This window comes from Pongo pygmaeus, chromosome 15, assembly GCF_028885625.2.
Source record: "Pongo pygmaeus isolate AG05252 chromosome 15, NHGRI_mPonPyg2-v2.0_pri, whole genome shotgun sequence".
NCBI lineage: Eukaryota > Metazoa > Chordata > Mammalia > Primates > Hominidae > Pongo > Pongo pygmaeus.
In genome coordinates this window covers 37,789,685-37,933,863 of record NC_072388.2, presented here as the reverse complement: position 1 = coordinate 37,933,863, position 144,179 = coordinate 37,789,685, and the positions used below count along the sequence as shown (strand labels likewise).

The window sequence follows — 144,179 nt, the reverse complement described above, 5'->3', positions numbered from 1 at the left end:
TCTTTAGGGTTTTTGAGATATAAAATCATATTGTCAGCAAAGAGAGAGAGTTTGACTTCTTCTTTTCCTATTTGGATGCCTTTTATTTCTTTCTCTTGCCTGATTTCTCTGGCTAGGACTTCCAAGTAAATTTTATATGTATATTTTATGGTAACTTAAAAAGTATAAATTTAAAAAATTTTTATTCTTTGTGGGTACGTAGTAGATATAAATGTTTATAGGATACATGAGGTATTTTGATGTAGGCATACAGGATGTGATAATCACATCAGGAAAAATGGGTATCCATCACTTCACACATTTATCATTTATTTGTGTTACAAACATTCCAATTATACTCTTTTAGTTATTTTTAAATGTATAACAAATTATTGTTGACTGTAGTCACTCTGTTATGCTATCAAATACTAGATTTCATTCACTCTATCTAACTACATTTTTGTACCCATTAACTATCCCCATGTGTCCCCACCTCCACCCACTACTCTTCCCAGCCTCTGGTAACCATCATTCTGTAAACTTTTTTTTTTTTTATACTTTAAGTTTTAGGGTACATGTGCACAATGTGCAGGTTAGTTACATATGTATGCATGTGCCATGCTGGTGTGCTGCACCCATTAACACGTCATTTAGCATTAGGTATAACTCCTAATGCTATCCCTCCCCCTTCCCCTCACCCCACAACAGTCCCCAGAGTGTGATGTTCCCCTTCCTGTGTCCATGTGTTCTCATTGTTCAATTCCCACCTATGAGTGAGAACATGTGGTGTTTGCTTTTTTGTCCTTGCGATAGTTTACTGAGAATGATGATTTCCAATTTCATTCATGTCCCTACAAAGGACATGAACTCATCATTTTTTATGGCTGCATAGTATTCCATGGTGTATATGTACCACATTTTCTTAATCCAGTCTATCATTGTTGGACATTTGGGTTGGTTCCAAGTCTTTGCTATTGTGAATAGTGCCGCAATAAACATACGTGTGCATGTGTCTTTATAGCAGCATGATTTATAGTCCTTTGGGTATATACCCAGTAATGGGATGGCTGGATCGAATGGTATTTCTAGTTCTAGATCCCTGAGGAATCGCCACACTGACGTCCACAATGGTTGAACTATTTTACAGCCCCACCAACAGTGTAAAAGTGTTCCTATTTCTCCACATCCTCTCCAGCACCTGTTGTTTCCTGACTTTTTAATGATCGCCATTCTAACTGGTGTGAGATGGTATCTCATTGTGGTTTTGATTTGCATTTCTCTGATGGCCAGTGATGATGAGCATTTTTTCATGTGTCTTTTGGCTGCATAAATGTCTTCTTTTGAGAAGTGTCTGTTCATGTCCTTCGCCCACTTTTTGATGGGGTTGTTTTTTTCTTGTAAATTTGTTGGAGTTCATTGTAGATTCTGGATATTAGCCCTTTGTCAGATGAGTAGATTGTGAAAATTTTCTCCCATTTTGTAGGTTTCCTGTTCACTCTGATGGTAGTTTCTTTTGCTGTGCAGAAGCTCTTTAGCTTAATTAGATGCCATTTGTCAATTTTGGCTTTTGTTGCCATTGCTTTTGGTCTTTTAGACATGAAGTCCTTACCCATGCCTATGTCCTGAATGGTAATGCCTAGGTTTTCTTCTAGGGTTTTTATGGTTTTAGGTCTAACGTTTAAGTCTTTAATCCATCTTGAATTAATTTCTGTATAAGGAGTAAGGAAGTGATCCAGTTTCAGCTTTCTACATATGGCTAGCCAGTTTTCTCAACATCATTTATTAAATAGGGAATCGTTTCCCCATTGCTTGTTTTTCGCAGGTTTGTCAAAGATCAGATAGTTGTAGATATGCAGTGTTATTTCTGAGGGCACTGTTCTGTTCCATTGATCTATATCTCTGTTTTGGTACCAGTACCATGCTGTTTTGGTTACTGTAGCCTTGTAGTATAGTTTGAAGTCAGGTAGCGTGATACCTCCAGCTTTGTTCTTTTGGCTTAGGATTCACTTGGCGATGCAGGCTCTTTTTTGGTTCCATATGAACTTTAAAGTAGTTTTTTCCAATTCTGTGAAGAAAGTCATTGGTAGCTTGATGGGGATGGCATTGAATCTATAAATTACCTTGGGCAGTATGGCCATTTTCATGATATTGATTCTTCCTACTCATGAGCATGGAATGTTCTTCCATTTGTTTGTATCCTCTTTCATTTCATTGAGCAGTGGTTTGTAGTTCTCCTTGAAGAGGTCCTTCACATCCCTTGTAAGTTGGATTCCTAGTTATTTTATTCTCTTTGAAGCAATTGTGAATGGGAGTTCACTCATGATTTGGCTCTCTGGTCATCTGTTATTGGTGTATAAGAATGCTTGTGATTTTTGTACAGCGATTTTGTATCCTGAGACTTTGCTGAAGTTGCTTATCAGCTTAAGGAGATTTTGGGCTGAGACAATGGGATTTTCTAGATATACAATCATGTCATCTGCAAACAGGGACAATCTGACTTCCTCTTTTCCTAATTGAATACCCTTTATTTCCTTCTCCTGCCTCATTGCCCTGGCCAGAATTTCCAACACTATGTTGAATATGAGTGGTGAGAGAGGGCATCCCTGTCTTGTGCCAGTTTTCAAAGGGAATGCTTCCAGTTTTTGCCCATTCAGTATGATATTGGCTGTGGGTTTGTCATAGATAGCTCTTATTATTTTGAGATACGTCCCATCAATACCTAATTTATTGAGAGTTTTTAGCATGAAGGGTTGTTGAATTTTACCAAAGGCCTTTTCTGCATCTATTGAGATAATCATGTGGTTTTTGTCATTGGTTCTGTTTATATGCTGGATTACATTTATTGATTTGCGTATATTGAACCAGCCTTGCATCCCAGGGATGAAGCCCACTTGATCATGGTGGATAAGCTTTTTGATGTGCTGCTGGATTCGGTTTGCCAGTATTTTATTGAGGATTTTTGCATCAATGTTCATCAAGGATATTGGTCTAAAATTCTCTTTTTTGGTTGTGTCTCTGCCTGGCTTTGGTATCAGGATGATGCTGGCCTCATAAAATGAGTTAGGAAGGATTCCCTCTTTTTCTGTTGGACTTTAGATGACATTTTATTACTTAGCTTATATGACACACTGTGGCAACTATGTAAGACACATAAAAAATGCATAAATATCCAAATGAGTGCATTTGGAATTTTATACTGTCAACACTAACTTCCTGAAACAAGTGTTTACATTACCGTAAGCCACTAATACTCAAGTTTCCTGATCTCAGGATCCCTTTATCATCTTCAAAATTATGGAAGATCCCAAGGAGATTTTGCTTATGTGCATCCTATCACACATTACCACATTAGACATTAAAACTGAGAAAATATCTACATACGTATTTATTCATTCACTTATTTAAAAATCATAATAAACTCAACATATTAATAAGAACCATGATGTCATCACTTTATGTAGTCTCTGGAGGTGAAAAGTGAAAAATTATTCTGAGTATTAATATGCAACTTTTTTGTCCTTGCAGACTTGCTGAAAAAGAGAACTACTTTGAGAACTGCACTTAAAATCTTCTGCTAACTGATAGCAAAATTTGGATTTGTCTATTAAGTTAGGAAGAAAATGCAGTTTTCAGAAGAGAAAACTTGTCTAGGTAACCAATCTTAGTATTTTCAAAAATAATTCAGGCCCAAGGACCAAAACTAGGCTGTAACTTCCAATCTGACTCAGTTCACAGATAGAACTAGCATTAGCACAATATGGGTACATTCATAGACAGTAGTAACATTTATGAAATGCAAATGACCATCAGCAATTAGTTAAGTGTGACAACAATTGGTTTTAAAAATCAATTGAATGATTTCTTTATGACTGTTCAATTCGTTAGAGTTAATTACATATCAATATTGCAATTAACTTACAAAAGTGATAAACTGTGCTTCTGTTTATTTTGTGTAGTTTAAAGTATCTTCTATGTGCTAACATTCCTGGGGATAGTTAAATAAGCACTTGGGCTGGATCTGGCAAAATAGCTAATTAAGAATATTTACACAGTATTTGTGCATGTGTATATGTGTGTGTGGCAAATATATATTTATTTTTGCATCTATAAATATGCATATATATATTCACAAATTTCCCAGTCTCCTCAATTTGCCATATTAATTTCATTTTTAACCAGAATCGAAATATGAACACTGTTCCACATCAATGAACAAAATTATGAATATTTTAAATAATTTTTGATGTCTATATAGTGGACATTTTGTTGTCCTCCGTCAATCCCCAAAACCCCATACTCAAACAGTTCCCTACAGGGTCTCAATTTATACAATCTGAATGGACATCAAATTGATTAAAAAAGAAAGTTGATTAACAACCCCAAAAAGTGCCCATTCTAAAACTAGACTATAAACATCTCAAGAGCAGAGATTTTGTCTATTTTCTTAAGTACTAAAACCCAGTCACTAGTATAGAGTCTAACACCTAATAGGTATGTAATAAACATCAGTAGGATAAATGAACAGACACATAAAGGTAAGTAACTATCTTAATGACATGTGTAACCAAAATTTACCAATGTGAGTTATTGTTCCACATTTTCGGATTGAGACAACAGTGTTCGGGTTTAACAGTTTGCAAAGCTAGGTGTTTTAAGGTCAAATATAGCAAACTATTTCCTATAAATAAGAGCCATTTCCCTAAGTATAGATTCTCAATACTCTGAAACACAGAAAGTCAGTAAAGTTATTCCTCTCTTTTTTGGGAGGATATAAAATTGTTTAATTTTAATACAATTGCCAAATAAATATCTGTGATGGTTAATTTTGTGTGTCAACTTGACTAGGCTAAGGGATATCTAGACAGCTGCTAAACATTATTTCTGGGTACAAGTATGAGACTGTTTCTAGAAGAGATTAGCATTTAAATCACTAGACTGAGTAAAGAAGATCTGCTCTCACAAATATTTGTGGGCATGATTCAATCCATTGAGGGCCTGAATAGAACAAAAAGGCAGAGGAAGGGCAAGTTTACTTTCTCTGCTTGAGCTGAGATATTCATTTTCTCCTACCTTTGGACACTGACACAACTGGTTTTTGGGCTTTTGGATTTATACCCAACAGCCCTCTGATTCTCAGGCCTTTGGATTTGCACTGAATCACAGCACCAGAATTTATGGTTCTCCCGTTTGCAGACAGCAGGCCATGGCACTTCTTACCCTTCGTAACCATATAAGCCACTCCCTATAACAAATCCCTTCATCTATGTCTATAGTCATATATTTAGATAGACATATGATAGATAGATACATAGATAGATAGATAGATAGATAGTTAGATAAATAGATAATCTCCTATTGGTTCTGTTTCTCTGTAAAATTCTGACTAATACAATGTTTCTCCTATTTCCCAACAGGAATAATTATCATGAGTTGTTCTACAAGGCATTTTTTTAAGTGAGAGCAAGTTTATTAGAGAAGTAAGGAAACAAAAGAATGAGCTGCTTAAATCAAAGCCAAAATGCATTTACTATTTACCAAAGAATCCAGTTAAAAGCAATATTTAAAGAATAAATTCCCAGAAGGTGTAACAACCTAAGATTTTATTCTCAAACTAGTTTTAATCTGTTTTTTCCATGTTCCACTTTCTGGTAATTTCAAATCATCCTTTCTTCATTCAGTTTCTCCCTCCACCTGTTTTTCTTCCATTGGGGTATTTTCTTGAAGAAACTGTAGCCAATTCTGGTTAGTCTAAGTCAAAACATAAACTTATTAATAGAATACAGAGATAATTAACAGAATTAAAGAAAAATTGAAAACATAATACCCAGGATTGGAAAGAATAACTGCAACTCTGGAGATCTCAAAAACAGGAGTTCATGGACTTTATTGAAGAGCACTGCCATTGACGTGACCAGATTCCCAAAACTTCTAGTTTCTGTATGTCTCAATTCCAAGTTTTAAATTCTTTAGAGAAATAATCTAATTGACCTAGGTTGGATAAGGTATGCCCTCTTAGAGAAGTTTGTTACACACAGAAACTAACTTACAGAAGGTCACTGTATAGATGTGGTCAATGGATGCACACTGCCCGTGTTGGAGATTATTCCAGGTAATGGGCAATTCCTCTGAGTTAAACAGTTATCATACAAGGTATCTACTACAGGTATTATCATAAACTTAATCATCTTTGCTGATTTATTTGTTGTAAATTGATGCAATGTTCTGAACTCCTGTGTCTTCTCTGATCACTAAGGATCATTCATGAGTTTTTCTGGCAAATGCTAAAAAGATTTTAGAATGACTAAAAGAAAACGGCTAAAATCAATATATTAAAAAATCATATTCATTTGAGGCAACCACAATCTGGTATATTGCTAGACTTAGGCTGAAAGATAAAATTAAAGCTCAGAGAAAACAAATTACATGAAATAAAAAGAATTCAAAGTGATAACCTCCAACAAATCATAAAAATTTTAAAGCACTATCTATATCATTTATAAAGAAAAGTCAACATTACTATGCTTTAGTAAAATGACACACCACCATAATTGGAAGGATGGATTGAATAATTTGAAATCATTTAGCTTAAATATGTTTTAGGTTTGTATTATTCCCCTAAACCTGAATCTATGTTTGCCAAAAAAAAAATTTATAACCATTGGATTAGTTTTTAAAGTATTCATGTCTACCCAGAAAATGGTTCCTACAGAGAGAACAAAATAAAGCCACTGCTGGCTCTGTCACCATCACCATATAAACTTAAATATCGGTGTTAATCTAAAACAGTAATTCCTCTTCTGTAAATTTAAGTTATTATGAGACCATGTCTGAACTAGATCAACTCTTAAGACCATATAATTTAGACTTTAAAAGTTAAGCATTCTTATTTTGAAAGTTCAAAGACAAACAGAAGTTTATGGATACAGAATATAAAAGATAAGATGCTCTGGATCACTAAAGTGTATGCTAAAAAAAAAGTGGTGTGAGGGAGAAAAGAACAGGTGCACATGATTTAATGAAAATATGCTGTGCTGCACTGTGAGATGAGTTAAACAAAGACGATAGAAACCTGAAAGAAATAGAAGTGTTTTTTATTTCATTAATTTATTCATTTTTAAATTCTTTTATTCAATACGGAGATCGATATGAATATAGACTAACCCTCTTTGGCTTCACATAATTAATCCACTCTAATTTTTTAGTGAAGATAGTCTTCTTTTTTTTATTTCAATAGGTTTTTGGGGAACAGGTGGTGTTTGGTTACATGAATAAGTTCTTTAGTGGTGACTTCTGAGATTTTGGTGCACCCATCACCCAAGCAATATACACCATACACAATGTGTAGTTTTTTCATCCCTCACCACCCTCCAACACTTTCTCCTGGATGGATCAAATGGTAGAACTACTTTTAGTTCTATAAGGAATCTCCTCACTATTTTCCATAGTGGTTGTACTAGCTTACATTGCCACCAACAATGTGAAAGTGTTCCCTTTTCACAACATCTATTTCAACATTCAATTCTGTTAATTATCTCTGTATTCTATTAATAAGTTTATGTTTTGACTTATACTAACCAGAATTGGCTACGGTTTCTTCAAGAAAATACCCCAATGGAAGAAAAAAAGAGGGAGGAAGAAACTGAATGAAGAAAGGATGATTTGAAATTACCAGAAAGTGGAACGTGGAAAAAAAATGGATTAAAACTCATCTGAGAATAAAATCTTAGGTTGTTACACCTTCAGGGAATTTATTCTTTAAATACTACTTTTAACTGGATTCTTTGGTAAATAGTAAATGCATTTTGGCTTTGAGTTAAGCAGCTCATTCTTTCGTTTCTTTACTTCTCTAATAAATCCTAATAAATCTCTAGTAAATCCCCAAAGTCCACTGTATCATTCTTATGCCTTTGTGTGCTCAGAACTTAAATCCCACTCAAGAGTGAGGACATATGATGTTTGGTTTTGCATTCTGGAGCTACTTCACTTAGAATAACAGTCTCCAATTCCATCCAGGTTGCCGTGAATGCCACTATTTTGTTCTTTTTTATGACTGAGTAGTATTCCATGGTGTTAGAGTGTGTGTGTGTAATGTGTGTGTGTGTGTGTATATATATATATATATATAAATAAAATCACATTTTCTTTATACATTCCATTATTTTGTTCCTTTTTATGGCTGAGTAATATTCCACGGAATACATATATACCATATAGTATATATATACCACATTTTCTTTATATATTCATTGATTGATAGGCATTTGATCTGGTTCCATATTTTTGCAACTGCAGACTGTGCTGCTATAAACATGCATGTGCAAGTATCTTTCTCATATAATGACTTCTTTTGCTCTGGGTAGATAGTAGTAAAACTGCTGCGTCAAATGGTAGATTTACTTTTAGTTCTATAAGGAATCTCCTCACTGTTTTCCATAGTGGTTGTACTAGCTTACATTCCCACTAACAATGTAAAAGTGTTCCCTTTTCACAACATCCATTTCAACATCTTTTTTTTTTTTTTATGTTTTTATTATGGCCATTCTTGCAGAAGTAAGGTGGTATCACAACGTGGTTTTAATTTGCATTTCCTGATAATTAGTGATGTTGACAATTTTTTATATGTTTGTTGGCCATTTAAGTATCTTCTTTTGAGAACTGTCTATTAATGTCTTTAGCCCACTTTTTGAGGGGATTGTTTTTTTCTTGCTGATTTGTTTTAGTTTCTTGTAGATTTTGGATATTAGGTCACCAGGGAAGTGGGGGAAAGCCAGCAGTGACAGGCCTCACCCCTCTCCCATGCAGCTAAACAGACCAATCTCATGCCCACCATACTCCCCCAACAGCATCGAGTTTTATATCCAGGCAACCAGTGAGCAGGGCTAAGAACTTGCCCCAGGCTACAAGTCTCCTCACTGAGAGAACAACCAGCACTTTCAGGCTTCACCTCCTCCTCCACCATAGTGTCTTTGCTCATACCTGCACTTTCCATTCACCTTCCCAACCCTGAGATTCTGCCCTGGAAAATTTGCACTCGGCTGAAATTATTACAACATTCAGCTGAAAGTTTATTTCTCCCTATGGCACTCCCCAAATTCCACTGGCAGTCCTCCTCAAGGACCCTTGTGAGATAAAGTCAGAAATGGCTTCCCTGGGCTTTTCTGGGGACTGGGAATGCTTACAGGGCTCTTCCCACTGCTTCTTCTACTTTTATATTTCGCTCAGCTCTCTACATTCATTTCAGCTCTAGGTAAAGTTAAATCCTTCTCTCGTGATCTGGATTTTCAGGCTCCCCAGTGAGGGTGTCTGGACAAAGGCTGACTTTCACCTTCTCACACTTTGGGAACTCAAAATTTTTCAGCTGTCTCATGGAGTTTGCAGCAGCAATCTGCTTCTTTCAAAGGGTTTGTGAATTCTTTCAGTTTTTCTGCTATGTTCCTGTGTTAGTTCTTGGAACAAAAGTTCATGATGTGAATTTCCACACCTTGTTTGTCTATCCAAGTGGCAGCTGCAAGTTAGTCCTGCCTCCTATTCACCATTTTCCCCTGATTTCTAAACTGAAGATTTCTATCTTAAATTTAAAAGTTCCATAGGGAAGAAAGATACTAAAAGAACAACACTGATCTCAAAAATTTTCAAATTAACCACCTCAAACTGAATTTTTATGATGGGCATTTATATTCTATCTTTCAAAAGTAAATTCAGTAAATTAATCTGGATTGATTTGGAGCTCAGAAATGTCCATTAAATTTCTAAACTTGCTATTCTTGGCTGAAGTGAAAGATTTTAACATAAAGCCTAATCCTTTTTATTAAGTAGGTAGTTCCTAAATGGCTCACCACAGGTTGGTGAGGTTCTGATGAAGTTTTCACCAGTATGAAATAAAATGATAAAAATAAAGGCAATGTAGTAAGTTTTTCATAGTGTTAAACCTGGTTTTTATTATTATAGATAATATCTGTGTTTTAATTAATTTTTAGTATATGTCATCATTATTCACTAAGTATTATGATAACAGTATAAACTAAATAGTAAATACTAGACAGAATGTACAGTTAAGATATGACCCTAAATTGTCTTGCTAATTAACAAATTATTATGACAATTCTATTAGTCTGGGTTCAATAAAAAGGCAGAAACAGTATCAGCCATTTGGACAGAGAGAATTTAATACAAAGAACTGAAAACTGGAGGACAAAAGAGACCCCCTAAGAAATCATAGAGAGAGAAACTTTACAGAAATAGGTACCACTCATAGAGTTGGGGAAACAAGGGAAGAGGTTGTTAAAACTTAGAAATGTGGAAGAAGGATCCCATGGGGACCCAAACCTCTGAAGAAGAGATGCCACTTGCCTGATGCACATGTTGGGAACAAAGGGGATTGCATATGATAAATTTTTTTCTTCAGGTGTTGGAAAATTTGCATACTAGCTTTAGATAAACTATAGGAGGAGACCAGGGACAGTGGCTCATGTCTACAATCCCAGCACTTTGGGAGGCCAAGACTGGTGGACCACTTGAGGCCAGGAGTTCAAGACTAGCCTTGCCAACATGGCAAAATCCTGTCTCTACAAAAAATTAGCCAAGTGTGGTGCCCCATGCCTGTAATCCCAGCTACTCAGGAGGCTGAGACACAAGAATTGTCTGAACCCAGGAGGCAGAGGTTGCAGTGAGCCAAGATCACACCACTGCACTCCAGTTTGAGCTACAGAGGAGACTCAGTCTCAAAAATATATATATATAGGAGGGAATTTTAGCTGCCTGGTAAAGAAGTGTTGCAGGACTGATGCTCACAGGAACAGACAGAAGGCAGAAAGAAAGCTGCAAAACCATGGAAAGAATCAAGTCCCTCCTTTCTCATCCGGCCTACCAGTCTCCCTTTTATACCCCCTACTGGCATAGCCCACAGAAAGCAGCTTATAAAGTCAAAATGAGGTCCACAGAGTCACCACCCCAGGATCACAGGACCAAGTATAAAAGGGCTTAAGAACTTAATAACTTAATAATTTATACAATGTTGGGTTTTTTTAATTAAAATTTTACTCATCTATAAAATAATGGCATCATTTGTGAAACTTTATGGGTAGTTCAGTTCTCATTCCATTTTTAATGTGATTAATAGGAATAAAGATATTTGGAATACTTTGCTCTTTTTAAAACACTCTGAAATATACAATCTCATTTGATTCTTACATAGCAGATGATCTGAAATATTCCTGTTTCTTTGTCCACTTCTCAGAAAACAGAGTAACCAATAAGGAAATTGTTATTCTGAACCTAATTCTAACAAAGAGAAACATATTCAAGAAGTGAAGTAACAAAGATGCTGAGAGAAAGAAAGCATGCTTTCACTCACCTTTGAATCCACGTAACCAGAGAAGGAAATGCTGGGCTACCACTCTCAGTCCATACTGTGATTTTCAGATTTTAAAAAATATCCCTCGACAATGCCCTCTCCTTTGAAACTCTCATGTCTATATATAACCACTATTCTCTTTCCATCCACATTACCATGATTACCAACCTCCAAACCACTCCCTCAAAATCAGTAAGACTCCATGCATCCCAGGTAGTGACATCATCAAGGCTGCCAAGTAGATCTGACTTTTCTCCCACATAAAGGGACCAAAACAATAAATAAACAACTATATGTCAACTAAAGTGACTGAGGAAGTATGCTAGCAGACACCAGGGGAGCAGCAATATCCCTGTGGAGAATAGAAGCACAGGAGAGCACCATAGAGAGGTGAGAAAGGCATCCTGACTTTGTCACATTGTCTCCCAAGATCAGCTTGAAGTCAGGGGGAACTTCTTACAGGGAAGAAGTATGATGGAGATATGCAGTGGTGCCCATTACCACCACAAATGCCAGTCCTTGCTACAGGAGAGTCCTCCAGTCCTCAAAAGCTCCAAATTCAGTTTGGAGAGTAATCAGGAGTTTGCTTAGCTGCATTGCCTCAGAAAAGCCTACCTTGAGCATCTCCCACCTCAACAATGTAAGCTGCTATGCTCAATGCCTTGTTGACACTGGACCCACAGCTAGAGTGTGCCCTGCACTAAGAGCCAGTCTCTATCTCTGTGACAGAATCTCACTGTCTCTGAGACTCGCCATCATTCTACCAAGTTCATCTGGATGCCTGCAGCACTATGACCCCAGCTGTGTGAAGCCTAGGCCACATAACAACTGAGACCCTGGCATCTGAACCTACATGGCACACTACCCCCCCAGGAAACAGGCAAACCTATACAGTAAGGAAGCCACTGAACAGCTGGCCAGCCACTTCACATACACCTGTGCTGCAAAGCTGACTAGATCACTAAGCCCATACGTGCCCATGCCCAGCCTGACAGCTAGTCCTGTGGTATCCCTGCTTTTGTGGATACACCACTGCAGGGCCACCTGGCACCACCACACCCACACTCACCCCAACTTCCAGTCCAGCGGCAGCTCTGCCTCTGCAGAAAGCCCACCAGATAGCCTGTCAGCCCTCTGTGACTGCATGTACCCAGGCTGACAACCAGACCAGTGCCCCTGCTCCCAGCAAACCTGTGTAAATACCATCAAAACTCCCACAGCCTAGGTCACTGAAGCAATCACAGACATCACTGATGAGAATAATAGCTGAAGAAACTGCATGGGGACCATGTTACTGAGTTCACCAGAAATAAAGCCAACACACCATACCCAATTAATACTCTAGATGCATCTACAGGAAAAAGATCTCTTCCTACGAAAGCTACTCCATAAAACTAAAAAAAAAAAAAAAAAAAAAAAAAATCCCTATTCTATTAGATGTGCAGATATCAACAAAGGGACACAAGAAATAAGAAAAAGTAAGGACATGACACCCCCAAAGGAACACAGTCTCTAGTAACAGGCTCCGAAGGAAAGGACATTTATGAAATGCCTGAAAAGAAGTTCAAAATAATGATCTTAAGGAAATTCAGTGAGATACAAGAGAACACAAACAATTTAATGAAACTAAGAAAACATTCATAATCTGAATGAGAAATTCAACAAAGAGATAGACATTAAAAAGAATGATATTAAAATGACCAAACTGAAATCTTGGAGGTGAAGAAAAGAAATAACTAAAATCAGAGCAGAACTAAATGAAATTGAGATCCAAAAACCATCCAAAGAATCAATGAAGTAAAAAATTAGTTCTTTGAAAGGATAAACAAGAGTGATACATGGCTACCTAGATTAACCAAGAAAAAAAGATTATCCAAGTAAGCACAATCAGAAATGACAAAGGGTGACATTACAACTGATTCCACAGACACATAAAAGGCCCCCAGAGTCTACTATGAACATTGCTATGCATACAGATTAGAAAAATCTAGAGGAAATGGATAAATTCCTGAAAACACAAAACCTCCTACGATTGAAGCAGGAAGAAACAGAAATCCTGAACATACCAATAATGAGTAATGAAACTGAATCAGTAATAAAAAGACCTACCAACCAAAAAAAAGCCTTGGACCAGATGGATTCACAGCCAAATTTTACCACATATACAAAGAAGGGCTGGTACCAATCCTATTGAAACATTCCAAAAATTCAAGGAGAGACTCCTCCCTAACTCTCAATAGATGCAGTAAAAGATTTTGATAAACTCTAATATCCCTTCATGATAAAATTCCTCAATAAACTAGGCATCAAAGGAACATAGCTAAAAATAATAAGTGCCACCTCTGACAAACCCATGGCCAACATCATACTGAATAGGCAAAGTTGGAGGCATCTAAGAACTGGAAAAAAACAAGGATGTCAACCTCACTACTTGTATTCAACATAGTACTGGAAGTCCTAGCCAAAGCAATCATCAGGAGACAAAAACAAAAGTTATCCAAATAGAAAAAAAGGAAGTCAAATTGTCTCTCTTCACTGATGATAGCATTCTACACCTTAAAAACCCAAAGGTTCTGCCAAAAGACTCCTAGACCTGATAAACAACTTCAGCAAAGTTTCAGAATGCAAAATCAATGTATAAAAGTCAGTAGCATTTTTTTCTTTTTTCTTTTTTTTTTCTTTTTTTCTGGGAGGGGATACGGAGTCTTGCTCTTTTGCCCAAATCAAAAACACACTCCCATTCACAACAGTTGAAAAGAAAAAAATACCTAGAAATACATCTACCCAAAGAGGTTAAAGATTGCTGCAATGAGAACTACAAAACACTGCTGTAAGAAATCAGGGATGACACAAACACATGGAAAAACATTCCACATACATGGATTGGAAGAATCAGTATCATTAAAATGGCCATACTGCTCAATGCAATCTACAAATTCAATGCTATTCCTATGAAATTACCAATGTCATTTTTCACAGAATTATAACTATTCTAAAATTCATACTGAACAAAAAGGAGCCCGAATAGTCAAAATGATACTAAGCAAAAAGAACAAAGCTGGAAGCATCACATTACCCAACTTCAAATTATACTACAAGGCTACAGTAAACAAAACAACATGATACTGATACAAAAACAGACACATAGACCAATGTAATAGGATACAGACCCCTGAAATAAAGCTGCACACCTATATCCATCTGATCTTTGACAAAGTCAACAAAAATAAGCAATGGAGAAAGGACACCCTATTCAATAAATGGTGCTGCAAAAAGTGGCTAACCATATGCAGAAGAATGAAACTGGACCTCTACCTTTCACCATATGCAAAAATCAACTAAGATGGATTAAAGACTTAAATGTAAGACTTCAAATTATGAAAATCCTAAAAGAAAACCTAAGAAATACTCTTCCAGACATTGGCCCAAGCAAAGAATTTATGATGAAGTCCTCAAAAGTAAGTGCAACAAAAGCAAAAATTGACAAGTGAGACCTACTTAACTAACGAGCTTCTGCACAACAGAAGAAACTATCAACAGAGTAAACAGACAGCCTACAGAATGGGAGAAAATATGTACAAACTATACATCCAACAAAGGACTAGTGCCCAGAATCTATAAGGAACTAAACAAATCAACAAGCAAAAGTCAAATAACCCCATTAAAATTGGGCAGGCCGGGCATGGTGGCTCACAGCTGTAATCCCAGCAATTTGGGAGGCAGAGGTGGGTGAGTTCCTTGAGCCCAGGAGTTCAAGACCAGCATGGGCAATAAAATGAGACCTCGCCTCCACCAAAAAATTAAAAATTAGCTGGGTGTGTTTACGTATACCTGTGGTCCCAGCTACTCAAGAGGCTAAGGTAGGAGGATTGCTTGAGCCCCAGAGGTCGAGGCTGCAGTGAGTTGTGATCATGCCACTGCACTCCAGCCTAGGCAACAGAGCAAGGCCTTGTCTCAAAAAAAAAAATGGGCAAAGGATATGAACAGACACTGCTCAAAAGAAGACATACAAGCAGCCAAGAAACATACAAAAAAATGCTCAGCATCCCTAGTCATTAGAGAAATGCAAATCAAAACTACAGTGAGATACCATCTAATACCAGCCAGAATGGCTATTCATAAAAAGTCAAAAAACAATAGATAACGGTGAGGTTGCAGAGAAAAGGGAATGCTTATACACCATTGGTGGGAATGTAAACTACTTCAGCCCCTGTGAAAAGCAGTTTGCAGATTTCTCAAAGAACTGAAAATAAAATTATCATTCAACCCAACAATCCTATTACTGGGTATACACCCAAAGAAAAATAAATCATTCTATTAATACCAAAAAGATACATGCGAATATTCACATGTTTAGTGCAGCACTATTCACAATAGCAAAGACATGAAATCAACCCAGGCACCTGTTAATGGTGGACTGGATAAAGAAAATGTGGTACTTATGCAGCATAGAATACTACACAGACATAAAAACAGAATGAAATCATGTCCTTTGAAGTAACATGGATGCAACTGAAGGCCACTGTCATGGGCAAATTAACGCAGGAACAGAAACCCAAATTCCACATATTATCATAAGTGGAAGCTAAATACTGGGTACAAATGGAACAAAGACAGGAACAACAGACACTAGGAATTCCAAAAAAAAGAGAGAAAAGAGGGAGGGGCAAGTGTTGAAAACTACCTATCAGGTATTGTATTTGCCGCTTGGGTCATGGGATCATTGGAATTTCAAACCTCAGCATCACACAATATACCTGTATAACAAACCTACACCTGCACCCCCTGAACCTAAAATTAAAAAGTAAAAAAACTCTTCAATAAATGGTGCTGGGAAAAGTGGATATCTACATACAGAAGAATGAGACTAGACCTCTCCCTTGCACCACATACAAAAACCAAATCAAAATGGATTAAGATTTAAATGTAAAATCTGAAACTATAAAATAGAATAAAACATAGAGGAAACACCTCACAACATGGGGCTGGGTAATAACTTTTTTGAAATAAGACTTCAAAAGTGCAGACAACAAAAGCAAAAACAGACAAATGGGATTACAGCAATATGAAAAGCTTTTTCACAGCAATGTAAACAACAGAGAGAAAAGAAAACCTACAGAATAGGAGAAAATATTTGCAAACTATATATCTGACAAGGAGTTAATGCCCAGATTATATTTTTAAAAACTTCTATAACTCAATAGCAAAAAAAAATCTGATTTAAAAATGAGCAAATGACCTGAGTAGACATTTCTCAAAAGAACACCAAAAATGCCCAACAGGTGTATGAAAAAATGTGCAACATCTCTAATTATCAGGAAAATGCAAATCAAAACCACAATGAGGTGCAACCTCATGCCAGTCAGAATGGCTATTATCAAAAATACAAAGAAAACAAGTGTTGATAAGGATGTGAAAAAAGGGGAATACTTACACACTGTTGGTGGGATTGTAAGCTAATACAGCCATTATAAAAAAACTATATGGAGGTTCCTCAAAAAATTAAAAATAGAACAACTATCTAATCAAGTAATTTCGCTATTGGGTATATACACAAAGTAAATGAGATCAGTATAATGAAGACATATATACATCCCCATGTTTATTGCAGCGCTAGTTCCAATGGCCAAGATATGGAATCAACTTACATGTCCAACAATGGATGAATGCAGAAAATGTGGTATATATGCACATTGGAATACTCTTCAGCCATAAAAAAGAATAAAATCCTGTTATTTGCAACAACATCAATGTGATGTAATCTGTGACGAATCTAGATGACATCATGTTAAGTGAAATAAGCCAGATACAGAAAGGTAAATACCGTATGATCTCACTTAGACATGGAATCTGAAAAAATTCACATGTTGATTTTATAGCAGCAGAGAGTAGATCAATGGTTACCAGAAACTGGGGAGGGAAGGGAGGGAAGGGAGAAGAGAAAGATGGGGAGAGGTTAATCAACAGGTACAAAGTTACAATTAGATTGGAGGAATAAATTCTGGTGTTCCATTGCACAGTAGGGTGACTAGGGTTAACAGCAAAATATTGTATATCACAAAATAGCTAGAGGAGAGGTTTTTGAATGGTCTCACCACAAACAAATGCATGAAGTGAAGGACACATTAACTATCCTGATGGGATAATTATACAACATGATTCATATACAGATATGTATTGAAACATCAAATTGTACCCTATAAACATATACACTTGCAATGTGCCAATTTTTAAAATAAGCAGTTAAAAAAAAGACTTCGGGCATCTGGTTCAGCATTCTCCTTTATACTACAAGTCTTGTCACATCATAGCTGATTTAATCATACATGTGAAGATCCACTGAATTGTAACCTCACAGTTGTCTGACCTAGACTCCTAAAACATGTTTGGCCACTACAGCACTCCTCTCTCAGAACTATGCCCACTGGATTGTCTTCATGCATGTTTGCTACATTTCTGAAATCCTGGATTCCAAAACTCCAACTAAGTTCTGAAATCATTTCACTCATCTCAAAGCTTACCCCAGTAAACCTGCCTGTCTAACCACTTTCTCAGCTTTTCATCTCTCAGCTTCTTCCTTTTAATTATGAATTTGTAACTTAACCAGGAGAGAACAGTGAACAAGCACGTACAAAGCAAATTATAACATGTCCTCCAATGCCACCCCCTGCCTCTATTAAACCCTTTCATAGAAGTCTCCTCTGCTCTCTGTGGCATGTGGCATTGCTGACTCCTCTCAACTCTCTGGCTCTTTTCCTGGTTTATTTTCTACCTCTTTGCCTATTGTCTGACTTCTCTTTCTACTCATTGAACATAAATGCTATAAAGGGCTCTACCATTAACTTTCTTTTCTCTCTTTTTATACTATCCTTTTCAAATCCTGCCCAACCTCATGGCTCATGAATTACCTCTGTCAGTAGTTATCAAACATGGTTGTACATTAGAATCATCTGGGGAGCTTTACAAACTATAAAAATACCAGGTCCTTACCCTATACTAATTAAATCTGCATCACCGACCAAACTGATTAAATCAAAATGTTTAGGCTTACCAATTAAATCAGAATCTCTGGGGTCCAGCGCATGTATTTTTCAAAGCTCTCCAGGTGCTACTGAAGTGCAGCTATCTTGAGAACTGCTATATGCAGATAAATTTAAAATCTTATGCTTCTAGTCTGACTTCTCTTTTGATCTCCCATTCCACATTTCCAAATTTGTTGGCCATGTCTCTTGGGTTGTCACACCAGTGTTTTCACTTGAAAAATCCAGAATCTAACTCATTAATTTCCCATGTAAGTATATTCTTCTTAAGAACTTATGCACTTCTTATGCCCTTATACACTTTTATTAATGAAACCATTGTTCTCATGACCCAGGAAGGAAACCCTCAGAATAATCTGACTCTTCTCTCTTCCTTGCTATCAACATCCAATTAGTTGTTAAGAACTGCTAAGTCCAGCTCTCTTTATTCTAATACCCAGTTCATCTCGCTTCCACTGTCATCAAATTAGAGTATCTGTCTGTCAGTTCTCAAAAGCCATTATATCAGCTTCCAATTTTTTTTTTTGAGACAGGCTCTCTGTCACCCAGGCTGGGGTACAGTGGCACCATCATGGTTCACTGCAGCCTCAACTGCCCAGGCTCAAGTGATCCTCCCACCTCAGCCTCCCAAGTAGCTTGGACTACAGGTGCACATCACCATGCCTGCTAACTTTTTTTAATTTTTTGTAAAGGTGTAGCTCCAATCTAATTTGATCTCTAGTCCTCCAACTCCAGATTATCCAAAAGATCCCAATATCTTCATATAACAGAGCTCTCACGTAACCCCTCTGCTCAAGGAGCTTCAGGGTTCCTGACAATCTACAAAAGGAATTCCAAATGACTTAGCATTCAAAGCCTTTTCAGCCATATTTTCTCTGCTCCATTTTATTTGCTGTTCGTGCTAACCAAATTGGAAAATGTGTAATTAGTCCACACATGCTTCAAGATTTCCAACTTCCATGACTATTAACTACTGATATGGTTTAGCTCTGTCCTCACCCAAATCTCATCTTGAACTTGAGTTCACATAATCCCCACATGTCACAGGAGGACTTGGTGGGAGGTAAATGAATAATGGGGATGGTGACCTCCAGGCTGTTCTAGTGATAGTGAGTTCTCACAAGATCTGATAGTTTTATAAGGGGCTTTCCCCTCCTTCACTCTTGTATTAGTCTGTTTTCTTGCTGCTAATAAAGACATACCTGAGAATGGGCAATTTACAAAAGAAAGAGGTTTAATTGGACTTACAGTTCCATGTGGCTGGGGAACCCTCACAATCATGGTGGAAGACAAGGAAGAGCAAGTCACGTCTTACATGGATGGCAGCAGGCAAAGAGGGGGCACTTGTTCAGGGAAACTCCTCCTTATGGAACCATCAGATCTTGTGAGACTTATTCACTACCATGAGAACAGCACAGGAAAGACCTGCCCCCATGATTCAATTGCCTCCCACCAGGTCCCTCCCACAACACATGGGAATTCAAGATGAGATTTGGGTGGGGACACAGAGTCAAACCATATCATCCTGCCCCTGGTCCATTCCAAATCTCATGTCCTCATATTTCAAAACCAATCATGCCTTCCCAACAGTCGCCCAAAGTCTTAACTCATTTCAGCGTTAACTCGAAAGTCCACTGTCCAAAGTCTCATCTGAAACAAGGCAAGTCCCTTCTGCCTATGAGCCTGTAAAATCAAAAGCAAGTTAGTTACTTCCTAGATACAATAGGGGTACAGGCAATGGATAAATACAGCCATTCCAAAGGGCAGAAATTGGCCAAAACAAAGGGATTACAGGCCCCATGAAAGTCCAAAATCCAGCAGGGCAGTCAAACCTTAAAGATCCAAAATGATCTCCTTTGACTCCATATCTCACACCCAGGGCATGCTGATGTAAGAGGTGGGTTCCTATGGTCATGGGCAGCTCCACCCCTGTGGTTTTGCAGGGTTCAGCCCCACTCCCTGCTGCTTTCACGGGCTGGTGTTGAGTGTTTGCAGCTTTTCCAGGCACACAGTGCATGCTGTCAGTGGATCTACCATTCTGGGGTCTGCAGGATGGTGACTTTCTTCTCACAGCTCCACTACATGGTGCCCCAGTGGGGACTATGTGTGGGGGGTCCCACCTGACATTTTCCTTCTGCACTGCCCTAGCAGAGGTTCTTCATGAGGGCCCTGCCCCGGTGGCAAACTTCTGCCTGGACATCCAAGCATTTCCATACATCCTCTGAAATCTAGGAAGAGGTTTCCAAACCCCATTTCTTGATTTCTGTGCACTGGCAGGCTCAACACCACATGGAAGCTGCCAAGGCTTCAGACTTGCACCCTCTGAAGCCAAGGCCTGAGCTCTACATTGGCCCCTTCCAGCCACAGCTAGAGTGGCTGGGACACAGGGCACCAAGTCCCTAGGCTGCACACAGCATGGGACCCTGGGCCCAGACCACAAAACGACTTTTCCTCCTAGGCCTCTAGGCCTGTAATGGGAAGGGCTGCCATGAAGACCTCTGACATGCCCTGGAGACATTTTCCCCATTGTCTTGGGGATTAACATTCAGCTCCTTATTACATATGCAAATTTCTGCAGCCAGCTTGGATTTTTCCTCAGAAAATGGGATTTTCTTTTATATCACATTGTCAGGCTGCAAAGTTTCCAAACTTGTATGCTCTGCTTCCCTTATAAAACTGAATGCCTTTAACCGCATCCTAGTTACATCTTGAATGCTTTGCTGCTTGGAAATTTCTTCCGCCAGATACCCTAAATCATCTCTCAAGTTCAAAGTTCCACAAATCTCTAAGGCAGGGGCAAAATGCTGCCAGTCTCTTTGCTGAAATATAACAAGAGTCACCTCTGCTCCAGTTCCCAAGTTCCTCATCTCCATCTGAGGCCACCTCAGCCTGGACTTTATTTTCCATATCACTATCAGCATTTTGGGCAAAGCCATTCAAAAAGTCTCTAGGAAGTTCCAAACTGTCCCACATTTTCCTGTCTTCTTCTGAGCCCTCCAAACTGTTCCAATCCCTGCCCATTACACAGTTCCAAAGTCGCCTGCACATTTTCAGGTATCTTTTCAGCAGCACCCCATGCTACTGGTACCAATTTACTGTATTAGCTCATTTCATTTTGCTGATAAAAACATACCTGAGACTGGGCAATTTACAAAGGGAAGAGGTTTAACAGAGAACTCACAATTCCACGTGGCTGGGGAAGCCTCACAATCATGGTGGAAGGCAAAGAGGAGCAAGTCACATCTTACATGGATGGCAGCAGGCAAAGAGAGAGAGATTGTGCAGGGAAACTCCCCCTTGCAGAACCATAAGATCTCATGAGACTTATTCACTATCATGAGAACAGCATGGGAAATACCTGCCCCCATCATTCAATCACCTCCCACTGGGTCCCTCCCACAACACATGGGAATTCAAGATGAGATCTGGGTGGGGACACAGCCAAATCATATCAGCTCTGCACTTTTCCTTGCTGCCGCCATGTGAAGAAGGATGTGTTTGCTTCCTCTTCTGCCATGATTGTAAGTTTAATGAGGCCTCCCCAAGACATGCTGAACTGTGAGTCATTTAAACCTCTTTTCTTTATAAATTACTGAGTCTCATGTACGTCTTTATTAGCAGCATGACAACTGCCTGATACAACTAACCTTCTTCATTTTCTGAATGTTCAAAAACCATTTACCCTTCAAAGCCCAGTGTTAGCTAAACTTCTTCCTGAATTCTCTGAGTAAATCTCTCCAAATAATTCCAAAAGCATTTTGTCTATACTCTCTTATGACATTTACTTCATACCTTGTATAATAATTGTGCCTATAGTTTACCTCTAGATTAATGCTATCCTCATGCGTGTAACCCCAGCACTTTGGGAGGCCAAGGCAGGCAGATCACAAGGTCAGGAGTTCAAGACCAGTCTGGCCAACATGGTGAAACCCCATCTCTACTAAAAATACAAAAATTAGCCAGGCGTGGTGGCACACACCTGTAATCCCAGTTACTTGGGGACTGAGGCAGGAGAATTGCTTGAACCCAGGATGCAGAGTCTGCAGTGAGCCGAGATCATGCCACTGCACTTCAGGTTGGGTGACAGGCAAGACTCTTGTCTCAAAAAAAAAAAAAAATTATGTATGATCTTAGCACAGTGTCTTGATGATTGATGATATCCAAATACTTTTAAAACTAATTTTCTTTTCACTTAATTAGTAAAGAAAGTAGAAACAGTATAGTATGATTGTTAAGAGACCAGATTCCAGAATTTAGAGTCAAACACACTTAGGTTCAAATGCCAATTTCACCATGTTCTGTTCTGTGACCCGAACTTGAGAAAATAACTTTTCCTACCAGCAGATTCCTCATCTGTAAAAGTAGCTATAACAATAGTATCTCACTAATAGGACATAACTACCTAATTGGGTGGTTGTAAGACTCAGATGATTCATGTGAAGAAGTAATCACCGTGACTCACGTACAGGTTCTTGACAAATGTTAGATATTTCTAGTAAACACTGGCCAGTAAGCATGCATTCTAACTTCAATATAATGGGACTAAATCCCTTGCACCATTTCCCAATCTCTTGCACCTAGGATTCTAGATTTAAGTTCCTACAATCAGATGTTAAACTTCTAGGTTGAGTGTCCAGGAATGACACTCAGCCTAGAGTCTAGAATCCAATTTTGTTGATGTACCTTAGAACTGCAGTGGCACAGCCTGGGAAAGCAGGTGCAGCAAAGGTTTCCTAACTTGGTAGGCCATTTTCCACTGATAGCAGAGGCTCTAGAGTTAACAGCTGTGATGGTATCTTTCTTATACCATGGCTTTCTGACAGTGGCAAAGGCATAATCCCTCGACAGCCAATGTGGCTTTGGGAACCATTCCTGTACACTCAACCTAAAATCTGTGAGCCATTTAATGCTCCGTGATTAACATCTTACTGCTTAAACTAGGTAGAGTGAGTTTTACTCTCCACAACTGAACACTAACCAAAATACTATTGTTATTATTTCTTCTGGAGAAGATTTCCACTTGGGAAGGAAAAGATTTGTGACCAGGATGGCAATTCAGAGGCAGATTTCACTCTGAATACTTGTCTTTAAGTTACTGCAGGTGGCAATCACACTCATAAACAAAGAATGGCAAGCAATCGTTTGTAATCAGCTTGAGTGAGCATTTCGGGTGTTGAAATTTGGTGTACCATTTAAAAATATCTCTGAATGTCTTACAGTAACTTAGTTTAGTAAAATATCATGCTACCACTTTGCAATATGTTCCATTCAAGATGAGATTTGGGTGGGGACACAGTCAAACCATATCAGCATGTATCAGTATTTTTCTACATAAACATTTTCTAGGAATAGTAACCACCCATCTTCATGCACCTGCAGGCCCTGGAAAGGGCAAGCACAGAGTCGGAACTCCAGTAGAAAGCATAAGAGAACTCAGAATTCAGGTCTTTTTTCTGCTAGGACCTTAATGACATTCTGTCTGAATTTATCTGCTCTTTTTCCTCTATTCACCTCTATACCTTTGAGAAGCTCTCAGTATCATACCTTCTACATTTAACCCTGCTTTACTGTAAAGAATTGATCAACAGCTGAGAAACCTGTGTGCTGCTCTCCATGACTTTGACTTCTATGATCCCATGATTATTTTCAAGGTGAACAAACAATAGCCATAAAATAGACCCAGCAAATTTTTGTGACAGATCGTCTGGCAACAACAAATATTCATTGAGTGCCAAAAGTATAAAGTATTCCAGGTAGTTGAGATACATATCAAAAAAATAGACCTAGTTCCTGCTCTTAACTCACAGGCACTGGCCATTTCATGTCTGAGTGTTTCTGCTTGCTTGTAATGTCACTGAGATCAAACTGGAACAATAACAAAAAGCACAGATGCAGACCTTAATCTGTGATGTGTTTCTGCACCTTAAAAACAAACACACCTAAAATCTTTTTTACTACAACAAGTACTTTCCCCCCAATAGTTCCCTCGGACCTGGAAAAGTCTAGAACATAGTGTGTGAAAAAAACAACAAAATAAATTATCTGGAAATTTTCTATATATTGAAAAGGCTGTGTGAAGCCCAGGCATAATGCATTTATCAAAATTTATCTAGTGGTACACTTAAGATTTGGATTTCACTGTATGTAAATTTTACCTCAAAAATAAAAAGAAATTGAAAACAAGTATTATACTCCAGTTAATTATGTTCACGCTAAAATGTCTAGGAGTAAAGTATACTAATGTCTGCAACTATGAAAATAAATAAAATCAAAAAATAAGATGGTTGCTTTAATAGAGGTGTCTTTAAAAATAATAGTAATAATAAGTAATAATAGTAATTATAAGGTGGCTAGATGGATGGGTGGTTGGATGGATGAAAAGGCAAATATAACACAATGTTAACAACAGTAGAAACTAGATGACATATTCTTTCAACAATTCCTTCCACCTTTCTTTAAATTGAAATTTTTCATAATAAACATTTGGGAGGTGAGGGGAAAGTCCACTATAGCAGACCAATCGCAATTTGCTGAACCACACCGAGTCACACAGACAAAGAACCCTTGCTATGGTTTGAATGTGTCCCCCAATATTCATGTGTTGAAAGCTTAATCCCCAATGCAACAGTGTTAGGAAATAGGACCTTTAAGAGGTGATTACATCATGAGTGTTCTGCCTTCATGAATGGGTTAATGCCATTATCTTGAGAGTGAGTTATTTCAGGAGTAGGCTCATGATAAAAGAATGAGTTTGGCCTCCTTTCTTCTATGCAGTGCACTCTCTTTCCATGTTATGAGTCAGCAAAAAGGACTTCAATCTATGCAGCCCCTTGATCTTGGACTTCCCAGCCTCCAGAACCATGAGGCAAATAAACTTCTATTCCTTATAAATTTCTCAGTCTCTGGTGTTCTGTTACAGCAGCATAAAATGAACCAAGACAAACCCTAAAGGAAAAACAAACAAAAACAACATCAATGGCAAATAAGGTAAATACTGATAGTCAGATAGTAACTGGGATTTATTTTCTAGGCAAATGGAAGATGGATGGATGGAGTAGAGAATATTAACAAACTCATTAATACCCTGCTTAGCAAAAACCTCCAACAACCACAATTTTCTTAATTCAAAAAAAATCTGCAGGGAAGTGTTTTTTAAAGCATTTTTATTACACTGAAATTACTGTCGTGCTTTCTGTTTCAGGGTAATAAACTGGCACTGCTGACTTTTGGCAATGGTGGGGAGGAGGAGGAGAAAGAAGAGGGATTTTGTTAAGTGAAGGGCTCACTACCACAGAGCGCATTGGTGGGTTTGGAGGGGAGAAAGAAAGAGGAAGAGGGAGGGAAGACGAGGGAAAAGGGAGGTAAAGAAAAGGAGAAAGAGGTAGAGCGAAGAAGGAATGGAGAAGAGAGAAAAAAATTGAAATTACAGGGCTGAGCAGGGAAAAAGAGGAGCCAACTAGATAGAGAAAGGCTGACAAAAAGGAATTCAGTAAAATTCCATAGTGGTGGGTGGCCAAGGAACATTTTGAGACAAGAGAGGCTGCCTGATCCATTAGAGGTTGTTTTGTTGCTGCTATATACACTCTGCTGCTATCCTTTCCTCAAATCTTCACTAAAGGCACTTAAAATCATGAATGTTTTATGTGAATGGGCTTTTAGTGGACATCAAGCAGGGAGCTCAGTTTTGTTTCTGGGTCAGTGCTGTGCAGAAATCTTGAGAAGGGCTTCTGACTCCCACAGGCCTTGGAAGGGGAGGTGTCCAAGTCAATTTTATGTAGCTCTTTCAGAATGAATGAGAAGCAGGGGAGGAATGAGACAGCAGCTTATTCAAGGAAAAGCTGGCCTGCAGAGAAAAAAATTTCAAAACCACTTTTTCTTATCCATTTTTAACCCAGAAGACCCTCATTATCAGGACTGGAAAATCAGGAAAGTCATTTTCATCCTTACATCGGTCTTTTTTTAATGAGGTTACACTGCCACCTACTGGTATTGGTAAAAAATACCTTTTATTATAATTTTAAACTTTGTGATTCTTTGGAAGCCTTTATCTTTTATTTACTGACAAATTCTTCCCTTGTATGGTAACACAAATTTGCATAAGATGAGTTCTTTGCCCGCAAAATTTTATCCTCTAATAATAATCTTAACGAAGATAACTTGTAGCCCTTCAGAATTCAGACACCATTTCAACAGTAAAACCTTCCTTTATAGCGGTTTGCCATCCTTCTTAACCAGAATTGACAACTCCCTCTTTTGGGCACATACACTATCCATTGTACTTAGTTGATTACTTGATTATACTCTCTCCCATAACTAAACCATAAACTCCTAAGATTCAGGGACTATATCTTTTCTGCATTTATATTCCTAGCACCTGGAACAGAACCTGCACATAGATGACTAATAAATATATAATAAATGAATAAATGATTGATGATCAATCAAAAAGTACAAACAAAGCAAACATCACTTTATATAAACTTTTATTAATAAAAAAATTTTAAATAAACATTTCAATTCCAAATATACACATTATGTAATTCCTTGTCTATGGAGTGGCTTTTACCTTGCCCAATTTTACATTTTACAAAATTCGTATAGATGAAATCAGAATAAAGAAGATATGTGAAATTAGATTTTCCCATTAGCATATAATTCATAAACTCTTAATTACCATAAGATAATCTAAAACAAGATATTCTTAAGAGGACCAACTAAGAGGAAAATTTAGCATAAATAAATTTTATTTATTTAATAATGAGTCAGCATTGCTGAGGGACAAAGAATCCTGAGATTTGTAGTAATGAAATTATTCATATCACTTACATAATCCAGAATCATGAACAGGGTTGAGTTTGAGATTTGAGATCCTCATATTGATTCTGGGGAACCCTAAGGCACCCAGGCCTCTCTTTAGAAACTGATTACACTATAGGGAGAAGACACTCAGACCTTAACCAAGTCTCCTATCTGAATTTAAACAAGAATGTGTAAAGCACTCTCTTTAAAGCACTCTCTCTAAAGGAACCTCCAGGGAGCATGGCCACTCACTTTGAGTCAATAAAGGGTCAAAGAAGTGTGGGCAGTAAGGAGTCACACCTTGTGACATGGCCCTGTTTCACCATGCAATTTTCACAGGGGTCTGCACACACATATTCGTAGCCAATAAGCTGGACACCTCTTGTACTAACCAAAATCGGATGTGAATTCTTCTATTTTCCTCCCATTTGCTTCAGATTTCCTATTTTTCATCAATTCTTATTTTCTTATCTTCCTTTCTAAGGCTGATCTCATCCCTTCCCAGTCAAGTTCTGAGACGTAAATTCATAAACCATCTTCTTCTTCAGTCTTCCTCATTTTCCTCCCCACCAGTTCCTCCCTACATACCAATACACCAAGTCTCTTTTGTCTTGGAGGCAAAAAAAAAAAGTCCTCCGTGAGTCTTTTGCTCTGAAGAGTCAGGTGGCATATCCTAATTCTTCTTCCCTTCACTTCAATCTTCATAAAAGACTTCACCTGCTAAAATTCTCTTCTCCCTTTTATGGCACAATTCCTTGAAACTGAATTTCCCAGGTTCATGTCTTGGTACCACTTTCCCTGAAATTACCAATAACCTTCAAGCTGCCAATTCCGTTACTCCTGCTCAACTTCTGAAGCTTTGTGCAACAGTGATCACCTCTTTCTACTGATGCATGCTTGCCCCACTTTTACACTCCCAACCTCTGCACACTTCTCTTGAATAGCTCTCACTTTCCTTCCCTAGAGCCTCTTTTGCATTCTGCCTCTAAAATAGAAAGTAGAAGATGTACTAGACACTTTAGTCCTCATCTTGTTCTCACTTGACATGTTCTTCCTTAGGGATTTCATCTATTATTTTTGTCCTTCCTCCCTTCATTGATTTAACAGAGGTCTATTATTAGCCAATGATGTGACAGGTACTTTTCCTGGAGCTTGTGATTCAGCAATGAACAAGGATTACAAGATCCCCATTATCATGAGCTTATATTCCAGTGTGTGTATGTGTTAGAGGAAGGAGGGCGGCCAATGATAGATACCAAACAAATTAAAAGGCAAATAACCAAGGAAATATCAAAATAACTTTACACCTGAGCCTATGAGTTTAGCTTTCCCAAGGCGGGCAAACGTCAGCCCTAGAGCATCTTGCTAGGGAGCTTGCCAGGTGCGACTTCTGTATGGAAGTGAAGATGGAGGCTCAGAGTGAGCCACCCAGCCTGAGCTGACTCCAGCTCATATCCAGAGGGCTCCCCAATACCAGAGGCTTTGTCAACCAGCAGCATCACTAGGCTCTGACCAAACTGTGGGAGAAGCAATCCAAATGCTGAGAGAGAGCAGCAGCAGCCAGCAAACAAAGGACATCACCATGGCAACCAGAGGAGCCTTGGGATAATATGCAAATCTGGGAATCCTGCCTTCCTTAAGCCGTAACATCATAGAAGCCACCCCAGCACCACATACTCAGATGTTGTCTTAGGGAGAGAAGCTGAGACCCTGAGCAATTATTCCAAGACACTGAGCATTATTGAAACGAAATGTTTAAATTCTTACATAAGACTAAGCTTTAAACCTGATTAAATCCATTTTCTTGTGTTAGCTGTTGTTTATCTGTTTGTTCCCCCATGATCCTAATCCCCCAGTACTCAGCAGGTTGAAGATTATAATGGGTATATTAGAGAGGTGACAACAATCTTTTCTCCCATACTTCTCAGTTATAAAATGGGTAGGATTATGACACAACTATGTGTTTTTCTTTAATTCTGACTCCTTCCTTGAGTTTTGTACCAGCATTTCTAATAGTCTGCTGGTCTAAAATAAAATTTGTGTCTCCAACCTACAGAGTAACTTTTTCCTAAATCTTTTGTCTCAATTAAAATTAATTTCTGCATGATGTTTTTAGTTGTCTCCCTAACAGAATAGGTTCCTTTTTCTATTCTGACATACACATTCTCTTTTGGTTGTCAAATTATTAATGTTATTTATCTCTCACTGTTTTACTTCTTCTGAGAAAACCAGAATCATGATATTGTAAAAACCAGAGATGATTCTTCAAAGGCTGTGAATGTCCCTCATTTGCAATCTTACTGGACCCGATCTTTTTTTCATTGCCATTGCCTTGCTGCTAAAACAATAGATGCACCCTCCCTCTAGGCCCAGGGACTATGGAGGAAAAGGTGAGTGTGTGAGATTGTAAGGGCCAGTTTTGAGGGACAGAATTAGTTCAGACTCTCCAAATCAAGGACACGCGCACAGATTGCCTAAAGAGCTGGCAAATTTTTGAGAGACTTTTCCTCCTGAGCCACCTTGTGGTCCCTTTCCATCCATCCCAACCATAAAGAATTTCCTGCTTTCCACAGAATTAAATGAGAATTACTAAGAGAATATCAAGACACCTGGTGACAAAGCCTTCTCAGTATAGTTGTTCCCAGTTACGGGGTTCACACAAATAATGATATAATAAGAAATTTTTCAGCCACCTTAAGATAAGTTACTTAAGAGATTGCAAAAGGCATTGCAGAACAACAAAATCTCTAAATTCCTTAGCTTAAAATGGTTTCAGCAAAATGCTTATGTTTTATACAGCTAACGGCTACAAGTCTGTAACTAACACCAAGATTGTAGTAGCTCAATGCATAGAACTGATAAGTCACTTTTATAACCTTACTTTTTGGCTTTGGTTTTTGGCTCTTATGTTGCTTAAAAGGTTTTAAGTGTTGATGGTTACCTGCCCACCTCCATTCTCATCTGACATAAAATGTTTAGTTGGCTGTAAGTCTTTTGGCTCTAAGTCCCTCTGCCACAAGGGTCCCACTGAGGGACAGGATGGACCTGGAGCAGGCAGCCACATCACCCCAGCAATGATATGGGACAAAAGAAAAGTCTGGCAGGTCTTGGCCAAAAGGGAGAGAATGTAAACTAAAAATAAAATTCTAAGCCCCTTCAATTGATTAAACAGACCATTTCTTGGCCAACGGAACCCCAGAGTAACCTTGAAAACTGAGTTCTTAGTCTTGACGGGATGGAGAGGTCAGACACATCTCATTATACTCCCTACCTTGCTAACCATAATTAGCCTTTCTTCCCTAAGGGCTTAGCAGAAACCAGCCCTTTCAAAAGACTACACCACTGATATCAACCAACAGCCTGATGCTTCCCCTCCTTTTCACCTGATAAGAGACCAATGACCATGGAGCGGTTCTGGCCAATCTACGAAGAATGTACATAAGGGTTTTAATGTCCTCTGCTTCACCTTTTGGCATCAGAGGACCAACAATTCTACCCTCAGATCATGCTGACACTGCCATTTTTTGTACATGGGACCCATGAAGGAGTATGAAGCTCAATTGTGCATGCACATGTTTCTCCTTTCATAAATACTCATGACTCCTCCTATAACTTATTAAATATGTATATTTGGCCATCCTGCTCAGCATAAATTCCTGCTCTTTGCCCCTCCCTTGAAGTATCTGTTTATGGCTTCTGGCCAGAGGCTATGCTTCCTAGCCTGTCAGAATGGCCACCCTGTAGGCTGCAACCCTTTGTGAGAAATAAGGTTCTCCTATCCAAATTAAAAATAAATGAGAAATTAAAAATAAATAAATTGGCCAGGCGCTGTGGCTCATGCTTGTAATCCCAGCACTTTGGGAGGCCGAAGCGAGCGGATCACTTGAGGTCAGGAGTTCAAGACCAGCCTGGCCAAAATGTGAAGCCCCATCTCCACTAAAAACACAAAAAAATTAGCCAGGCATGGTGGTGAGCACCTGTAATCCCAGCTACTCATTAGGCTGAGGCAGGAGAATCACTTGAACCCAGGAGGCGGAGGCTGCAGTAAGCTGAGATTGCGCCATTGCACTCCAGCCTAGGTGACAAAGCGAGACTCCATCGCAAATAAATAAATAAATAAATAAACTTCTGATTTTTATTTCTCATCCCTGCAATGCTAGGCTCTATTAATCTAGAGGTCCTGGTCCCACCAGTGGACACAACCCGTTAAACTTTAAGCTGCAACTGCCACCTGGTCATTTCATACATTTTGGGCCAAGAGACCAGAGGGCAAGAAAAGGAGTCACCATCTATGTAGGGCTAATAGACCTTGATCATCAGGAAAAAGTGGAGCTTCTGCCACATGGTGAGTATAAGGAAGCATATTTTTATCACCCAGGTAATGAACACATTATGTTTGCCATATGAAGGGTATAAATGAAGGGTATCTCTTCATACTCCCTTGCCCAATTTTGATACAAAATGAACAAATTCTACAGTCACAGCCTCAGGAAAGCGTGGTGACAAGGGCCTCAGGGACCCACAAGGTAAGTGGCTTAGATCAGTAGAGGCGTTAGTCAAGGGTAAGGGGAAATCTAGAATCAGTAGCAGAAGGAGACAATGAGTATTAGTTGTGGCCTGAAGACAAGATGTAATGAAAGAGACTGGAATAAATCCTACTTACTCTCCTCTGTATTTCCAGAAAAAGAGACCAATCAGAATACTAGAGCTGCTGTTCCCAGATGGGGTGAATATATTCTATGAAGCAAGTGAACGATGGCACGGATTGCTTGGGTGTACTGTCCAGGACTTACTTTAGTACCAATGCACTCTTCCCCAGCGCAAGAATGTTGCATGTGGGAGCTCACAACTGGCATCTCCCCAGGAATTGCCTTCTATGAAAGGAGCTTCCTCACCCAAGGGTATGTCCCCTCTCTAGGGGAAGCCCACTTCAAATGACTGGTCCATGTGGGGTATAAGGGCCCAGCTCCATTGACCCAATTCAGAATACTCTGAAGGGTCATCCTAGGTCCAGAACTCTCCATGTGCACAAGATGAACTGCATCACAACTCAACTTCCTCTGCCAGTGCTGCTTTGCTCACTCCCTTACAGGTGATCTTAGGAAAAGTACTCTCCAATCAATCTCCTGCATGTGCTCTCTGCCCTTTTGACATGTGTCCATTTGTCTTTGAGCATTTCCTTACTTTCTGGCAAGTAAAAAAAATGCAGGCTTACTTTCTATCCCTCACGCTCTGGAATGAGCCATCTCCAAAGAGTATACCCGAATTAGAAGAGAAATTCCACAAGAGAAATTGGTGAAACTGGGTAACAGTCTTTCAAATGTTATATGTGTTTGAAAGTTTTCAAATTGAAAGCCGGAGGAGAAAAAAAGAAAACTTCTTTAAAACTTACAGAAAACATTTGCCAACAGTTGGTCATTAACCACTGAGATTCAAAATTGTGGTTACTGCAGCTTTGTAGTGTAGTTTGAAGTCAGGTAGCATGATGCCTCCAGCTTTGTTCTTTTGGCTTAGGATTGACTTGGCAATGCAGGCTCTTTTTTGGTTCCATATGAACTTTAAAGTAGATTTTCCAATTCTGTGAAAAAAGTCATTGGTAGCTTGATGGGGATGGCATTGAATCTATAAATTACCTTGGGCAGTATAGCCATTTTCACCACATTGATTCTTCCTACCCATGAGCATAGAATGCTCTTCCATTTGTTTGTGTCCTCTTTTATTTCATTGCGCAGTGGTTTGTAGTTCTCCTTGAAGAGGTCCTTCACATCCCTTGTAAGTGGGATTCCTAGGTATTTTATTCTCTTCGAAGCAATTGTGAATGGGAGTTCACTCATGATTTGGCTCTCTGTTTGTCTGTTATTGGTTTATACGAATGCCTGTGATTTTTGCATACTGATTTTGTATCCTGAGACTTTGCTGAAGTTGCTTATCAGCTTAAGGAGATTTTTGGGCTGAGACGATGGGGTTTTCTAGATATACAATCATGTCATCTGCAAACTGGGACAATCTGACTTCCTCTTTTCCTAATTGAATATCCTTCATTTCTTTCTCCTGCCTGATTTCCCTGGCCAGAACTTCCAACACTATGTTGAATAGGAGTGGTGAGAGAGGGCATCCCTGTCTTGTGCCAGTTTTCAAAGGGAATGCTTCCAGTTTTTGCTCATTCAGTATGATATTGGCTGTGGGTTTCTCAGAAATAGCTCTTATTATTTTGAGATATGTCCCATCAATACCTAATTTATTGAGAGTTTTTAGCATGAAGGGTTGCTGAATTTTGTCAAAGGCCTTTTCTGCATCTATTGAGATAATCATGTGGTTTTTGTCTTTGGTTCTGTTTATATGCTGGATTACATTTATTGATTTCTGTATATTAAACCAGCCTTGCATCCCAGGGATGAAGCCCACTTGATCATGGTGGATAAGCTTTTTGATGTCCTGCTGGATTCGGTTTGCCAGTATGTTATTGAGGATTTTTGCATCGATGTTCATCAGGGATATTGGTCTAAAATTCTCTTTTTTTGTTATGTCTCTGCCAGGCTTTGGTACCAGGATGATGCTGGCCTCATAAAATGAGTTAGGGAGGATTCCCTCCTTTTTCTATTGATTGGAATAGTTTCAGAAGGAATGGTACCAGCTCCTCCTTGTACCTCTGGTAGAATTCGGCTATGAATCCATTTGGTCCTGGACTTTTTTGGTTGGTAAGCTATTAATTATTGCCTCAATTTCAGAGCCTTTTATTGTTCTATTCAGAGATTCAACTTCTTCATGGTTTAGTCTTGGGAGGGTGTATGTGTCTAGGAATTTATCCATTTCTTCTAGATTTTCTAGTTTATTTGAGTACAGGTGTTTATATTATTCTCTGATGGTAGTTTGTATTTCTGTGGGATCAGTGGTGATATCCCCTTTATCATTTTTTATTGTGTCTATTTGATTCTTCTCTCTTTTCTTCTTTATTAGTCTTGCTAGTGGTCTATCAATTTTGTTGATCTTTTCAAAACATGGTACTGGTACCAAAACAGAGATATAAACCAATGGAACAGAACAGAGCCCTCAGAAATAATACCACACATCTACAACCATCTGATCTTTGACAAACCTGACAAAAACAAGCAATGGGGAAAAGATTCCCTATTTAATAAATGGTGCTGGGATAACTGGCTAGCCATATGTAGAAAGCTGAAACTGGATCCCTTCCTTACACCTTATACAAAAATTAATTCAAGATGGATTAAAGACTTAAATGTTAGACCTAAAACCATAAAAACCCTAGAAGAAAACCTAGGCAGTACCATTCAGGACATAGGCATGGGCAAGGACTTCATGTCTAAAACACCAAAAGCAATGGCAACAAAAGCCAAAATTGACAAATGGGATCTCATTAAACTAAAGAGCTTCTGCACAGCAAAAGAAACTACCATCAGAGTGAACAGGAAACCTACAGAATGGGAGAAAACTTTTGCAATCTACTCATCTGACAAAGGGCTAATATCCAGAATCTACAATGAACTCAAACACATTTACAAGAAAAAAACAAACAGCCCCATCAACAAGTGGGCGAAGGATATGAACAGACACTTCTCAAAAGAAGACATTTATGCAGCCAACAGACACATGAAAAAATGCTCATCATCACTGGCCATCAGAGAAATGCAAATCAAAACCACAATGAGATACCATCTCACACCAGTTAGAATGGCGATCATTAAAAAGTCAGGAAACAACAGGTGCTGGAGAGGATGTGGAGAAATAGGAACACTTTTACACTGTTGGTGGCACTGTAAACTAGTTCAACCATTGTGGAAGACAGTGTGGCGATTCCTCAGGGATCTAGAACTAGAAATACCATTTGACCCAGCCATCCCATTACTGGGTATATACCCAAAGGATTATAAATCATGCTGCTATAAGGACACATGTACACATATGTTTATTGTGGCGCTATTCACAATAGCAAAGACTTGGAACCAACCCAAATGTCCAACAATGATAGACTGGATTAAGAAAATGTGGCACATATACACCATGGAATACTACGCAGCCATAAAAAATGATGAGTTCATGTCCTTTGTAGGGACATGGATGAAGCTGGAAACCATCATTCTCAGCAAACTATTGCAAGGACCAAAAACCAAACACTGCATGTTCTCACTCACTGGTGGGAACTGAACAATGAGAATACTTGGACACAGGAAGGGGAACATCACACACCGGGGCCTATTGTGGGGTGGGGGGAGGGGGGAGGGATAGCATTAGGAGATATAATGTTAAATGACGAGCTATTGGGTGCAGTACACCAACATGGCGCATGTATACATATGTAACAAACCTGCACGTTGTGCACATGTACCCTAGAACTTAAAGTATAATGAAAAAAAAAAAAAGAAAATTGTGTATACTGCCAAGATCATTGCTTACCACTATTTCCCTTCATTATCTTCTCATATCCTAGAGTCACTGTTCAAGCCCTTTTGTTGACTGGTGTATTTTCTCAAGACTTCTCTAATCTCTGAATTCTCACACATCTGCAAACATTTTTCTCCCTATGAGGTAACTGATAGCTTAGCTTAGCCTAGTCTAAGATTCATGGGTGTAATCTTCTGGTCTACTACCATTACCCCACCACATTCCAGTCTCTAGAAGTGCACACAGGAAATGTAATGTATGTCTGATTATTTGTCCTTTGCAAGTAATGTTTTTTTTCTATCTGGAACCCTGTAAGATTTTATCATTATTTTTGGAGTTTGAAAATTTTATACGAATATGCCTATTATCTTTTTTTCTCATCCATCCTAAATAAAGCTTGGATTAGAGAGACTGGGGCACTCTTCAAGTTGCAGATGTAGGTTTCTTCTAATATAATCATACTATTTTCTCTCACATTTTCTTTTTTTTTAACCTCCTAGAACTCCTAATATTACACCTCTTGGATCTATCAAGTCTGTCTTCTCCCATGATTTCCTTTTATTTATAATTTAGGGGGCTATTTTTAGCAGAGTTACACATGTGCATCATTTAAAACTTCTACAAGGTTTGATATGAAAAAATTAGATCCCCCCACACTTCAAATTTCTCACTCCCTGAATTGCTTTCAACTCTTTTTGCTGGTTTTTGGTATTTGCCCCAAATTCGTAACTAACATTCTTATAGTCTTATACTGATACTAACTTTAGTTATAGGCATTATTATCTATATAATTTATTGCAGAAGCTAATAATTTAAATATTTTCCACATAAAAGCACTAATTTCAACAAACATACTCACACACACACACAGACACACAGGTTATCTTGTTTCCCCAATAGCATTTTACCTTGTTATAACAGATCAATATACATTGTTTATATCAATACCCATTGTTTATATTGACTACATAAACACTATTGGTAACTAAAACACGTAGTTTACTATGATTATTTTCCCTAGAATTGAGAATTTTTTTCATTTTTAACTTTTCTATGTACTTAATATTAATTTATCCACCCAGTTCTCCAGAACTGATATGAATCTATTCTCAATGCACTCAAACTCCTTAGGCATTCTATCAATTTCATCTTCTTGAAGAAGTCTCTCCTTGAGCCTCCTGGTCTATTTCAGTTTGAACTGCATTATTTACAGGCTGTGGCTTTTCACCAACACTCAATTAATCCTGTTGTCTCTCTTTTGTGTTGGATCCCATTTCCTCAATTTTGTTTTCTTCTTCCTTGGTTTATGCCATTATTTTGATGATGCACAAGCTCCAGCAATTTCATAGAAAGGCTATGGAAAAGAATCTTGAGTCAAATATCTTCATCATAATTTACTTCTCTGTATGTATTTGTTCTTAGTTTTTAGATATTTCTTCCTCCTAATTTTTCCAACCCATAGTGACACTCCATAGTCACAGGTCTCCATAGTGACTCTCCTTAAATCCATCTACTGAAGTTTTATTTCAAAGATTTGTTTTTCAGTGTCTCAGACCACAGTGCAATCAAATTAGAACTCAGGATTAAGAAACTCACACAAAATCACACAATTACATGGAAAGTGAACAACCTGCTCCTGAATGACTCTTGGGTAAATAATAAAATTAAGGCAGAAATCAAGAAGTTCTTTGAAATCAATGAGAATAAAGAGACAACATACCAGAATCTCTGGGACACAGCTAAAGCAGTGTTAAGAAGACAGAAATTTTAGCACTAAATGCCCACATCAGAAAGCTAGAAAGATCTCAAATCGATACCCTAACATCGCAATTAAAAGAACTAGGGAAGCAAGAGCAAACAAAAAATCTAGCAGAAGACAAGAAATAACTAAGATCAGAGCAGAACTGAAGGAGACAGATACATGAAAAAAAACCTTCAAAAAAAATCAATGAAACCAGGAGCTGGATTTAAAAAAAAAAAATAACAAAATAGACTGCTAGCTAGATTAATGAAGAAAAAAGAGAGAAGAATCAAATAGGCACAAGAAAAAAATGATAAAGGAGATATCACCATTGACCCCACAAAAATACAAACTACCATCACAGAATACTATAAAGACCTCTACGGAAAGAAACTAGAAGTTCTAGAAGAAATGAATAAATTCTAGGACACATACACCCTCCCAAAACTAAACAAGGAAGAAGTCAAATCCCTGAGTAGAGCAATATCAAGCTCTGAAATTGAGGCACTAATTAATAGCCTACCAACTAAAAAAAGACCAGGACTAGATAGATTCACAGCCAAATTCTATCAGAAGTACAAAGAGGAGCTGGTACTATTTCTTCTGAAACTATTTCAGACAACAGAAAAAGAGGGACTCCTCCCTAACTCAAATTTATGAGGCCAGCATCATCTTGATACCAAAATCTGGCAGAAACACAACAAAGAAAGAAAACTTCAGGCTAACATCCCTGATGAAGACTGATGTGAAAAGTACTCAATAAAATACTGGTAAACCAAAGCCAGCAGCATATCAAAAAGCTTATCCACCATGATCAAGTCAGCTTTATCCCTGGGATACAAGGCTGGTTCAACATACACAAACCAATAAACTTAATTCATCACGTAAATAGAACTAAAGACAAAAACAGCATGATTATCTCATTAGATGCAGAAAAGGCCTTCAATAAAATTCAACATCGCTTCATGTTAAAAACTCTCAATAAATTAGGTATTGATGGAACATATCTCAAAATAATAAGAGCCGTTTATGACAAACCCACAGCCAACATTATATTGAATGGGCAAAAGCTGGAAGCATTCCCTTTGAAAACTGGCACAAGACAAAGATGCCCTTTCTCACCACTCCCATTCAACATAGTATTAGAAGTTCTGGCCAGGGCAATCAGGCAAGAGAGAGAAAAAAAGTGTATTCAAATAGGAATAAAGGAAGTCAAATTGTCTCTCTTTGCAAATAACATGATTCTGTATTTAGAAAGCCCCATCATCTCAGCCCAAAAACTCCTTAAGCTGATAAGCAACTTCAGCAAAGTCTCAGGATACAAAATCAATGTGCAAAAATCACAAGCATTCCTATACGACAATATACAAGCAGAGAGCCAAATCATGAATGAACTCCCATTCACAATTGCTACAAAGAGAACAAAACACATAGGAATGGTCTGGGTACAGTGACTCACGCCTGTAATCCCAGCACTTTGGGAGGCCAAGGCAGGCAGATCACGAGGTCAGGAGTTCGAGACCATCCTGGCTAACAGATGAAACCCTGTCTCTACTAAAAATACAAAAAATCAGTCGGGCATGGTGGTGCATGCCTGCAGTCCCAGCTACTCGGGAGGCTGAGGTAGAAGAATCGCTTGAACCCAGGAGGCAGAGGTTGCAGTGAGCTGAGATCATGCCACTGCACTCCAGCCTGGGTGACAGAGCAAGACTCTGTCTCAAAAAAAAAAAAAAAAAATACCTAGGAATACAGCTAACAAGGAACGTGAAGAATCTCTTCAAGGAGAACTACAAACCACTGCTCAAGGAAGAGAGGACACAAACAAATGAAATAGCATTCTAACCTCATGGATAGGAAGAAACAATATCATGAAAATGGCCATACTGCCAAAGTAATTTATAGATTCAATGCTATTCCCATCAAACTACCACTGACATTCTTCACAGAATTAGAAAAGACTACTTTAAGTTTCATATGGAACCAAAAACGAGCCCATATAGCCAAGACAATCCTAAGCAAAAAAGAACAAAGCTGGAGTTATCAGGCTACCTGACTTCAAACTATGCTACAAGGCTACAATAACCAAAACAGCCTGGTACTGGTACCAAAACAGACATATAGACCAATAGAACAGAACAGAGAACTCGGGAATAACGCCACAGATCTACAACCATCTGATCTTTGACAAACCTGACAAAAACAAGCAATGGGGAAAGGATTCTCTAGTTAACAAATGGTGTTGGGAAAACTGGCTAGCCGTATGCAGAAAACTGGAATTGGACCCCTTCCTTACACCTTATACAAAAATTAACTCAAGATGTATTAAAGACTTAAATGTAAAACTCAAAACCATAAAAACTCTAGAAGAAAACCTAGGCAACAGCATTCAGGACATAGGCATGGGCAAAGATTTCATGACTAAAATACCAAAAGCAATTGCAACAAAAGCTAAAATTGACAAATAGAATCTAATTAAGCTAAAGAGCTTTAGCACAGCAAAAGAAACTAACACCAGAGTGAACAGGCAACCTACAGAATGGGAGAAAATTTCTGCAATCTACCCATGTGAGAAATGTCTAATATCCAGAATTTACAAGGAACTTAAATTTCAAGAAAAAAAATAACCCTATCAAAAAGTGGGCAAAGGATATGAACAGGCACTTCTCAAAAGACGATATTTATGTGGCCAAGAAACATGAAAAAAAGCTCAACATCACTATCATTAGAGAAATGCAAATCAAAATCATAATGTAATACCATCTCACACCAGTCAGAACGGTGATTATTAAAAAATCAAGAAACAATAGATGCTGGCAAGGCTGTGGAGAAATAGGAATGCTTTTACACTGTTGGTGCGAATGTAAATTAGTTCAACCATTGTGGAAGACAGTGTGGCAATTCCTCGGGGATCTAGAACCAGAAATACCATCTGACCCAGCAATCCTATTACTGGGCATATACCCAAAGGAATATAAATCATTCTAATATAAAGACACATGCACATGTATGTATGTTTATTGAAGCACTATTTACAATAGCAAAGATGTGGAACCAACCCAAATGCCCATCAATGATAGACTGGATAAAGAAAATGTGGTACATATACACCATGGAATATTACGCAGCCATAAAAAGAAGGAGATCATGTTCTTTGCAGGGACATACAAAGATGGAAGCCATCATCCTCAGCAAACTAACACAGGAATAGAAAACCAAACACTGCATGTTCTCACTCGTAAGTGGGAGTTGAACAATGAGAACACATGGACACAGGGAGGGGAACAACACACACAAGTGCCTGCCGTGGAGTAGGGGGTGAGGGAAGGGACAGCATCAAGACAAATACCTAATGCTTGCAGGGCTTAAAACCTACATGATGGGTTGATAGATGCAGCAAACCACCATGGCACATATATACCTATGTAACTAACCTGCATGTTCTGCATATGTATCCCGGAATTTAAAGTAAAATAAAGAAAAAAAAAGATTTGTTTTCTACCTATGTATAGAATCTTATTTTCCTTAATGAAAGAATTATATTTGCTCATAGTTTTATAGAAATTTCCACAAAGTAAACCATAACAAATATTTCAAAGTAAACATGTAACAGGCCATAGTCATTGATCATAATACAATAATATTACAAATAATTTTTAAACAGCTTGAAACATCATAATGACTTCAAAATTAATTTTTGATCAAAGAGAAAAATTACAAATACTCTAGAGGCTAATGAAAAGGTAAATACTTTACATAAAAATGTATGGAACCCAGCAATAGCCACAGTTAGATAAAAATTTATGCCTCTAAATCCTTTCATTATGAAGAAGAATGAAACTGCAGAAACATTATTATGTTTACCTGAACTTTTTTAAGAAGAGTGAATAAGTTGATGAATGAACAGTTGTAATTGGTGATATAAGGGGAAAAAGTAGTAGAATTGATAAATAATTCCAAGAGTTTTTTTAACTAAAAATATAAATAAACCCTTTATGGTACTGCTTAAGAATGTAAGAGGGAAAAAAAATTAGCAAGACTAGGAATAAAGAAAAATGTACAATTTCCTAAAGGATATAAATAATCCAAATTGAACCAAGAAGCAAACCCAAAATGACTAATCAGCAAAGAAAAAAATGGAAAGGTAACCATTATTTTAAATAACAATAGTAATAATAGCATTATACCCAAAAAAACCTTTAAATCTGAGCTTTACCTAACTTTTAAAGAATGAGTATTTATAGTGTTATTTAAATTATTTCACACCAAATAAAAAGATGAAATGTTTCCCAATTCATTTCATGAAGCCAACATAACTTTATTACCAAAAGTTAACATAAAAATAAACCTAAAAACTATGAACCTAATTATTTCAGTTACTATGGCTATATTTAAAAATTACTCTAATACTTATTAACCTAAAACAACAATATGTGGACAGGTCTCAGGGGGATACCTCACCTCTGCTCCCCTCAGCATCAGCTAGGGTGTCTCAAAGTCTGGGGACTAAAATCATACGAATACTCACCCACTAACATGTAGTTGATGTTGTCAGATGAGACCTTTGCTGGAGCCAGAACACCTGCACATGGCTTCTGTAACTGTCCTAAGCCTTCTCACACTATGGGGGCTGGGTTCTTGAGTGAGCTAGGCAGAAGCAGTACTATCTTTTATGACCTCACCTTGGAAGTCCCATAGTTTCACTCCCACAACATTCTATTCAACAGTGCAAAGTACAGCCCAGGTTCAGGGGGAGGGGAAATAAACTCTAACTCTTGTTGGGAAGTGACAAAGTTTAGAAGAGCATGTGGGACCACAAATATTGCTGAGGTCAGTTTTGGAAAATGCAAAATACCACAGTCCACCCTCTAGCCACAGTAGCAAAATACACTCATGCACTCCCTCAAGACCTACAACATCAGGCTGAGGCTTGAGGTCCAGGTATGGATGAACTTCTTGGGTACAGTTCCTCAAATACAGCCCCTTACGTACAGTTCCTTGTAATCTCAAGAGCTATAAACTAAAAAAGAAAAATTATCTGCCTCAACAAATACCAAATGCACAATGGTGGAGCAAGTACAGGAAAACTGCTATAGACACTCCCAAAAAAAAAAGGAGGAAAGGAGAGACACAGAAGTCACTGGTCCATTAAAAGCTTGAACTCAAGCTAGGCACAAGGTGCTAGTACTTGATTAGGGCTCAGTTGTACTGCTTAAGAATGATTCGCTGTGACTCTCAGCTCTCCACTCTGGGCTATTGGTTCTACCCTCTAAATTATTCTTCTTTTTTTTTTTTTTCATAAAAAATAGCCATGTTCTTAGCATGCTTCCCATCTGTAGAAGTTTGGGGTCAAAGGCCTCTTTTCATTTTGTACTGTCTTTATGCCTTTCAGTCTAAAATGATACAATCCCTTAAAAAAAACTGTGTGGATCAAGAGAGAAAAAAGAAAACCCACAGACTGGGAAAAAGTACATGCAAAAGACACATCTGATAAAGCACTGTTACTTAAATATACAAAGAATTCTTTTTTTTTTCCATTTTTCCCCCTGAACTTTTATTATAAAAAATTTCAAACATACAGCAAAATTGAAAGATTTCAGTGAACACCTGTATACGCACTACCTGAATTCTATCATTAACATCTTTTAGCATTTAGAACCTTCTAAATCCTCTCCTTTGTTCCATTTTTAAATTTTTAAAAATTGAGTTGAAATTTACAGTGTAAAAGTAATTATTTTAAAGTGAACAATAAAGTGACATTCACAATTAGTCATTCACAATATTGTACAACCACTATCTCTATCTAGTTTTAAAATGTTTTCATCACCTCAAAATAAAACTCTACAACTATTATGCAGTTAATCCCATTCTTCCCTCCCCCCTAGTCCCTGACAACCATTGATCTCCTTTCTTTTTTTTTTTTTTTTTTTAACATTTTACTTTAAGTTCTAGGGTACATGTGCACAACATGCAGGTTTGTCACATATGTATACATGTGCCATGTTGGAGTGCTGCACCCCTTAACTCGTCATTTACATTAGGTATATCTCCTAATGTTATCCCTCCCCCCTCCCACCACCCCACAACAGGCCCCGGTGTGTGATGTTCCCCTTCCTGTGTCCAAGTGTTCTCATTCTTCAATTCCCACCTAAGAGTGAGAACGTGCGGTGTTTGGTTTTTTGCCCTTGCGATAGTTTGCTGAGAATGATGGTTTCCAGCTTCATCCATGTCCCTACAAAGGATATGAACTCATCATTTTTTATGGCTGCATAGTATTCCATGGTGTATATGTGCCACATTTTCTTAATCCAGTCTATCATTGTTGGACATTTGGGTTGGTTCCAAGTCTTTGCTATTGTGAATAGCGCTGCAACAAACATATGTGTGCATGTATCTTTATAGCAGCATGATTTATAATCCTTTGGGTATATAACCAGTAATGGGATGGCTGGGTCAAATGGTATTTCTAGTTCTAGATCCCTGAGGAATCGCCACACTGTCTTCCACAATGGTTGAACTAGTTTACAGTGCCACCAACAGTGTAAAAGTGTTCCTGTTTCTCCACATCCTCTCCAGCACCTGTTGTTTCCTGACTTTTTAATGATCGCCATCCTAACTGGTGTGAGATGGTATCTCATTGTGGTTTTCATTTGCGTTTCTCTGATGGCCAGTGATGATGAGCATTTTTTCATGTGTCTGTTGGCTGCATAAATGTCTTCTTTTGAGAAGCATCTGTTCATATCCTTCGCCCACTTGTTGATGGGGTTGTTAGTTTTTTTCTTGTAAATTTGTTTGAGTTCTTTGTAGATTCTGGATATTAGCCCTTTGTCAGATGAGTAGATTGCAAAAATTTTCTCCCATTCTGTAGGTTGCCTGTTCACTCTGATGGTAGTTTCTTTTGCTGTGCAGAAGCTCTTTAGTTTAATTAGATCCCATACAAAGAATTCTTAAAATTCAACAATAAGAAAATGAATTCCCCAGTCAAAAAGCAGACAAAAGATACAAAGACACCTTACTAAAGATATACGAATGAAAAATAAGCATATGAAAAGTGGTTTCATATCACATGTCCTTAGGAAACTGCAAATTAAAACAGCAATGAGATACTACTATACACCTATTAGAATGGCAAAAATCCAACACACTGCCAAGACCAAATGATGGTGAAGATGTGGAGAAACAGGAACTGTCATTCATTGCTGGTGGAAATGCAAAATTGCACAGTCACTTTGGAAGACAGTTTGGTAATTTCTTACACAACTAAACATACTCTTACCACATGATCTAGTAATTGCAAGCTCCTTGGTATACGCCCAAATGAGTTGAAAACTTATGTCTACACAAAAACCTGCATGTAGATGTTTACAGCAGTTTCATTCATAATTGCCAAACCCGGAGAACAACCAGGGTTGTTCAGTAGAGGAAAAGATAAACAAACTCTGGTACATCCAGAGTTTGGAATATTATTCAGTGCTAAGAAGGAATGAGCTGTTAAGCCACAAAAAGACATGGAAGAAACAAATGTATATTATTACATGAACTACATGATATTTTGGAAAATGCAAAGCTATAAGAGTCAGCAAAAAGATTTGTGGTTGTCATGGATATGAAGGTAAGGATAAATAGGCAGAGCACAGAGGATCTGGGGGGCAGTGAAACTACCTTACATGACACTATAATGAAGGATATGTGTCATTATACCTTTGTCAAAACATATTGGTGTATTAATAGAATATACAACACCAAGAGTGAACTCTAATGTCAACTATTGACTTTGGGTGAGAATGATGTACCAAGGTAGGTTCATTGATTGTTAAAAAAAAAAGTACCTCTCTGGTCAGGGATATTGATAGTGTGGGAAATTCTAGGGAGGGAGGGGAATGGGGAGAATATAGGAACTTTCTTTCAGCTTAATTTTGTGTAAACTAAAACTGCTCTAAAAAAAATTGCAACAAAAAACTGTGTGGATTTCTTGTTTATAATCCACTCCATTAGACAAAACCTGTACCCACAAATCTCTTCAAGATAAGTCCTAGAGCCTCCTATAAGGGTGCTGAGGGACAATGCTCTTAAAATTCTCAAAGGACTTTTTCTTTAATAAAGAGGATCTGTAAGGCATGTCATGTCCTTAAGATAATTAGAGGGACTCCTGTCTGTGTGAGGCATGACATTAAATTTCCTGAGGTATTAGAACTAAGATTTTACAATCACTCCCTTGGCTTCATGGTAAACCATGTTTTCATGACAGTACCCTAGATTTGCTCTCCTTCCATAAAGACTTTTCTTAATTTTAGAATTGTGTGCCATCAGGAAAAACCGGAAAAGAGAAAGCTTTATTTTCAAGTCCAAGAAGTTCTGGCTCCTTTATATTTAACAATTATTTCTTTAGCTTACCTCTTGCCTATCATTTCACTATAAGCAGCAAGAAGAAGCCAGACAATCACCATTTTCTGCTTTTCACATTACCACAGGTGATAAGGTGGCCAAACTTCATGTCATTACCTAACAATGATCCTCTTTCCTCCAGCTCCAATGATATTTTTTCACTCTCCTCTAAACCCTCTCTGATAGCCTCCTTGAGGTCCATCAGGCTTCCACAGTCACCTCAAGATCCTCTCACCTTCTGCCCTCTGTCTAGTCCTGTCTAATCCTGTCTAGTCTAGCTTCAGCCACTACCACATTTTAGATTTCTGTTACATGGCACTCACTTCCAGATAACAAAATCTGTTTTTATGATTGCATAACAAGTTTCTCCAAAATTTAGTGGCTTAAAACAACAATATTTATTTTTGTCAGGTATTTGCAATTTGGACAGGGCTCAGTGAGAATAATTCCTTTTTTTGCTCCACTCAGCATTGACTGGGGAAGCTTGAAGGCTGGGGACTAGAATCATCTGAAGGTTCATTCATATACCTGGTGGTTGCTGGGGCTATAAGCTGGAACATCTTCACTGGCCCCTCCATGTGGCCTGAGATTCCTCACAATTTCCAACAAGTCATGAAGTCACAGAGTGTTAATTCTTCAGCCCTCAATTCATTGAAGCAAAGTCCAGTTCAAATTCAAGAGAATAGAAATGGATTTTACCTCTTGATGCAGGGAAGTGGCAAAGTTCTAGAAGATCATCAAGGGCTGGAAATATTGCTGTGGTCATTCCAGAGAAATGCAATCTATAAAACAAATAATGATGTAGCAATCCTAAATAAAGTACAACTAAATAGAACCTAGCAACTTATCAAATGAATGCTACCATATGATGAAGTAGACTATACTCCAGGAATATAAATTACTTCAACACCAGGAACTACAGAAGTATAAATCATTAACTTCATCAATGAATTGGAAAATTGAAAAATATAAACGAGATCATACACAAATGATAGATTTGGAAGAAAAGTATTAGGAACATACATGACAAATGATTAATATCTGTAACATATAAAGAATTCTTACCTTTCACAAGAAAAATACACAAGTCAATAGAAAATTAGGCAATGAATATAAATAGTCAATTTATTCTAAAGCAAGTACAAAAAAGAAAACATGAAAAGACCAAAGATTGGGGGAAAGAACAAGATGGCATAATAGAATCCTGCACCAATCATCCCCCAACAGGAACACCAAATTTAACACCTATTTACACAAAAAAGTACATTCATAAGAAGCAAAAACCAGGTGAGCACTTACAGTACCTGGTTTTCACTTCATACTACTGAAAGGCACCATAAAGGGTATGAAAGACAGTCTTGAATTGCCGGCACCACACCTCCCTCATCCCTGCCCCCATCCTCTAGCAGCAGCTGCATGGCACAGAGAATCTGTGCACTCAAGGAAGGAGGATGCAGCTATTGTGAGACATTGCACTGAACTCAGTGCTACCCTGTCATAGCAGAAAGCAGAACCAGTCTGTACTTGGCTGAAGCCCACCCACAGAGGGAGCACTTGGACCAGCCATAGCCAGAGGGGAATCACGCATTCTCAGAGGTCAGAATTTGAGTTCAGGCAAGCCTCGCCACGGCGGGCTGGAGTAATCTGGGGCTCTAAATAAACCTGAAAGTCAGTCTAGGCTGCAATGACAGCAATTCTTAAGCAAGTCCTACTGCTGAACTGGCCTCAGAGGCAGTGTACTGGGGTGGGTGGGGCATGTGACCGATTGAGACACCAGCCAAGGCAGCAAAGGGAGTGCTTGCACTACTCCCCCAAATCAAGGCTGCATAGCTCACAGCTCTGAAAGAGACTCCTTCTTTTTGGGGAGGGGAGGCGAGGAGAGGGGAGAATAAAGAGGACTTTGTCTTGCATCTAGAATACTAGCTCAGCCACCGTAGGAGAGGGCACAGTGTTAAGGCCCCCTTTCCAGGCCCTAGCTCCCAAATGACATTTCTAGGCACACCCTGGGCCGGAAGGAAACCTGCTGCCTTGAAGGGAAGGAACCCGTTTTGGCAGGACCCATCACCTGCTGACTAAAGAGCACTTGGGCCCTGAATAACCAGCAACAATACCCAGGTAGTATGCCATGGGCCATAGGAGAGACACTGAGATGTGCTGGCTTTAGGTAAGACACAGCACATTCCCAGCTGTGGTGGCTATGGGGACAGACTCCATCTGCTTGAGAAAAGCAGAGAAAAGTAAGGGGAGCTTTGTTGTGCACCTTAGATACCAGGTTGGTACTTCTGGACCTGCCCTGGTCCAGAGGGGATCCCAGCACCCTGAAGGATGAGTCTCAGACCTGGCAACATTCACCTCAAGCTAACTGAAGAGCCCTTGGGCCTTAAGTGAACATCAGTGGAAGCCTGGCAGCACTCCTCATAGGCCTGTGGTGGTGGTGTCCACAGGGTGAGGATCCTCTGCCTGTGGAAAGGGGAGGGAAGAGCGGGAAGGCCTGCATCTCATGATTTGAGTGCCAGCTCAGCAGCAGTACAACAGAACACCAGGTAGATGTCTAAGGTTTTTTACTCCAGTACATGGCTCATGGATGACATCTCTGGACCCACCCGGGGTCTGGGGGAACTTGCCGCCCTGAAGGACAGGACACAAGTCTGTCCCACTTTGCCACCTGCTGACTGTACAGCCCTAGGGCCTTGAGCAAACATAGGTAGTACCCAAGTAGTGGTTATTGCAGGCCTTGGGCAAGACTTCATGCTGTGCTGACTTCAGGTCTGACCCAGTGCAGTCCCAGTGGTGGTGGTCACAGGGGTGCTTGTGTCACCCCCATCCCCAGCCACAGGTGGTTCATCGCAGAGACAGAAACTACTTTTGTTTGGGAGAAAATAAAGGAAGAGAACAAGAGTCTCTGCCTGGTAATCTAGAGAAATGTCCTGGATCTTAACCAAGACCAGCAAGGTAGTACCTACACAAGGCTACAAGAACCACAGCATTAGTGGCCTTGGGGTGCCCCCTAATGGAGATACAGCTTACATCACCACACCCAAGTCATTTTGAATACCTGGAAAGCCTTCCCAAGCAAGACAAGCACAAATAAGCCCAGACTGCAAGGAGTATAGTAAACACCTAACTCTTCAATGCCTGACGAACATCTACAATCAACACCACCACCCATGGAAAACATGACCTCAGCAAACAAACTAAATAAGGTGCCAGACATCAATCCTGGAGAAACACAAATATGAAACCTTTCAGAAAAAAAATTCAAAATAGCTGTGCTGAAGAAACTCAAAGAAATTCAAGATAACACAGAGAAAGAATTCAGAATTATATCAGATAAACTTAACAAACAGATTTAAATAATTAAAAAGAATCAAGCCAAAGTACTGGAGGTAAAAAATCCAACTGACATATTGAATAATGTATCACAGTCTTTTAATAGCAAAATTGATCAAGCAGAACAAAGAATCAGTGAGATTGAAGATAGGCTATTTGAAAACACACAGAGGAGACAAAAGAATAAAAAAAATAAAGCATGCTTACAATATCTAGAAAACAGCTTCAAAAGGGCAAATCTAAAAGTTGCTGGTCTTAAAGAGGAGGTAGAGAAAGAGATTGAGGTAGACACTTTATTGAAAGGGATAATAACAGAGAACTTCCCAAGCCTAGGGGAAAATATCAATATCCAAGTATGAGAAGATTATAGAAGACCAAGCAGATTTAACCCAAAGAATGCTACCTCAACGCAGTTAATAATCAAACTTTCAAAGGCCAAAGATTAAAAAAAAAAAAAAAAAAGAGCCTAAAAGCAGCAAGAGAAAAGAAACAAATAACATACAATGGAGCTCCAATACATTTGGCAGCAGACTTTCCAGTGGAAACCCTATTGGCTAGCAGAGAGTGGCATGATGTATTCAAAGTGCTGAAGGAAAAAAAAAAATTTATCCTAGAATAGTATATCCAGGAAAATATCCTTCAACACAAAGGAGAAATATTTTCCGAGACAAACAAAAGCTGAAGGACTTCATCAAAACCAGAACTGTCCTACAAAAAAAAGGTTAAAGGGAATACTTCAATTAAAAAGAAAAGGATATTAATGAGCAATAAGAAATCATCTGAAGGGACAAAACTTACTGGTAAGAGTAAGTACATAGAAAAAAACACAGAATATTATAACACTGTAACTGTGGTATGTAAATTATTCTTATCTTAAGTAGAAACACTAAAAGATAAACCAATCAAAAACGATAGCTACAACTTTTCAAGACAGACACTACAATAAGATATAAATAAAAACAACAAAAAGTTAAGAAGTGAGAGACAAAGTTAAGGTGTAGAGTTTTTATTAGTTTTCTTTTTGCTTATTTGTTTATGCAAACAGTGATAAGTTGTTATCAGCTTAAAATAATGGTTTATAAGATAGTATTTGCAAGTCTCATGGTAACCTCAAATCAAAAAACATACAACAGATATACAAAAAATAAAAGACAAAAAATTAAATCATACCACCAGAGAAAATCACCTTCAATAAAACAAAGACAGGAAGGAAGGAAAGAAGGAAGACCGCAAAACGACCAGAGAATAAATAACAAAATAGCAAGAATAAGAATGTATCAGAGTCTTTTAATATTATTATCAATAATAATATTGAATGTAAATGGACTAATATCTCCAATCAAAAGACAGTGGCTGAATGGATGAAAAAACAAGACCATGACCTGTTGCCTACAAGAAACACACTTCACCTATAAAGACACACATAGACAGAAAATGAAGAGATGGGAAAAATATTCCATGCCAATAGAAGGCAAAAAAGAACAGGAGTAGCTATACCTATATCAGACAAAATAGATTTCAAGACAAAAACTATAAGAAAAGACAAGGAAGGTCATTATATAATGATAAAGAGGTCAATTCAGCAAGAGGACATAACAACTGCAAATATATATGCATCCAACACTGGAGCACCCAGATATATAAAGCAAATGTTATTAGGGCTAAAGAGAGAAATAGGCCCCAATACAAAAATACGTGGAGATTTCAATACCCCACTTTCAGCATAAGACAGATCTTCTAGACCAAAAAAAAAAATCAACAAGACTTCATCTGCACCACAGAACAAATGAACCTCATAGATATTCACAAAACATTTCATCCACAGGCTGAAGAATACACATTCTTTTCCTCAGCACATGGATCATTCTCAAGAACAGATCATATGTTAAGTCACAAAACAAATCTTAAAACATTCAAAAAACTGAAATAATATCAAGCATCTTTTCTGACCACAATAAAATAAAACTAGAAATCAACAACAAGAGGAATTTTGGAAACTATACAAACACATGCAAATTAAACAACATGCTCCTGAATGACCAGTGTGTCAATGAAGAAATTAAGAAGGAAATTGAGAAATTTCTTGAAACAAATGATAATAGAAACAACATACCAAAACCTATGGGATATACCAAAAGCAGTACTAAGAGGGAAGGTTAGAGTTACAAGTGCCTACATCAGAAAAGAAGAAAGACTTCAAATAAACAACCTAATGATGCATTTAAAGAACTAGAGAAACAAACACAAACCAACCCTGAAATTAGTAGAAGAAATAATAAAGATCACAGCAGAAATAAATGAAATTGAAATAAAAAAAATAAAAGATTAATGAAGCAAAGAGTTGGTTTTTAGAAAAGTTAAACAAAATTGGGAAATCTTTAGCCAAGCTAAAAAAAAAAAAAAAAAAAAAAAAAAACAGAGAGAGATGACCCAAATAAATGAAATCACAGCTGAAAAAGGAGCTGTTACAACTGATACCACAGAAATTCAAAGAATCACTTGTGGTTATTATGACCAACCATATGAAAATAAGATGGAAAATCTCGAAAAAAAATGGATAAATTCTTAGATACATACAATCTAACCAAGATTGAACCATAAAGAAATCCACAATCTGAAGAGACTAATAATAAGTAATGAGATTGAAGTTGTAATAAAATTCTCCTAGTAAAGAAAAGCCTAGAATCTGATGGCTTCACTGATGAATTCCACCAAACATCTAAAGAGGCACTAGTATCAATCCTACTCAAACTATTCCAAAAAAACAGAATAGAAAAGGGTACTGCCAAATTCATTCTAAGAGGACAGGATTACCCCAATACCAAAACCAGACAAAGACACAGCAAAAAAAGAAAACTACAAACCAATATCACTGATTAACAGTAACACAAAAATCCTCAACAAATACTAGAAAACTGAATTCAACAGCATGTAAAAAAGATAATTCATCATGACCAAGTGAGATTTATCACAGGCATAAAACAAGAACAAGGACCAAGAGTGGTTCAACACACCCAAACCCAAATTAATCAATGTGTTACATCATATCAACAGAATAAAGGACAAAAACCATATGATCATTTCCATTGATGCTGAAAAAGCATTTGATAAAATTAAACATCCCTTCATGATAAAAACCCTCAAAAAACTGGGTATAGAGGAAAAATGCCCCAACATATTAAGAGCCATATGTGACAGACCCACAGCTAGTATCATACTGAAAAAAAAAACTGAAAGCCCTTCCTCTAAGATCTGGAACATGACAGGGACGCCCACTTTCACCACTGTTATTCAACGTAGTACTGGAAGTCCTAGCTGGAGCAATCAGGCAAGAGAAAGAAATAAAGGGCATCCAAATGGAAAGGAAGAAGTCAAATTATTCATGTTTTCAGATAATATGATCTCATATTTGGAAAAACCCAAAAGCTCCACCAAAAAAACTATTAGAAATTATAAATAAATTCAGAAAGTTGCAGGATGCAAACATAAAAATTAGTAGCTTTTTTATGTGTCAATAGAAAACAATCTGAAAAAGAAATCAATACCATTTAAAATAGCTACAAATAAAATAAAATACTTACGAATTAGCCAAAGTGAAAGATCTCTACAATTAAAACTATAAAATGTTGATGCAAGAAATTGAAAAGGACACCAAAAAATAAAGATATTCCATGTTCATAGACGAATCAATATTGTTAAAATGTCCATACTACTCAAAGCAATCTACAGATTCAATGTAATCCCTATCAAAATGCCAATGACATTCTTCACAGAAATATAAAAAACAATTCCAAATTTATTTGGAATCACAAAAGACCCAGAGTAGCCAAAGCTATCCTGAACAAAAAAAAACAAGCTGGAGAAATCAAATTATCTGACTTCAAATTATACTAGAGCTACAGTAATCAAAACATCATGGTACTGGCATGAAAACAGATACACAGAACAGTGGATCAGAATACAGAATGCAGAAATAAATCCATACATCTACAGTGAACTCACTTTTGACAAAGGTGCCAAGAATATACACTGGGGAAAGGACAGTCTCTTCAGTAAATGGTGCTGGGAAAACATATGGATATCCATATGCAGAAAAATAAAACTAGACCCCTATCTCTCACCATACACAAAAATCAAATCAAAATGGATTAAAGATTTAAATCTAAGACTTCAAACTTTGAAACTCCTACAAGAAAACACTGAAGAAACTCTCCAGGACATTGGAATGAACAAAAATTTCTTGAGTAATACACCAAAGGCACAGGCAAGCAAAGCAAAAATGAAAAAATGAGATCACATCAAGTCAAAAAGCTTCTGCACAGCAAAGGAAATGAAGAGACAACCCACAGAATGGGAGAAAATATTTGCAAACTACCTATCTGACAATGGATTAATAGCCAGAATATATAAGAAGCTCAAACAGCTCTATAGAAAAAAAATCTAATACTCTGGTTAAAAAATGAGCAAAAGATCTGAATAGACATTCTCAAAAGAAGATATACAAATGTTAAACAGGAAAAAGTGTTCAACAGCACTGATCATCAGAGAGCTGCAAATCATAACTACAATGAGATATCATTTCACACCAGTTAAAATGGCTCTTATTCAAAAGACAGGTAATAACAAATGCTGGCGAGGGTGTGGAGAAAAGGGAACCCTTATATACTGTTGGTAGCAATGTAAATTAGTACAACCACTATGGAGAACGGTTTGAAGGTTTGTTGAAAAACTAAAAATAGAGTTACCATATAATCCAGCAATCCCACTGCTAGGTTTATACCCAAAATAAAGGAAAACAGTATATTGAAGATATATCTGAACTCCCATGTTTATTGCAGTACTAGTCACCATAGCCAAAATTTGGAAGCATCCATCAACAGACAAATAGATAAAGAAAATGTGGTACATACACACAATGGAATACTATTCAGTCATACAAAAGAATGAGATCCTGTCATTTGCAACCACTTGGATGGAACTGGAGGTCATCACGTAAAGTGAAATAAGACAGGTACAGAAAGACAAACATTGCATGTTTTCACTTATCTGTGGGACCTAAAAATTAAAATAACTGAACTCATGGAGCTAGAGAGTAGAATGATGGTCACTAGAGGTTAGGAAGCATAGTGAGGAGGTATGGGGGAGAAATGGGTACAAAATATAGAAAGAATGAATAAGACCTACAATTTCCTAGCACAACAGGGTGACTATAGTAAAAAAAAAATAACGTAATTGTACATTTTAAAGTAACTAAAAGCACATAATTGGATTGTTTGAAACACAAAGGGAAAATGCTTGAGATGCTTGATACCCCGTTTACCCTGCTGAGATTATTACACCTTGCATGCCTGTATCAAAATATCTCATGTAACCTATAAATATATATAACTATTATGTAGCCACAAGAATTAAAAAGTGTAAAATGAAAAAAAAAAACACCAACGAGTCCTTCTTCCAATTTAAACCTCTTAAAATATAAAAAGATTTATGTTAGGAATTTGAACTTTTATCATAAGGTATGTAATTTACTACATTAACTTTAGTAAATGGATGTATTATATTAAAGTAAATATCTGTGTGAATTGTGAAAAAAAGAAAAAAAGAAATTCAACTCACTGATAAGAGAAATACAAAATAAAGCAATGAGAAATCCCTTTATACCTGTCAGATTGGTAAAAATTAAAAAGACCTATAAAACCTAAAATGGTGGGAAATGCGTAAGACGGTTCTCATACATTGCTAGTGATAATGTGAAGTATTACAGAATTTTTGGAAAGCAATCTTGCAATCTATTAAAAATTAAATTACGGCCGAGCGTAGTGGCTCACGCCTGTAATCCCAGCACTTTGGGAGGCTGAGGCGGGCAGATCACGAGGTCAGGAGATTGAGACCATCCTGACCAACATGATGAAACCTCGTCTCTACTAACATATAAAAAAAAAAAAAATTAGCCGGCATGGTGACGCGCGCCTGTAGTCCCATCTACTTGGGAGGCTGAGGCAGGGGAATCACTTGAACCCGGGAGGCAGAGGTTGCTGTGAGCCGAGATTGTGTCACTGCCCTCCAGCCTGGCGACAGAGCAAAACTCCATCTCAAAAAATTAATTAATTAATTAATTACAGATACATTCCTATCTAACACCCCCTTCCTAGAAATCTATACAACTGAAATACAAGCCCCAGCATTTGGGGACATACATACAAGAAAGAAGAATTGGTGATTTTAAAGCCTACATAATATTACCTATACCAGGGGAATTTAAATTTAAATTTTAAAGCCTACATGATATTCCCTACACCAGGTGATTTTAAAGCCTACATAATATTCCCTGCACCAGCCTATACCAGGGAATATTAGGTAGCCTTTAAAAACAATGAACCAGAGCTAAACCATACCTTGGCAGGATTTAATGAAATATTGTTGAAAAAAAAAGCAAGATGCAGAAAGGTACACAGAAATAATTTTATTTTTGTAAAAACAATAACAACCACTGTACTGTAAATGAAGTTTACAGAGTCTGTTTTAACCACCACACATATCACCTTTCACTCTCATTATGACTGTATATGCATAAAGAAAAATAGGGAAAGACACACTCTGGTTGTTAATATGGATTACGAAGTGAGGAGAGAAAGGGCAGAAGAAAGGAAAGGAAAAAAGAAGAGATGAGGAAAATGGAGGGGAAATTTTGCTCTGAAAAATAAACATGAAAGATATGATCAAGTTAATGCATTATATAAAAATAAAGATGGTTATATTTATTTTAAAAGTAATTAAAAATAAAGACATACTCAATTTTCAGTGATGGGAAATTTTATTATCCTGGTGAAGAAACTTCACTGAGGGAAAAATTTTATTATTTCTATGATATATATAGCAAGTAAGTACCTCTATATACTTGCCAAGACTTCCTGAATACAGCTTTTGAAAATAACAATGTCTAACTTTTACATATCAAATAGATAGCTAGGACTATTAATATCTATTAACTGTTACATACCAAATGCATAGCTAGGACCATTAATGCCTATAAATTAGAAAGGATACAAAGAAGGTATATGGAAGTCTTAAAAGGAGGTCTCAAAAGTCCATATGCAAATGAATGGGCTTACAATCTGTTCCTTATTAAAATAATGACCAGCCTCTAGTACTGATTATGGGAGAAAGGGAAAAGAATTACAGTTTTATGGTGTTCCTGTTTGCCTGTTAGTTTAGCACATTCTGTATTAATATTAAGGTTTTGTTAACAAAATACCTGTAATTGATTATATTTGTATACTGAAAATCTCAAATGACTCTTTAAAATACTCACTGATGACTACTTGTTTTACATTAACATCATTATCAAGTTATGTTGATAATATTCCTCACCATTTTAAAGAAAAGCAAACTTGGAGAGATTACTTGAACTTCTAAAAATAAAATACATATTTTAATGTTGTTCCGTAACCTGAATCTTGCTCATCTGACTTCAGATACTCTTTGCACCACATGAAGTTGGTAGTATTGTTACAGATGATTGCATAATACAGTTAATGTGTGTTATATAAAAATGAGGGGAAAATTATTAATTTTGTATGTAAATTGTCCTTTTCTTGTTTCAGTTACTCATTACCATATAAAACCACCCCAAATTTAAAACATAAAGCAACCACCATTTCACTGTGGGTCTCACAGATTCTGTGAGTCAGGAATTCGGAAAGGGTACAGCAGATTGGCTTATCTCTGTTCCACAATGTCTGGGGCCTCAGGTGGGAACACTTGAAGGCTGAAAGTGACTCAAGAGCTGGGAGCTGAAATCACCTAGAAGTTCATTCATTCATATGAATGGTGGTTGATGTAGCTGTAAGCTGGGCTCTCAGCTGGGACTGTCAGTATTAATACCTACACATGGCCTCTCCATGGACTTGTTCACATAATGGTGTCTAAGTTCTACAAACCATGTATCCAAGAAGAGAAGCTATATCATCATTTATGATATAGTCTTGGAAATCACATAGTGCCACTTCTGCCATAGTCACACTCCCACCCAGATTCAAGGAGAGAGAACAGAGACGCTACCTCTCAGTATAAAAATGCTACCTCTCAATATAAAAAGTTCAAAGTTATACTGTAAGAAAACCCAGTGGAATAGGAGTTATGGTTGTGCTCATTTTTGGAAAACACAATCCACGATACTTGTTAATTAAAGATAGTAACTAGCATGCTAAGTACACAGTATCAAGTAAGACATATTGCCTTAATACTAAATAATACTTGATTAGAGAACAATTTTTAAAATCAATAATTCATAAACAGCAATAAAAGACAAACCACATTATCATATTATTAGCTGATGAAAACATGTCAAATAAAATTCAGCAGTTATTCCTAATAAAAACTTTAAGAAATATAGGCCTAAAAGAAAACTATATAAATATGATAGTCTAGTCACCACAGCCTACAACAAATATACTAAACAATAAAACGCTAAGTCATTTCGATTAATGTCAGGAACCAAATAAGAGAGTTCCACCACACAGGGATTTTGTCCTTTTTGTTCAATATTGAATCTCTAGCACCAATAAAGCACTTGACACACAAAAAGGTGCTCAAGAAATTTTTGCAGAATAAATTGTTTTAAAAATATGAAAAAAGGGGACAAAGGTAACAAAAAAAGCATGATAAAGAGAAATTAGACCAAAAATGAAGTAATTTATATGGACACCGAAAAGGAAATTAATGATTACATGATTATATTATTTAGAAAATATACCAATGAAAGCATCCTGACCAGCAACGGAACAAAGCTGGACGGAGAATAACTTTGACGAGTTGAGAGAAGAAGGCTTCAGATGATCAAACTACTCCGAGCTACAGGAGGAAATTCAAACCAAACGCAAAGAAGCTGAAAACTTTGAAAAAACTTTAGACGAATGTATAACTAGAATAACCAATACAGAGAAGTGCTTAAAGGAGCTGATGGAGCCAAAAGCCAAGGCTCAAGAACTACGTGAAGAATGCAGAAGCCTCAGGAGCCGATGCAATCAACTGTAAGAAAGGGTGTCAGGGATAGAAGATCAAATGAATGAAATGAAGCGAGAAGGGAAGTTTGGAGAAAAAAGAATTAAAAAAATGAACAAAGCCTCCAAGAAATACGGGACTATGTGAAAAGACCAAATCTACGTCTGATTGGTGTACCTGAAAGTGATGTGGAGAATGGAACCAAGTTGGAAAACACTATGCAGGATATTACCCAGGAGAACTTCCCCAATCTAGCAAGGCAGGCCAACATTCAGATTCAGGAAATACAGAGAACACCACAAAGATACTCCTCAAGAAGAGCAACTCCAAGACACATAATTGTCAGATTCACCAAAGTTGAAATGAAGGAAAAAATGTTAAGGACAGCCAGAGAGAAAGGTCGGGTTACCCTCAAAGAGAAGCCCATCAGACTAACAGCGGATCTCTCGGCAGAAACTCTACAAGCCAGAAGAGAGTGGGGGCCAATATTCAACATTCTTAAATAAAAGAATTTTCAGCCCAGAATTTCATATCCAGCCAAACTAAGCTTCATAAGTGAAGGAGAAATAAAATACTTTACAGACAAGCAAATGCTGAGAGATTTTGTCACCACCAGGCCTGCCCTAAAAGAAAGCCTGAAGGAAGCACTAAACATGGAAAGGCACAACCAGTACCAGGCGCTGCACAATCATGCTAAAATGTAAAGAACATCGAGACTAGGAAGAAACTGCATCAACTAACGAGCAAAATAACCAGCTAACATCATAATGACAGGATCAAATTCACACATAACAATATTAACTTTAAATGTAAATGGACTAAATGCTCCAATTAAAAGACACAGACTGGCAAACTGGATAAAGAGTCAAGACCCATCAGTGTGCTGTATTCAGGAAACCCATCTCACGTGCAGAGACACACATAGGCTCAAAATAAAAGGATGGAGGACGATCTACCAAGCAAATGGAAAACAAAAAAAGGCAGGGGTTGCAATCCTAGTCCCCGATAAAACAGACTTTAAACCAACAAAGATCAAAAGAGACAAAGAAGGCCATTACATAATGGTAAAGGGATCAATTCAACAAGAAGAGCTAACTATCCTAAATATATATGCACCCAATACAGGAGCACCCAGATTCATAAAGCAAGTCCTGAGTGACCTACAAAGAGACTTAGACTCCCACACAATAATAATGGGAGACTTTAACACCCCACTGTCAACATTAGACAGATCAACGAGACAGAAAGTTAACAAGGATACCCAGGAATTGAACTCAGCTCTGCACCAAGCAGACCTAATAGACATCTACAGAACTCTCCACCCCAAATCAACAGAATATACATTTTTTTCAGCACCACACCACACCTATTCCAAAATTGATCACATAGTTGGAAGTAAAGCTCTCCTCAGCAAATGTAAAAGAACAGAAATTATAACAAACTGTCTCTCAGACCACAGTGCAATCAAACTAGAACTCAGGATTAAGAAACTCACTCAAAACCACTCAACTACATGGAAACTGAACAACCTGCTCCTGAATGACTATTGGGTACACAACGAAATGAAGGCAGAAATAAAGATGTTCTTTGAAACCAACGAGAACAAAGACACAACATACCAGAATCTCTGGGACACATTCAAAGCAGTGTGTAGAGGGAAATTTATAGCACTAAATGCCCACAAGAGAAAGCAGGAAAGATCCAAAATTGACACCCTAACATCACAATTAAAAGAACTAGAAAAGCAAGAGCAAACACATTCAAAAGCTAGCAGAAGGCAAGAAATAATTAAAATCAGAGCAGAACAGAAGGAAATAGAGACCAAAAAAACCCTTCAAAAAATTAATGAATCCAGGAGCTGGTTTTTTGAAAGGATCAACAAAGTTGATAGACTGCTAGCAAGACTAATAAAAAAAGAGAGAAGAATCAAACAGATGCAATAAAAAATGATAAAGCGGATATCACCACCGATCCCACAGAAATACAAACTACCATCAGAGAATACTACAAACACCTCCATGCAAATAAACTAGAAAATATAGAAGAAATGGATAAATTCCTCGACATATACACTCTCCCAAGACCAAACCAGGAAGAAGTTGAATCTCTGAATAGACCAATAACAGGATCTGAAACTGTGGCAATAATCAATAGCTTACCAACCAAAAAAGTCCAGGACCAGATGGATTCACAGCCGAACTCTACCAGAGGTACAAGGAGGAACTGGTACCATTCCTTCTGAAACTATTCCAATCAATAGAAAAAGAGGGAATCCTCCCTAATTCATTTTATGAGGCCAGCATCATCCTGATACCAAAGCCGGGCAGAGACACAATCAAAAAAGAGAATTTTAGACCAATATCCCTGATGAACATTGATGCAAAAATCCTCAATAAAATACTGGCAAAAAGAATCCAGCAGCACATCAAAAAGCTTATCCACCATGATCAAGTGGGCTTCATCCCTGGGATGCAAGGCTGGTTCAATATATGCAAATCAATAAATGTAATCCAGCATATAAACAGAACCAAAGACAAAAACCACATGATTATCTCAATAGATGCAGAAAAGGCCTTTGACAAAATTCAACAACCCTTCATGCTAAAAACTCTCAATAAATTAGGTATTGACGGGACGTATCTCAAAATAATAAGAGCTATCTATGACAAACCCACAGCCAATATCATACTGAATGGGCAAAAACTGGAAGCATTCCCTTTGAAAACTGGCACAAGACAGGGATGCCCTCTCTCACCACTCCTATTCAACATAGTGTTGGAAGTTCTGGCCAGGGCAATTAGGCAGGAGAAGGAAATAAAGGGTATTCAATTAGGAAAAGAGGAAGTCAAATTGTCCTTGTTTGCAGACAACATGATTGTATATCTAGAAAACCCCATTGTCTCAGCCCAAAATCTCCTTAAGCTGATAAGCAACTTCAGCAAAGTCTCAGGATACAAAATCAATGTGCAAAAATCACAAGCATTCTTATACACCAATAACAGACAAACAGAGAGCCAAATCATGAGTGAACTCCCATTCACAATTGCTTCAAAGAGAATAAAATACCTAGGAATCCAACTTATAAGGGACATGAAGGACCTCTTCAAGGAGAACTACAAACCACTGCTCAAGGAAATAAAAGAGGATACAAACAAATGGAAGAACATTCCATGCTAACGGGCAGGAAGAATCAATATCGTGAAAATGGCCATACTGCCCAAGGTAATTTATAGATTCAATGACATCCCCATCAAGCTACCAATGACTTCCTTCACAGAATTGGAAAAAACTACTTTAAAGTTCATATGGAACCAAAAAAGAGCCCACATCGCCAAGTCAATCCTAAGCCAAAAGAACAAAGCTGGAGGCATCACACCACCTGACTTCAAACTATACTACAAGGCTACAGTAACCAAAACAGCATGGTAGTAACAAAACAGAGATATAGATCAATGGAACAGAACAGTGCCCTCAGAAATAACATCGCGTATCTACAACTATCTGATCTTTGACAAACCTGACAAAAACAAGCAATGGGGAAAGGATTCCCTATTTAATAAATGGTGCTGGGAAAACTGGCTAGCCATATGTAGAAAGCTGAAACTGGATCCCTTCCTTACACCTTATACAAAAATTAATTCAAGATGGATTAAAGACTTAAATGTTAGACCTAAAACCATAAAAACCCTAGAAGAAAACCTAGGCAGTACCATTCAGGACATAGGCATGGGCAAGGACTTCATGTCTAAAACACCAAAAGCAATGGCAACAAAAGCCAAAATTGACAAATGGGATCTAATTAAACTAAAGAGCTTCTGCACAGCAAAAGAAACTACCATCAGAGTGAACAGGAAACCTACAGAATGGGAGAAAATTTTCGCAAACTACTCATCTGACAAAGGGCTAATATCCAGAATCTACAATGAACTCAAACAAATTTACAAGAAAAAAACAAACAACCCCATCAAAAAGTGGGCAAAGGATATGAACAGACACTTCTCAGAAGAAGACATTTATGCAGCCAACAGACACATGAAAAAATGCTCATCATCACTGGCCATCAGAGAAATGCAAATCAAAACCACAATGAGATACCATCTCACACCAGTTAGAATGGCAATCATTAAAAAGTCAGGAAAGAACAGGTGCTGGAGAGGATGTGGAGAAATAGGAACACTTTTACACTGTTGGTGGGACTGTAAACTAGTTCAACCCTTGTGGAAGTCAGTGTGGCGATTCCTCAGGGATCTAGAACTAGAAATACCATTTGACCCAGCCATCCCATTACTGGGTATATACCCAAAGGACTACAAATCATGCTGTTATAAAGACACATGCACATGTATGTTTATTGTGGCACTATTCACAATAGCAAAGACTTGGAACCAACCCAAATGTCCATCAATGATAGACTGGATTAAGAAAATGTGGCACATATACACCATGGAATACTATGCAGCCATAAAAAATGATGAGTTCATGTCCTTTATAGGGACATAGATGAAATTGGAAATCATCATTCTCAGTAAACTATCACAAGGACAAAAAACCAAACACCGCATGTTCTCACTCATAGACAGGAATTGAACAATGAGAACACATGGACACAGGAAGGGGAACATCACACTCTGGGGACTGCTGTGGGGTGGGGGGAGAGGGGAGGGATAGCATTAGGAGATATACCTAATGCTAAATGACGAGTTAATGGGTGCAGCACACCAGCATGGCACATGTATACATATGTAACTAACCTGCACATTGTGCACATGTACCCTAAAACTTAAAGTATAATAATAATAATAATAATAATAATTTTGTAAGATGACTACAGTAAAGTTAAATTTAGAAAAATCAAGAACTTTTTTGTACTTGGAACCAGTAACCAAAAGAAGAAAAGGTGAAAATTTTTCCTCTTACGATAACAGCTAAAACTATAATAGGTGTACAGTAGTAATAAATGTAAACAAGGAAAACACAGAACCTATATGAAGAAAACAAAATCTTAACCTACATGAAGAAAACAAAACCTTATAATGTTATAACAGTTATTGTTATTTAGCCACGGAACACTGGAAAGACATAAATTGTAAAATTCATGTCAAAATTTATATGAATTCTCAAAATTCATATAAATTGAATGTAGTATTTTGTTTGTTTAATAAAATTATGTTAAAATTCACATGAAAGAAAAAATGCCTGAGAGTACTCCCAAAAAGTATAAAATATAAGAAGGGTAAAGAGGGACAAACCTAATCAGACACATATAATAAAGCCTCTGCAATCAAATCAATAGGAAAAGTGGCTTGGGATTGAGCAAACAGACCATTGAAAGAGTAGCGAATACAAAAATAGATACCAGTATACAGGAGAATTTTATATATAAAAATTCATTGGGAAAAATAGCGTAATAAATGAGGCTGGTTATACATATGGAAGAAAAGAATGGTTAATTTGATAGTGTTTGTTATCTATATGGAAAAAAAATACTGGATTGTGATATCAAACTATGTTCCAAAATTCCAGCTGGATTAAAGATTTAAATATAAAAAATTTTGGAACAATACACCCTAAATTTTTTCCACACAAGGGAGTTAGTTAAGAACATTTGAGATGGATTTAAATACCATCTATATGTTGACAACAAATTATACATTCATACTTTTTATCTCCAGCCCAGGTTTCTCCCCTGAACTTCAGACTTCCATATTAACTACCTACTTGATAGTTCTGTTTGGAAATTTAATAGCAACAAGACTTATCATTTTACATTGTAAATCACAATGTTTTATTTCCCTGCTCAAAACCCTCCAATGTCTATCATCCCCAGGAAAGCAAAAAAAAAAAAAAAAAAATGCCCTTGCCATGGCCTAGAGGCCCCTAAATGATCTGGTCCCACTTGCTAACTCTCCGACCTCAACTCCTACTACTATTTCTTTGCTTATAATGGTCCATTCCCAATGGCCTTCTCAGTATTCTATGAATACACAAGTATGTTTCAACCTCAGGGCTTTTTCACCTGCTGTTCTCGCTGCCTAGACTTGTCTTCTAACCAGACAACCACATGTTTTATTTTCTTTACTCCTTCAGATTTCTGCTCAAACATCATCTCATCAGAGAGGGCTTTCCTGACCATCCTACCTAAATGAGCAATTGCCCCCATCACCTTAACTTGTTTTATTTCCCTCTGTAGTACTTACGACCTATTATACATTTATTTTCTGATGTGGTTTGGCTGTGTCCCCACCCAAATCTCATCTTGTAGTTCCCACAATCCCCACATGTCATGGGAGGGTCCCGGTAGGAGGTAACTGAATCATGGGAGCAGTTACCCTCATGTTCTCATGATAGTGAGTGAGTTCTCACAAAATCTGATGGTTTTATAAGGGGCTTTTTCCCCCTTTGCTCGGCACTTCTTTCTTCTGCCATCTTGTGAAGAAGGATGTGCTTGCTTCCCCTTCCACCATGATTATAATTCTTTATAGCAATGTGAGAACAGACTAATACACTTTCCATCTACTCTCACGAGAACACTCTGTAATGGCAGAGAATCTCTGTTCACCACTCTATCTCCAACACCAATAACAATGCATGACTCACAGTAGACACTCAATAAATAGTTATTTAGAAAGAAAGATAGAATTCCAAAAGCCAAAAAAGAAAAGATGACCATAATGTTCCACACCAAGCAAGCAGTTGATAAGGTCCATGTAGGTGTTTCCCATTTCCTTGACCCTGGTTTTATTCTTCAATAAACCCATTGCTTAAACTAACTCTTTACAACTAAAACACAAATATGATTATAATCATTCCTTATATTTGTGTATTTCTTGCAGCCCATAAAACATTTTTCTAAACAGTCACATGTCACTTAACAATAGAGATGTGTTCTGTGAAATATATCATTAGATGATTTTATCATTCTGTAAACATCATAAAGTGTACTTACACAAACCTTGATGGCACAGCCTACTAAAAACCTGGGCTATATAGTATAGCCTATTGCTCCTAGACTACAAATCTGTACATATTGCTGTACTGAAAACTGTTAGCAATTGTAATATAATGGTATTTGTATAACCAAACATAGAAAAGGTAATGTGTTGCACTACTATTAGGATGGCTATGACATCACTAGGCAATAGAACTTTTCAGCTCCATTATAATCTTATGGGACCACCATTGTATATGCGGTCCATCACTGATCAAAACATTGTTATGCAGTGCATGACTGTATATTATCACATGTGATCTTCCCAATAACCCTAGGAGTTATATCTTGCAAGCATTATTATTCCTAATTCTTTTCAGATGTAGAAACTAAAATTCAGAAGTCACTGGGCATTAAACAGTCTGACATTTTTGACAGCTTCTTGAATGTACAGTCTACTACTTCAGGTGTTCTTAATCACTAGTTTGTATCAGAACTAGTTGTAGAACCTAAAATCCACACACCCATATTCCACTCCATAAATTGGGAGTCAGTCAATTTGAGTGAAAATCTAGAATGATCATTACCTACAAACGTCACAGAGTATTTTCATACATAGTACCAATTAAAAAACACTTTATTAAACAATTCTACTATATGTCATCTCCTTGCTCAAAACCATTTGATGGCTTTCAATTTTGCTCAAAACAAAATCCAAAGTGCTCAGTTTGGCACTCAAAATCCTTTACACAATGGTTAGCTACCATGTTACCTTTCTAGTCATTACACACAGACAAAGCTGCATAGTGCTGCCTTCATTTCCTAGTTGTGCTTCCTTCTTCCTTGTTCCTATGCTTTTACCCACGTTGCTCCACCTGGAATAACATTCCTTCTTCTGCATTATATCCAAGTGTTACATTCCTCCAGCCTTCAAAGACCAGCTCAAAAGCCACCATATTCATGAAGTCTTTGCAGAATTTACCCTTCCCTACGTTAAAGTTACCAACATCTGTCTCCTCCACTATATTAAAAACTCTTGGAAACCAGGGATTATGCTGTGGTTATTTTTGTATCTCCTATGACAATAACAACTAATACTTGCCTTATATAATAAATATACGTAGAATTAAGGTTCTTAACATCATTGCTCTTTTTTAAAGAGCAGTGTAAAGAGCACGTAGCTACCCCCAGCAGGCTGGCAGGAGCTCCGATAAAAGCTATCATTTAGAGATGGTGTTGAGCCTGCAGTCCCACTACTTGGGGGGCTGAGGTGGGAGAATCATTTTAGTCCAGGAATTTGAGGCTGTACTGATCACGCCACTACACTTCAGCCTGGGTGACAGAGCAAGATCCCATTCATTAATTAAAATATATAGAAAAAGATGGTGTTGGGAGAGTAAGTTTAAACTGCCTAGCTACACGAGCCCATTCCTTCATTCATCCAACAAATTCTTACTGCCCAGAGCCTGTGCTCAGCACTAGAGATAAAAGATGACTAAGAACCTGCATGCAAGAGTTGCAACTGCTAAAGAAAGCCCCCTAAGGTGAAAGTCAGTTATAAGAAAAAGTGCTGAGAGCTGCTATCATGGAAAAAGGTTGCCAAGTGGTATTAGACAGAAAAGCTACCAAAAAGGAAAACAAGAAAAAGCCTCATTTGGAACAGGCAGAAGGTCAAGCTGGAGTTCCCAATGTGTTCTGTGTTTCTAACTCACACATTCCAACCTTGGAGGGAGAGAGGGACATCCCCACTGTCTACTTAACAGGGACAGATGACAGTCATCATGAGAATTTCAGTACAATTTCCCTCCAGGAAATCTACAGAAACAAGGTGAGGCCTGCAGTTATTTATAGAAGCTGGATTACTCTCTTGGGTTCGTGGTGGAGAGCATAAACCTGGAAAAGATGACTGTCTTTCCTTCCCTTCCTTCCTTCCTTCCTTTCTCTCTCTCTCCTGTCATCTCTCTCTCTCTCCCTCCTCTCTTCTCTCCTCTCTCTCCCTCCTCTCTTCTCTCCTCTCTCTCCTCTCAACTCTTCTCTTCTCTCCTCCTCTTTCCCCCTCTCTCCTCTCCTCTCTCTCTCCCTCCTCTCTCTCCTCTCCTCCTCTCTCTCTCTCTCCTCTAGTTTAACGTATGAGATTTCTATATAACCCAGAAATTAACATTTTATTACAAACCCACCAAAATTCAATAGTTTGAACCTTCTGGTCAATCATCCTATCACATGTTTTCTCCTTAGAAGTGAAGGTTTTGTTTGACAGTGACACTTTTTAAATAGGATGGAGAACAACACTAAGATTATTACTCTGTAAAATAAACACTATTTTACTCTATAAAATAAACACAATTTTACGATTTTAAAGCCTTCCTTTGCTAACAGATACAAAATGTAACCACATTCCCTGAGCCTAAAGGAGTCCTGATGGCAATAGAAGATGCTGTCAGTCCTTATAGCTCAAGTGGATAAGAATTATAGTGGAAGCTTCAAATAGAATCACTGGTGCAACAACAGTAGCCTTTCAGATAAGGATTTCAAGTGGATATGTATGGAGAACAGAAACAAAAAGAATGTCTCCCATAAACTGACAAGTGAAGAGCACTATTCCCAATACCAAAAACTGTTTATACCTGAAAACAAGCTTATATGAAACTTACATAGAACTTGATGGTATGAAAAAATATTTTTAATTTGGATTCAGGCAGCTCTAACAGGAGTTGATGGAGCTCTATTTCAATATTTCAACACTGACATGACTCAGTTATTTATCTATGCTTTACTGGGTTTTGCTCTTGTAAGCAACTGCCTATCTTGCTGTAACTTCTGTTTAAAAACATACCAAAACTAGCCAGGCATGGTGGCTCAGGCTTGTAATCCCAGCACTTTGGGAGGCTGAGGCAGGTGGATCACTTGAGGGCAGGAGTTCGAGAACAGTTTGGCCAACATGGCAAAACCCCATCTCTACTAAAAATACAAAAATTAGCCAGGCATGGTGCTGCATACCTATAATTCCAGCTACTGGGGAGGCTGACGTAGGAGAATCGCTTGAACATGGGAGGCAGAGGCTGCAGTGAGCCATGATCACACCACTGCACTTCAGACTGGGTGACAGAGCAAGACACTGTCTCAAAACCAACCAAACAAACAAACAAACAAAAAAACTAAACTAAAAGAAAGAATCTTAGAAAGGAGATTCAGCCAGGTGCAGTAGCTCACGCCACTTTGGGAGGCCATGGCAAGAGGATCACCTGAGCCCAGGAGTTTGAGACCAGCCTGGGAAACATAGTGGGACACCATCTCTACAAAAACAATCATAATAATAATAATAATAAATCAGCCAGGGCCGGGCATGGTGGCTCACATCTGTAATTCCAGCACTTTGGGAGGTCAAGGCGGGCGGATCACTTGAGGCTGGGAGTTCGAGACCAGCCTGGCCAACATGGTGAAACCCGGTCTCCACTAAAAATACAAAAAAATTAGCCAGGTGTGGTGGCAGGCACCTGTAATCCCAGCTACTTGGGAGGCTGAGGCAAGAGAATCGCTTGAACTCGGGAGGCGGAGGTTGTGGTGAACCAAGATCGAGTCATTGCACTCCAGCCTGTGCAACAAGAGCGAAACTTCATCTCAAAAAAAAAAAAAAAATCAGCCAGGTGTGGTGGTGCACACATATATTCCCAGCTACTGAGAAGGCTGAGGCAGGAGGATCGCTTAAGCCCAGGAGGTCAAAGCCGCAGTGAGCCATGATGGCACTACTGCACTCCAGCCTGGGTGACAGAGAGACCCTGTCTCAAAAACAAGAAAAAAGAAAAAGAAATATCTAATTCACCAGCAAATGGCCACTTCCACGTAGGCAATGTCTTCATTGCATCTTCCCGTAGGCCACTGGCCTGGCTACAGTTAGAGTGAAAGAGAACTTGACCCAACAATCACCAATTAGCTATAAACAAGCTGGCAAAGTCACATGGCACTACACAGAGCCACAATATGCAAGGAACTGCCTAGAACTGCTTCCCTGGCAATGACTGTGGCCATAGCTAGTTTCACACAGATGGAGCAGCATCCCTTCTTTAGAAATCCAGGCACTAATATGCTTTGTTCTCAGCTCTGGGCCCTCGGCCCAAAATCACAGTGAATGGGAAAAGCTCTACTTCTCAACTTGCTACATTAGGCTACTTTGAAATTTACATTACATTTTTTATTATTCATTTTAGTAGCTCTACTTAGGAGCCTTTTTTAAATGGTACTCTAGGTAAATTTTTGAATTTTTTTTTGTATTTTTTCATTATTCATTTTCATATTTTTTATTATTCATTTTAGTAGTTCTACTTAGTAGCCTTTTTTAATGGAACTCTTTAGGTAAAATTTTGAAGACAGTTGGACAACAGAAATCCTTATGTTCTTTTGATGTATGCAGTAGTTTCTTTCAAAATTGTCCCCAGAGAAATTCCAATATACCCAAAAGGACTCACATTCTACTTCACAAAAAATAAAAAGTTCTCTATGCTATCCAAAAGGAAAAGAAAAAAACAAGATTTTTTTCTTTGTTTAAAATGTTTGAAGGTCTTCCAGCCAGAAAAGTTAAGCGTTTGGACTAGTTCATTAGAATTTTGTGCAACAACCTATCTCAGGCATGAACAAATAACATTTTGGCTACTGACAAAAAGACAAGCAGAAAAATAAAGACAATTGTGTTTGGGTTGCAGTCTGGGTGGGTGAAGGTGGGGGAAAAATGAGAACACTGCACACTATGAAACTAGCCACCTGCTACAAAGCCCAGCAGTATCTATATTAAACTAAATATAATTTCATATTGGTGTCTCCAAATCTAATTCAGTACCACATGGTTCATTCTATCCTTCTCTTGCTTTTCTGCAACCTTCTTCTCCAATAGTGAGAAACTTGGCTCCCATCAATCACCAAATGTATGGTAATACATTTACTTATTTGTCAGTTTCCAGTATACATGTACAGCAGTTTCAGAATTGTTAACCAATACCCCTGTGAGAAACAACTTTACCAACTGCAGTATTTATGTACACTTTTGTCTTTAATCTTACAGTTTCCAGTTAAAACACTGTTTTCCAAAAATTATTTAGGTCAGCACCTTTTCCCCCATCCCTTTAGTGAAGTTATATCACATATCTGAAACACACTTGTTAGGTTCTTTTGTCACCATTGCATTCCCCTCTGGGATCCCTAACTCTTGGTTGATTGATTTTTTTTACTTGCACATATTAAGCTCTTTATGCTATAAAGTTCTATCAGTTTTTACAAACGCATAGTATCGTATGTCCACCACTACAGTTTACTTATAACTCTGCAACTCCCCCATTCTTTCCCCCAAGTCAAAACTCCCCTTTCCTCAAATCCCTAGGAAACACTGATTGGCTTTCCATTCTTAAATTTGGCCCTTTCTAAAATGCCATATGAATGGAATCATTCAATATGATGTAGCCTTTTCAGTCTGGCTTCAATAACTTGGGAAAATGCATCTAAGACGCATCCATGTTGTAGCATCAATTGCTTATCATTGAATAATAACCCGTTGCATGGATGTACCACCGTTTGTTTATGCATTCACCTACTGAAGAACTTCTTGGTTGCTTCTAGTTTTTGATGATTATGAACAAAGCTGGCAACTATGATTAAAGCACGTGTATGGATTTACATTTTCAAACCAATTTGGTAAATACGTAAAGGTGCTTTTGCTGGGTCATGTGGTAAGTCTGTGTTTAATAAGACACTGCTAAACCATCTTCCAAAGTGGCAAGTATGAGATAACCAGCATTTAGTATTGTCAGGTTTTTTTTTCTCTTAACCATTCTAACAGGTATGTCAGTAATATCTTGCTGTTTTAATTTCCTTAATGACAAATAATGTTGAGAATCTTTTTTTTATTATTATACTTTAAGTTTTAGGGTACATGTGCACAATGTGCAGGTTAGTTACATATGTATACATGTGCCATGCTGGTGTGCTGCACCCATTAACTCGTCATTTAGCATTAGGTATATCTCCTAATGCTATCCCTCCCCCCTCCCCTCACCCCACAACAGTCCCCAGTGTGTGATGTTCCCCTTCCTGTGTCCATGTGTTCTCATTGTTCAATTCCCATCTATGAGTGAGAACATTCGGTGTTTGGTTTTTTGTCCTTGCGATAGTTTACTGAGAATGATGGTTTCCAATTTCATCCATGTCCCTACAAAGAACATGAACTCATCATTTTTTATGGCTGCATAGTATTCCATGGTGTATATGTGCCACATTTTCTTAATCCAGTCTATCATTGTTGGACATTTGGGTTGGTTCCAAGTCTTTGCTATTGTGAACAGTGCCACAATAAACATACGTGTGCATGTGTCTTTATAGCAGCATGATTTATAGTCCTTTGGGTATATACCCAGTAATGGGAAGGCTGGGTCAAATGGTATTTCTAGTTCTAGATCCCTGAGGAATCGCCACACTGACTTCCACAATGGTTGAACTAGTTTACAGTCCCACCAACAGTGTAAAAGTGTTCCTATTTCTCCACATCCTCTCCAGCACCTGTTGTTTCCTGACTTTTTAATGATTGCCATTCTAACTGGTGTGAGACGGTATCTCATTGTGGTTTTCATTTGCATTTCTCTGATGGCCAGTGAAGATGCGCATTTTTTAATGTATTTTTTGGCTGCATAAACGTCTTCTTTTGAGAAGTGTCTGTTCATATCCTTTGCCCACTTTTTGATGGGGTTGTTTGTTTTTTTCTTGTAAATTTGTTGGTTATTTGCCATCCATAAGTCTTTTTTGAAGCAGTTGTTCAGATCATTTGCCCATTTTTTTACAAGTGGCTGTTTCCTTAATTTTTTTCTTATATTTTGGATATCCATTCTTTAACAGATATGTGATTTGAAAATGTTTTCTCCCAGATATACCTGTGTTTTCATTCTCTCAACAGTATCTTTTGTAGAGCAAAAGTCTTCAATTTTGGTAAGTCCAATTAGTCAATTTTTTCTTCCATGGATCACAAAAAGACTGTCCCCGAGAAGAGAGTGAGTTCTTACAACCAAGTGTGACAGAGAAGTCAGATAATTTTGAGAATATGATTAAAATAACTTATTCTTTTGTCAATAAAAAAAGCAATTCCAAATTCTGTGGGAGAGGGGAGTTACAGAAGAAAGTTATCATCTAGTTATCAATAAAATTAAACTGTTACATATTTTTTAAATTTTAGGGAGTAGAAGAAAACATACCCCATTTGACCTTGATACTAGAAACACTATTTTTAGGGTCACAACTTTGAACACAGAGACAAAGAAATGTAATCACAGTGTACTACTTGGTTCTGCATTGTATAATCATAACAAATTAATTAGTTAAATATCATGTATTGAACTTTTAGAATAAATTGAAAGCATGCAAGAGTTCACTATGATTACAGAATAATTATAACACTAATAGCAATCATTTATATAGTCCTTATTATGTATTGAGCCCTGTTTCAAATGTTTTACATAAATCTTCACAATAATCATGTGAAATAAGAGTACATTATCCTCATTTTATAATTGAGAAAACTGAGGCACAGAGAAATTAAATAATTTGCTAAGGTGACACAGCTAGGATGTGGTAGTGCTTAGATTTAAACCCAGGCAACCTAATTCCAATGTCCACATTCTTAACCACAAAGTTATACTGCCTTCCTTAAATAGAATATAAATATTTTAAACTTTGATCATTTTAAAGGAAATGGATATTTGACAGAAGTTAAAAGACAGAAGGGAGGTAAAAATTAAAGTAGAGGGTATGGGTAATAAACTCTCACTTTATAAAAAGGTAAATAAAGGATACAGTACTGCCAAAAGTTAATGGAACATGAAATAGAGGTTCAGGCATATTGGAGTCACAAAGATAACCAACAGAGGAAATAACAATAATAATATATAACTATATAAAGTTTGAAGAAGGGCAATAGAAGAATAAATCATCTTAAACATCAAGTCATCGATAGTTAATGCCTCAGTTGATAAATCAAGAAGTAGTAATATAAGCATATTATTTAAAATTATAGAAACACCCACCACAAGACAAAAAGAAATAATCAAAATTGGCTTGCAGCATTTCAAATAAACTAGTTGTATCTGTCTGCTTTCACACTGCTATAAAAAATTCCCTGAGAGTGGGTAATTTATAAAGGAAAGAGGTTTAATTGACTCACAGCTCCACATGGCTTTGTTTCCTCAGGAAACTTACAATCATGATGGAAGGTGAAGGGGAAGCAAGGACCCTCTTCACATGGTGGCAGGAGAGAGAAGTACGTGTGTCAGCACAGGAAAAACTACCATTTATAAAACCATCAGATGTCATGAGAATTCAGTCACTATCATGAGAACGGCATGGAGGAAAGCGACCCCATAATGCAATCACTTCCCACCAGGTCTCTCCCTAAACACCTGGGGACTACAATTCAAGATGAGATCTGGGTGGGGCCACAAAGCCTAACATATCACTAGTACAGTACAGCAGCTAAAAATATAAACTCTGGATCAAAGTTTCTTGGGATCAAACCCCATTCCTCCACTTAATATTACAGTCTGTTAAAGAAAGTTACTCAACTTCTCTTCTCATTTTCTTATCAGAAAATGGTTATAAATATGGAGATGGCTAATTCATATGAATGTTATGAAGATTAAAAGAGTTAATGCAAGCAGTGCATTAGAACTATGTCTAGCCCATAGTAGGTAAACCTTAAACAAATATTAGCTATCAGGTATGAACTACAGGAAAGAGTGCGTGCACACACACACACACACACACACACACACACACACAGAGAGAGAGAGAAAAAAAAACAGGTTTACGTTTAGTTCCTGACTTACTTAGCTAAGGATTCAAAATCTTATTAGCAGTGAGACTGCCACTCAGAGAAAGAACAGATGTAGCATGGCTCAACACAGCTGTGACTGGCCTCCAGAGTCATGCACTACCAATGAGAGAACAAGGTAACATTTTGCCATATTTAACAAGTTCAATTATGAGGGTGACACTTCTCTTTGATGCTCAGGGCTTACATCACCATTTGGGGAAGAACAAACTCTAACAAGCTATGCCCTTTAATGGAAAATTACAAACATCTGGGTTCTTGCTGGTTCTTGAGCCAAACACAGTGCCAGTAAAGCCACAACTTTACCTAAGAAGAGAAAGCAGGATCAGTGTCCAGATATTCCTGAACAGCCTCACTTCCTCCAGCTTGACAGTGTTTGGGAAGACTGATCCCCACAGATTGCCTCTGTGAAGTAGAACTGGGGTTCTGATCACTGTGGAAGATGAAATATTCAAAATTATGGTACCAGCCATAGATCCCATTAGCTCATCAGGAAAAAAAGACATATATAAAAATATGATGAACTTTATAGACAAGATTAGGAGGGGTGAAATAAAGATGCAGAATTTTGCAAAATGAAACAGAACACTCTGTGGTAATAAGATAATGCTGCTTGGAGAAAACTGCATTTAAGTTAGGTAGAAAGCAGGTAAGAAACCACTCTATGTACGAAGAATAAATGAGCATAGGAAAGCAGCAATGCAAAATGAGAGCTTAGGCAACGTAAGTGTTCCAGTTTGACTGAAGTAAGAGATTTACACGAAATTCCACTATGAAACGTCATGGAAAACCTGCAGCCTTTGAGGGTATGTACTAAGCCAAAAGATGAAGGTGTAAAGTATTTCAAAAAGTGTAATCTCTTTTCTTTCTACACTTTTTCTCTAGATGACTCAACCAGTCTCACAGTTTTAAATATTATCTCTCTGATGACAATTCTCAGACCTCCTTCTTGAACTTCGGTCTAATCTATTACACTCACATGAAGCCAGGCCATCTCATTCGACTTGGACATCAAGCAAGCATCACAAATTTAGCACATTCAAAGCTGAACTTCCTGGAAACCCCCTGCCAAATCTGCTCCTCTCAGGGCTACTCCCATCTTAGTTAATGGCAACTCCATTCTTCCAGCTTCTCAGGCCAAGGATTTTCAAATAATCCTTGACTTTTCTTTTCCCTTCACACCCCACATCCAATCTATCAGAAATTCTGTTAGTTCGACTTTAAGTATATCCCAAACCAGATCTCCCTCTCACTGGATTTGTGCCAAAGCTCCTAGCTGGTCTCTCTGCTTCCTCTCTTACCTCAATATCATTGCCAGAATGATTCTCTTATCATGTAAGACAGATGTCACCTGCATGTTCAAATTCCTACAAAGGCTAGCCAGCTCAGAGTAAAAACCACACCTCTAATTGTGATCTATGTGGCCCCATTCAATCTGTACTTTTCCACTCCATACCTCTCCCCCAACACACACCCTTGCCTCCTACTAGTCATCTTCCAGCTCACTCTGCTCCCCGTCGATATTCGAACATGACAGGCACACTTGCATCTGAGGTCCTTTACACCTGCTGTTCCCCTTGCCTGGAACCTTCTTCCTCCACATATGTATTGCCTTCCTCACTCAATTCCTTCAAGTTTTTACTCAAACGCTACCTTTATGGAAGGGCTTTCCTAGCCACTTTAATCCAAAATGTCAATCTCTTGTTTTTAATATTTTTTCCCTCAGAAAGCCTTGTTCTGACAAAATGTCAATGTCTCACACTCCATACTCCCTGTCTTCCTCCTTAATTTTTTTTCTCCTTTGCAGTTATCACTGCTTAACAGGCTATGTACTTTGCTAATTTATCAATCTTTTACTTCTCTAGAATATAAGCCATCCAAGATCATAAGTTTTTGTTTGCTGTTGACTATAACCTTAGCACCTAAAAGAGTCCTTAGCACATAACAGGCACTCAATATTTGTTTAATTAATGAAGAACCTGGCAATGCTATACAAAATACAAAGAGATTATAACTAGAATGCCATATTCTCAAATTCTCAAAAATATGTGTTTAGTAGCAACAATGCTCCAAGGTTTCTGGGAAATGAAAAGATAAAAAGACCACGTGAGAGAGAGACACAATTAACTGTAATCTAAATATTCACAATTTTCACAAAGAAAATGCTATAAGGACTTGAGGGAAAATTCCACTGGTGGGGAACTACTGCAGTAGCCTAGGCATCAGGTGATCAGGCCCTATACTGAACAAAATGAAAAAAAAAACGGAAAGGAAAGGACAGGTGTGATTATCACAATAGACAGAAACAGTTGGTAGAGATTGGCTATTATTTGAACAGGGAAAGAAATACCACAAATTTTCAAGCTTAGATAATGACACAAACCTAGTGCCACTTTTAAAAGGGGAGGGTGTACAAAATTAATGGAAAAATGACTAGTCCAACAATAAACATGCTTTGTTTGAGGTGACAGCAGACCATATAAGTGGAAATTTCAGGTCACAGTTCTAGACTGAGAACTGTTACTCACAGTTTTAAGAAATACAGAATTAGGAGAGTTTTCCCCCCTACAGAGAGATAACTGAAACTGAAAAAGGTGAGATTTCTCAAAAAAAGACTAAAGAACACCATGGGAAATAGGTGAACTTACAGGTCAGGGGAAACAAGGGGTACAAATGAACATGACAGAGAAAAAGAAGTTAAAGAGGAAAAAATAAAACAAGGACACCTCAAAATCCATATAAATATAAAAATTTATTCAGGATTTTAAAAATAACCAAATTACCACTTTCATATTTAATAATTTTGCAAATATGTTCATTTAGGTACTCAAAAATCTCAGATGAATCCAAAGCAATACTTCAATCTTGATTTAAAATTGTCAGACTGGTGTAATTATTTTCCTGGTAACCTCTGAAACAAAAATCAGCTTGTGTACTTTTGCACATTTAATTGGATTGTAGTTTGGATGTAAGATAAAGAATGTGATGCAACAAGACTCTGTCACCCAGGAAACCACGTAGTATCATGGAAAATTGTGCAGCCTTCTTTATAATTGTAATTCAACCCTGCTCAGCATCTGGCCCAGTTCAATATATATAAGGAGTACTTAATATATATTCATTTATAAAAGTAGCAAATAAGACAAGTAAGAAAATATCAAAATGGGTAGATTTCAAATAACTAATTCAGTGGAGAAATGGGAAATGGAGAGCTATTGTTTAATGGATACAATGTTTTGGTTTGAGAAGATGAAAAAGGGTGGCGGTAACTGCTGTATAATGATGTGAATGTACTTAATGCCACTGAATTGTACACTTCAAATAGTTAAAATGGTAAATTTTATGTTATGCATATTTTACCACAATAAAAAAATATAACTAGTTCAGCTCACATTTTATGCTATAGCTAAATGTTAATTCTCCAGGAACAATCGTTATATCAATATTCTTTTTAATCCCAGGTCTCTGAATTCATGATTGTAATTCAATAATGAGGAAAAGCTTTGGTCCAAGATGAAATTGACAAAGGAAAACAGAGAACAAGATAAAAACAGGGTTTTTCTATTTAAAATAATTTTTTTTTTTTTTGAGAGATGGATTTTCACTCTTGTTGCCCAGGCTGGAGTGCAGTGGTGCAATCTCTGCTCACTGCACCCTCCGCCTTCTGGGTTCAAGTGATTTTCTTGCTTCGGCCTGCTGCGTAGCTGGGACTACAGCTGCACAGCACCATGCCTGGCTAATTTTGTATTTTTAGTACAGACAGGGTTTCACCATGTTGCCCAGGCTGGTCTTGAACTCCTGACCTCAGGTGATCTACCCACCTCAACCTCCCAAAGTGCTGGGATTACAGGAGAGAGCCACCATGCCTGGCCTAAAATAATTGTCATCAATTATTTTTCTTTACATTTTACTTATGTCACTTCATATTAAAGCTACATTTGGCAATTACATTAATAAGCCAACCATCTAATTTTTTAAAGGCTAAATTAAAAAGCAATGTTTCAAATACATAAAATTTAAAACATACTTAGTATTACTAGTCCCCTGGAAAACCAGCCGTAAACATATGGTGAATGAAAGGTTTTCATCATGCCATAGCTCAAGCAGTAACCAAATGAATAGGAAATGCTCATTTTATCTGGTATCTGGTCAGCTTTTCATAAATTTGATTTTTAATTCTGCCAGAACTCTTTCCTCCCTGGTCACCACAAAACATATCACCACACCTCTACTCCATTTGTGGTCCAAAACCTTGTCAACCCTACCTGAAACAACCCAGTGCACTACAACTATCCAAATGCTATTTAACCTTCAAGTAAAGATCTCACCTCCAACATGAAATCATCTTCTACTAGGCCAAAACATACTGATCTCTTCATTGCTAAATTATCATATCCCTTGTAGTCTAAATCAGTGCTTCTCAAGCAATCGATGATAAGGTGACATTTTTTAATTTTTCTATTCCATTCTGGACTGATACTTTTATAAAATGAAATTAAGATGATTACCAGAAATTTTTTAAACATGCAAACTAGGCCAGGCACAGTGGCTCATACCTGTAATCCCAGCACTTTGGAGGCTGAGGCGGGCGGATCACGAGGTCAGGAGATCGAGATCGTCCTGGCTAACACGGTGAAAGCCCGTCTCTACTAAAAATATAAAAAATCAGCCGGGCCTGGTAGCGGGCGCCTGTAGTCCCAGCTACTCAGGAGGCTAAGGCGGAGAATGGCGTGAACCCAGGAGGCGGAGCTTGCAGTGAGCCGAGATCACGCCACTGCACTCCAGCCTGGGCGACAGAGCGAGACTCCGTCTCAAGAAAAAAAAAAAAAACATGCAAACTAGAGGCCACATTTTTTATTACAAATTTCAACCGATATAAAACTACTCTGTCAAATGACTATAAAAGTTTCTAAAGTTTATTCTCAATTTCTTTACTTATATTCCAGCAAAGCAGTAATAAACAGTTCACGGACTGACATCTATCTACAGAACACACTTTGAGTAGAAGTAAACAATTCAGGGCTTCAGTCAATAAATATTTATGATATACTCAGCATGAAATCTTCACCATGCTAGACACTAAAGGACAATGAAAAAGGTATAAAGCAAAGGCTTTTCCTTTAGGGAGTCTATACTTTGTAAGGAAGAACACAAAGAAGTGTAAAACAATAACAAATAATATGGATAAATAAGCTTTGTTGCTGATTACAGGAAAAGCATCACTAAGTTTGGAGTAGTCAGGACAGAAGACTTGAAAAAAGTGAAATTTGAATTCAATATTTATGTTTCAATAGGACTCAGATATGGAAAAGATGGTTAGAGAGTAGAGACCACATGTACAAAAGCAAAAGAATGAACATGGCATGTAGATAACACAATAAACTGAGTAGCTCTCAGTAGAAGAACAAGTACTGATAGGCAGGTATTGACCAATCAGAGTTTACACAGAAATATGAGCAAGGAAAAAAATTACTGAACATTTCTAAAGAAGTACTATGATAGCCAGGTGTGGTGACTCATGCCTGCAATCCCAGCACTTTGGGAGGCAGAGGTAGGCAGATCACTTGAGGGCATGAGTTTGAGACCAGCCTGACCAACATGGCAAAACCTCATCTCTACTAAAAATACAAAAATTAGCTGGGCATGGTGGCACATACTTGTAATCCCAGCTACTAGGGAGGCTGAAGCAGGAGAATCACTTGAACTCGGGAGGCGGAGGTTGCAATGAGCCGAGATCACACCACTGCACTCTAGCCTGGGGAACAGAGCGAGACTCTATCTCAAAAAAAAAAAAAAAAAGAAGAAGAAGAACTGCAATAGAATCAGTGTTCTAGAAAGGTAAGCCAGCAGTGACATCAAAGTTGGAGTAAAGCAGAAATTCTTCAGATTGCAAGGATTATATATTATACCTTTTTACATATCCTCCAAAACCCCCTATCTATTGATCCTCAGTCCATCATGGATAGAAAATGCATCTTGTTCAAGCAATACATATTTTTTCAAAAATTAAAATTCTGTTAAGGGTACTAATTGAAGATATTTTAGATTTACTTCCTCTGACTCCCGAAACTTAAAATTTAAAAACAACGTATAGATACTTGACTGTATAATAAGAAGAGAATTCAGCTAGGAAAGAGATGACCATTGGCCACTAAGAGATCCCAAATATTTCCTCAAAGGCAAAAAGTGGACAGGAGTATATTGACAACTGAAGCAGAACATAACATACTAGTGACCCATGCTCCTTTGGGTGTCGCTTTGCCAAACGGAAACTTCTGTGGCTGGCAGTGCCTCTGCTTGAGTTTGCTCACACCCACTGGACTATTCCACCCACTCGACCCAGCCTGCTGCGCTTGGCTGTCACTACTGGCCTGGATCCCACGGCTACTAAGGGTGAGCCAAGCACTCAGTGACAAGGGATGTATGAGCAAGTAAGTGTGGAATCTGGCCACTGCGCACAGCCAGGCATACCAGCTGTTGCTGTGGAGTGGGCAGCACCAAGCACCAGCACAGGCATTGGCTCCATGTGAGGCTCTGGCTGGATCAGATGTACCGCAAGCAGCTTCCGCTGCAAAGACCAGTGTCTGGATGAGGGGAACAAGGTGGTGCCCAAAAGCCCAGAGATGCCAGGAACCACAGAGCACCCAAAGAGGGTGTTATAGCATGTCACAGCTCTGGCTCAGGAAGCCCCAAGGTCTGGGCTTCCAGAAGGGCTGCAGCTCTTCTCTCCTTCTCATTGCCTGCAGTGCAGAGAGCAGGGGATGGCAGCGAGTTTCAGTGGGGAGTGTTTAAGCCCATTTGTGTTATAGCTCTTTCAGTCCCACTGCCCCACTGCAGCCCATGGCTGGCCCAGCCCCACTGCTGCTTCCCACTCCATGGGGCGGTCGCCCAGCGCCAACAAAGGGTGGAAGTGCTATAGTGTTACAGCAGCTCTGCCTCAGGAGATCCCAAGGTCTGGGTCCCCAGAAGGGTTGTCACTCTTCACTCTCATAGTCCGGGAGCGTGTCACTGCCTGCAGCTTGGGAAGTGGGCCAGGAAAGCATTACAGCTCCTTTCACACCTACCATCCAGTGAGTCCCTAGTTCTCATCTCATGTCCATGAAGAATGAAGTTACATGGACAACTGGAAGGTGAACAAGGCAAAGAAGAGCTTTACTGAGCAACAGAACAGCTCTCAGTAGAGAGAAGACGTGTAGTGGGTAGCTCCTTTCCACTGGCAGGTCATGCTGAAGAGTATCTGAGTCTGCATGAGTCTAGGGTTTTTATGGGCTCAGAAAGGAGGATGTGCATGCTGACTGATCCATGGGTAGCCATGGGCAGGCATGAAAAAAGCACCATAAGTACTCACTCTGGGCCACGGACTCCACCCATAATTGGCAGCCTGGCCCCCAGGCTTCAGGCCATCCCTGGCTTCAAGACGGGGTTTCACCAGGGACCTGCCCCTTCCCGCCTAGGAATCTGTCTGCCTCCCGTTGCCATCAACGTGCCATTTGTGCCCAGGCTGTCCGTGCTGAGGGGAGCCCACAGGCCCACACCAAGCTGCCCTCAGCACCCCTGGTCTCCCTCTGAGTTAATCAGTGCCCAAAGTTTCAGAGTTTCAGCTCCCTCTGAGCTCATCAGTGCCCAAGGCGGCAGTGGGGCGGTGGGAGTTGATGTGTCAAGTGTTGCCCCAGGCATGCACACACCTGGCTGGGTCACGACAGTGCCTGGGCTAAGCTACAACTTTGCTCCACACCAGAGTGGGAACTGAGAGCAGGCAGAGGCCAGGGAGAGTGGGAGCAGGCACTTCCAAACCTGCAGGGGCAAGAGGCTTCCTGGGCCCCAGAGAGCACAGGGATGCCCAGGTCTGGAGCCATGGCTGGGTGTTGCAGCTGCACCTAGAAGTGCAGGCTCCTGCCCCACCAATTTGGTAGGGTGTGAGGTTTCCACTGGGATCACCTGTTCCCACGCCCTGCTGGCTCCACAGAGGGCACAGCCCCAGGTGCACCCCCTCCTACTGCAGCGGCCTTCACCACAGCAGCTGCTCCAGATGAGCCGCCATCATCACTAGGAGAAAGCTGCAATTCAGATAAAAGCTGGCCTGTGCACTGAAACCTTAGAGATTCTGGGTTCAGTGCACCTGAGGAACTATCTCTAAGGAACATTAAGGAAAGAGTGAGAAGGTTAGCTAGGAACAGAGATTAACTAAAGATCTGAATACAAGAAAACTATACCAAACAAATCCACCGTTTTCTTCCATCTCTGTCCACAGCAAATACAAGGACCCTAGTATTTACCTTCAGCCAAAAACAGTAATAAAAGGATAGGCCTCCTTTGTGGCAAAACTTCATCTCTCAGACCCTTTACATCTAGGCAAGACCATGTGTCTAGTTTTAGCCAATGAATGTAGGAAGTAATCTGTCATTTCCTTGCTAAGGCAATTAAGAAGTGCCTACTCCGTTCTCTCTTCCCCTTCCATTACAAGAGACAGAGAATCACAGGGCATTTTAAGGCTGGTATAACTATAAAACAGAAGGAATTAGGGTCACTGAATCATCACATGAAGAAAAGCCGCCTGCTAAGAACACCTTCAGTGGACGGTTAAAGGAGTGAAAAAATACATGCTATTTTGTTGTCATTAAGATCTTCAGGTTTCCCTTTTATAGAAACTAGCATCTTTATTAATTAGAGCCCTTCTTATAAACGAAAGAAAGGAAAAATTAACTTTACACAAATCAAAAGACCCAAGTCCAACATTAATAATCATGGGAGAAAGTATGCTTTTTCCATAAAGGTGGGTAAAGGGGAAAAAAGTGAATATTTGCCTAATATTTATCTAATCTACTATAATCTAGCCAATCATAGACAGAAGATTGTGACTGCTATGTAGCAAAAGCTGATTAATGTAAGAACAACCAAAAGGCTGGACACGGTGGCTCATGCCTGTAAACCCAGCACTTTGGAAGGCTGAGGCGGGAAGATGACTTGAGGCCAGGAGTCCAAAACTAGCCTGACCAACATGGTGAAACCCCATCTCCACTAAAAATACAAAAATTAGCCAGGCGTGGTGATGTACACCTGGAGTCCCAGCTACTCAGGAGGCTGAGGCAGGAGAATTGCTTGAACCAGAAGATGGAGGCTGCAGTGAGCCAAGATCACATCACTATACTCTAGCCTTGGCAACAGAGCAAGACTCCATCTCCAAAAAAAAAAAAAAAAAACCAAGAGAAAAACAAAATATTACGATTATCAAATATTGGTAGGAATATGGAAGAGGGAAAGAGTAATGTATTTGAACTACATCTTCATATTTTACAAAAAGGGAGTAAACAGATGATGTCTAAAGTTAATCAGTTAAAAAGCATAGGTAGTGGCTGGGCGTAGTGGCCCATACATGTAATCCTTACACTATGAAAGGCTAAGGTGGGAGGATTGCTTGAGGCCAGGAGTTGAAGACCCCATCTCTACAAAAAACTTAAAAATTAACCAGGTGTGGTGGTGCCTGCCTATAGTCCTAGCTACTTGAGAGGCTGAGGCAGGAGGATTGCTTGAGCTGGGAGGTTGAGGCTGCAGTGAGCCATGATCCTGCCAGTGCACTCCAGCCAGGGCAACAGAGTGAGACCCCTTCTCAAAAAAAAGAAGAGAATAAAGTGTAAGTAAAGGCATATAATTTGAAATTACCTAAAGAGGCATCCAAATAGGAAAAGATGTCAAACTATCTCTCTTTGCTATCAGTATAATTGTATATCTAAAAAACCATAAAGACTCAACCAAAAGGCTCCTGGAACTGATAAATGACTTTGGTAAAGTTTCAGGATACAAAATCAATGTACAAAAATCAGTAGCATTTCTATACACCAATAATGTTCAAGCTGAGGACCAAATCAAGAACATGATCCCATTTACAATAGCCACACACACACAAAAAAAAAAAAACCTAGGGATATATATAACTAAGGAGGTGAAAGATCTCTACAAAAAGGACTACAAAACACTGCTGAAAAAAAATTATAAATGACACAAACAAATGGAAAAACATTCAATGCACATGGACTGGAAAAATCAATATTGTTAAACTGGCCATATTGCCCAAAGAAATGTACAGATTCAACACTGTTCTTAACAAACTACCAATGTCATTTTTCACAGAATTGGAAAAAACTATTCTAAAATTCATATGGAACCAAAAAAAGAGTCTGAATAGTGAAAGCAATCCTAAGCAAAAAGAACAGAGCCAGAGGCATCACATTACCTGATTTCAAACTGTACTATAAGGCTATAGTAACCAAAACAACATAGTAGTGATATAAAAACAGACAGCATAGACCAATGAACAGAATAGAGAACCCAGAAATAAAGCCACACTCCTACAGCCTTCTAATCCTTGACAAAGTTGACAAAAATAAGCAATGGAGAAAGGGCTCCTTATTCAATAAATGGTGCTGGGGTACCTAGCTAGCCATATGCAAAAGAATTAAACTAGACCCCTACCTTTCACCATATAAAAAGATTAACTCAAGATGGATGAAAGATTTAAATGTAAGACCTCAAACTACAAGAATCCTAGAAGAAAACCTAGGAAACACCATTCTGGACATCAGCCTTGGGAAATAATTTATGCCTAAATTATCAAAAGCAATTGCAACAAAAACAAAATTTGACGAGTGGGACCTAATTAAACTAAAGACCTTCTGCCCAGCAAAAGAAACTATCAACAGAGTAAATAGACAACCTACAAAATGGGAGAAAATATTTGCAAACTACACCACAAACAAAGGTCTAATATCCAGAATCTAAAAAGAGCTTAAACAACTGAACAAGCGAAAAACAACCCCATTAAACAATGGGCAAGACATGAATAGACACTTTCCTAAATAAGACATGTAAGCAGCCAACAAACATATGAAAAAAATATTCCACATCACTGTCAGAGAAATGCAAATCTGAACCACCATGAGATACCATCTGACACCAGTCAGAATGGCTGTTATTTAAAAAGTCAAAAAATAACAGATGTTGGCAAGGCTGCAGAGAAAAGGGAACACTTATACACTTTGGTGGAAATGTAAATTAGTTCAGCCACTGTGGAAAGTAGTTTGGAGATTTCCCAAAGAACTTAGAAGTACTATTCGATCCAGCAACCCCGTTGCTGGATATATATCCAAAAGAAAACAAATCATCCTACCAAAAAGACATACATGCTCCCATGTTCACCACAATACTATTCATAATAGCAAAGACATGAAATCAACCTAGATGACCATCATGTGAACTGGATAAAGAAAATGTGGTACAAATACACCATGGTATACTATACAACCATTAAAAATAACAAAAATCATGTCCTTTGCAGCAACATGGATGCAGCTGGAGGCCATTATCCTAAGTGAATTAATGCAGGAACAGAAAACCAAATACCGAATCTTCTCACGTATAAGTGAGAGCTGAACACTGGGTACTCATGGATATAAACATGGCAACAACAGACACTGGGGACTACTGGTGGGGAGGGGGAAGGAAGGGGGCAAGGTTTGGGGGAAAAAAAGAAAAATAAATTAAATGAAATAAAATTACCTAATGAATCTAACATCAAAATTGTTAAAAATGTTTCTGGGGGTAGGCCTGACAATGGGAGGCAAGAGATGAAAATTTGTTGCTTTTCATCAACAGTACTTTTGTACTATATTTTTTTGTTACCATGGTCATGTATTACTCTTAAGAAAAAAAATGTAATGAATTTCTACTAGAAATTTCTTGCTAAAGGGTTAGATTTTAGAGATATGAGAATCTTCCTACATAAACTGAATACTATGGAAGAAATTTCATAACCTTCAAGTGAATGAAAAATTTGCTTTATTTCCCTTGTGGTATGAAAGTATGACTCCCCTTTTAATATTCAATATAAATGAAGAACTGATTCACTTTCCCGGAGAATTTAGTTAAGAGTTGATTCACCTATAGATGTCAAAATTTACTTAATATGTTGTAGCTATATTATAAAAATTCCTAATTTTTAATAATTTATAAAACTTATTTAAGTGATCTGTTGCTATTCACAAAATAAGGAATTAGCATGAATACAATTCACTAAAGATTGTATCTGTACAATGCAACAAATGTAGAAAACAAACACTAATATATAGTCACATTAGACAACAATTAACTAAACAGGTCACCAATTCTTTCCAACTATGGCAGACATCAAAAATCAAATGATACTCCTTCCAGTAGAATGAGGACAACCTCAAAATCTTTCTTAACATAGTACTTCTCAGCCTCCAAAACTAATTAAAATTGGTACATCAAGTGAAACCCCTTTGGCCTAGAGCAAGACAAAATTCCAATTAATGCTACTATATGAAAATATTCACTTCATTTCTCCTTTTCAGCACCTAATGGGCTAAAAAGATTTTCAAAGGATTAAATATTAAATTCTGCAATAAGAATACTGCAGTAATTAACCATGAATAATATATTTCTTCATGACAAAGTCTTAGGATTACTCAGCCAGTATGACCTGGAGAAGCTTGATAAAGATTCCAAGAAACTATGGTACTCAGAGATGAAGAGAGTAACCTTAGCTCCTGCTTTTAGTTTTCCATTCCAGTCCCTACACATCAAACGATACCTGTGGATGTCCTCAAAACTCCAGGAAGAGGAGGAAGAGGGCCAGAGGGAAGGAGGAAAGAAAATCCTCTCAGTGCTTAAGCTAGTTAGGTTAAACAACCAAAGGAACCCAATTAAAATGACTACTTTGGAGACTGTGCCTCTTAAGTAACAGTCCTGTGAGCCCCATTGTGGGATCCTGCCTATAATCTAAGCTGCACAACTTCCAAAGAGGATCATTAGTCAATTACTCATTTTAACTAGAAGTCAAGGAATTTTATTGGTTGAATCAGCTGTGTTAAACATAACACTCAGTTTTTAATATGTACTTAAGCAATAAAGGGTACCTCCGAAAACACCCATCCTCTTAAATAAAAGGGAAGAAATCAGTAATGCAATAAAAGAGGCATTCAAGTTAAACCTTTTTAATTCATGTTCACTAAATGGGATGGATAGGAAAAAAAAATAGCTCTGGAAGTGGACTTAAAATGCGGGGATTAGCTAGTAGGCCTAAGCTACAGAGACAAAATATGGCCTTGGCCCACAGTTTTGAGAGCTTTGGTAAAGAATTTGAAATCTGGTGCCCTGAAGACTAAATCTGGTTTTGTTATGCCCACAGAATATTTTTAATGTAAATAAATTGGCAATCTGAAGGTTTAACCTTTTTAAAAATGAGGATTTTAGTTATTTTTGAAAAACTAGGAAATCTGGAAACACAGAGCCCACTTTCCCACTTGTGAAAAGCATCCTCCTGTAAGACACAATCTTTCCATCTCCCTATATTGCACAGTACCCAATTCTTCTCTCACTACATGTATCTGATTCCTTTGATATATGAACTATCGATCCCTGCTTTATGGAGAGAGGTCTTGCACAATCAACTCATGAGCGGCTTGGTTAGAAAAAGTTGTGATATCAGCGACATGCCACATCTAAACTGACAAACCAATGACCCAGTCCTCTGTCATCTAACTCACCAACACAGACTTCCCCCTCTAAAGATGAATTCCCTTCAATCCCTCATTTCTTTTTACTGTAATATGATTCCACTAGGAAACACTTCAACCCACCAGACAAGGGTGACAGGAATGAGGTCCCCAGATCTATTGTCCCAGGAGGCTCCTGTGGCTCTAGAATTGGAAGGGTATTATGTCACCTCTACCTGTCAACAATGTCTGAAACCCAGGCATCACTCAGAAAACTGTATTTTTTCAAGACATATTAGAATTTAGGCAATTTTCATGTTTATTGGTAGCCTTGAACATCGTTTCATGATGCAGCTAAAATAAAATCTGTCATGGTTACTTTTTTCTATTATAAAATTGCAAGTGATTCAGTATAATAAAAGTTATATTTAACCCAAAGAAAGTTGCCAAACTTAAGCAAAAATGGAAAGAAAGCTATAGTAAGATATATTTAATATCCCAATTACCTAACTAGGAAAAACACTAAACTTAGCATGTTAGAAAAGGAGAAATATAAAAATATTAAGTGCTTAATTTATCTCTAGAAGAATTAACCATAAGTATAACAAGAAAAACAGCACAGACCATTGACTATCAACAGGCAGGCATACCAGTCCATCAGAGCATATATCTACCTTAATGTTATAGTCCTATCCACCACTCGTTGCCTGGGTTTCAAATCCAAGTAAGCATGGTGGTTGCTATAGTGACAATATGCCACTTTTGGAACCTGGAGCTTAGTACTACTAGGTACTTATGAGCTTCATAACGTCAGTACTTCCTCCCACACTCTGAATCATAGCTCAGATTTTATAACTTCACAAAATGTAATTCCATTCTGTCCTATATGAGTCAATTTTATTTTAGCAGTATAGAATATATGTCAAAAAAATCTAACTCACTTAACATGCTAAATATACATACTCAATATACATTTAATTAATAGTAGATATACTGGCCTGATAAGATAAATTTTGTGCAACCATTGGAATTCACTGATTTATTATTGAAACTGGGCAAGATTCACAGCTAATTCTTTAGCTTACAGTTGTTAAAACAGGATTCCTACCACACTTCATTTAATAAGAAAGTTTGAAATTCTAAAATAATGAATTTCATTTATGGCAGACTGACATATTTTCATTTTACTCAGGAATCATTCCTAATAATTAAAGACTAATTATTAATGATATCCAAGAAGGTAGCTTATTGCTAGCAAAATGCTAAGAAAAAAATATCAATCTCAAATTACAGTGCATTTCTAGAATATTTAAAAAAAAAGTCAGAGAACTGGAAACCCTCACACATTGCTGGTGGGAATGAAAAATGATGCAGCCACTTTGGAAAAAGTTTCCCAGTCTCTCAAAAAGTTATACACAGAACTACCCTACGACCCATCACTTTCATTCCTAGGTATCTACCCAAGACAAATTAAAACATACGTCCACACAAAGACTTGCACATGAATGTTCACAGCATTATTCATAACTGGAAACGACCTAAATGTGTGTAAACTGGTAAATGGGTAGTGTTTCATCCTGCCGAACCCACGGCTAGGGTCGCCCTCTAAGAGTTCATTAAAATTAATAAGGTATAATTACCTAAAACTCCTGCAAACAGGGGCTCGGATAAGTAACCTATCACAATTGATAAACCACATCACGTTGTTGGCAACCTGATATATGCAAGGAATTAAGAAACGGAGAGCTTTGCCCTCAAAGGATTAAGAACATCTAGAATGGGGGTCTCCTCTTTCGGCTTGGGAGCCCCCTCCGTCTGTCTCTGCAGGGGGGGAGCTTCTTCCTTCAGCCTTCTTCCTTCTTTCTTGCCTATTAAATTCTCTGCTCTTTAAAACCACAAAAAAAAAAAAAGTCTTGGTGTTTACCACAAAAGAACGAGGCTGTTCCAAAATCACAGCCTCCCTAAAGCAACCCTCAATTATTACATAAAGAGGCAGCCTCCCTAAAGCAACCCTCGATTATTACATAAAGTCACTTAATCTTTTCTGACTTCACCACTCTGCAACCAGAGTTTACTTTGCAGTAGGCTATGGTGAAGTTAGGGACATGGTTTAGAAAATCTAAGTTAGGGGTACCAGACAAAAAAAGAAGAAGAAGAAGAAAAAAAATCAAAACTCTGTCATTACTGTGAACTTTTCAACGAGAGCCTTAAATCTCAGCACTGGGAACAGAGACCCTTCCTCAAGCCCTGGAGAAGAGGCTGGTAACAACCTGCGGATCTCAGACCCATTTGCCAATTTTTTTCTCTCCCTCTGAATCCAAACGGTGACGCTGTCCTCACTGCTTCCCCACACACCAGGGAGTGCGCGGAAGTCCACCTCCGTGGTTGGACCCAGGGGGCAGGTCCACTCGCGGCCTCCGCCACGCCCCACACCGCCCCTCCCGGCACAGCCCGCCGGGGTTAGCCCGCCGGGGTTAGCCCGCCGGTCCGCCTGCTCCCTCTCAGCGGCGCAATCTCAGGAATTCTTAACCCTACTCTGGGCAGGTGGGATGGCTGAGAAAGACCCTGCATGCCTCCACTTTGGCTCAGGGTCCTCAGCCCAAACTGAGAAACGTTTTACAAACAAGCGTGACGACCTCTCGCACTAATCCAGAGTACCGCCACCTCCATCGACCGAGCGCCAAAATTAACCCACTTACAGATGTGACTGGGCGCAGCGGCCACCGTAAGGCGTAAGAGGCGCCAAGTGCGGGTTCCAGTCCCGCCCCGCCCAGCCCCGCCCAGCCCCGCCCCGCCCCGAGGCCTGCGTGCGTCAGAGATCACGTGCCTCGTCTCCCGTCCCTACAGGCAATCCGGCGCTACCCTCTTCCGGAAGTCGCGCCGGTGCGCGCCGGACTCCTCCCACCAGCAGCGACGTCAAACTCAGCTCCTACCACTTCTCTCTCTCCGCCGACCCGCGCAGGGAGAGCTGCCTTTTCCTTACAGTATGCCTTGAGGCTTCCGGGCCGCTGAACTTTACGAGCGAGGGCAGTGCTGTTACTCAGTGTGCCGGCCTCGGACGCACGTGAGTAGAGTTTGAGAGGACAGAGGCTGGCTCCCGGCAGGCCACGCCCGCAGAGGCCTTTCCCCCTCTCCACAACTTGTGCTCTACTTGGTTCCGCCGAGACCCACGACGGTTCCGCCCCCTTCTTCCTTGTCATTGATGTTGTTGTTCTTGTCAGTGCTGCAGCCCCTACCGCCGGGAGCTCGAACCCGAGCCGGGGCCGCCCGGGTGGCGCGGTGGCGGCGGCTGCGGCTGCAGCAGCTGCGACGGCTGCGGGGGCTGCTCCGGGTACTGCGGGGGCGGCCGGGAACCGGCAGCCGGCGGCGGGGCCGGATGGCTCTGTGCGGCCAGGCGGCGGGCGCTGCGTCGCTGCCCAGCGAGCTGATCGTGCACATCTTCTCTTTTCTGCCGGCGCCCGACCGGCTGCGGGCCTCGGCCTCCTGCTCGCACTGGCGTGAGTGCCTCTTCTATCCGGCCCTCTGGCCTCAGCTCCGCATCTGCCTCCGCGTCTCGCCCGCGGAGCAGCCTCGGCTGGAATTCCTCATGCGCAAGTGCGGCTGGTTCGTGCGAGAGCTGCGTGTTGAATTCGCCGCGGAGAACTACCTGAGCGGCGGTGGCCCAGGGGACGGAGGTGGCGTGGACACCGGGACTGGAGGGGAGGAAGTCGAGGCCCTGCAGCTCTCAGCTCGTTGGCTGGAAGTGCTGCGCACCTACTTGGAGCTGGTGCTTTGCGTGCTGGTCAGCATCCGGAACAACAGGTAGGCTTGCTGTCAGCCCCGCCCCGCCCGGTAACGGGGGGTCGCTCCGTCCCGGCACCCCGACACAGATTCTGTGCGTAATACGCGCCCGGCCAACTTCAGCGTTGCCTTCCTTAGTGACGGAGAGTGTTGGTTCTAACCAGGCGGTTTCCTTGAGCGGAAAGTCATAACGGGACTCATCACGATACTTTATAACAGTGGTGGACGGGGTGTTTAACAGACACCACTTCTGGCGCCTTCCGGGCACTCATTCATCCTCTCGGTGGCCGTGGGATGGAGCTGACAGGCGCTGTCATTTTTCATTTTATAGATGGGAGAGTTAAGACTGGGAGAGTGAGGCCTGTGGGTGAGCCTTGGAAGAAACAAAACATACATATAACACGATTTTCTGACTCTAAATCTGTTAGAAATAGTTCATGGTGAGGGAAAGAGTAGGTACTCATAGGACGCTGCCTAAAAGAAATTTTGTAACAGCCATTTTCTTACCAGAAATAGTTTCGGCTAACTATAAACAAGGCCCGAAGAGAAGGAGGAGTGTTTGTTAAAGGGATTGGGGAAGAAGTTGGTCTTCAGGGTTGAAAGTCCCTCCCCATACACCACCACACTCAACTTGTCCCCAGTAGTTCACCTAAAAGTAACAATCGGGCGGAGGAGGGGGGAGGGCAGCGAGGGAGTTGGCCAGGGTCTGCAAAGGGTAAGCGCATAACTGTTCTGGTTTTGCATCAGGACTTCACTGTAATTCTGGAACTAACACCTTATATTCTGACCCAGTATCCCTCGCAATCATCATTTTTCTCCATTGCTACCTCCGAAACCCTATTAATTTAGATCTTCTGTATGTATTCTAAAAAACCTTACAGTAAAACTCTTATTAGAAGAAAGTTTAGAAGTTCACAAAAGGAGCACCTTACATAGTAAAAATACTTTAGCAGTTTCACATTCACTGTGTTATTTGAGCCTCTCAGTGACACTGTGAGGCAGGGCAATGATTAATATCCCTGTTTTATAGAAAGGAAACTGACCCTTTATAGGATCAAGTGATTTGCACATTGCTGTACGGCATTGTTTTTCTCCAAAAACGTGTCCTTTTGCAGTAAATATACTGAACATTATGTTGAACAAGGTTGAGAGCAGTCCCTGGTTTAATGCTAGGAGATATATATAGATACAAGGTTTTATATATGTATGCGCCATTAATCTGTGTCTTAATCCAGAAGTCAAGAGATAAGTATATAGCTCCAAGTTGTATCTGGGAAATGGCTCCATTATTCCAGTTGCCTGTGTGTTTCCCCAGCTTTTCGCAAGGCATTCCATTTCCTTACTTTGGTTTTATCTGGCAGGAGAGGCCATTGAAGCTAAAAACAGATTAGGTTAGAGACTTTCTCAGAGTTGAATGTATGGCTAGAGGACCAACTGACCCAAAAGTTGCAAAGTTTCAGTCAGTGAGCACTTACTAATGAGACCAAGTTTGAGGGTGAATTCAATGAGTGAGTACCAATTAGATTTTTCTGTACTGAGATCAAATTGCACTTTTATGCAACCATCCAAAGACTGTATGTGCCTTTGACCCAAGTTAGAACAAGACTTGAGAAGTGTCTGGTTCCTTTTAAGTATTTTAATAACTGGTTGGTTGGATGAATGGATAACATACAGGCAAAATGGAGATATTTCACATCTTTCCTTTGTAGCTTAATTCTCCTGTCCTTCTCTTCCTTACCCCTACAATTTTTATTAGCATCCCAGTCTGCTTCTCTATAAGGCCACCCATGCCTGCCCTTCTGGGTCAGCTATCACTTCTATGCAAAAACATCACACCCGTCATCCGTAATTTTGAGGTTTGCTTGTCATCTACTATTAGCGTGGTGTTGCATGTCATGCTGCTTTGGTAGCGTATTCATTCTGTGTGTCTCAAAGTGTAGTGTAATTGCATGTTGTTTGTACTAATGATACATCAAAGGGTTTTTGGAAATAAGTTAATCTCATCTTTATTGTTGAAAGTGTTTCGAGATACTCTGTGATATTGGAAAAGTTAATATGAATATTAAATCCATAAATAAGACTAGTTTCCTTTAAATTTTAACAAATCTGAAAATGTTTTAAACCACGTTGTTTATCAGTGACTAGTAAAGCCTATTATTTCTTTCTATAATCACTTAAACTATAGACTTGGGACATTTGACATTGCTCTTTACATTTCCAAGTTAAATTTACAATGGTTTTGCTTTATGATTTCTGCCATTCTATAAGTAGAAAAGAGGGGGTGTGAATCAAACCAGATCATAAGCATTCTTCTTCCAGGCTTTGTGCTGAATTCCTTTATACAGTTCATACAATTCAGACTGTTATTTTGTTTTGTTCCAGTTATTTTCATGTCCCTCAGGAAAATAACTAAAAGTATAAACTTGAATTGTGGGAACTTTTCAAGGGTGCTGATCTTCAGAGAGGACAATTGGCATTTTGTTTTGCTTGGTTCCCGGGTTATATATGTACATGTATTCTCATAGTGATTATAGTTGCCATACCTGTATCTTAGGTTTTAGGAACAACTAATAAGGATAAAGAAGGTGCATAAGTGCCTCTCTGAGGGTAACACACAGTCCTTCACGTTTCAGAAATTCCTTCTCTACAGGGCACTAGGATACCTGTAGGATACCTGTCTTCTTCATGAATATTAAGAACAGAAAGGCAGTAAGTACTCATTCAACTGTATTTTAGGTCACATAGGCTGAATTTCTTCTGCAGTCGTTCTATAAGAAATTGTACCTAGAAGTGCAAAACAACAAATAGATATAAATGCATTTTTAGCATTTAATCCAGTTGTCAGGTTGGGTCCTGCCTGTTGAAATGCTGTATTTCAGACTCCTTAGGGAAAAGGAGAGCTCATGGTAAGACTTATGATAATAGGTAATAGACTCAGTCACTAAAAATACCTGAACAGTAGCCATAGGCACATTGTCTTCATCTGGTTTATGCTTTTATGGGCTCTATAAATGTTTTACGTAAGCTTTTCTTGGGTGAAATGCCGTTAGGGGCAGTACTTTTTATTTGTTGTTAAGAATTCATATTGTTGGCCAGGGGTGGTGGCTCACACCTGTAATGACAGCACTTTCTGGGAGGCCGAGGCGGGTGGATCACTTGAGGTCAGGAGTTCGAGACCAGCCTGGTCAATATGGCAAAACCCCATCTCTTTTAAAAATACAAAAATTAGCCGAGTGTGGCAATGCATGCCTGTAATCCCAGCTACTCGGGAGGCTGAGGCAGTAAAATCGCTTGAACTCGGGAGGCAGAGGTTGCAGTGAGTAGAGATCGTGCTACTGCACTCCATCCTGGGTGACAGAGCTAGACTCCATCTCAAAAAAATTTTTAAAAAAAAGGACGCATATTGTAACAGACCAGAAAAATTTTGTATAAGATTGATTTTCTTTTTAAGATTCTGGGTACAGCTCTAACTGCTTGTATGTAGACTGACCATTTCATGACTCTGTCTGCTTATATACCCTGTAAGTTAAAAAGGATCTATTAATAATACTTAGATTTGGGTCTTGTTGATTTGGCATGCACAGTAAAGGAGAATCTTACCTTTGTATTGTTTCCTACCAAGAAACAATAATAAAGACATTTAAAAATATTTTGAGACTAAGTCTTGCTCTGTGACTCAGGATGGAGCAATCATGATCATAGCTCAGAGCAATCGTGATCATAGCTCACTGCAGCCTCAAATTCCTGGGCTCAAATGATCCTCCCACCCCAGCCTCCCTAGTAGCTAGGACTACAGGCATGCACCACCATGCCTGGCTGATTTTTTTTTTTTTTTAATTTTGTGTAAAGACAGGATCTCACTGTGTTGCCCAGGCTGGTCTCTAATACCTGGCCTCATATGATTCTCCCACTTCTGCCTCCCAAGGTGCTGGGATTACAGGTGTGATCCCCTGCACCTTGCCTAAAAATGCATTTTAAAATGGGTTAAAAATTCCCTGGACATTTCAGATTACTACCTAAGATGGTAGAAAATGCCTTGAAGGTATTATCTCCAACAATTTTTAGCCTTATTTTTCTTGAAATATTTCTCCTGTGGTAGTATAATAAATATGTATAACAATGTTTCATCTCTGAGAGCTTACTTTGTTATCATTATTTACTTTAAAAAGCCCATTTACAGAAAAAATATATTAAAATATACTGGGCCTGTGACCAATCTGCCCTGTTCAAGAATTAGTTTCCTGTGACACTGCATTCCCAGCCGACTCCTTACCTAAAAACTGACAAAGAGGTTCCTTAGGGATAGCCTCAAAGTTATTGAGAAGGAGGCTGTTATGAGAAGTTTTAGGACTTTTTATTCCACAGCTGTATTGGCAACTGATAGATGGAATAGGGTGTAAAACTCAAGGAAAAAAAAGTTAAAATTTTTTGACTGTGTTAAATGAGGGTGTTAAACAGCTTTTGAGTGGAGTGATTAAATATCTCCATTTTAATTTGTTAGTTCTGAGGCAGCCTTGGGAGAGTTCACCAAACTTGACCAATTTATTTAGGAGCTAAAATGATAGTTAAAGAAAATCTAGGGTTTTTTCCTCCAATTATTGAGAGCGTACTATGTGCCAAGCAGGGAAGACACGCTTCCTGTTCTCACGGAGTCATTCTAGAGGAGGAAGAAAGACAGAAACAAGTAGACAAAGGAAAGAAGGATTATTTCAGGTTGTGAAAATAAAACAGAAGGATGTAATAGTCGCTAGGTGGCAACATTAGGTAAAGTGTCAGGGAAAACCTCTTCTGAGAAGGATATTTGACCTGCAGCATGAATGACAAGTGTTGCCCATCTGAAGATCTGAGCAGATAGCATTCCACACACAAGAAACAGTAAGCGCTAAGGTCTTGAGCCGGACAAATTTTTGGTCTGTTCGAGCAATAGAAAAGAAAGTGTGACAGGGCTATGGCAAGTGAGGATGAAAATGATGCCATGATGAGTTCTGAGAAGTAGAAGAAGGAAGAATTGGGGTTAGGTAGGTTTATTTAATGAAGTTTGGAATATTTTCCAAGGATAGAAGAAGTCACTGAAAAAAATTTTAAGGACAAGAATAATGTGATATCATTTGCATTTTAAGAAAATCACCCTGGCCATTTTATGAGCGACTTAGGGACCAAGAGAGAAAGTAGGGAGACAAGTTGGGAAGCTTTTACTGTAATCTAAGCAAGAGATGATGGTAGCTTGAACTATGATGGAGGCAGGAGAGATGAAAAAAAGTGGATGGATTTTAGAAGTATAGCCAATAGTACTCACCAGTTGGATGTGGGTAGTAAGAGAAAAGGAAAAAAGAATATTTTTTCATCATTTCTTTCTCACTCGATTTTCTTGTCCTTATTACTGTTAAAATTATCTTTTAATAGCATGTTAAAAAAATAAATAAATAAAAATGAAAAAATAAAATAAAAAATAAATAAATAAAAAATTTTTAAAAATTGCATGTTAAATAACAACCGTAAGTGTTCGTTTTATTTAAATACACCTTTTGTGTGTAACCTTTGGGATTTGGGGATGGTTAGATTGGGGGATGGTAATTCTTAGATGGAATTGTAAGTTCTGGGAAATAACTGCTGGTTAACGGGTCCCAAAGCTAATAAGGAATACTGTTGTAGGCTGGTTATTTATTTCTGGATTCTAATGTTGTACTGTCAAATATGGCAGCCAGTAGCTACAGATAGCTATTTAAATTTTACATAAATAAAATAAAAGATCCCATTAGTTCCACCAGCCACATTTCGAGCGCTCAATAGTCACATGTGGCTAGTGACTGCTATATTGTACAACATAGAATAGAACACTTCATCCAGAGAAGAAAACTCTACTGGACAACACATCTCTAAACTATTTGTGTTCGTTTGATTTGGCTATGATCGTTCATTAGCATTTGTGAGGAAAGGAAATAATGTTATTAAAAGAGTATAATGTGGATGTTAAAACATGATACTGAAAGTGGACTAAGAAGAATAGAACCAGCCAGAGAGGATTTCATGCAATGATGGTGGATTATTTTAGCTTTTATTAATTTATAAAAGGAAAAAAGTTATATGTCATGATCTCTTTTATGGCATTGGAAAAGATTTTAATGTTTTTAAGAGCATCTTTTTAAAGAACCATGTTCTTTTATGTTTCCATAACTAATTCTTCTTAGCTATAATAACTCTAAGGTGGCTGCATTTTGCATTTTTCTATTGTTCCTATGTATTAAATCAAAGAAATAATTTTGGATCCTCTGGAATGAAAAGAAACTTACCAAAGTTTACTGCCATAGATGAAGTTCCCCTATTCTGACCCACAGAAGAGAGAACAAGGTCATCAGGCCTGAAATCTCAAGCACTGGGTCACAATTGTGCTAAACAGTCCCAACAGGAGTCTGAGAATAATAATAAGACAATAAAAAATTGTGATGGTTGTTTAATTCATAAGGAAATTCTTGTGCAGTATAGAAAACAAGACATCTCATTTCAGTGGAATTTTAATAAACATTTTTTTTCGAGACAGAGTCTCACTCTGTCACCAGGCTGGAGTGCAGTGGCATGATCTCGGCTCACTGCCACCTCTGACTCCCAGGTGGAAGCGATTCTCCTGCCTCAGCCTCCCAAGTAGCTGGGATTACAGGCATGCGCCACCACGCCCAGCTAATTTTTGTATTTTTAGTAGAGACGGGGTTTCACCATATTGGCCAGGATGGTCTCAATCTCCCGACCTCATGATCTGCCTGCCTTGGCCTCCCAAAGTGCTGGAATTACAGGCCTGAGTCACTGTGCCCAGCCTTAACATACATACTTAAGTTGTCTGTTTCTATTTTCTGTTTCCACAGCTAATTAGACTTAGCTATATTAACTCTAATATAAGGTAGCTGCATTTTGCGATTTTCCACTGGTTCTATTTACTACGTCAAAGAAATAATTGAGAATGGGATTTTTAGTTTTCTGGGAAAATATGTTGTTTCAGAGGGATTCCTAATGTATAATGTAACTGAAAACTGGTCTGCCCTCTAAATTTGTGGTGTGTGAGATGTAGCTAAATAGACTTTAATTTTTTTTATAAACTAAGGTAAATATACTATTCAACAAATATTTTTGAATGCCAGACCCTGTTTTAGTATTTGGAGATATAGCAATAATCAAAAGGCCCTGCCATCATAGAGCTTTTTCTTATGGAAAAGAAGACAGAAAACACATTAAGTGAAATTATAGTATCTCAGTTGGTAATATATGCTACGAAGAAATGTAAAGCAGTGAAGGGAGATGGGAATGGTGGACTTAGGAGTGTTGCTATTTAAAATAGGGAAGTTAAGGAGGGTCTCAACTGCTAAAGTGGTATTTGAAGGTAGGGAGGGAGCAAGCCAGGTGTCTCTTTGGGGCAAGTGATTCCCGACAGAAGTAGCAGTAAGTGGAGTAGCTCTGTAGTGCAAGTACGACTGGCATGTTTTAGAGACAGCATGGTGAAAACCGTTATCCTAAGCTAACACAGAAACAGAAAACCAAATACTGCATATTCTTACTTACAAGTGGGAGCTAAACATTGAGTACACATAGTTATAAAAATAGAAACAATAGACACTGGGGAATACAAGAGTGGAGAGGGAGGCAGCAGGGTAAGAGTTGGCTACTATGCTCACTACCTGGGTGATGGATTCATTTTTACCTCAGACCTCAGCATTACACAATATACCTTTGTAAGAAACCTGTACATGTGCCCCCGGATTCTAAAATAAAAGTTATTTTAATTTTTTGAAAAGAAACAGAACAGTACTAGAGCCCTAGAAGTTCCCTTTGTGCCCCCTACCAGTTACCACTCCCTTTCCTCAAAGGTAACCATTATCCTGACTTTTAACACTGTGGGTTAGTTTTACCTCTTTTTGGACTTCATATAAGCAAGATTATACAGTATGTTATCTTTAGAATCTGACCTCTTTTGCTCGATGTTGTATGTCTGAGACCTCACCGTAATAGTTGTTCATTGATTTTTATTGATGCATAGACTGTAATTTATCTATTCTATTGCCGATGGACATTTGAATTTTTTCCAATTTTTGTATTTAATAATCATTGCTGCTATCTACATACATATTTGTGCACTTCTTTTTAGTGCATTAATGTAGGCATTCATATTGAGCTTGTACCTAGGAATGAAATTTCTGGATCATACCATATATATATGCTCAGCTTTAGTAGAAATAACCAAAAAGCTTTTCAAAATGGGTTGTCCGTTTGATACTCTCATCGGTAATATATATGAGTTCCAGTTTTTCCACAGTCTTACTAACGTGTTAGCAAATGTCAGTGTTTTTAATTCAAGTGTATTATATTGTACTTTTAATTTGTATTTCTCTGATAACTTTTTGTGTGTCCTAAATGAGTCCTTTGATAGTTCTGGTTGTTACAGAATTCTCCCTTTCATTATATAAAGCTTTTTTTTTTTTTTTTTTTTGAGATGGAGTCTCACTCTGTCACTCAGGCTGGAGTACAGTGGTATGGTCTTGGCTCACTGCAACCTCCACTTCCCAGGTTCAAGTGATTTTCCTGCCCCAGCCTCCCTAGTAGCTGGGACTACAGGCACATGCCACCACACCCAGCTAATTTTTGTATTTTTAGTAGAGACGGGGTTTCACTATGTTGGCCAGACTGGTCTCGAACTCCTGACCTTGTGGTCCACCCGCCTTGGCTTCCCAAAGTGCTGGGATTACAGGCATGAGCCACCGCATCCAGCCTTAAGCATTTTTTAATATTCAGAAGTTCTTAATTTTAAAAAATTCCAGTTTGTCATTTTGTTCCTTTATGGGTAGAGATTTTTGTGTTCTGCTGAAACAAAAACTTTGTTAGAAAAAAATCTGCAAAGTCAAAAAGATATTCTCTTATGTCACCATTTAGAAGCTTTATTGTTTTACACTCTACCTAGTAATAAATTCTTATGAAGGGTGAAAAAAGAAAAAGACACAGCATGGAAAGCAATGAAATGTCAATGAAGTCAGCCAGGTAAGGAGGAAGGTGATAAGGAAATCTGTAGGCATTTGTGAGGCTCTTGTAAGGACTTTGACTTTTACTCTTAGATGAGGTGCCATCAGAGAGTTTTGAGCAAAGACAGTGATGTGATCTGACATTTCAAAAGGATCAGTCTGGCTACTGTGTTGGGAATAGCTTGTAGTAGGGCAAGGGTGGAAGCAATGAGAAGAGTTAGGAGATTGTTGCAGTAATCCAGGCAAGAAGTAATGGTGGCTTAGACCAGGGCGTGAGCAACAGAAGTGATGAGTAGTATGATTCTGTTTATTTTGTTTTTTGTTTTATTATTTTATTGGAGATGGAGTCTAGCTCTGTCACCCAGGCTGGAACACAGTGGCACAGTATTGGCTCACTGCAACCTCCATCTCCCAGCTTCAAGCAATTCTCCTGCCTCAGTCTCCCGAGTAGCTGAGACTACAGGCACACACCACCAGGCCTGACTAATTTTTGTGTTTTTAGTAAAGACGGGGTTTCACCACGTTGCCCAGGGTGGTCTCGAACTCCTGAGCTCAGGCAATCCACCTGCCTCAGCCTCGCAAAGTGCTACGATTACAGGCGTCAGCCACTGTGCCTGGTCTGTATTTATTTTTATCTGGAGGTTTTCTAGAAGTGGAATAAAGTACAAAGAGTTAGATATGATGTTCTAACATTACAATGCCCTTCTAATTGCTATTCCCTAAGTACATCTGAAAATATTTTTCCCCTTTTTGGTTATTCTTACTCGTGCGTGTGTGTGTGTGTGTGTGATTTGTACTCAAAAAAAATAGCTAGGGTTTGGATACAGTTTATTATCTGAAAACATAACTTACTTTGGTGTTTAACTCGTTTACCACCAAGCACTTGTACAGCAGTGTTCTGTTCATATCGTGTTATATAAATTTGGGTTAGTCTGTTTAATTGCCCCCAGAAACTTCCTGGTCTTCCTTACTATGGTCACCTGAAATTTTCATTTTTCTTCTTTTTTCTCTTTCACTTTTCTGCTTCGTATAAACTCATTACTCCCTGAAATTTGCCTAGATCTAACCTTCATATGAGCTATGGACTCATATGAAGTCCATATGTGGTAGGACTGAGCAGAAAGGAAGAAGCCAGTGGTACTCCCCATGCTGATTTTTCCCTCCTCTTGCATCCAAATCAATGGTCTAATCACCTGTGGTACTAGACCAAGGTAAATATGTCTTTCCATGAAGATGCTCATCACGTATACTCCTTAAGTTGAACAAAAAAAGGGAAGAAATAAGGGCCAGAGTTGGGCTACTTTTTAATCTGGTTTGTTATTCAGCTGTTGCTGGTAACTTCAAAAATCAATCCTACTTTTTAGAACCTCAAAAGGAAAATTTTTGTTCAAGGAAAAGAAGAAACATAGTCACCTGAGGTAAGAGTCTTTGATCTTAACGCCACCTTCTCAAGCCACCCACCTTCATACCGATGTCCTATTAGAATCCACACATAGACCACAGGAGTCACCACCAGGGTCACAGGGCTGGGTAATGCCCGTTCATAGTGCCATGCTTCAGAGGGCGGAGTGGATGTGTTCTTGACATCCCCTAAAATCCTAAACTAGCTTTCCTATATTAACAGCAGTATTCAGCAACTCTAGGAGTTAGGCTTCTGTATTATTTCTATTTTACAGATGGTAGAACTGAAGCACAGAGTAATTAAGTGAAATTATTAGGGTTCCACAATTAGAGAAGTGACTGCCTTGTTTTCTAATTTTACTTGTGAAATTTTTAACACACACAAAAACTAGACACATGAACCCCCATTAATACCATCACCCAGATTCAGTACTTTGAAGATTTTACCACATTGGCTTGCTTGCTTTTTTTTTTTTTTTTTTTTTTTTTTTGAGACGGAGTTTCACTCTGTCCCCAAGGCTGGAGTGCAGTGGCGCAATCTCGGCTCACTGCAAGCTCTGCCTCCTGGGTTCACGCCATTCTCCTGCCTCAGCCTCCCGAGTGGCTGGGATTACAGGTGCCCGCCACCACGCCCGGCTAATTTTTTGTATTTTTAGTAGAGATGGGGTTTCACCGTGTTAGCCAGGATGATCTCAATCTCCTGACCTCGTGATCCGCCCACCTCGGCCTCCCAAAGTGCTGAGATTACAGGTGTGAGCCACCAGCACCTAGCCGCTTTCTTCTTCACTGAAGTATTTTAAAGCAATTCCCAGATATCATTGCCATTTTACCTTACTAAAGTATGCAGGTCTGAAAATTATGGACATTTCTATGTATAACCACAATACCATTGATAACAGAGTTATCAGTAATTCCTTGGTATCATCTGATTTTTAAAACCAAGTTTATTTTTAAAACCTTTATTCCTACTCCAAAAATCTAATAAGCCCACAGATATTTAGAACTTAACCACCATAACTTTTCATGTCATTGGCACACAATATACATATTTTAGTAATTAAATAAGCAGAAAGTAGGAGAGCAGTCTGTAGGCTGTTTCTAAGTTGTAAGTGCTTAAGGATGTGCTTTAGCTCTAGATCTGGAACTCATTACTTTTAAAAATACTGTTAAAGAAGGACAAAATTCTCTCTGAAACATGTGCTGTGTCAACTCAGGGTTAAATGGATTAAGGGTGGTGCAAGATGTGCTTTGTTAAACAGATGCTTGAAGGCAGCATGCTCTTTAAGAGTCATCACCACTCCCTAATCTCAAGTACTCAGGGGCACAAACACTGCAGAAGGCCGCAGGGTCCTCTGCCTAGGAAAACCAGAGACCTTTGTTCATGTGTTTATCTCCTGACCTTCTCTCCACTATTATCCTATGACCCTGCCATATCCCCCTCTCCGAGAAACACCCAAGAATGATCAATAAATACTTCAGAAATTAAAAAAATAAAAAAAAAAAAAAATAAAAAAAAAAAACCACAATGAGATACTACTTCATACTCACTAGGATGGCAATCATTAGAAAGATGGATAACAACAGGTGTTGATGAGGATGTGGGGAAATTGGAGCCCTCATACATAGTGGGTGGGACTGCAGCCACTTTGGAAAAACAGTTTGGCAGTTACTCAAAGAGTTAAACAGAGTTACCATATGACCCAGCAATTCACTCCTAGGTGTATACTCCAGAGAATCAAAAACAGATCTACACAAAGCCTCCTATGTGAATATTCATAGCAGCATTACTCATAATAGCTAACAAGAGGAAATACTGTTCATCAAATGATGAATTGATAAATTAGTATATATCCATACAATGATTTGAATAAGTGAATTCAGCCATTAAAAAGGAATGATGTACTTATACAGTCTACAGCATAGATGAACCTTGGAAATATTATGCTAAGTGAAAAACCCAGAGACACAAAAGGCCACATACTGTATGATTCCATTTATGTGATGTCCGGAATAGACAAATCCATACAGATGGAAGTAGATTAGTGGTTGCTGGGGCTTGAAGGAGGGGGGGATGGGGCATGACAACTAACAGGTATAGGGTTTCTTTTTAGGGCAATGAAGATGTTCTAGAATTAGATAGTGGTGATGGTTGTACAACTTTGTGAATGTGAATGTACTAAAAACCACTGAATTGTACACTTTAAAGAGCAAATTTTTATGATAATAAAAAAAAAAAAAAAAAAGAAGGACAAAATTAAGTAGAAGAAATTCATTCACTTTTCATGATAGTATATGGCCTTTTGCATGCTTTAGAAAGATTATCAAGCACTGTTTATGACTTTGTGATATTTCACAACACATTTTAGGATTTACATAGGGACTAGTAAATAGATTATATCCTAACAATATTACCATAGGAATCAAAGTACATTAATTTGAAGAATTAAGATGAAAGAAGAAACTTTCTAGCCAACTGTAATATTTTTCCAGTATTTTTTGTTACATGTCTTTTAAGCAAGTGTTATTTGTGGACATTCTGCAGGAAATAACCCTGTTGATTTCTTTAGTTCACTTGCTATTCAACAATAAATAAATGAATGAGTAAATAAATTAAACTCAGGTTATTGAGTTCACCTTAATTAAAAGGATTATGTAGCACAGTTCCCTTATTTATTACTGGTATAGTCTCCTGGCCTCAAAATGAGACATCTATTTATTACCACAGCCTAGTAGGTTCTGTTCCAGTATTGCTGCCTAGATGTTCTTTTCAGTCTCTTTACTATCTGAAACAATAATGAGCCAACTGGAGGCTATATGCAGTTTCCTTGGCTTTACCATGTGATTTATAATCTAATTTGAACACCATGTATTTAAAAGCTGCTCTTGAGTTGTCTTTTTTTTTATGTTTTTCTAACTTTTAAAGTTATTGTTTTCCGTATCACTTAATACATTTTCATTTTGAATTGAAAAATAAGTACCTAAAAGCGTTTTTTGCAAACGTTCATTCTATACTGCTCTGAAATACGTGAGTTATAATTTTTCCTATCACTTGAATAAAACCATTGTATTCAAACACCTGTTGTAATTATAAGAAACATCACTTGGTGGAAGTTAAAACCTCAGTTCTCTACCTCGCTGTACTTTAGTTTTGTAGTCTGAAACAGGTCACTTCAATTTCTTCATCTACAACAGGAGAGGAATGAATTTGATAATCCCACAAATCTTCTGGCTTTAAAAGTATATCTCTCATTACATATGTAGGGAAAGTTTGTGCATGTATTGTGTACCATACTGTAAAGGGATTCTAACCATTTCGTTGCTGCAATTAGAATTTTTTTTCAGTTTCCTTTGAATGGCATATTTCTAACATTGCTAGAACATTTTAAATTATTGTATAGCTGGAACTATTCCAGAGAGTATCTTTACATTAACTTGTTAAGTTTTACTGTGATGCAGTTTGTTTTTGTTTTTGTTATTGTTTTTTGAGATGGAGTCTCACTCTGTCACCCAGGCTGGAGTGCAGTGGCGCGATCTCGGCTCACTGCAACCTCTGCCTCCCGGGTTCACATCATTATCCTGCCTCAGCCTCCCGAGTAGCTGGGATTACAGGCGTGAACCACTGCGCCTGGCTAATTGTTTGTATTTTTAGTAGAGACGGGGTTTCACTTTGTTAGCCAGGATAGTCTTGATCCCCTGACCTCATGATCCGCCTGCCTCAGCCTCCCAAAGTGTTGGGATTACAGGCATGAACCACCGTGCCCAGCCACAGTTTGTTAATTTTTTTAATGATTTTGAAGTAAATTAAGTTCTTATGAACTTAAAGGCTATGTAAAGCAAATTTGACATGTTTTTCTGAATTCTTAAGTAATATGTGCTTGTAATAATAGAAGATTTGAGGCTGGACACAGTGGCTCACGCCTGTAATCCCAGCACTTTGGGAGGCTGAGGTGGGCGGATCACGAGGTCAGGAGATCGAGACCATCCTGGCTAACACGGTGAAACCCCATCTCTACTAAAAACACAAAAAATTAGCCAGGCATGGTGGTGGGCGCCTGTAGTCCCAGCTACTCAGGAGGCTGAGGCAGGAGAATGACGTGAACCCGGGAGGCGGAGCTTGCAGTGAGCAGAGATCATGCCACTGCACTCCAGCCTGGGTGACAGAGCAAGACTCCGTCTCAAAAAAAAAATAATAGAAAATTTGAAAATTACAAAAAAAAAAGTCCACCAGATATGATCACTGGGTAAAATGTGATGCATCCTTCTACAAAATTGGGATAACAGTCTGTGTATGGTTTTATACCTTTTTCCATTGATTATATCATGTATTTTTTTACATACTCAAAAATCCTGTCATGAGGGCAAGATGCCAATGTAGGAAGTCCTAGCCTTTGTTCTCCCATAGAAACATCAAGATAACAATACTTGGGCCAGGCGTGATGGCTCATGCCTGTAATCCCAACACTTTGGGAGGCCGAGGCGGGTGGATCATGAGGTCAGGAGTTCAAGACCAGCCTGGCCAACATGGTGAAACCCCATCTCTACTAAAACTACAAAACTACAAAATTAGCTGGGCATGGTGGTGCATGCCTGTAGTCCCAGCTACTTGGGAGGCTGAGGCAGGAGAATTGCTTGAACCCGGGAGGTGGAGGTTGCAGTGAGCCAAGATGGAGCCATTGCACTCCAGCCTGGGCAACAGAACAAGACTCTGTTTCAAAAAAAAATAAATAACAATACTTGTACTAAAATACCTTTATAAGAAATGCAGAATCCAGTTAATAAGTTGTAGCACCCCAGCCACATACACAACTGAGAAACCATAATAGGTAAGGAGAGCAAATTCACTTTGCCCACATCAGCTTCTCCCCCAAACTAGCTTAGTTCAGAGCAAAGAGAATCACCCATTACTTCTCCCACATTGGGAAGGGAAAGAATGGAGCTTGCACTTGGCCATCTGGCCTCCTGGCATTTCAGTGCACCCGTGCCAATTTCTGTCTCACCTCATATCCAATGCTGAAAAACTGATAGAGCCCAGATGCCTGGAACAACTGAGAACAAAAAAAGGGTGAGTGGTCTCCTACAGATGGCACTGTTCTGCAAGATTGGGAAAAGGCTCAGAACCTTTCCCTTCAGGAGAGAAATGAAGTGATCCTTGTCTCTAACCTTTCAGTGTGGTACCCAAAGGGCTCATTTCCATCTCAATTCATGCCACCTACTAAAGGACTGGTGGAGCCTGGATGTCTGTGACAGCTAGGAATAAAGGGAAATGGGTGGGTACCCCCTACAGCAAACAGTACTCTGTGAGACTGGAAAAAGTACTGTTTCTTCAAAGGCACAGACAACAATGCAGCCATACAAGGAACATGGAAAATCAAGAAAACATGACACAATCTAAGGAAGAAAATAATTCTTTAGTAACCAATTAAAAAAAGTGGATATATTAATTACCTACAAAGAATTTAAATTAATCCTCTTAAAGAAGCTCACTGAGTTACATGAAAACACTGGTAGAAAACTAAATGAAATCAGGGAAAGAATATATGAGCAAAGTAAGGATATTAACAACGAGAAACAATAAAAAAGAAACAAATACTGGTGCTGAAGAATACAGTAACTGAACCGAAAAATTGACTACAGGAGTTCAATAAGCAGCTGACGATCGATCAAGCAGAAGAAAGAATCAGTGAACTTGAAAACAGGTCATGTGAAATTATCAAGTTAGCAGAGCAAAATAAAAAGAATGAAAAGGAGTGAAGCTGTGGAACTCAATCAAGCAAAGATAGGGAATGGACATCCCAGAAGTAGAAAAGGAGCAGAAAGCTGTTTCAAGAAATAATGAGTGAAAATTTCCCAAATCTGGTGAGGGAAATGGATATTCAGATTCATGAAGGTCAAAGAGTACCAAACAAGATGAACCCAAAGTAGTCTATACCAACACATATTATAATCAAATTGTTAAAAATCAAAGACAAAAGGTAAGTGAGATAAATGCTGAAAGAAAAGAAAAAAAAAAAACTGTCAACCAAGAATAGTGTACCCAGCAAAGCTATCCCTCAGAAATGGAGTGAAAGATTTTACCAGATAAACAAAAGCTAAAGGAGTTTAATGATTACTAGAACTGCCTTACAAGAAATTCTAATGAGAGTTCTTCAACATGAAACAAAGGAACAATAAATAACACAAAGCACATGACAGTAAAAAACTCACTAGTGAATATATAAACAAATAGAGAATAATATTGTATTGTACTACTGGTTAATAAATCACTGTAACTCTGGTATAAATGTTAAAAGCCAACAGTATTAGGCCGGACACCATGGCTCATACCTGTAATTCCAGCACTTTGGGAGGCCAAGGCAGGTGGATCACCTGAGGTCAGGAGTTCAAGACCACCATGGCCAACATGGTGAAACCTTGTCTATACTAAAAATACAAAAACTAGTCCGGCATGGTAGGGGGTACCTGTAAACCGAGCTACTTGGGAGGCTGATGCAGGAGAATCACTTGAACCTAGGAGGCGGAGGTTGCAGTGAGCCGAGATCACGCCACTGCACTCCAGCCTGGGCGACAGAGCAAGACTCTGTCTCAAAAAACGAAAAAGCCAACAGCATGAAGAATAACTCCAATAATTAATTGGTGGATATGTAATATTAAAATACGTAAATTAGAACATCAGCAGCAAAGTATGCAGGAGCAAATGTGTACAGTTTTTGCATACAATTATATTGTTATCTTAAAATGCAGTATTATATATATAAGATCATTTATGTAAGCCACATGGTAATCATAAAGCAAAAACACATACAGGCATACCTTGTTTTATTATGCTTCATTTTATTGCACTTCACAGATACTATGTTTTTTTTTTTTTTTTTACAAATTAAGGTTGTGGCAGCACTGCATCAAGCAACTATTTTGGCACCATTTGTCCAATATCAAGTGCTTACATTGTGTTTCTTGTTATATCTTTGTTGTTCTTGTTGTTGTTGTCGTCATTTTCTAGAAACAGTGTCTTGCTCTGACACCCAGGGTGGAGTGCAGTGGCGTGATCATAGCTAATGGCAGCCTCAACTCCTGGGCTAAAGAGATCCTCACCTTGGCTTCCCAGAGTGCTTGGATTACAGGTGTAAGCTACCACACTGAGCCCACGCTTGTTATATCTGATGTGATCTGTTATCAGTAATCTTTGATGTTACTATTGTAATCATTTTGGCGTCCCACGAACCACACCTATAGAAAATAGCTAATTTAATTATAAATTGTGTGTGTGTTCTGACTACTGACCAGCCCTTCCCCCATTTGATGCCCTCATATTGAGCTGCCCAAATCCCTAAGAGATAATAATATTGAAATTAGGCCAATTACAGTTGCCCACACCTGTAATCCCAACAGCAGGAAGATCACTTGAGCGCAGGAGTTTAAGACCAGCCTGGGGAACATAGACCCCCATCCCTACAAAATATTTTAAAATTAGCTGGGCATAGTGGTGTGCACCTGTGTTCCCATCTACTTGGGAGGCTGAGGTGGGAGGATCACTTGAACCTGGGAAATCAGGGCTACAGTGAGCTATGATTGCACCACTGCACTGCAGCCTGGGCAACAGAGCAAGACCCTGTCTCAGAAAAGAAAGAAAGAAAAAATTAGGCCTATTAATAACTCTACAGTGACCTCTAATTGCTAAGTGAAAGGAAGAGTCCCACATCTCTCACTCCAAGTCAAAAGCTAGAAATGATTAAGCTTCATAAGGAAGGCACTTCAAGAGCCCAGACAGACCAAATACTAGGCCTCTTGTACCAAACAGGCAAGTTGTGAATGCAAAGGACAAGTTTTTGAAAGAAAGTATAAGTGCTACTCCATCTATCACATGAGTGATAAGAAAGGGAAATGGCCTTATTGCTGATAAAGTTTTGGTGGTCTGGATAGAAGATGAAACTAGCCACAACATTCCCTTAATCCAAAGTCTAATCCAGAGCAAGGCTCTAATGCTCTTCAGGTCTATGAAGGCTGAGAGAGGTGAGGAAGCTGCAGGAGAAAAAGCTTGAAGCTAGTAGAGGTTGGTTCATGAGGTTTAAAGAAAAAGTCACCTCCATGAAAATGCAAGCTGAATCAGCAGGTGCTGTCGTGGAAGCTGCAGAAGATCTAGTTAAGGTCATTGATGAATGTGGTTACAGTAAACAACAGATTTTTCAGTGTAGACAAAACAGCCTTCTATTGCAAGAAGATACCATCTAGGACTTTGATAGCTAGAGACAAGCCAATACCTGACTTTAAAAGCGTCAAAAGACAGGCTGACTCTCATTAGAAGTTAATTCATCTGGTCACTTTAAGTTGAAGCCAGTGCTCATTTGCCATTCCAAAAATCCTAGGGCCCTTAAGAATTATGCTAAATCTACTCTGCCTGTGCTCCATAAGTGGAACAACATAGCGTGGATGATAGCACATCTGTATACAGCATGATTTGCTGAATATTTTAAGCCCACTGTGGAGAGCTACTGCTTACAAAAAGGTTCCTTTTAAAATTACATCTCATCGACAATGTACATGGTCACTCAAGAGCTCTGGTGCAGATGAACCAGGAGATTCATGTTGTTTTCATGCTTGCGAACACAGCATCCGTTCTGCAGCCCATGGATCCAAGAGTTAATTTTGACTTTCAAGTCTTATTATTTAAGGAATACATTTTACAAGATTATAGCTGCCATAGATAGTGATTTCTCTGGTGGATCTTGGAAAAGTAAACTGAAAACCTTATAAAAAGGATTCACCCATTCTAGATGCCATTTAGAACATTCATGATTCATGGGAGGAGATCAAAATATCAACATTAACAGGACTTTCTAAGAGATTGATTCCAGCACTCATGGATCTTTTGAGGGGTTCAAGACTTCCGTGTAGGAAGTCACTGTAGATGTGAAAATTGCAAGAGAACTAGAATTGGAAGTGGAGCCTGAAGATTTGACTAAATTGCTGCAATCTCATAAACTGGAATGCGTGAGAAGTTGCTTTTTATGGATGAACAAAGACAGTGGTTTTTGAAATTAGAATCTACTTCTAATGAAGATGCTGTGAATGTTGTTGAAATTATAACAACAAAGGCTTTGGAATATTCCATAAACTTAGCTGATAAAGTAGCAGCAGAGTTTAAGGGGATTGAGTCCAATTGTAAAAACAATCTCTACTGTGGATAAAAAGCTATTAAGCAGCATAGCATGCTACAGAGAAATCATTCATGAAAGGAAGAGTCAACAGATGCAACAAACTTCATTGTCTTATTTTAAGAAATTGCCAGTCACTCCAACCTTTAACTATCACCCTGATCAGTGAGTAGCCATCCGATATTGGGACAAGGCATTCTATCAGCCAAAGATTACAACTTGCTGAAGACTCAGGTGATTATTAGCATTTTTTAGCAATAAAGTGTTTTTTAGTTAAGGTATGTTTATTGCTTTTTTAGACATAATGCTGTTGCACACTTAATAAATTACATTACAGTGTAAACATTACTTTTATATTAACTTGAAAAACAAAAAATTGTGTGACTTTCTTTATTTCAATATTCACTTTATTGCAGTGGTCTGGAAGTAAACCTGCAATATCTCCAAGTTATGCCTGTAGTAGATACACAAAAGATAAATACGTAGCACTACCAAAAAATCATGAAATCACAAAGGAAGACAGCAAGAGAAGAAAGGAATGAAAAAAACTACGAACAAAATGACAATAGTAAGTCTTTACCTATTATTAATTACTTTAAATATAAATGGATTAAATTCCATCATCAAAAGTCATTGAGTGGCTGAATGAATTAAAAAACAAGATCCAACCATGTGCTGCCTATAAGACACTCAACTTTAAGGACAAATACAGGGTAAAAGCGGGGGAATGAGAAAAGATATTCCATGCAAATAGTAATTAAAAGAGAGCAGGAGTGTCTATGCTTACATCTTAGAAAATAGACTTTGAGTCAAAAACTGACACAAGAGACAAGGTCATTATAGAATGATAAAAGGGTCAGTCAGGAAGACAAAACAATTATAAATATATATGCATCCAGTATCAGGGCACCTAAATATGTAAAGCAAATATTAACATACCTGAAGTGAAAAATAAACAACAATACAATAATAAAAGAAGACATCAAGACACAACTCTCAACAATGGATAAATCATCTAGACAGAAAATCAGTGAGGAAACACTGGATTTTAACCAAACTATGGGCCAAATGGACCTAACAGACATATACAGAACATTCCATCCAACAACAGGAGAATACACATTCTTCTCAAGCACACATGGAACATTCTCCAGGATAAATCACATGTTAGGCTACAAAACAAGTCTTAACAAATTTAAGAAGATTGAAATCATGTCAGATATCTTTTCTGACCACAATAATATAAAACTGGAAATCAATAAAAGGAAAATTTACAAATATATGGAAATTAAACAGTCAATAAATATTAAAAGGGAAGTCATATTAATTGATATATTAATATTAAAATATTAAAAGGGAAGTCAAGGCCAGGTGCCAGTGGCTCATGCCTGTAATCCCAGCACTTTGGAAGGCCAAGGCGGGTGGATCACGAGGTCAAGAGATCGAGACCATCCTGACCAACACTGTGAAACCCCGTCTCTACTAAAAATACAAAAATTATCTGGGCGTGGTGGCACGCACCTATAGTCCCAGCTATTCGGGAGGCTGAGGCAGGAGAATCGCTTGAACCTGGGAGGCGGAGGTTGCAGTGAGCCGAGATCCGGCCACTGCACTCCAGCCTGGGCAACAGTGCGAGACTCTGTCTCAAAAAAAAAAAAAAAAAAAGGAAGTCAAATAATATCTTGTTACAAATAAAAATAAAAAACAACTTACCAAAACTTACAGCAAGTGGCAAAAGCAATACTAGAAGGAAAATTTGTAGCAAAAAAAATGCCCTATGTTAAGAAAGAAGAAAAAGTCCAGGCACAGTGCCTCACACCTGTAAGCCCAGCACTTTGGGAGGCCGAGGCACACAGATCATGAGGTCAGGAGTTTGAGACCAGCCTGGCCAACATAGTGAAACCCTGTCTCTACTCTACAAAAAATTAGCTGGGTGTGGTGGTAGTCGCCTGTAATCCCAGCTACTTGGGAGGCTGAGGCAGGAGAATCACTTGAACCTGGGAGGCAGAGGGTGCAGTGAGCCGAGATCACACCACTGCACTCCAGCCCTGGTGACAGTGCGAGACTCCATCTCAAAAAGAAAAAAAGAAAAGAAAAAAGAAAAATTTCATACAACTTAACTTTAAACCCTAAGGAATTAGAAAAACAACATTCAAAGCCCCAAGTTAGCAGAAGAAAGGAAATAATAAATATTAGAGCAGAAATAAATACAGACTAGAAAAAGCAGTAGTAAGGACTAACAAAGCTGGGTGTTGCTTTTTGAAAAGATAAACAAAATTGACAAACCTTTAGAGTAAGAAAGAAGACTCAAAGACGTGAAGGAGGAGACATTACAACTGATGCCACAGAAATACAATAAGATCATAAGAGACTCCTGTGAGCCTTCATTTCCAAGAAATTGAATAATCTAGAAGAATAAATAAATTCATAGAAACATAAACCTTCCAAAACTGAATCATGAAGGAAATATAAAATATCATCAGACGAATAGCAAATGAGAGTGAATCCATAATTTTTAAAAACCTCCCCCCAAAAAAGAAAAGCCCAGGTCTGGATGGCTTCACAGGTGAATTCTACCAAATATTTGAAGAAGAATTAATGCCAGTCCTTCTTGAACTCTTCCAAAAAGTTGAGGAAGAGGGAACGCTTCTAAACTCATTTTATGTGGCTAGCACTACTGTGATACCAAAGCCAGACAAGGACACTAACAATAAAACTATAGGTCAGTGTCTCTGATGAACGTAGATACCAAAATCCTCAACAAATAATAGCAAACCAAATTTGACAGCACATTAAAAGGATCATACATCCTAAATGGGATTTATCCCTGGGGTGCAAGCATGGTTCAGCATATGCACATCAATAAATATAATACGCCACATTGTAACAGAATGGATAAAAATCATGACCATGTCAATAGATGCAGAAAAAGCATTTGACAAAATTCAAAATTATTTCATGATATAGCACTCAAAAAAATTAACCATAGGAGGAATGTACCTCAACATAATAAAGTCCATATATGGCCATGTATGACAAGCCCACAGCTTAATATCATACTCAACAGTGAAAAACTGGAACCTTTTCCTCTAAGATCAGAAACAAGATGTGGATGCCTGCTCTTGCCACTTCTATTCAACATAGTATTGGAAGTTCTAGCCAGAGCAATTAGGGAAGAAAAATAAAAGTATCCAAATCTGAAAAGAAAAACTAAAATTGTCTGCAGATGACATGGCATTATATATAGAAAACACTAAAGACATCACCAAAAAAAACAAACTTTTAAAATCAATAAATTCAGCAAGGTTGGTGGATGCAAAACCAACATACAAAAATCAGTTGCAGTTCTATACATTCAATGGGAAATTAAGAAAATCCCATTGACAATAACATCAAAAAGAACAAAATAGGAATAAACTTAGCCAAAGAGGTGAAAGTCTTCTGTTTAACTGATAAAAGAAATTAAAGCAGATACAAAGAAATGGAAAAACATCTCATGTTCATGATTGGAAGAAATAATATTGTTAACATCTCCGTACTACCCAAAGCAGTCTACAGATTCAATGCAATCTCCGTTAAAATCTCAATGGCATTTTTTATAGAAATAGAAAAACAACCCTAAAATTAATATGGAACAACATAAGACCCCGAATAGCCAGAGCAGTCTTGAAAAAGAACAAAGCTGGAGGCATCATAATTCCTAATTTCAAAATATATTACAAAGCTACAGTAATCAAAACAGTATTGTGCTAGCATAAAGATGGATGTATAGACCAATGGAGCAGAAGAGAGACCCCATAAATAAACCCACTCATTTATGATTAACTGATCTTTGGTACCAAGAACATAAAATGGGGAAAGGGTAGTCTCTTCAACAAATGGTGTTGTGTAAACTGGAAATCCACAGGCAAAAGAAGGAAACTGGATCCTATCGTAGACCATGGCCAGAAATCAAAGCAAAATGGATTTAAGACTTAAATATAAATTCTGAAACTCTAAAACTTCTCACAGAAAACATAGGGGGAAAGCTTCTTGGCATTGGTCTTGGCAATGACTTTGTGGCTTGACACCAAAAACAAAGGCAACAGAACCAAAAATAGGCAAGTGGGACTACATCGTAATAAAAGCTCTGTACAGAAAAGGAAACAATCAGCAAAATTAAAAAGCAAGCTGAAGAGGCCGAGGCAGGCAGATTGCTTGAGCCCAGGAGCTCGAGACCAGCCTGGACAACATGATAAAACCCCATCTCTACAAAAAAATACAAAAAGTAGCTGGGTGTGGTAGCATGCATGTGTAGTCCCAGCTGCTTGGGAGGCCCAGGTGCGAGGATCCATTGAGCCCAGGAGATCAAGGCTACAGTGAGCCATGATTACACCACTGCATTCCATCCTGGGAAACAGCAGGACCCTGTCTAAAAGAAAAAAGAAAAGGTGAGATGAAAGTAAGGAGGCTGAGGCAGGTAGATCACCTGAGGTCAGGAGTTCAAGACCAGCCTGGCCAACATGGTGAAACCTGTATCTACTAAAAAAAAAAATACAAAAAAAAAAAATTAGGCATGGTGGTGCACACCTGTAATCCCAGCTACTTGGGAGGCTGAGGCAGGAGAATTGCTTGAATCTGGGAGCCAGAGGTTGCAGTGAGCCGAGATGGTGCTACTGCACTCCAACCTGGACCACAGAGTGAGACGCCGTGTCCAAAAAACAAAGAGAAATGGAAGTTAAATATTAGCAAACCATCTATCAGGGTAAAACGTTAATATCCAAAATATGATAACTCATATAACTCAATAGCAAAAAAACAAATTTAACCTAATTTGAAAACAAGCAAAAGACGAATAGACATTTCTCCAAAGAAGACATACAAATGGGCTCCAGGCATATGGCAAGATGCTGAGTTTCATTAATCATGGAAATGCAGATCAAAACCACAGTGAGATATCAACTCACATCTTAGCATGTCTATTATCAAAAATAAATTTAAGGTCGGGCATGGTGGCTCACGCCTGTAATTCTAGCACTTTGAGAGGCTGAGATGGGCAGATTGGTTGAGTTCAGGAGTTCAAGACCAGCCTGGCCAACATGGTGAAACCCTGTCTCTACTAAAAAATACAAAAAAAAGTTAGCCAGGCATGGTGGCGCACACCTGTAGTCCCAGCTGCTCAGGAGGCTGAGGTGAGAGAATCGCCTGAGCCTGGGAAGTTGAGGCTGCAGTGAGCCTAGATGGCGCCCTGTACTCCAGCCTTGGCAACCAGAGTGAGACTGTGTCTCTAAATAAATAGACATTTGTGAGGATGTAGAAAAATTGGAGCTTTTATACAACTGTTTGTGGGAATGTAAAATGGTGCAGCCACTATGGAAAGCAGTATGGAGATTCATCAAAAATAGCACTGCCGTATGATCCAATAATGGAATATTTCTGGATATGTATACAAAAAGAGTATAATCAGGATCTCCAAGATATCTGCACACCCATGTTCACTGCACCATTATTCACATTAGCCAATATAAGGAAACAACCCAAATGTCCATCAAAAGATGAATAAAGAAAATGTGATATAGACATGCAATGGAATAATATTAAGCCTTTAAAAAAGAGAGAAATCCTACTATATGCAATAACCTAGATGAATCCACAGGACATTATGTTACATGAAATAAGCCAGTCACAGAAGGACAAATACAACATGACTCCACTTATGTGAGGTATCTAAAATATTCAAACTCCCAGAAGCAGAGAATAAAATGGTGATTGCTGGGGCTGTAAGGAGGGAAAAATGGAAAACTGTTAATCAATGAGTATAAAATTTCTGTTCTGCAAGATGAAAAATCTCTAGAGATCTGTTGTAAAGCATAGTACCTATTAGGATTGTGTTGAGTCTGTTGATCAATTTGGGGAGAATTGACGTGTTAACAGTATTGAAACTTCCAACCAACAGACATGGCATTCCATTTACTTAGATCTTGTTTGATTTATTTCAACAATGTTTTGTAGTTTTCAATGTGTAGGACTGATACTTCTGTTCAGTTTATTCCTAAATATTTTGTATTTTTGATACTACTGTAAATAGTTCTTTTTTAAATTTTAATTTCCAGATGTTCATTGCTAGCATGTAGAAATACAACTGATTTTTATGTATTGACCTTGTATCCTGTGACCTTACTAAACTTGCTAACCTTACTAAACTCATAGTTATAGTAGCTTTTTTTAGATTCCTTAGAATTTTTGTGTAAATGATCATGTAATTGGCAAATAAGGACACTTCTGCTTCTTTCTTTCCAATCCATATTCTTTTTATTGATGAATAGTTTTATGGAGTATAGTTTTAATAGCTGATTTAAGTTCTTTCCCTAAATCCTTCATCTGCCATTTCTGAGTGTATTTCTGTTGATGGATTTTTCTCCTAGTTGTGAGCCATGTTTCCTTACCACTGTGTGGACTCTACTGCTTTCCAGTGGTTCTCTCTTCAGACTTGTAGTTTTGCCCCACGCATGTACAAATCATTACTCAGCCAAAAAACCTGGGTAATATGAAGTCTTTGCAAATCTGTGAAGCTCTTTGTGTACAGTTTGTCTCTGGTACTCTGCCCTAAAATTCTAGACTGCAAACTCCCCAAAATCTCTGTCTCCTCGATTCAGGGAGACTACCAAGCTATGTTGTAACCTGAAAACTCTCTTCCAGGCCATAACCTGAGGCAATTATAATACACACCTCATTTTTTCCCCATCTTTCAGGATCACGGTCCTATATTGCTTATTGTCCAATGTCTGAAAACAGTTATTTGTTTTGTCTAGTTTTATGGTTGTTTACAGAGGGAAGGCAGTTGTCCTTAGTGTTTAATTCTTCGTAGAAGAAGTAAAAGTCTCTTACATATGTATTTTAATACCACCAAATAAATGGAAGTTGAGTTGAAAGGAGAAAAATCCTGAGACTGTATGACTGTCCCCTCTGAGTATTATTAGAAATTGTGACATATTTTTTCTACTTTATATAAAACCTTATATTCTCCAAAGCCAAATATCCATTCTTTTAGAAGCCTTTAAATTTCTTTATTTTTCTTTTTAAGAAAACTTACAAAAAACAAATTAATGTCTTTATAATTTATGGATATGGTAGCAACTTTAGAATAAAGAAAGGATAAAAACCTTAAAAGCAGACATAATTATATAAGTAATGTATTCTTTGGAGTCCAATATGGAAGCCATTCTCACAAGAACAGTTTTATATCCTTTTTGTAATAGAAAAAAATGTGGTTTTTTTGTTTGATGTCTGTCTTTGAAATGTTTTGTAAAGTACAGTTTAGAATCACATGTCGAGTTGATTAGATTTACCAGAGTGACTAAAACTTTTTAAAGGTCAAGAAAAATTAGATTATTTCCATTAGTAATTCCTGTGATGTTTTCCTTGACATGTTGTTCTACATTGGCTGTTTTATAACCTTTTCCTATTTACTACTTGGATTCTTCATATTTTTCTTACATGGGGTGATTTTATATATTAATTTTTTTTAAAAACTGTAGCATTTGTTACACATTTTTCTCACCATGTTGGTTTGCCCTTTTTAGTGAGGTATGCTGTTGGATATCAAGTTTTTCATTTTTATATAGTCAAAAATGTATCGCTTCCTTTCTAATTTATTGCTATTCTAAGATTAGGAAGACTTGACTATCTTAAAGGCACCTCAGGTTTAACATGTGCAAAATAGTGCTCTTTGTCTACACCACCATGCCTCCACACCCCCTAAAAAAATTTCCTGATTTTCATTTCTAATATTCCCTATCCCAGTAAGAAAGAAACTGTACCATATTAACACAACCCAGAAAATTTAGGAGTTATTCTTGCCTACTCTCCCCTCACCCCCTATAGCTAATCCAGCACCTATTCCTGTCCATTTTACCTCTGATACGTAGCTTGAGGCTGTCCATTTTCTCTACATTGACCAACAAAACTCCAATTCAAGATGCCAGTATCTCTCATCTCTATTACTAAAATACTTTCTTAACTCATCTCCCCACTTTGGCTCTGCCAAACAGGCTGTTCTAATGCCACAGTAACATTTTCTAGACACAAATTTAATCATTTTATTCTTTTTTTTTTTTTTTTTTTTGACACAGAATCACACTGTCACCTGGGCTGGAGTGCAATGGCGCAATCTCGGCTCACTGCAACCTCCATCTCCCAGGTTCACGCGATTCTCCTGCCTTAGCCTCCCAAGTAACTGGGATTACAGGTGCACACCACCACACCCGGCTAATTTTTTGTATTTTTATTAGAGATGGGGTTTCACTATGTTGGCCGGACTGGTCTCGAACTCCTGACCTCGTGATCCACCCACCTCAGCCTCCCAAAGTACTGGGATTACAGGCATGAGCCAGCGCGCCCAGCCTATTCTTTTCGTAAAATGATTGTTGAGCAGCTTACAAAATTTTTTCTTTGACATAGAACCCTGTCTACCTCTACATCATCATTTCATGTTCACTCACTCTCTGTACTCCAGTCACTCTGGATTGTTTTCAGCTCGCTTTGGTCTCTTCAAGTGCTGCAAATGCTTTTCCTTTTCCCTATAATGCTGTCTCCCAACCTTCCTTCTCCTGGTTAACTTCCACTTATTCTTAAGATCCATTTAAATCAATTTAGGGACGCCTTCTCTGACTGACAGTGTCAAATATGCCCATGATATATAGCACCATGTACTTGTCCTTCACAGCACTATTGTGTCTCTAGTATATAGCACAGTTCCTGGTACTTCGTAGGCCCTCAGGGAATTGTTGGTTAAATGAATAAACGAATTAATGATTATTCCTCAAGCTAAATTTTAGAATCATGGGGCTTTTCAGTGAAATTAAGGTGATTTACTTGAGAAAATGTGACATACCATCAAGAAATGGTGTTTTTCAGGCCAGACATGGTGGCTCATACTTGTAATCTCAGCACTTTGAGAGTCCAATAAATGCAAAATATTTAAAATTATCCACATATGGTGGCACATGCCTGTGGTCCCAGCTACTCAGGAGGCTGAGCTGGAAGGATCACTTAAGCCCAGGAGGTTGAGGCTGCAGTGAGCCGTGATCATACCACAGCACTCCAACCTGAACAACAGAGCGAGACACTGTCTCCAAAAAAAAAAAAAAGAAGAAGAAAAAGAAATGGTATTTTTCATTAATTTAAACCTTATATCACTGTTGTAGATGATACATTTTTTAATTAAAATTATCCCTAAGTTTTATGTTATAAATGAAATATCTAGTTTGTTATTATTGGACTTAGGAGTTTTCTCTTTATCCAGTTGTTTTTCTCCTATTTTATTTACAATTTTACTATTAGAAAACTATATGTTTTGTAGCTAAAATTATCTAAAACCAAAAGATTTTTACATAGTTTTCTAGTTTTCTTTTTTTTTTTTTATGGTAGAGTCTGTCTCCCAGGCTGGAGTGCAGTGGCATGATCTTGGCTCACTGCAACCTCCGCCTCCCGGTTCAGCTGGGATTCCAGGCATGTGCCACCACGCCCAGCCAATTTTTGTATTTTCATTAGAGACAAGGTCTTGCCATGTTGGCCAGGCTGGTCTCAAACTCCTGGCCTCAAGCAGTCCCCCTGCCTTGGTCTCCCAAAGTGCCAGGACCACAGGTGTGAGCCACCGCGCCTGGCCTTCCATAGTTTTCTACTTCTGTTGTTCATAAGCTGTATGGTTTGATCATAAAACTGGAGAAGGTTCTCTTTAAATTTTAGTTAAGGAATATTTCTTACTGAGTAGTTATCTTCAGGACAGTGACTTACCCTGGAACATTTAACATGTCTAAATTAACTGGTTTGAGAAATGTTTATATTGTAATTATCATCTGTATAAAATTTAGAGCTTATGTAGTTTGTCACATGTCATTGTGTCATTTATCCTTAAACCCTATAAGGTAGGTATTGTTATTACTGATGAGGAATTGAGTCTCAGGCACATTAAGAGACTTTTCCATGGTCATTATAAATTTAGTTCCTGAACCAATCTATAATTTATACCGTGGTCCTTGTTCTTTAAAGCTTATGCCACTTCTCCTGTATCATGTTGCTTTGTATGTATAAAGAAATCTGAACCCCATCTCTACTAAAAATACAAAAAAATTAGCTGGGCGTGGTGGTGGGCGCCTGTAGTCCCAGCTACTCGGGAGGCTGAGGCAGGAGAATGGCGTGAACCCGGGAGGCAGAGCCTGCAGTGAACCGGGATCACGCCACTGCCCTCCAGCCTGGGCGACAGAGCGAGACTCCATCTCAAAAAAAAAAAAAAAAAAAAGAAATCTGAATATATGTATAAAGCAATCTGAAAGTACTTAACTGGATTCTAATTGAGTTGTAAAATAGAAACCTTCCTAGAATATCCCCTTTGCGTATTCTTATTTTTTGTATTTATATTTTTTAAGTATAAATTACTTAGAAAATCATTTTAAATGATTGTTCTTGTAGGAACCTTCAGAAGTTTAGTCTTTTTGGAGACATAAGTGTTCTACAACAGCAAGGAAGTTTGTCAAATACATACCTCAGCAAAGTGGACCCTGATGGCAAAAAAATTAAACAGTAAGTTATATGGTTAATGGAAAGGAGGTTGTACTATTAATAATATGTTTTTTCTAAGAAATTTTGAGATACAAACAGAAAAGTAATGATTTTTTTCCTAAAAGGAACGTAGGTCCTGGAAATGTTTTAATGATGAAATACAGTGATCAGCATCTGCCATTCCATCTCATAAATCTTTAAGACAAATCAAATAACTTAGTGGATAATTATTGCTATTTAAAATTATTTCTCTACTTGCCTTTGCTATAACATAAATTGTATGTCATCATACTTTTCTACTAAACGGGTATAAGTGCTGCTTTTCTTGGATGAGGAACATATTTCTATGTGTTTAATAGATCTGTATGTTTAATATACCTTATTCATTATATTTTAAAGTGAATTTTAATGGTATTTACTGTGGGTTGAATAGAAATTACCTAATGAGGAAAAATATGTCTCAAAATTGCATGCTTTTCATTGCCTATTTTCAAAAGTCAGTGTTAAAAGATGAGAACTAAATGTTAATGGGATCACTGTGGCATGTGTTTTCCTTATAGAATTCAGCAACTGTTTGAAGAAATCCTGAGTAATAGTAGGCAACTGAAATGGCTGTCCTGTGGGTTTATGCTGGAAATAGTAACCCCAACATCACTGTCATCTCTCTCTAATGCTGTTGCCAACACCATGGAGCATCTGAGTTTACTGGACAATAATATTCCTGGTAACAGCACTCTTATTACTGCAGTTGAACTGGAGCGATTTGTGAATCTGCACTCACTTGCCTTGGATTTTTGTGACTTTACAGCTGAGATGGCAAGAGTCTTAACTGATAGCAACCATGTGCCTTTGCAACGACTGTCTCTTCTGGTTCACAATGTTTCCATAATGCACAAGTCTCTGGACAACATGCCAAATGATGAGCACTGGAAAGCCCTGTCACGAAAGAGCACCAGCCTTCGGGTCTATATAATGGCTTTTGATATCAAGAGTGAAGATATGTTAAAGATTCTGAAACCCAGTATACCACTAGAGAGGATTCATTTTGATAGCTATATCACTTGTGTTTCAGGGGCTATTGTTGATCTTATATCCAGGCAATATGACAAGTTCCTTACTCATTTTATTTTAATGAATGATGTGATTGACACGTCTGGTTTTCCAGATCTTAGTGACAACCGAAATGAAGATCCGTTGGTTTTATTAGCATGGAGGTGCACAAAGCTCTCTCTTCTGGCAATTCATGGTAGGTGATCTTGTTCATTGTAATCTGATACTGGAATTAGACCGAAAACATTTTATGCCAGTAAAGAGATAGCACTGACATTTATAGTATCAAGAAATCTTGTATCAAGTTGATATACAGATTCTTATGCTTTTTAGTTTGCAAGATCTATCACTTACAAAAGGAAAATCATATTCAACCTCAAGTGTTCTGCTCCAGCTTCCCTGTTACTTTTTTGTCCATCATGTGAATGGCGGTATTTCAAAAAAAGTCAATGAAATTAATTTAGCTAAGAAAGCACACATACCTGTGGTAGATATATTTCCTCTAATCACACGACCCCTTAAAACATAGCACAGGGGAAGAGAACGTATGATTTCTTTCATGCTCACTACCTCATCTTTTAGATTCTTGGTATTAAAGTATTAATGTATATAATTTTTTTTAACGATGGTTCCATTGATATGCTTCTTTCATTTTAATGTGACCTGTTCTCATTTGGATCGAGAGTTGGTATTCTGACAAATAAATTTACTTCCTTTTTGGATACTTGTAAGATAATCACAAAGTAGTCTATAAGAATGTCTTAAACTCTCTTATTAGCTATCTTACTAGCACTGTTTCATTATTTTTTTTTTTTAGTGTGCATTTGTATTTGGGAATGTATGCCTTGCTTTTCAAGTCTTGCTTTATGCCAGTCATCAGAGATAGTAGAAAAGACTAGATCAATACTGAAAGTGCTAAACACAGTGGGGTAAAGACATATCAGGTTATTTAAAAGTTCATTTAAGCCAGTCTTTTTAAAGCCTTTTTCTTCTTTAAGCTAAAGCTCCCCGTATTCATTCCTCTTTATTCCTTCCCAGAAGTAGTTATTATTCTGAAGTTGGTGCATATCATTCCCATGATTGTTTTATAATTTACATATTTGCTACTGACAACAGTTTACCTTTAAAGTGTCACTTCATAACTTTGTGAAGCATTATAGGAGATGATTTTTCACAAATGAAAAATACATTTACCATGTGTGGTTAACAGATACATGCATATATGAACTAAAAATTTCATCCTTATGGTACATCGTTACCCAAAGCTATAAAATTTATTTGTATATACTTTAAATGTCTATTTTACTGAATGAAGTAGTGTCATAAAGGATTAGATCACCTGCCAATTCACCACCTATAGTGGTAACTCTTGAACACAACTTCTAGCCTTTTTTTTCTGGGCTATACAACCATGTTTCCTTTTCCAATTTCAATATATTTCTAAAGGAAAAAGACCAGAACGGTAAGTGAGATACAAATTGAAGCTTCTCTAGAAGCTTTGAATGAGGAAAAGACAGACTTATCAAAGAGAAAAGGAAATGCAAGGAAATGACAGTGTTGTCTTTTGTTTATTTTTCAGGTTACACAGTGTGGGCACACAACCTCATTGCCATTGCTCGTCTTCGGGGCTCTGATCTGAAAGTGCTTGAAGTCACCGAAGAAAGCATTGATTTTGACCAAGGTGAACTGGCCGACCAGGATGTAGATCCAGTGCATAACCTTATTGAGCAGGTATCCCTGGGCCTGGGTCAACCTTGGCACGCAGTCATGGACATCGAATCACTCAGTGTCTTCACTGAACCAAATCGTCATTTTTACAGAGAGATGCAAAGCTTCAGTGAAGACATTTAGCTTTTTTTTAATGTAGAATTCCTGTGGTTACATATGCAAGTAGGGTCCTATTATGTTTTTTTTTCAGTAGTGTGAATTAATCCTTTTGTGCTGTGTTTAATCAGTATTAGCTTTATAGAATTATATATGTATATTCTACTTCTTGATCAAAGAACGTAGTCGGGTATTGGTTTAGAAGTTCAAAGTGACAATGTATAGGGCTTTCACGGTTAATGGACTTGTTACCAAACCTTAAGGATATACAGCTGAAGACTGTCTGAGGTTGCTGGCTAACTTTATTTTTCACTGAGTTACTCTGCCTTTTTGACGTTTTTATTCTTTGTGTGTCAGAGTTCAGAGCTCAGGAGCCAAAATATTTTTATACATATATAGATATATATCCATAGCCTGGTAGATTTATATGCAATGCACTGCATCCATGCATTCTGATAGCATTTCATTAATTTTGATTTCAAATGGAAGATAAATAATATCCCAAATGAATTATCTGTAACAGAAAAGCCAAGACTTTAACTTTGATTACATATCTAATAGTTGATATCACCAGTTACCATTTTGAATTTTGTATAGTACTAGGTTAGAACATTGCTTAATCCTTTTTTTAAAAAAAAATGCATTTACATAAACACGAATACTGAAATCGTTGGATTTTTTAACTATATCTGACATAATTTTATTTATCAATTACATTACACATTCATTTAGCCCAGATTTCAAATAGTGGGGGAAGAAAGAAACTGTATTTCAGAGTAAAACCTCCTAAAGGAAATAAAAATACAGAGTTGTAAATACACATGCTTGCAAAAACATTAGTCGTGAAATCCCTAGCAACAAGTCACTGGATTTTTCTCTGTCAGCACGCGTGTCAGCTGCCAAAGAATAGACTTAATGAAGAAGTGCCCACATGCTGGCAGGGGCCGGCCCACTCTGGCCAGCCAGATACTGCTAGATTGTAATATTTAAGGTCGAATTTCGACCTGTGGTACACAGCTGTGCTGTGGCTCAGTCAGCAACCTCAGAACTCTGAAAAAACAAAACAAAAAAAACAAAAAAAAGAAAAAAAAAACATGCACCTGTTTCACTGTGAATAGTGAATGTAAAGGAAAGAAAGGAAAAACTGAAAGCTTGTTCTATCACAGGTATGAGCTGCTATGATACATGAAGAACATTCCATGAAGTATGTTTTAAAACCTTGTTATATCTGAGAGGCTTTAAAAGCCTATTAACTGTTTCAGGGCAACCGCGGTACAGACGTGGTCTCTGTGAGACTTCCACCTGACCCCAGTTTTAAGTGGTACGAATGTTGTGCATTTAATGTTAAAGGACAGTCTGCAATAATAAAGTAAGTAGCCAACCTGGGTGCCCAGCAGTGCTGAGACCTGGCTGCTCTATTGTAAGCTTTGGAAACACAATTTATGCAACAGATGTCCAGATATGATTCTATTTATGGAAAAAAGTTTATATGTGTTTTACAAATGGTTTTACCATCTTATATTAAAATGACCTTTTGACAGGTGTGCACTGTTTTGTCTCCAGTGAGCACATACCATGCGGATTTTATATGTACATCAGTAGTGTGAATCCACTGGCACAGTGTGTGTAAATGCCAGATGTGGTGAGATTTTATCTTATAAGTGTGATCAGATAAAATAACTCCTGACAGAAACTGTAAGGAAACCAGCTGAATGTTTGACCTGATGACTGATGTTGTATGGTTTATGTTAAATGTATATTCTTTTAATCAATGAATAAAGCATTAAAAATGATCATTGTAATATATTTTATTGTACATGAAGCATGACTACTTTTAGTGTTAAATAAACTGCAATAATCCTTATATTGTGTATAATAATGTGTTAGTATTCTGGTTGTATTCTGGTGCAGCAAAGCTTAAATTTGAGAGTACATTATAAAAAGTCTTAGCTGAATTGTTTGGAGGATTTTTTTACAGAAATTCACTTTGACAAAATACAAGCTTAAAAGCAAACACTGGATTTCTTAGCACAAAATCTCAGTATATTATGCACCTAGAATACATTATCAATATGGTAAAACTTAATTTATAGACTAGACTAAAGGGGCTGCTTTTTTTAAAGATTCTTACACCAAATGCAAAAATACTTAGATATGCAAATATTAAATTCTTCATAAACCCCTATATTCCTTTATTTTGGTATTCTAATCTCTGTTCTTGGTTGTTGAGACTCACAGCTCTTATTTATAGGAAACAAAAGGACTTCTTTTCTTCCTTCCATCTTCCCTTCCTTATCATTCCAGACATTGACTCTTCCAGGCACTGCTTTATCTTGGAATAATCTGGTGTTCACAAATAATTGTCCTTATACTTACCACTTCGTTACTTCCTGGACACATCTAACTCCTTTGAATAAATCAATCAACATGTTTAAGTATATATTTAAGATGTACCCAAAATGTATGAAAAAGGAAAGTCTACTATATGAATAGCATGCAAGTTAAGGTTATTGTAGTAAAGCTCTAAATTTGGGAGGCTTGACATCTGTTTTCTAGTCTAAGCTCTGGCTCTACTTGAGCACAAACTCCTCGTTCAGCTTTGGTTTCCTCATCTCTAAAATGAAGGATTGGACTTGGCTAGCTAAAACTCCGATTCTTCATTGAAATTTTCCATTGCTGTTAGCTCAGTAGCTCACAGATAAACGAGATCATCTTTAAACCAAGGTATTAAATATTTTCAAAACATAGCTTATTAAACTATATGAAATTTACATATTATCTAAAATTACTTTCCATTTCTCCACCACAAAGATGCAGAAATTGAACACAAAGATGCAGAAACTTGCTTGGGACTTAGAGCATGAATCGTATTGGATCCTTATGAAGCCAGTAACATAACACAGTGCTAATGGAGTAACACAGCAGATGTGAATAATACCCAGGGACCATACCACATTGTATCAGTGTTTCCCAACCTTTGTCATGTTGTAGCACACATAGAAAATATTGTACAGCATACTGGTATAAACCAGAAAGAGAGAAAAAAAAATACTTTTTTAAAATTATATAATTGATGAAGAATAAAATGTAGAAGATTTGAGGAAAAATACTGAATTTGTATGGAACTTTCAAATAAAATCTTGCCAGATGTTTTAATTGATTTAATTGACATTTGATTAAAATGTTTTAATACTGTCACCAATGAGAAACACCCCACAAACAGGTAATAATTTTTAGGTCTTTTTAAAAAATAACCATTCATTAATTTATGCAGTTGAAACGAAGAAATTTAACGCTTCCTTTTCTTTCTTTGGGAAATAATGTTGTGAGTTAATTTCAAATTCAAATTGATGTTTATTACAATTATTTTAAAATCATGATGCTCTAATTTGTAATCTCCCTTACATAATCCTACTGCTAGGTGAGACACCACTGAAGAGTAAACAGCCACCAACTTTATATATATGTGAAGGCAATTAGAGGCTGCAGGGAGCCCTCCTCCCACCTCCAGCTCCCAACCCTTTTAAATCCAACTAGCCACACCTGGGGGCCTCATACTTGGGCTTCCTTCCTGTTCTTTGGACACCTGGAACGTATTTCTTTCACAGCTTTGTAGACCCCCGCCCCCTACCCTTTTCTGTGATGGACAGTGACTCTCTCATCTGGCCAGGAGTAGTGAGTGTCTGAGTTTGCTCTCTGTCCGGGGCCTACTTTCAGAATCAGCTCCACTCCCACTGCTCAGAAGAGCCTGAAAGCATCAGAAGGCAACCAACCCGGGCTCCAGCCACCCCAGGACTCATTAGGTGTCCTTGCAGGGTATCGCCCCTGGTACAGTATACTAATTAATTTGGTTTGCTGGTTGTGGAAAGAAACGGATGATGTATTATGAGTAAGTTTTCAGGATACTCGAATCATCCTTTCCGAAAGATTTTTTAAAAGGGCAAGATACACCATGTGTCGGCAAGGAAGAGGAAACGCAGCTGGAACTTGAATTGACATATCCATTTTGGAAAGCAAACTTGCAATATCTTGTAAAGTTGAAGTTGCCTGTGCCCTGTAACCCAGAATTTTCACTTTTAGATGTATTCTCTAATCCCATGTTTTCTAACTTGTTTTCCTAGCCGCTAAAAGTGTACCCCTTTGCATATTTTTAAGTTAAACATGTAACATTGGTCATAATCTTAGCAGATAAACATCAGCAGTTTAAAGTAAATTATATACATGACTTCGTAAAATATGTATAATGGAATCTAAATGAGATAGTAATTTAGTACTTACCATCTTTTATTTTTTTATTTTTTATTTTTTTGACAGAGTCTCACTCTGTCACCCAGGCTGGAGTGCAGTAGTGCGATCTCAGCTCACTGCATCTTCCATCTCCTGGGCCTACCAAGTAGCTGGGACTACAGGCATATGCCACCAAGCCCAGCTAATTTTTGTATTTTTTTAGTAGAGTTGGGGTTTCATCATGTTGGCCAGGCTGGTCTTGAACTCCTGACCTCAAGCAATCCTCCCACCTTGGCCTCCCAAAGTGCTGGCATTACAGGCGTGAGCTACTGCACACAGCCTACTTACCATCTGTTTTTAAAATGCAATTCACTCACTGTTGATAACTAAAAATTTTGTCATTCATTTTCCTCCTTAAGCTTGTATATTGTCAGTTATCAGTTTATTTGCCTTTTAGCTCTGAATGCATCCTTCAATATACACTCTCTCATAATGAAAAACAAAAAAACATTCACACCCTCTTCACAAGAGTGCTTACCTATGAGGCAGGCATGAGGACAAGGATCAGTGTGGATGGACATGAAGATAATTTTATCTGTAACTGGTCATTCATTATATTATTTTGTTATTTCCTATTTTAAAAAATAATTTGTAATTTACTGATCCAAGTTACAAACGAATGTTCATGGACTGACTTGTTTCATAATGCTGAGTCTAAACAACTGTCTTAGTCCATTTTGTGCTATTACAGAAGATCTGAAACTGGGTAATTTATAAAGAATATCAATTGATTTCTCACAGTTCTGGAGGCTGGGAGGCCCAAGATCAAGACACCAGCAAGTTTGGTGTCAGGTGAGGGCCCTGTCTCCACCTCCAAGATGGCACCTTGAATGCAACATCCTCCGAAGCAACACTGTAATCTCACATGGCAGAAGAGAGAGAGCTAATCTACTTTTGTAAGCACTTTTTATAGGGGCAATAATCCATTCATGAGGGTGAAGCCCTCATGACCTAAATAAACTTCTCCCATAAGACCCCACTTTCCAACTCTGTTGTATTGGGGACTAAACTGAATTTTGGAGGGGACACATTCAAACCATAGCAGTGACCAAGGCAGGAGGACAGAGTATTGCTTTCTAATCCTTTTATGCATTACTGAATCACAGTAACTTGAAAGAGGTTCAAAGATCTACTGAGAGCTTAAGACCTAGTTGTTTGTAGGAAAGTTCTAAATAGATTTTTCAAAATATGTCACTGTGTGGGGGAAAAGGGGAGATACTGGTCAAAGGGTACAAACTTTCAATTATAAAATTCTGGAGATTTAATATACAGTATGGTGACTATTGTTAATAATGTGTATTTGAAATTTGCTAAGAGAGTAGATCTCAGGTGTTCTTACCACACCAAAAATGGTAACTATGTGAGGTGATGGATATTTTAATTAGCTTGAGTATTGTAATCATTTCAGTATATACATATATGAAAACACATTGTGTACCTTAAATATATGCAAGTTTTGGCAATCACACCTCAATAAAGCTGCAAAATGGCACTGTAATTGACTCTACCATATTTCAGTTTAAAGCACTATTGTCATTAGATTAATACTTATTTAATATGGACATTATATCCAACCTCAGCTATTTGAAGTGTAGCCAAGGATCCAGAAATAAGTATAAAAGACTCGTGGAGCTGGATTAGTCCCTGACTAATGGGTAAAGTGTCACACTCAGAAGAGCCATTTCCAATTCCTTCTAGCTCACTTTGTCTTATTTTCAGCATAATTCTAATAAACCTGTTCATCAGGTTTCTCAGTCTACAGTGGATTAGAAAGGGAAAGGAAGGGGGTGACTGTGAAAGGCATGGAAGCTTACACATGTGAAAGCAAGAACATATCAGTCTTAGGCCATTTTGGAGTTTGAAACAGACTTCAACACCCCTATAACAAGCCTGAACTACACGGCAATGGTAAGTATTTGTAATGAACTTGAATCAATATAAAAATTACACTGTGTTCAGAATATTGGCATAAATTAATGGAGCATTTAATACATTTTGGAAATATTTCTACCGAAGATGGCTAAAAGAAAAGTATATATTTAAAAGACTAGCCTTTAGCTAAAAAATACACACTTAAGGCCGGGCGTGGTGGCTCACGCCTATAATCCCAGCACTTTGGGAGGCTGAGGCAGGCAGATCACCTGAGGTCAGGAGTTAGAGACCAGCCTGGCCAACGTGGCGAAACCCCATCTCTACTAAAAGTACAAAAATTAATTGGGCATGGTGGCGGGCAACTGTACTCCCAGCTACTCAGGAGGCTGAGGCAGGAGAAGCTTGAATCCGGGAGGGGGAGGTTGCAGTGAGCCAAGATCGCACCACTGCAAAAAAAAAATCACTTAATTCTCTGAGAAACAATGTTGATAAATCGGCTAAGAAATACCATAACTTATATGTATTAAATATTTACTGTGTGCAAAGCACTATTTTGAGCATTTCACAAACAAGTATTTTGTCATTTAATTCTCACAGCAACCCTGGAGTAGATATCATTTCATTTCACATATAAGGAAACAGGCATAGAAAAATTAACAATTGTGTCTAAGGTCGTAAAACCAGTAAGAGTTTGGGTAGAATTTAAACCCAGATGATAGAACTCCTACATTACATGACTTTTATCCTCCTGATCCTAAAGACTACAATTACCTTACTATTAGGCAGATAATTCTATTTTCCACTTAGTTTGTAAAATTTACAGATATTAAAGCTCCATCCATATTCTCCATGTACCAGTATTCTTGCTGTATTTCTTGAAGTGCATTAACTGCCCTTGGTATATTTATCAGTATCACCAAATCTATGGAATCACAAAGCAACAGAATAATCATCATGTAGGTATATGAATTTATGCCTAACACATCTAACATACAAAGTGTGTATGTGTGTGTGTACTATATAACCTAATCTATGCGTAGAATTTTATTCTAATTTTTAATAATACATAATTGGCCAGGTGCAGTAGCTCACACCTGTAATCTCAGCACTTTGGGAGGCTGAGGCGGGCAGATCACAAGGTCAAGAGATTGAGACCATCCTGGTCAACATGGTGAAACCCCCATCTCTACTAAAAATACAAAAATTAGCTGGGCATGGTGGCGCAAGCCTGTAGTCCCAGCTACTCTGGAGGCTGAGGCAGGAGAATCGGTTGAACCCAGGAGGCGGAGGTTGCAGTGAGCCGAGATCGCAGCACTGCCACCAGCCTGGCAACACAGCGAGACTCCATCTCAAAAAAAAAAAAAAAAAAAGAATACATAGTTGGTATGTGATGAGCCAACTGTTAGACAAGATAGCTCTAAAATTAGAATAGGCACTGCACTATAGTTGTAATTATTTCTGAAAGCTAAGAACTACTCAACTGAGGTGACATTATTAAAGATTTTCAAGTGGTTTTTGTTTTTGTTTTTGTTTTTGAGACAGTCTCACTCTGTCGCCAGGCTAGACTACAGTGGCGCGATCACAGCTCACTGCAACCTCCGCCTCCTGGGTTCAAGTGATTCTCGTTCCTCAGCCTCCAGAGTAGCTGGGATTACAGGCACGTGCCACCACACCCAGCTAATTTTTGTATTTTTAGTACAGACGGGGTTTCAACATGTTGGCCAGGATGGTATCGATTGCCTAACCTCTTGATCCGCCCACCTCGGCCTCCCAAAATGCTGGGGTTACAGGCGTGAACCACCACACCTGGCCTAAAGTGGTCTTATACATAATTGTGGTCAATCTATAATTGTGGTCCTTTATAAATATTATCTTGGCTATATTTGTGGACCCAACAAATAGAAGACATTTTTTAAAGGCTAATAAATTTGCAGTTTTGTTAATACCTGAGCTGACTGAATTGATCATGTTTTCCACTAAATTAATAAAATCAACAGACTATTTTGGCATCGCATCATCCACAGGTTATAAAGTTGACAGATCAAACTTTTTCAGATCTATATAGTTACCTGATTTTTTTCTCCAAAATAAATTAAATTCTCTTTTGACATAGTAGATTCTTTGATAATATATAACAGTTATACTATAATCTTACTAAAACACTATAAGTTACACTTTAAGATTTTTTTGCATGGATTTAAAGACAAAAGTAAAACAGACACTCTGAGGATACTATTTGGACCTTACTTAGATACTGATTCAAACAAACAAAAATTTTAAAGACAATTGCAAAAATATGAATGGATCTTTATGGTATTAAGTTACTGGATGTTAGGTGATATTTGATGATGGTAGGAAATTATTGGGATTTTAAAGGGTGGACACTGGTATTGTAGTTATGTTTGTTGTTTGCTTAAGGGTCCTTATCTTATAGAAATATACTCTGGATTCCAGCCCAGGCACATTACTAGTTCTGTCTGTGGCAGGAATTTTAACAGCTGTCCTGCCTAATCACTGGATATAAAGCCACCACAAATAGGTATGAAAACTTTTTAAAAGCTAATGCATAATGCATTGTACAAATTCAACATGTGACTAAATATCATGTAATCTGTTAGAATACACATGAAATTAAAGCATCAAAACTAGCTTTGGAGTTGAAACATACAGGAAGAAATCATTTTAAATTACATATTTCCAAGCTCTGCTGCACCTGAATATTTTGGAACATACAGGTGACATTTAGACTCATGGGATAAATGTTAACATTGTCACTAGAATTTTTCTGGCTTACTAGAGCATTCCAGACAGAATTTTAAATATTTTCAAATATTAAAATATTTTAAATCTTCTGAAATGCTGTTTTAAATAGTTTGAACTGAAGGTAATCTAGGAAGGGTGTTCTAGCACAAGAAAAATCCATTCCCAGTAAATCCTCACCTTTGAAGGAAGATAAATAACATTTCATGCAAGGTTTCCTAAGTCACACTCAAATCCAAAAAAGTAACCTGAGAGAAGGATTCTCTTTGTATGTAGCCAAATTATGCTGCCTGTTTGTAAGACATACCTATAGCACAGCCTACTGAGAAACAGATTAATGCAAAGGTCTCCTAAAACTAAGTGGCAGCATATCAGTCAAGTAAGCTAAGTGACAGGAAAAAAAGTAAAATATAGTCCGAGACAGACTGATACTCATTCCCTTTGATAAAATTTCTCTTACTAGAATAATGCCAGAAACATTAATCAAATCTAAGCAGGAAGGTTCTCACTCACTCTGAGGTTAATCCCCTTAATTAAAAAAATACTTCTCTATTTTGTCATAAAACTTTTAGACCCATGGAGGAGGAAACCATGCCAGAGGATGTTTGGCTTGGAAGAAGCACTGCAAGGCTTAAATTTATCAGAAAGGGACGGCATGGTTTTCAGGCATTTCAGGGACACTTTTTTTTTTTTTACCTTCCCAGATGTATCACAAAGGTTTCTAAATTGAAAGTGTTAAGCGACTTCCATATGTACGTGACGTAAACTGAGAATTTTCACAACTCTACATTCACTCCCCACATAATTTCATCCACTGGCATGGTTACCTGTAAGCTGATGACTCCCAGATTAGTTTCCCCAGCCCTAAAGTGCCCTCCTCCATAATCTCCAGACTCACAGTTTACTTCCTTCTTGGTATCTCCACTTGGATGACTAAATGGGCCTCTCCAAATTAATCTCTATTCTGTATTCTTCAACAGAATTCTCTATTCTTGATTTTCACCCCCTCCAGAACTTTTCTCCCCAGTTTTTCCCATTTCCATAAATGGCATTATTGTTCATCCAATTGCTCAAATCAAAAACCAAGAGTCACTCTTGATCCCTTTTGTTTCTCACTCTCTACATCTAATCCACCAGCAACTCCTTGGCTATAACTTTAAAATATATCCTAAGGTCATCCACTTCTCTTCCTTCTCCATCTCTTCTTGCCACTATTGTCTCTCAGCTGTACTATTTCAATAGTCTTTCAGTTTATTTCTTTACTTTCCATCTTTCTCCCCTTCAGTCCATTCTCCACACACAAATAAAAGTGCTTTTCATTTTATATGTTGGTAGGTCATATAAAAATATTCCACTGGCATCTTGTTGTTCTTAGAATAAAATACTAACTTCCTAGCATGGCCTTCAAGACAGGCATAACCTATCTCTCACACAGATACCGGGAAAAAAAAAAAAAAAAAAAGATAGGCACGACCTGCCCTGTCTACTTCTTGACCTGATCTCTCAGGCTCTCCTGTGCTCACTCCACTCCATATCACACTGGCCATGTTTCTTTTCCTGAAAATGAAAGCCCATTTCTTTCTGCACAGATGTACGGGCCAGCAGCAGCAACCTGCTAAGGTCCCCTTCCACACTGTGGAAGCTTTGTTCTTTCACTCTTCACAATAAATCTTGCTGCTGCTCACTCTTTGGGTCCGTGCCACCTTTATGAGCTGTAACACTCACCAGGAAGGTCTGCAGCTTCACTCCTGAAGTCAGTGAGACCACAAACTCACGGGGAGGGACGAACAACTCCAGATGGAAGGAATGAACAACTCCAGACGCGCCACCTTTAAGAGCTGTTACACTCACCGCGAAGGTCTGCAGCTTCACTCCTGAAGCCAGCGAGACCACGAACCCACCAGAAGGAAGAAACTTCAGACACGTCCAAACATCAGAAGGAACAAACTCCGGACACACCATCTTTAAGAACCGTAACACTCACCGCGAGGGTCCGCGGCTTCATTCTTGAAGTCAGCAAGACCAAGAACCCACCAATTCCGGACACACTAGCACATAGAAGACTCTCAAATATGTTTCTCAGATGAATGGCACATTATCATTTGGGTTAGCATTAATATCACAATATCACTACATCTCTGGAAAACATTTTTCAGAGGGAAATCAGGTAAGGACATAAAATTTAGACTTAAAGGGATATGGAAAGACATGAAAAAAACACGTTTAAACTATAAAGTTTGAAATTACAGTAACAATGCAGCAAAATAAAACAAACTGCCTCTTTGAAAAGAAAAACATGAAGGAAAAAAATTTGAGATTGTTTGGATAGCTGTCAATAAATACTCTACATGGGTATGCCTTATTTTATCAACAGCTTTGTATATTGACCAAAGTTAAATTCTAATTTCTGATGAAAACAATTGTTTTTCCATAAGGCACTAAATGATTAGCAGATGGGGGAACTTGGCATTATGGTACAGCCCTACCTTGGAGATATTGCAGGTTCAGTTCCAGACCACTACAATAAAGAGAATAATGCAATATAGCAAGTCACACAAACTTTTTGGTTTCACAATGCATATAAAAGTTATGTTTATACTGAAATGTATTAGGTATGCAATAGGATTATGTCTAAAAAATGTACAGACCTTAACTTTTAAAATATTGCTAAAAAATGCTACTAATAATCTGAGCCTTCAGCAAGTCATAATCTTTTTCCTGGTGGAGGATATCACCTCCATGTTGATAGCTGCTGACTGATGCGGGGGTGGTTGATGAAGGCTGGGTGGCTCTGGCAATTTCTTAAATGAGACAACAGTGAAATTTGCTGCATCCATTCCTTCTTTTTGTGGACATTTTCTCTGTAGTATGCCATGATGTTTTATAGCTTTTTCCCCACAGAACTTCTTTCAAAATTGGACCCAATCCTCTCGAAATCTGCGGCCGCTTTATCTACTAAGGGTATGGAATAGTCGAAATATTTTGTTATTTCAACAATGTTCACAGCATCTTCACCAGGAGTAAATTCCATCTCAAAAACACACTTTTTTACTGATCCATAGAAGCAATTCCTCATTTGTTCAAGTTTTATCATGAGATTGCAGCAGCACTTTAGTCACATTGTCAGGCTCCACTTCTGATTCTAGTTCTCTTGCTACTTCCACCACACATGCGGTGACCTCTTCCCCTGAAGTCTTAGACCCCTCAAAATCATTCCATGGATTCCATCCATGGAATTCACGCCTTACAAAGTCCTGTTAATGTTGATACTTTGATCTCCTCCCATGAATCACAAATACTCTGAATGGCATCTAGAAGGGTGAATTCTTTTCAGGTTTTCACTTTACTTTTCCCAAATCCATCAGATGAAACACTATCTATGGTAGCTATAGTCTTATAAAATGTATTCCTTAAACAATAAGACTTGAAAGTCGGCTTCCGTTGAGCACCAAGCAAGATGGCAGCCTCCGAGACAGTTAGGCCAAGGCTTCAATCTGATTACCCACCGCCAGCTACCCTGCACTGTAGGGCCTTCTGGCTTCTGTTCCACTTGAACAGATGCGAGTCGTCACAGATCTCATTAGTCTCATCCGCCAGTGCTTCGGCTTCAGTTCTGGGGCCCTCCAAGGCCTCTACCTGGAGCCGGGGCTCCTGCCCCGGGTGGAGAGCGTACGCCTGGTGAGAGAGAACGACCGCCTCAGAGTTAAATTAGAAGAGAGAGGACTTGCTGAGAATTCTATGGTCGTCAGTAATGGTGATACTAATCTATCACTTAGAAAAGCAAAGAAGCGGGCATTTCAGTTAGAGGAGGATGAAGAAACTGAACCAGATTACAAATATTCAAAGAAGCATTGGAAGAGGCAAGAGAACAATAACAATAATGAGAAGGTCTTGGATCTGGAACCAAAAGCTGTCACATATCAGACTGTCAGCCAAAAAAAAGAAAAAAAAGAAAAAATAAAGCCAACTGTGGCACAGCAGGTGATGATAACAAAGAGACCAAAAGAAAATCACCAAAGAAAAAGGAGAAATGTGAATATAAAAAAAAGGCCAAGAATCCCAAGTCTCCTGAAGTACAGGTAGTAAAAGACTGGGCCAATCAGAGATGTAGTTCTTCAAAAGGTTCTACTAGAAACAGCCTTGTTAAAGCCAAAAGGAAACGTAGTGTAAGCGTTTGCTCAAAAGAGAGTCCCAGTTCCTCCTCGGAGTCTGAGTCTTGTGATGAATCTATCAGTGATGGTCCCAGCACAGTCACTTTGGAGGCCAGAAATTCCTCAGAGAAATTACCAACTGAGTTATCAAAGGAAGGACCCTCTACCAAAAATACAACTGCAGACAAACTGGGTATAAAATCTGGCTTTAGCCTTACCCCCAGCAAGGGCAAAACCTCTGGAACAACATCTTCCTATTTCAGACTCTAGTTCAGAGTCAGATGACCAATGCTTGATGTCATCAAGCACCCTGGAGTGTGCTGCAGGTTTCTTAAAGACAGTAGGCCTTTTTGCAGGAAGAGGTTGTCCGAGCACAGAGTTGTCATGACAGACCGTAGGTGCTGCTGGATGGAGGCGTTCTGGCTCAAATGGTGGTGGACAGGCTCCTGGTCCTCCTCTCAGTGTGTCTCTCCCCACTAGTTTAGGAAGAGGATGGGGTAGAGGAGAGAACCTTTTTTCTTGAAAGGGAGCTAGGGGACGGGGCATGCGGGGGAGAGGTCGAGGACAAGGGCATCCTGTTTCCTGTGTTGTAAATAGAAGCACTGACAACCAGAGGCAACAGCAATTAAATGACCTGGTAACAAATTCATCTACTATTATCCAGAATCCGGTAGAGACACGTAAGAAGGACTGTAGTCTGTTACCACTGTTAGCAGCTGCCCCTCAAGTTGGACAAAAGATTGCATTTAAGCTTTTAGAACTAACATCCAGAAGAATATTAAGCCCCAATCCAGAGACCCAGCAAGTAGATATAGAAATTCTTTCATCCTTACCTGCCTTGAGAGAACCTCGGAAATTTGAACATGGAACAGAGAATGTGAAGTTTCATTTCAGAAAAATGAAAATGGAACAGAGATAGTGGAGTACGCTGTGACACAGGAGAGCAAGATCACTGTATTTTGGAGAGAGTTGATTGACCCAAGACTGATTATTGAATCTCCAAGTAACACATCAAGTAAAGAACCTGCCTGAGTATGACCTCTCCACCTTATAGTTTATGAATGTCTTGTTTGTGAAAGTGAGTATAACCTGAACTTTTTTTTTTAAGAGGATTTGGAAGTTGTGTGGATTTTTTTGTTATCTTCACTTTACTGCATAGGAAACAACCTACCTCATCATTTAAAATGACATGGGTGTCAGTTTTGTAGATCTTTGGGTTTGTCAGGTTTAATTTCAGTTAACAAAATTAACAACATGACATTCCCTGCAGACATTGTTGTATACCAGTATGGTTTCTTCTCTTTTTTTAGATGTTTTTGGCCATCAAGTAGCAGTCGTCAGTAGGAGTTTATAATACCAAGAATGTGCTGCTATCTTGTCTCAATAAGTTTTAAGTAACATTTAAAAATATTAAAGCATGTTACTTGACCTAATTTTTTAGCATTTGAGTTGTTCCATTAAATGGAGCATCTCATAAATTTCAAGTATTTTATACTTGCAATTGTTAAGAGTTAAAAGGTAGTTGGATTTGTCACAGACAATGAGTTAAGGAATCCTTTCACGTTTTTCCCAACTTTAAAATTAAGGATTCTCAGGGCCCTGTGTAGAGCAGTGAAAATAAGATGTGTGTGTGTGTGTGAGTGTGCGCATGCACGTGTGTGTATGTCTGGAGGAGAAATGGTGTTCCACTTAGGGGAGAGGATTGGCTGTGAGCTTCAGACCAGGAAATGTGTCATCTTGCCAGGCACCTGGCTGAGTGTGCCGGAGTGAGGATCTTGAACAGAAACTTCATTTTCTGTTATTATTCCCTACAAAGCTAAAATGGCCAAATATGTACTGTGAAAATTAGTTTCATCTAACAAAAGATCAGATCCCTCCTTCAGCTGTACACATGTTTAAATAAAACCATATTGAACTAAAAAAAATTAAAAAAATAAGACTTGAAAGTCAAAATTACCCTTTGATCCATGGGCTGCAGAATGGGTGTTGTGTTCACAGGCATGAAAACATGAATTTCCTTGCACATCTCCATCAGAGCTCTTTAATAACCAGGTGCATTGTCAATGAGAAGTAACTTAAAAGGAACCTTTTTCTGAGCAGTAGGTAGTGGGCTTAAAATATTCAGTAAACCATGCTGTATACAGATGTGCTGACATCCACACTTCGTTGTTCCATTTATGGAGCACAGGCAGAGCAGATTTAACATAATTCTTAAGGACCCTAGGATTTTTGGAATTGCAAATGGCTTCAGCTTAAAGTGACCAGTTGCATTAACTTCTAACAAGAGAGTCAGTCTGCCCTTTGAAGCTTTGAAGTCAGGCATTGACTTCTCTCTAGCTATCAAAGTCCTAGATGGCTTCTTCTTGCAACAGAAGGCTGTTTTTGTCTACACTGAAAATCTGCTGTTTAGTGTAGCCACCTTCATCAATGAGCTTAGCTTGACGTTCTGGATAACTTGCTGCAGCTTCTACATCAGCACCTGCTGATTCATCTTGTATTTTTAGGGAGACGACTTCTTTATCTAAACCTCACGAACCAACCTCTGCTAGCTTCAAACTTTTCTCCTGCAGCGTCCTCACCTCTCTCACCCTTCATAGACTTGAAGAGAGTGAGGGCTTTACTCTGGATTAGATGTTGGCTTAAGAGAATGCTGTGGCTGGTTTCATCTTCTATCCAGACCACTAAAATTTTCTTCATATCAACAATAAGCCATTTCACTTTCTTATCATTCATGTGTTCAATGAAGTAGCACCTATACTTTCCTTCAAGAACTTTTCCTTTGCATTCACAACTTGGCTGTTTGGCACAAGAGGCCTAGTTTCAACATGCCTTCCTCATGAAACTTAATCATAATCTAGCTTTTGATTTGAAGTGAGAGACATGGGACTTTTCCTATCACCTGAACACTTAGAGGTCATTGTAGGGTTAGTCATAGGCCTAATTTTAATGATTGTATCTTAGGAAATAGGGAGGCTCAAGGAGAGGGAGAGAGATGGGGAAAGTAGAGTAGTCAGAACACATATATCTATCAATTCAGTTAGCTATTTTCTATAGATGTGATTTGTGGTACACCAAAATAACAATGGTAACATCAAAGATGACTGATCATAGATAACCATAACAGATACAATAATAATGCAAAGTCTAAAATATTGTGAGAATTACCAAAGTGTCACACAGAGACACAAAGCAAGAACAAACTGTTCGGAAAATGGTGCTGATAGACTTGCTCAACAGAGTTGTCACAAACCTTCAATGTGTTAAAACAAACAAACAAGAAACCACAGTATCTGTGAGGCACAATGAAGTGTGATAAAATGAAGTAGGTCTGTATTATATTTCTGGTCATGATTTACAGGTAATAGTCATATCACCTGTTTATAATGTCCACCATTGTTTGGGAATTGTATCAGGACCCACAGAAGGACTATTTTAAGAAACAAAAGTTATATCTCTTACAAAAAAAAAAAAAAAAATTGTGGCCATAGCAGATATATGTCTAAAAGCTGTTCAATTAGTAAAGTGTCCAATTCTTATCTTCTTATTGCACCTAATTATAAATAATAAATAGCATTTCAAATAATAAACTAGAACACGTTTTTGTTACTAGATATCTCTTATGAGTGTGAGAGGAAAATAAAAAGTCTGGACTCCAATTCACTATGCTAAAGGAAAAACTGAAGCTGAAAGCGGAGTCATGCAAGCAACTGCCTTTCCTTTTGTTCCTAAGCAGATAGCTACAAATAAAGGTCAAATATCTCCACTCTATGTTCACCTTATCTTGTGTATAGTAGAGAGATACTGAGCACGAGACAAATGCATAATTGACTATTCCCCTACCTGCTCCTTTTTTCTTGTAACATGTGGATTCAGTAACGTGACCATACCCTCCCAATTTCCCCTCCAGCCTGCTTTTCCCCTTTAAATACTGAAGCCCTCAAAATCATCTTTGCAGAAAGGCACAAAGCTGTCTCCTGGGCAGGTCCTCAACCTTGGCAAAACAAACTTCTGAATTGGTTGAGACTTGTCTCAGGAACTTTTTGGTTTACAAATTTGTGACCAGGAAGGGGCTCAGTGGAGGTTCCCCTGACCTTTAACAAATTTCCTATCAATGCTTGGTACCAGCTTGGGCTATCTTTATTGCTCAAATAGGATGATTTGCTGAGGCCTGTGAGCTCTCCCTTCTAGAGAATCCCTGATCTCCCAAAATTTGATTGAGATCTAAGGTTTATTTTGCCGTACAACTCCTTTTCTGGAGTTTTACTCGCTTCCAACAAGAAAGGTGAGTTTTTCTGCTTCCATGACGATGGAGAGCAGGCAATACCTTTCTGGAGTTTCAGCTTGCTTCCAATAGGGAAGGCAAGTTTGAGTTTTTTCCTGCTTCTAGGACACTAGAGAACAGTCTTTAGCCTGGACCCCATTCCTAGTTAGCTGAACTAGGGGTTGTCTTAGAAATTCTTAATAACTAAAGGTTAAGATTAACAACCAGCTGGTCTTAATTTCTCCTTACCATTAAGAGCTCAGTAGTCATATAAATTGTGCAAGCATCATTTGTGTTAATTGTTTTTGTTGTTGTTGTTGATTTGTTTCTGGTTTTTTTGTTGTTTTTGTTTTTTCAGTCTTTTCCCATTGGGTTTGACCAACTCTACCTGACCTGATCAAATGCAAAGGAACATTCCAAATTAGGAGGAATAAGGCCTCTGAATTGGTTAGATTCCCACAGCTGGGAGAAAAAAAGAAAAAGAAAAAAAAAACAGCCAGCAAAAGAAAAAAGATTGACTACGCAGGGACTTTATTTATGTAACAAGGCCACCTTTTGCTAACCAAGCGAAACCGAAAGAACTTCGGCCATCGCCCCACACTGTGGTTCATTCTTTTGCCCTTTTTTCACCATGACAGCTGGGATTGGTCCTTAAATCAAGTCCTTTCTGGCTTTATATTTTCATATTTATGTTACTTTTTAAATATAAGCAATTTGTCCCAGCTAAAATATGGTAATGAGATATAAAAGGATGTTTTAAACAGTTTGATGGTTGAAAGTCAGCTTAATTAAAAGCTGCTATCAAGATGTGTGTGTGTGTATATTTAAAAGGCCTTTATGCTTTCTTTCTCTCCTAGAATCTTGTTTTTTGAGAAAAAAGTTTTATTTCTTCTCAGTAGACTGAATTCTGTCTTCTCCATTTACTTCTGCCTATCTTTCCTTCCTCTTACCACCTTCTGCTGCATGAAGGACCTAAAACAGTTTCTAACAGCCTAGGATTCCTTAATGAAAACAAAGAAGATGCCAGACTCCTTTTTAGGGAGAAGCTCTGTTTTTCCTTATGATACCCCAAGAGTGTAAACAGACAAGTTTCTCAGATTTTTAAACTGCCTGCTTTTGTATTGTTACCTGATTTTTTTTTTTTTTTTTTTTTTTTACTAAAATAGTTATTACCACAGAGGCTGCTCTTGGGTGTTTAAGGACATAGTTTAGAGACTTACAGAAAAGTCTTTGTAACAAAATGCACTGTAAAGGCACTACATGGCCTAGTCTCTTCGGAACAGGCCCATGATATGTTTCTCTTTGGAGAACCAGGGTTTCAGTGTGGGCTCTGCCCAGAGCTCAGAAATCTAGTTAAAAGATAGAGACTAAATTTAAAACTAGCAATCTAAATAAAATTGGTCCCTTTATACAACCCTATGGTAGATTTCTATAATTTTATGTTTGACTTGGCATCGATTTTTTTTTTTTTTTTTTTTGAGTCTGAGTCTCGCTCTTGTCACCAGGCTGGAGTGCAGCGGTGCGATCTCAGCTCACTGCAACCTCCGCCTCCCAGGTTCAAGCAATTCTCCTGCCTCAGCCTCCCTAGTAGCTGGGACTACAGGGGCACGCCACCATGCCCAGCTAATTTTTGTCTTTTCAGTAGAGATAGGGTTTCACCATGTTGGCCAGGATGCTCTCGATCTCTTGACCTCGTGATCTGCCCTCCTCGGCCTCCCAAAGTGCTGGGATTACAGGTGTGAGCCACAGCACTCCGGCATCGATTTTTAATTGCCTTCTAGCCTACAGACTTTCTCTCTATACTTTGAGATGTCAATTTCACCATCTGGTTTTCATCTGAGTTGTTGCTTTAGTATGCAAAATTTTTTGTTTGACCCAAAAGTTTAACTTTTATTGTGTCTCTCTGTTTTCAGCTTTCTCTCCCCTTGGAGAAGACCTGAGATAATAAGTTGCTCCAGCTCCTCTAACTTTTTTCCTCATGTTTTAATTGCTGTTGTGACCTGATGCTAAAAATGTTTTATCTTAAAGGTCTGAAGGAAGTGTTTTCTTCCAATATAATATTCTATGCTCTTGGCTTAATATATCTAAATTATTTTATGAAACCGAAAGCCTTCACTTACAACTCAGGACATATTCCTTCTATTTAAGTATCCTTCTCATTAGTTTTGACTTGCGGGTTGTCTAAATGTACTCCCCACATTGAAAAGCAATCACACTGCAGAAGGTGGTGGGGTTTTTTTTTGTTGTTGTTTTTTGTTTGCCTTAGGAAAACTGAGATTAAAACATTTTTTAATTTAAGGTAATTTAAGGTTTTTGGGTTTTTTTTGAGACAGAGTCTTGCTCTGTTGCCCAGGCTAGAATGCAGTGGCGTGATCTTGGCTTACTTCAACCTCTGCCTCCCAGGATCAAGCAATTCTCCTGCCTCAGCCTCCTGATAACTGGGATTACAGGTGCGCACCACCATGCTTGGCTAATTTTTGTAATTTTAGTAGAGGTGGGGTTTTGCCATGTTGGCCAGACTGGTCTCGAACTCCTGACCTCAGGTGATCCACCTGCCTCAGCCTCCCAAAGTGCTGGGATTACAGGCATAAACCACCACCCCCAGCCTAGCTTGCAAGTTATCTAAATGTACTCCCCATATTGAAAAGCAATCACACTGCAGAAGGTGGTGGGTTGTTTTGTACGGGGAGAAGAGGGGAGTTTGCCTTAGGAAAACTGAGATTAAAACATTTTTAAATTTAAGGTGATTTAAGGTTTTAAATTAAGGTTATTACATC

The 144,179-nt window shown here is 38.4% G+C and overlaps 1 protein-coding gene, 1 long non-coding RNA gene and 1 pseudogene across 3 annotated transcripts; 2 read left to right on the top strand and 1 right to left on the bottom strand.

Annotated features, from left to right (window-relative positions):
- Positions 1-23,502: 23,502 nt before the first annotated feature.
- LOC129012514 (uncharacterized) lies at positions 23,503-90,093 on the bottom strand. 2 transcript variants are annotated; one of them, XR_010123703.1, is made up of 3 exons: positions 90,026-90,093; positions 46,226-46,479; positions 23,503-25,317 (listed from the first exon to the last, which is right to left on the bottom strand). It is a non-coding gene; the product is annotated as an uncharacterized LOC129012514 (long non-coding RNA). The 2 variants fall into 2 exon arrangements; XR_008493632.2 differs by lacking the exons at positions 46,226-46,479; positions 90,026-90,093 and adding an exon at positions 41,841-41,956.
- A 104-nt stretch (positions 90,094-90,197) lies between these two features.
- FBXO33 (F-box protein 33) lies at positions 90,198-125,935 on the top strand. The gene is made up of 4 exons (XM_054448204.2): positions 90,198-91,127; positions 121,108-121,218; positions 121,758-122,443; positions 123,827-125,935. The coding sequence occupies exons 1-4, from the start codon at positions 90,529-90,531 to the stop codon at positions 124,096-124,098; spliced, it is 1,668 nt and encodes a 555-aa protein (XP_054304179.2). The 5' UTR covers positions 90,198-90,528; the 3' UTR covers positions 124,099-125,935.
- A 10,512-nt stretch (positions 125,936-136,447) lies between these two features.
- LOC129013092 (coilin-like) lies at positions 136,448-138,224 on the top strand (annotated as a pseudogene).
- The last annotated feature ends 5,955 nt before the right edge of the window (positions 138,225-144,179 follow it).

Bases quoted from the DNA above. Each gene is read 5' to 3' on its own strand.
- FBXO33 (XM_054448204.2), top strand. From the start codon at position 90,529: ATGTTGTTGTTCTTGTCAGTGCTGCAGCCCCTACCGCCGGGAGCTCGA. The intron at 91,128-121,107 runs GTAGGCTTGCTG...TTGTTCTTGTAG, and splicing joins GTCAGCATCCGGAACAACAG to GAACCTTCAGAAGTTTAGTC. The intron at 122,444-123,826 runs GTAGGTGATCTT...TTTATTTTTCAG, and splicing joins CTCTCTTCTGGCAATTCATG to GTTACACAGTGTGGGCACAC.